Source organism: Leuresthes tenuis, unplaced genomic scaffold, assembly GCF_036924035.1.
Source record: "Leuresthes tenuis unplaced genomic scaffold, fLeuTen1.0.hap1 SCAF_15, whole genome shotgun sequence".
NCBI lineage: Eukaryota > Metazoa > Chordata > Actinopteri > Atheriniformes > Atherinopsidae > Leuresthes > Leuresthes tenuis.
The window spans coordinates 26019164-26148440 of record NW_027325369.1 but is presented as its reverse complement, the minus strand read 5'-3'; the positions used below and the strand labels follow the sequence as shown (position 1 = coordinate 26148440).

At 39.2% G+C, this 129277-nt stretch overlaps 4 protein-coding genes across 7 annotated transcripts; all 4 read left to right on the top strand.

Annotated features, from left to right (window-relative positions):
* Positions 1 to 7793: 7793 nt before the first annotated feature.
* On the top strand, positions 7794 to 28265 carry LOC140270412 (filamin-A-interacting protein 1-like). The gene is made up of 6 exons (XM_072365554.1): positions 7794 to 7863; positions 17221 to 17507; positions 17922 to 18095; positions 18374 to 18552; positions 24089 to 26894; positions 27649 to 28265. Exons 2-6 carry the CDS (start codon positions 17226 to 17228, stop codon positions 27853 to 27855), a joined length of 3648 nt encoding a protein of 1215 aa, XP_072221655.1. The 5' UTR covers positions 7794 to 7863; positions 17221 to 17225; the 3' UTR covers positions 27856 to 28265.
* An 843-nt stretch (positions 28266 to 29108) lies between these two features.
* On the top strand, positions 29109 to 34292 carry LOC140270122 (cell cycle control protein 50A-like). Its single transcript, XM_072365214.1, has 7 exons — positions 29109 to 29583; positions 30270 to 30389; positions 31785 to 31892; positions 31973 to 32060; positions 32251 to 32394; positions 32477 to 32686; positions 33193 to 34292. The coding sequence occupies exons 1-7, from the start codon at positions 29335 to 29337 to the stop codon at positions 33384 to 33386; spliced, it is 1113 nt and encodes a 370-aa protein (XP_072221315.1). The 5' UTR covers positions 29109 to 29334; the 3' UTR covers positions 33387 to 34292.
* A 265-nt stretch (positions 34293 to 34557) lies between these two features.
* On the top strand, positions 34558 to 37283 carry LOC140270413 (cytochrome c oxidase subunit 7A2, mitochondrial-like). The gene is made up of 4 exons (XM_072365555.1): positions 34558 to 34671; positions 35871 to 35960; positions 36730 to 36814; positions 37056 to 37283. The coding sequence occupies exons 1-4, from the start codon at positions 34654 to 34656 to the stop codon at positions 37112 to 37114; spliced, it is 252 nt and encodes an 83-aa protein (XP_072221656.1). The 5' UTR covers positions 34558 to 34653; the 3' UTR covers positions 37115 to 37283.
* A 2479-nt stretch (positions 37284 to 39762) lies between these two features.
* On the top strand, positions 39763 to 90751 carry col12a1a (collagen, type XII, alpha 1a). Of its 4 annotated transcripts, none has more exons than XM_072365550.1 (65): positions 39763 to 39861; positions 43349 to 43465; positions 43568 to 43711; positions 44022 to 44075; positions 45186 to 45449; positions 45556 to 45720; positions 45972 to 46145; positions 46265 to 46555; positions 46661 to 47263; positions 47741 to 48019; positions 48101 to 48376; positions 48472 to 48744; positions 53121 to 53390; positions 54779 to 55045; positions 55232 to 55424; positions 55524 to 55648; positions 58028 to 58177; positions 58288 to 58407; positions 58491 to 58655; positions 58748 to 58894; positions 59236 to 59375; positions 59912 to 60041; positions 61207 to 61352; positions 61785 to 61914; positions 62060 to 62196; positions 63147 to 63276; positions 63383 to 63522; positions 63755 to 63887; positions 64101 to 64124; positions 64899 to 65038; positions 67720 to 67849; positions 67966 to 68105; positions 68215 to 68344; positions 69951 to 70093; positions 71672 to 71801; positions 71882 to 72024; positions 72218 to 72347; positions 72824 to 72943; positions 73096 to 73242; positions 73351 to 73467; positions 73580 to 73732; positions 73855 to 73929; positions 74027 to 74166; positions 74276 to 74399; positions 74504 to 74647; positions 74869 to 75033; positions 75171 to 75209; positions 75342 to 75480; positions 76145 to 76287; positions 76709 to 76818; positions 80913 to 81071; positions 81347 to 81424; positions 82152 to 82238; positions 82660 to 82713; positions 83247 to 83342; positions 83697 to 83750; positions 84696 to 84749; positions 85002 to 85055; positions 85636 to 85707; positions 85806 to 85841; positions 85928 to 85994; positions 86089 to 86271; positions 86497 to 86574; positions 87674 to 87844; positions 89872 to 90751. In XM_072365550.1, the coding sequence occupies exons 1-65, from the start codon at positions 39792 to 39794 to the stop codon at positions 90018 to 90020; spliced, it is 9351 nt and encodes a 3116-aa protein (XP_072221651.1). In that variant the 5' UTR covers positions 39763 to 39791; the 3' UTR covers positions 90021 to 90751. The 4 variants fall into 4 exon arrangements, with proteins under 4 accessions (XP_072221651.1, XP_072221653.1, XP_072221652.1 ...); XM_072365552.1 differs by having other exon boundaries at positions 88996 to 89968; XM_072365551.1 differs by lacking the exon at positions 64101 to 64124.
* The last annotated feature ends 38526 nt before the right edge of the window (positions 90752 to 129277 follow it).

Below are 129277 nucleotides of genomic sequence, written 5' to 3'. Positions count from 1 at the left end.
GATGAAATAGCATGACTATTCCCCACTGAAATGTTTTACATTAAAATGTTTTTAAAAAACAAAAAAAAAACAAAACAAAACAAAAAAAGTCTGTCAGAGTCACTTCCACCATGTACCTCAATAACATGTGATCAGCAAAAACAGGAAATGAAACATACGTAATTAACATTTCTGAGATGGTAAGTCATCACTGCAACTGGGAGATCAGAGGAAAAACAACGTCTGAAATTTTTAAGAGTATATAATTTTTGGAGCAATTTAGACTGTAGAAACAGGCTCACTTCAATAAACACAGAAACCACAAGAGATGAAATGCCCGTATGTTCAGCAATAACGTCGGCCATGATGATAACTCACAGTTGAGTCAGTATTATTTTCCTGTATGTAGCTAGATGTGTTATTGATGCTGCAACAAGTTCAACAGGGTTAAAATTCCCCTAAAGTGAAACCAGATGTATGCCATTATGTACACGCTGTTTACTATGGTAACACTGAACACCACTTAACAGGGCATGTTCACTACTGCATTTTTTCAATCAAAGATGAGAGTAGTTTAGAGGGAGAGTGCAGTAGGAACATTATGGTGAATAAGATGCTTGCGTTTCACTATATTGTTTAGTATCCCATAAAAGATCCTGTGAATCTTTAAATACCACTGGAATTTGACACATCAGATATAGAGCCAATACAAAAGTGATCTCAATGCAGTTTAAAGATAACGTTCCATTCAATCTGATTATAATCCAATTCAATAGTTCAATTAGTCTAATACATATAAGGCCACGAGAAGTTGCACAGCTAAGAAAATCATTGGATCGCTTTAGATCTTCTCTTCAATGTAGTTTCACATCCTGAGACGGTGGAGAGGAAAACTCTCTTTTAACTGGAGGATACCTCCAGCTGAACCAGGCTCAGAAAGGGCGGCCATTTTCCTTGACTGGAGGTTGAGAGGAAAGGGGTCAACAAGCACCATAACACCAGCGCGGGGATACCTGCTGAGACAGAGAAAGAGAAAGTCCTCCAGCAATCTAGGCCCATTGCAGAATAACTAAAGGATGTTTCGGGATCACGTAATCCATCACCAGCTATAAACTTTATCAAAAAGGAAGGTTTTAAGCCTAATCTTAAAGGTAGAGACTGAGTCTGCTTCCCAAGCGTATTCTGGCTGCTGGTTCCACAGAGAGGGGCCTGATAACTGAAGGCTCTGCCAATTCAACTTTTAAAAATTCTAGGAACCACAAATAAACCCGCAGTCTGAGAGCAAAGTGCTCTGTTGGGAAAACAGTTGAACTATGAGATTTTTAAGATATGACTGAGCTTGGTCATTAAGAGCTTTATAGGTGAGGAGCATAGATTTGAATTATATTCTGAATTTCATCGGGAGCCAATGAAGAGAAGGTAAAGTTAGAGAAATATGATCTTTCCTGCTAGTTCTCATCAGATCTCTGGCTGCAGTATTTTGGATCGATAGATTTCAGAGAATATTTGGGACAGTCCGATGATAAGGAATTACGACAGTGGTCCAATCTTGGAGTAACAAATGCATGGAGCAGTGTCACTGAGAAGACGATGTTCCTGTCTTTGGTGATATTACAAAGGTGAAAGAAGGTAGTCCCATAAACCTGTTTTATATGTGAGTCAAAGTACAGATTCTGGTGAAAAAAACTCCAAGGTTCCTCACTGTAGTATTAGAAGCCAAAGAAATGCCATCTAGAGCATCTTCATAGTTAAACGTTAGGTCCAAAGACATCAGCTTCAGTTTTGTCTGAAGAAAATTCAGTCATCCAGGTCTTTATGTCTTTTAGACTTGTTGATTTGTTTAATCTGGCTCATTAATAGTAGTATTAGTATAGCTGAGTATCATCAGCGTAGGAATGGAAATTTCTACCGTCCTGTCCATTAATATTATGCAAATTTGTAAAAAGTAAAAAGTACTGGAACCCTGCAGAATTCCATGACTAACTCTGATGGACAAGGAAGATTCTTTGCTTACATGGAATCAAACTGGAATCTTTCAGATGAATATGACTCAAACCAGCCTGATGCTGTTCCTTCAATCCCGATAACATGTTCAAGCCTCTACAATAAAAGGTTTTGATTGATCGTTTGAAATGAAGCACCGAAATCCAAAGGGACGAGCACTGACTCGAGTTGGGCATTGAAAACAGCTGTAGCTAAGCTCTTGGGTCCAGGACTGAATAAAAGCCCTGATGGTAAGATAGCTGCTTCTCCACCCATCGGCTTATGATTTGAGGAATGTGTACATTTTAAAAGCTAGGAGGAGATGACTCATAGATGCTATCACGTGTTAATCAATGTTAAACACTATTACAGTACACTATTCAACATTTGCTCACAGATTCACAGATTTACACCACTACCGTCATGGTAAAATTCTGAATGTGTTTCATCTTGGGTGTCTTGCAATGAATAGGAGTTCAGCTGTTTCATGATCCTTTTATTGAATGCATGAATGATATACATTTATCATTTCTGGACAGGACACCATTACTGTGTTCAGAAGAGGAAAATCTAAGCTGTAATTAGACACACTTGTCTGTCAACCTGGAAAAAAAGAAGAAAAATTCTATTGTACATGGCCACATGAAAGAAGCTGCAGTACTTCAACACTGGAATTCCTGTGGGGATGGTAATCCAGTCACACGTGTTTGTGGTAGTCTGAGATTTGTTGGCCTTTGTCTTTTTTCAGGATTACTAAAAGACATTTTCTGTTCAACTGAATTGTTTGTCAGTCTGACACTGTAGTTCCTGCTGTGGAATATAGAATAAAAAAGTCATAAGTTTACAGGTTACATTGATAAATAAATTGGGTTTATCTTCAGAAAATATTCCAGAGCAATCCCTGAACCAAGTTTTAGCTGATGCATGTTTGCATTGCTGACTTGTTGACATGTTTCTTCAGAATGAGCCGTTGTTTTGGAAATTCACATAGTCAAGTTAACCAGTTCTGACAGCAGACACAACACAACAGAACATGCTGACCTCAAATTTGGATGTTGTTCCAAAGACTTCCAGTTCAGTGTAATTTATCCATAAAGCAAACGAGGAAGTGTTAAAAGACTTTGTTTGTACAGAGATTTTTTTCTCTGTGTTAACAATGTCCTCTTGCATGTATTTTGCAATGTCACAAGGACATTTATTCACCTGTTGTAAATTTAGCTCGGTACGTTGAATAAAGTTTGCTGTTGATGCATGAGTTTAAACATGGAAATAGGGCTACCAAACTTGCACGTCTTGGAAATCTTTCTAAAAGCGTTGCCTTTTTGATGCAACTGAATAATTTCTTCTTATATATTTGCATTGTTACACACTGCGATATGAGAAATGGTTTGAATGATTATTTTGTAGTTGTAAAAATATTCCTGGAACTCAGAGAATTATGTTATTATTTGAGTTTGCCTTGCAACTCATATCAATGTTACTTACTTTAACTGTAGATCATCAGACAGCCTTTAACAAGTACACCACAAAATCTTTTTAAAACTGAATAATTACAATTTATTTTTGGCTCTCATTCCTTTTTTCTAAAAACCGCTTCAATCACATCTTGGCAGCAGGCCAGGAACACCGCGTTCCCTGCTGTCTCTTCGTCTTATCTAATCTCACTCAGCTTGGAAGGCTCATTAGCATCTGTCAGCGCTCCCAAAACTGAAAACGATCCGAGAAAGCTGAGGTGATGTCTGAACAGGACAAGTGGAAATGAACTGAGGCTTACAGGGCTGTTTTGACAAGAGACAATGTTGGATGGGACCTCAGTCATTACATCAGTGTAGAGAAACTTGCGTGGAAAAAAGGGGGTCCTTTATCAAAGATCACATGTACGTCGAACACTATATTGTTTTTCTCCAAAGATTTCTTTGATAAAACCTGGAAGAAAAGATTTGTACTGAAGCCTACAACGAACTTGATGACAAAACAGACTGCTCACTGCAGTATTTTATCATCCATCTTGTATTAATCAGATCTGAGAGCTATTCATCCTGATTGCATCACACAAGTGTGGGAAGCTAATTCAGCCAGCCCACATCCTGATAATGATTCATAACAACTGCAGCACCATTGAGCTCAGACAGGACCACCGTCCTGCGGGCATTGCATACATAACGGGAAATCACAACAAACCTCTTCCCCTCTGAAACCCACCACATTACTTCATTTTGGGTGTGGGAATTATGGCATCCAATCAAAATACCCTTCTCATGACCTTCAGTTTGGATAGATCTCTTCTTTGATACTGCATGTAAGGAGATGACTTCATATGTGGGGAGAAAGGTGCCTGTCAAACAAGTGTGCTTTGTTTTTTGAGTTTTCATGTGCTCTTATTCATGTTGAAAGTCAAACATGGGAGCATCAGTATTTCGAAATATCCTTTGAGGTATTTCCAGTGCTGGTGAAGTCTACGTTTGCATCTTCAGGTTATCAAGAGGTGCCTCAGATGCATTAACAAAGAAATGACAGCTGAAGGAAATTTTTGTGTAAATGTGCAAATCAGCAACAAAATCACAGTTAAAAAATCAGCAACTAAGACCTAAGATAAGAATAAAGATAATGTGGCGGTTAGCACCATTACCTCACAACAAGAAGGTTCCTGGTTTGAATCCCACCTTAAGCCTTTCTATGTGGAGTTTGCATGCTCCGGTTTCCTCCAACTGTCCAAAAACATGCATTTTAGGTTGATTGCTGACTCTAAATTGGAGTGAGTGTGCATGGTTGTGTCTCTGTGTGACCCGGCGACGGACTGGTGACCCGTCCAGGGTGTACCCAATGAGAGCTGAGATAGGCTCCAGCCCCCCTGCGACCCTGAATTAGATTAAGTGGGAATAGAGAATGGATGGATAGATGGATTTGTGGAATTGGGAGTCATACTCAGTTCCTCGGCTTGGCGGGGATGTGTGTCACTTCACCAATTAATCCCATCATCCTGCAAATACAAACTTTGCTGCCTTTTAAATGTGAAGTAATAGTCCTTTTGTTACTATGTCACACGCTAAGAAAGTTTTCCTCTGTGCAGTTTTTTTGTGCCCATTAATACTAAGACACAGCAAAACTTGTCTCTGTTGCCATTTTTCATGATTGTCATGGTTGGGTGTGAGACTGGTTTGGGCTGAGGTTTTTACCATCTTTATGGATGTCTGTCTGTTCAATAGTCATCTCATTTCATCGAACAAAACATTACATCAACACCACACCCACATAATCCAGAGACAATAATGTGTGAACAACTTGGGTTAGACCTTCATTGCAACACAGAAGAACTGACAAATAGGGAGTGAATGTGTCTGCATCCATCTGACATAATTCTACAGGGAGTTTATATTTCTATCAGCTTTTGTGTCTTTTGTTTGCTTTAGTTTCCACTTAGTGATCAAAATGTCATTCTATTAACCAGGCATTTTCCTCTGGTCACCAGATAAAACTTCAGCTTTAAGTAAAGGAAAATGCAGACAGCTGTGCACTCCCTTGACTCCTCATGCGTCATATTATGTAATATGATACCTCAAAAATCACTCAACCACAATATTTATGAAAGTATTATGAAAGTAAGCGCAAAACGAAAGGCCCAGTAATTGTTATGAGTCACAAATTAGGCAATTATTATCCAGTTAAACAAATATAAGGAAACAAACAAAAATATTTAATCTGTAGGTCTTTTGCTTCAGCTCTGGTCTGCTATGATGCCAAAATGTTCTGCTGGGTATCATTTGGATAAAGAAGGACAGAAGTATTTCCCCTCTGCATGACCTCCTTTTACTGCATATCTCTATCATAAGTCATGCAAAGTGTTGACTTTAGTGCTTACATTAAGATGATTTACAAGCTTAAAGAATTCACGAAACAGCCAATAATCCTCTTTACATCCATTCATAAGTAATTAAAGAATCAAATCTGACATTAAAGTCATTAGGCCGCCATGTAGGAAGCATATCGCCGACTCTAAAGACCAGTTTTGCAAGACCATCTGTGAAATGAAAAAAGTTAGCATTATGCTGGAGTAAAATTTCTTACAAATGACATGGACTGGATCACAATCCTTGTCCCAGTAAACATGTATGTGAGTAGAATCAAGTTACTAACTGAAAAATGTCCGACACTGCAATGCTACAAACTGTGTGAAAAAACTTACAAGACATTCTGCTGCTTCTAACTGTCTCTGAGGGAGATCGTTGTACATGTATAGCTGAATTCACTGCAAATTTCATTCTGCTGACGAAAACTGACTGAGCTGCAGTTATAAAATCGTTATTTTATTAGAGCAGAGTGACATTCTGGAAATGCTTTAAGTGAAAATGAATTGAAAGTAATCTTAATGGCGTGATTTTCAGTCACAATTTCTGATGCGTTCAGCTGTCTGACAAAAGAAACAAAAAAATATGTAAATGAGAGCAGCTTTATCGGAAATATGGCTGCATATACTTATGCTTCACTGTCATTACCCCTCAAAAGAAAGAAACCGTTGAAAGAAACCTTTCACTGAAGAACTATTATTTAGAAGTCATGGTGTGTGTCATGAAAGAAATGCTTTCTGGAAGTTTCTGTCCATCTGCACAGATACGCTCATCTTAAAATATTCGCAACTGTTTAAAAAGTATTTTCCATCAGAGATTATCCGGTTTGTATTATTCTTATTTTGCTAAACAACAGTAACTTCCAATATAGTTGTACTGAATTTACTTACATCTTAAATGTCACCGTTTTAAAAACTGATGGATGAGACACCACCACCGATGCAGCTTTGATCTAACCTGAATGGTTTCAAGATGCTTTTCTTTAGAAGTCAATTCAACTTGGATTACCTGCATCTATAAAAGATCAGGATTTATGGTGGACCTGAAAAGTAGGTTAAGCCACAAATAAATAGGTAGGTGAACCAAGGTTCTGCATGTTTACTCAACAGTGCCCTGGCAGCAAAGTTAACTATCCCCATTGATGCAGTGCATAACTGCTGTACCTCAGATTTAGCCGCCCAAAATTAGATTGTTTTCTGAAAGCGGGACCAAAACTACAGTTTAACTGCCAAAGTCCTGTAGAGTTTGGCCACACTCAGCCCTCCCAAGTCAGCAATTGGTGGTTCCTTCGACCACTGTTAGGGCTCTGGTGGCTGCTGTCACTGGACTTTCCCAGGACGAAAGAATGGCATTGCATGGTTCAGCTGTCACCTAGGGTCAGCAGAGAGAGTTGGTTCTCTCGCCAGCCGGCCAAAACATCCAGCATTCAGCTAGCCTCAGCTGCTAGCAGCACCCATTCTGGCAAAAGAGGATGAGTTAAATTTAGAGCTATACCGTTGGCTTCTGGGAGTCTAATCACAAAGACAAGAGAGGGGACGTTGGAGCAGTAAAAAGATCTGGCCCTGTGACAAAAGGCATCACACAGCACCTCTGCCTCTGTCATCTCTGGGCAACGGCTACTCTCAACTGCTGAGAGTACTGGCTGGCTGTCTCCCTCTTTCATCCCACTCTCCTTTTCATTTTCACACACTCATCAACCAGCTTCTTGCGGGGATAGGGAGGAAAGAAAACGAGAGGTGCGTGTATGCCTTCTGTGTGAAGCGGAATTGGGCAGGCTGTGGGAGTGACAGAGGGAGGGAGGGTGAGAGGGAAGTTACAGTGCTCTGTTATTGCTCTCTGCCATTCCCTTCTTGACCTGAAGACCTGAAACAAGAGAGAGAAAGGGGAAGCAGAGCTTGGGATGGCTCTCAGCACTACTCTGTAGCTGAAACTACAAGCGGACTACACAAGCCTGAGGATATAAGTGGACACTTTTCCTCCTTTTTTTTGTTGCCTTTTTATAGGATTACTTGGTGTGGCTTTTAATTGCCTAAACCTGGGGATATCATAGTATTAGGTAAGTCAACTTCTTTTGTTTTTGCTGTTATTAAGTTAGAAACAGAGAAAGACAGCCATGTGCTTCTGACAGAAAAGAGCTTATCAGCTGTTTTGGTTTCAAACTGAGAAACACGAGGATGAAGTGCAGGTGTTACTACTTAGCTCACATCAGTATTATGAAGCCAGTAAAGAACACTGGTCAAATAAAAATCTACATTTCATCTGAGCTGTGGTTAGAACAGTTCCACACCATATGAATGGATTACTATTCCCAAAGCATCTAATCAATTCAGCTCACTTATTATGCATTCAAATAAAATGAATTTCTACATTTTGTATTAACTTGTCATAACTTTCTCCCAGAGAAGACAAGTGGGTACTCAGTGCTGTTAATATCAATACAGCTTTGGCATTTTGACATGCAAAACAGAGAAAATCATGTCACAAAGTCATGAATCAGAATTAATTTTTTCAGTGACTTACATGTGACTGCATGAATGAGACCATTTAGTGCAAAGAATTTTGTACTTTACATGTGGGAGGAGAAGCCCACAACTTCACCAGACAAAAAGGGGATAGTGATTCACTATATGTGATCTAGAAGCTTATTTATGAGGTCATTGCTGGGGATGATATGCACTTATACACACATGCGACCTTTGCTCATAACTTCCCCCACAATTGTCAACCTCATCACCTCTGCAGCACTGATTAGTTCCTACTACTGCGCTGCAAATACGCACACACATAACACCGCTTTAGCTTGAGCCTCGATGAGCTGCAGAAGGACATCTTTCATCTTGAATATTTTTGGAGTTGTAGTGACGCCAAAACAAATTCCATTACATACGCATGAAGTCATCAGCGTCTCAGAGGAGAAGCATGGCTCCCGAGAGTCGCCGTTTGTCAAAGCATACATCAGCTTGTCACAGTAAAGTGAAAAGAAAATGGGAAAGTGCAGGGGTGGCTCATGCTACTGTCAGATATCTTTTCCAACACTGCCCAGGGGCACCTCTCCACTCTCTCCAGCTTATATAGCCCCGATGCTCTCAGTGGTATCACCGCTGACTCAAGACAAAGAGAAGTGGTTTAGAGATATATCTCATTAACATTTTTGTGCTTGTTCCAACTTCAACTGAGCACATGTCATGGACAGTTTGAGAAGTTCAATCAGCCAAATGGCCATTTTAAAAGGATAGATCAGTGAATGTTTACCAGGCTGTTATCAGTCCCAGCTTGTACATGAATCAGTCTTACTATAAATCAATAATGTGGTCCCTGTTTTAAACTGAAATCGAGCCATCTAAGCTTGGGTGTTTGCCAAAGCAGCACTGAACTAAGGCACACCAAATGTGTCACTGGCTTACCTCATGCCATTACTGTAGCTCTATGTCACCTGAGTTGTTGATGACATAGTTTATCCATGAGGTAGGCTGAGAGAAAGCTGAGCTTTCTCTATTTTGGAACTCCAGAAAAACACTACAGTAAACCAAAAATGCACGATGAGGACTGATTATTGTGTTTGCTATTCTCTAGCACCTTTAAGTTCTTTTAGTTTCTCTCTACCTCTCTGTTCTCTCTGGTGCATGTTCATGTGGGGTCATTCATTTAAGGACATGTCAATGTACAACATGAACAGAAACACAACATGCTCGGAGGTGGAGCTCATCGCTGTCACAAGTGGGTGTCTCTCCTATAGGTCTGGAGGGCCTCACCAGCAGCTGTCACTGACACATGCAAAGCTCCAGTTGTATAAGAGCCTCTAGTCTTGAATTCCAAAAATGCAGTTTAGACACATTTGGATGTTTTGCAGAACAGTGGCATAACTCATAACTCATGTTGCCTCAGTTTAAAAATAAGTCCCTAAACTCCATAGCAACCCAAGATCTTCTCTAGATCACTTGATATGTGGTGCACAAAATGTCAGAGCATTCTTACTGTAAAAGGTCTACTGGTTAATTGGCCTTTGATATCTAATATCAGCACCAGTGACATCATTCATTAAGTTACATACAATATGCTGCAAGTGTTTCATGTTTATCAGAGTTTTACAGGCTGCTGTTTTTCATTAATACTGTAATATGTTCTCTCAGCACATTGCATCACTGCATCTCTCGTGCAGAAAAACTTTATGAGTAAAAGACATTTCACTTTTCAAAAATGGGAGGAAAGTATTTTGATATTCCAATCCTTCGTACCCATCCCATATGCATCTTTGTTGAGGGTAAGTGACACAATCATGACTGCATCCTTGAACTGTGTGAAGATGGCAGCCACTGAAAGAGGATGAGTGGTCTCTGTGTGGTCTCTGTGACTCATTGTTGGTTATCGCTGAGGACTAGATATTCACCCATCTCTTAGTGAGACATAGTTCTTTTCTGCCCACCATCCCACAACAATGCGCACATTTTTTTTCTCTGTGAAAAAGGTAAACAACAGACAATGGTACCAACACAAAACAATACTAATGCTCACTTATAAAACTTAAATTGGTTGTGGTTTGGAGATTTGGGGTGGTGTGGTCAACCAAGTGTTGTATTATCATTCCAAACAATCCAGGGTGCAAAATATTGTGTTTACTGAAAGAAGAAGAAGAAGAAAAAAGCCTCTTTAAAAGCTTAGTTTTGTGGTTTTTAGGGGGCAACAAAAGTCCAAGGCAAACACACAAGAGTTTATCCTTAAAAGATTGTTAAAGAGCACTTTTTGTGATAAATGGAGTAACATTTGTCACTATCCCCACTTTGGTTTCCAATAACTTGCGCTAGGTGCGAGACTGTTGATAGAGTTCTCTGAAGATTTCTACCACATTTCTCTCTGCTACACTTCAACTTTCTAAATGTTTGTCAACTGGGTTTTATTTGGGTTCATGTTGTGGTTCCAGCCCCCACCCGTCACCCTGAATTGGATTGAGAGGGTTTGGAAAAAATCTGGTACATTTGGTAGTGGTTAGGGAGTTTAGAGATTGATTTACCCCAAATGCTGCTGCCTGCTGCTTAGACTGGATTTATGACACAACCCAGTTTCTGCTCAAGATGTACAGTAACTACGTTGATCCATAGTGTAAAATTTATTAATCTTGCTACCAGCACTTTAAGTCTGCTTCCTGACAAAGGAAGGCTTAATAGGGGCATAAATCGAGTCAGTATCCTCTCTGATGATATCATTTTCTAGATATTTTTTGAAAATGTTTCGGTTAAGTTTAACAACCAGTATTACTCCTTTAGATTAAAAAAAATAAGTTAAAAATAAACCATTTTACAATGTGAAGGCAAGACACGGGAGAACACAGTAAAAACAGATGTGACAGTCAACTGGAAAAAATATTTTTGCCATTTTTAGGATAAAATTTCACAGAAACAAATCAGGCTATTAATGAGTCATGAACAACATCTGTATTGTACATGCTAAACACGATCTTGCACTATGAGTCACGCTTATACCACTTCCTGACCCAAAATTGCTCTGAAAAAAAAGTAATTTGGTAGGTATTCTTAATTGTGTTTTAGAGTGTTTAATTTCCTGGAAAGCAGTAAGTGATGATGACTTATCTTGTACTTCAGTTCAATTCAGTTTTTCAAATTCCAGCAAAGCTGACGCAGAGTGGTTGGTGATGTGTGTTCAGGCCAGTGAAGATGGCAAGTTTAATCAGTAAATTTATCTTTAATGGGGGCTGGCCTCCCTGAACCTTGATATTAGATAAAACATGTAAAATATGGATGAAGCAAATAGTTCTCTAACAGTCATTTATCGTGAACGTTGAGACCATTTTTTTGCATTACAAGACAAATGGCTGACTCTGCACTTGAGTTTGTTTCATCCATATGTTGCCTTGCTGTTTCTATTCATAGAACAGCCTGAACTCGATCTCCTACGTGATCTCCGTACTGTAAATATGATATCCAGCCTTTCCATTGGTCTAGAAAAACCTAGCACTTGATTAGTTGGTATTGGTTTATAGATAATCCGGCTAGATTAAATAAAATACTGTTGCCATGGTAAGTGCTGCTAAAAATTCAAGGTACAGTTTACCATGTTTATCCCTTTAGAGTTATTGATGAGTTCATGTTACCCATTATTTATATTACACTAATCATGACAAATGAAGGTGAGTCATAGTCCAGCAACTGCACCAATTTGTTTGCCTGGTCACAGCATTCGGGTTGTGCGAGTGAAGGCAAAATAACCTACATTAACAGCTTCCTCTTGCACAGAAGTGTTTGTAATGCATGCCATAAACTGGAGCATGGTTCAACTTGTAGAAGTTGGAGTAAATATTCAACTGCCCTTTGCACAACTATCGTGAATACATAATTTCTTATAAGTGACTGATTCAGGAACTACCTGCTCTGAGCTACTTATGAGGCAAAGGGTAAGTGTGTTTTTGTCTTCGTAGTAATAAATGCATACAGAATCCATTTCTTAGTTTACTGATTAGTGAAACTGTACCTGCTTAAGCTATAGTCTTCTCCAGTGAGAGGATCAGGTGGATGTGACATCAGAAAAATACTACAAGATGAAATCCACTACCAATGCTGACATTTTGCCCCAGTATGGCATGTCAGCGTTACTTTGAGTGTTATGTCGCTATGAGGTATTAATAGAAGCCGTAATTACAGTAGGACAAGCTGTAAATGCTGGAGTTTTGACCATAAAGTCTCTTTGACAGCTCAGTCTGATGTAAGCTGATAAAAGCTTCCAAAGAGTAGAATGTGTGCCTCTTTGAGAGCGTTACTGTCTGAACTCATATCACATTTTTTAGTAGAAAATAAGTTTTATGTCATATTGAACTTCACTGGATGTCTTGGCTATGACGCACTGACCATGAAGATCCAGGAACAGACTTCAGCTTTGTTCCCTTCCATGCTCACAATTCTTTCAATATCAGATGGATTGACTTGTAGCTTCCACTCTTATCCACGGCCACATTTTTTAAATTGAAATTCACATATCTTGGCGAACTGGTGTGTTTTCCTTATCAGGACAGAAGGGCTTCACGAGCATACCAAATTTCATCAGTGTTCTCTGGCAGTACGAGTTGCAAAGCGCTCACATGCAAACAGCATTCCCCACTTCTTGTTTGGTCGCATTGGGTTTGTGATATAAATATACATCAAAATTCACTAAAATAGATCAATAATTTCCCCTGAAACACATTCTTACATAAATTGCAGCTGCTGTTTTCCCCTTGCCTCTGACAAATAAATTTGGCTGCATGCCAGATTTTATTCTGCTCCCCTATTCCTCATTTTTTCTCTCTACATAAGCAGCACAGATGAACATGATGTCAACCCGAGTTACAGTTGGATAATTAAGAAAATACTTTAAAATAAGTGCCACTACAGCATGGTCTGTGATCCGATTAAAGCTACCTGTTTTAATCTTGTTGACACTAGTTTTGCTGTTTTTCATTATTACTCCATTTAACTGCATATTCAGTGTAATTATGAAAATTCAGTTATGTTCACAATTCTCATTTTCATACACATTATGTCTCATTGTTGTGGAGTTTGACAAAATCGACTAATCTGTTGCTTTCGCCTGATGACTGCTGGGATAGGCTCCAGCCCACCCGCTACCCGATTAACGGACTGTCGGTATAGAAAATGGATGGATGGATGGACTAATCTGTTGCCATTACATTGATTCCTGAATATTTAAAAGGATTCTTTAAGCCTTTAAGACTGACCAATAACAACAACCCTGAGGACTTAAGTATGATATAAAGCACAGAAATGCAGCTACATATTTGTTGGCCCATTAAATATTTCTCATTTCTACTGAAATAAATAAATGAATGAAGAAACAAACGAAAAAATCTATTATTTTCTATCCCTGTTCCTTTCTGTTTTGCTTTACAGTCTCTTAACATGACAAATATTTTCATATGTATGGCTGTACATTTGCAGGGCTGACATGAGATTTATTTTTACGACTGTTACTGTTAAATCCCACAACTGTAGAGGGAGCCGTAGAGAAAGAAAAAAAAAAAGAAATTTACCAAATTTATGTTACTTAAAGTAGAACCATTTCCAAATAAAACAGGGGGTAAAGCTGGCAGTTACATAGCATAATAATCCAGAAGTAAAAAGACTAGTGAGCACGATGTCATCTCCAGTTGATTGGCTCTCTAATTAAAAGTTAAGTTGAATTTAAGAAGAACATATTTAAAGCAAATGCAACAAAAGCACAAAAGATAAAAGACGACAGATAAAAGTCACATCAGTGCTGATCTCTGACAAAATTTTACAGCATCTTTTTTTAACTTTGGAATGGATGCACGTGCTTTGGCCTATAAATACATATATATGTGACAGCTGGACTTGGGACAAACCTTGGGCTAGATTTGGGGTTCCATTTTAAATCTAGGCTCAGCCTTTGACTGGAGACTTGCTGGGTTTTATACCCTTTCATACTAGAAAGGCTAAACTATCATTGTATGTCAGCCAGTCAGTTGTGCTGATGATTTAGATGCCATGAATGTGTGTTAGCATTGTGGTGGTCTGAGGTAGAACACAGACTGAAGACCAATTGTCTGCCAGCTCTCCTTTATATTCCATAAAGACAACTGGGACTGTTGCATGCCAGACTGGAATGCAGGGCACGCGGCTCAGGAATCCCTTTTTGTTTCAAGAGAATACATGACAATCAAAACCTCACTGATCACTCAAGGTGGATCAGACAGCGAAGACATCGTATTGATGACAAAGAACCGCTGACATAACTAAGTCTGACTTAGTTACTATCAATCTGTGTTACTTGGGAATGTGTAACTCTCATCAGCTTTAGATTAAAAATGTGCTGTAATCAATTTTCTGTGGCGGTTCAGATGGTTGTGTGAACTGGGTTCACATCTTGCCTCCATTTTCTTGGTTATACATTTGGCATTTCTACATTTCTTTTATTCTCTGTCTATGGAAGCCCCTTCATGATGCACTGTAATGCCCTTTAAGTCAAAGTATTCTGATAATATCTGTGAATTCTAAGTTGGTTTGTAAAAATCATGACATAGTATTATATAGTAATTCTGAGTCTGAGATAGCTTGGGGGAATAGACACATAGTTGGGTGACTTTTCTTTTTTAAACTCCATTTTATAAACCATTTTCATCACCTCCAGATTCATTAGGGCCCGAGCAGTTCACTGAAGGCGTTCCTTGTGTATTTTGCCTTACAAGCAGCCAGAAATGTTTTAATACAATTTTGGAGCTTTAAAGAGTCCATTCTCACTCAATAGTCATGCAACAGCACAGTTGCAACAGAGCAAAGTGAGTGCTAGAATATCTAATCTATCTAATATCAACCAAAAGCAATACCTGTGTGCTGATGCAATTTGTCAGAGGGAGATATTTCTGACCCTTAGCGCTTTTGTATGAGATTTTATTATACAATATCATCTTTTACTAATATTTATTAGTTAGTTATCTGCTTATTCTGCTGAATGAGAATGACCCTGCAATGTGAGATGGGCTGTTACAGTGGCTCCTCTGGATCTTAATGGCATCAGCCCAAAAGTTAAAAATAAACCATCAAGTCCTAAGTCAGCGTCAACAATTTTGTTGCTTGTGCTCAGGAACTCTGCCCAAGTCATTTATAGTATTCATTTGCACATGTTTTTGTGTTTCATCACTCTGACACTGTGGTGGCCCTTTTTATGCTCGCCACCTCTGGGTGTCATTCAAATTCCCTGGCAATGCTTGAATGGTCGTATGAACACCTTGTGTAAACTGGTGTACTACAATATTGGACTCAGTGATAGAGGGCCAACAGCTGAAACTGATAGTTACGGACAGGAATCAGGACACTGCAATTTATCTCCAGTGATGAACCAGATCTCATTGAAGCCAGAGTGCACTCGATGAACTCCAAAAAGCAAGATAAAGGGTGCGCATAATTTGTTGGTTTGTCTGATTTTTTTCTCTTCTTTTTGAACTAGTGGGAGCAGACACTGTTATCTTGTAACTTCCTCAGTCTTGTGCATGAGTATTTTTCCTGGAAACAGATACGATTCAAAGAGACTTCACGCATCATTAGACATCACCGTTTTCTTTACTTTCCTGACCACTATTACAGAGGAAGATAAACATTTTTCTTCATGTTAAACAAAAGCTTTGACAGACTCACTTTCAAACCTCTTGAGAATGTATATGCAGAGTCTGATCCTCTTAACTTCATTGTCCTATCATTATGTAGACTGATTCAGATGGATACTGATGTTCCACCAGCATAGTAGCAATGCATATAAACAGAATTAAATGCTACTGCATTCATCATTGTGCTCAGAGAGAAATTGTGACAGTCTGGCAAGCTTATGTAGGGTGTTTCAACACATGATTTGGAGGTCAGGGTGCTATGACATCATCTGAGACCTTCAGAGGGGATTTTGGGGGTTGAGGTTGTTTTTCTGTTTGTAATTTAGAAGAGACGTTGATGTCTCATATTTGAAACATTTTGTTTCTCAAGACTGCTCAAAAGAATTTGAGCATATACAAGCACTGCAAGATCTTCATGTAAAAGGCAAGCACACATTTATCCGTGATATTTACAATAGCTAGCATGTCTTTCATCATTTTTTATTGCAAACCAGCCACCAGCTCTGCAAACTTGAGAAAAACAAATAAAAGAGTGTGTGAACATATTTGTGTAAAGTGCAACTTTAGCATTGCATAATGGTGCAACACTGATCTTTAGAGAATTTCATTTGACATTAAGCACCAGCTAAGCCACCAAGCAAATCAATTTTTTTCCCAGCAATGTTCCGCCTCAAGGATACATGAAAACCAGTTTTCAAGAGAGAAGATAGGTTCAAGTTATTATACACATGGGAAATAAAGGGGGAACAAAAAGGAAATAAGTCATTACTTTAAGATAAATAAATAAATAGCTAAAACTGTTGCCTAAATGTAGATAGTAATCCAGCTCAGTAGTTAATGGTAGTTGGTTAATGGCTAAAATGTTCAAATTATTTGTAAAATATCTGATTTATTTTGAGAATTTTTAAGTTTTGAAGTCAGCAGAGAGCTTGAAACCTCAAAAGTGTCACAATGTGCTTCCAGACCATCAACACTGAGCATGGTATGCACTACTGTTATTAATGTGATGTAACATTTACAGTATGTCTGCATTTGACTAAGTGCGCACTTCATCGGATAAAAAGGGGTCGGAAAGGCTGTGAATTCTGAGTTACGACAGAAGAGGTAGTCAATGCCAGAGTCATAAAACTCACTGTAAATTGTGACCAAGCAACAATGCAATGTGGAAGATTACACTTGAATTATTGAGGTAAATTTGAGGTTATACTAAATAGCTTAAGTGGAAAAATAAACATGGTAATTACATATAAAAGGAAAAAAGAAAAAATCATATTTTTTAATTCCTAGGTAAGATGAGATCAAAAAACAGCGGGGTGGAAAGCCCAGTCGATGGAGTGCTTGGGGTCCCACAAAGTGACCATGACATCAGTCAAGATCAGGATGTGGATCTGGCTGTGAAGAGCCTGAAGGCCAAAGTTCAACAGAAGGAAGGTGTGGATGAGTTGGAGGAGATCTCTAACAAAGAGAAGCTGCTGTTGGATTCCACCGAGGCTGGAGAAGAAAGAGGGAACAATATAGATCTGTCCAAAGAGGACCTGCTGAAACTGCTGGGAATCATGGAAGGAGAGGTTCAGGTAGGCTGGATGCTGTTTTTCTTTGTTGTTGTTTTTTTAATTTTTTCTCATTTTGTATGCGGCCTGTGGTTATAGTGTATGAAGTCAGTGCAATGATGGTAAAGAGAACATGCCTCTTAAAGGCACTGTGGATAAAGCCAAAGCCATTTTCAATGGCTCGAGACCATTTTAACACAATAGCTCCATCTTGTGGATAAAATGGTAGTTCAACATGCCAGATGAAATACACAAATGTGCCTTATAAAGGATTTATTGTTTTTAAAACACGTGATTAAATAAGAAAAAAATAACAAATCCATAAAACGTACTAATGTTTGAGACCCTTTTTAATGCATCATTTCTCACATTTGCATGTCACTTTTCCTCAAGCCATATTCTGTAATATAATTTATGTATATGTATGTGTGACTCCAGGCCAGGGAAGATGTTATCTGCATGCTGAAGTCCCAACAGACTCCTCCAGAGGCTCTTGAATCACAGTATGGCTGCACGGTCCCTGGCTCAGCTCTCAAGGCACTACAAAGGGATGGCTTCATCACTGGAACCAAGACACATAACCATAGCGTCTACCAAAAGCCCATGGCTGAGGTCAGTAGGTAGCATTTAGTTATATGTGTTGTTGGGAATTAAGTTTGTAGAGATGATAAAGATTTCATTTTAAATTAAAAGTTTACTGGGCTTGGTGCCTTCTCAATCTTAACGGTTAAAGCCAAGAAAACGCAGAAGACAAACATTAATAACTGTAATGTTTTTTCAACGGTTTGCAGGAGGTTATTGCTACAAAATGGTTGTAGACACACACACCCCTGCAAATAGAATATAAATGATTCAGCGTGTCCATGGTCCTCCTGTGTGCTTTTCTTCAGCTGGAACGTCTGCAGGAGAAGCACAAGGAGACGTACCGGCGGATGCTGGGTCAGCTGCTGCTCGCTGAGAAGTGCCACCGTCGCACGGTCTATGAGCTGGACACAGAGAAACGTAAACACGCTGACTACATGAACAAGAGTGACGACTTCACCAACCTCCTGGAGCAGGAGAGAGAAAGGTGAGGAGACGAGGGGTGTGGCAGGTGGGATGTAAAATAGCTGCAACAAGGCCCATCCAACAGCACAGAAAAGTATATAGGTCTGACATCAGTAGCTAAATGACATACTTTGCATTTCTGTTTTAGTTTTCTCTTTATCATTACACATGAAAATCCTTCTTGGGCTTTATCAGAAATAGAGTTATTTCATTATAAACCAAGTAACTCTCCAAATATTCACCAAACTAACTGTATCAGTGCACTAAACATTATATATTTATTCAGAGAATTTGTGTGTACAATACATTTCAGAAAAGTAGGTATAAATGTAACATCATGACATACTGTTTTGTAATGGATTACAAAGTAGCATATGCCATGGGAAAGAAAAATATGTGCAACTGTCACATATACTTAAAGGTATATATTTAAGGTTATTACCAGTGCAAATAGTGTAACCTTTGTTTGTACTGAATTAGCTGGCGAGACAGACTGGCTGAACAAACAGGAGAAGTTGATGAAAAGGAAACCGGAAAAACAGGGAAAGTGAAAACATGAATTATATTCCCAGTGTTTTATAAACACTGACTTCTTAAAACCGGTGGGATTAATTATTAGAGACAAGAGTATTGAGGGATAAAGTGCAGTGAATGATTACATCAACCTCTGAGAATGCGTTATAGTTGGCCTCATCAAGCTGGGAGGTGTTGCTTACTGAACTGATAACCTTGCATACCATTGAATGAGTGAGGAAGGGCAAAGGCTTTCTGGCGAAGGAAAGATGGGGGTCAGGTTTAAGGAGGGGAGGGGGCACTGAATGGTGAAACAGGAGGAAAGACAAGCGAATGAATGGAGCATTTCAGGGGAACAAATCTCTCATGACATCACCTGTGAGATGAAGTCATCGCTGCGGTGGTGACCTGGCCTCTTGGTCAAGGCGAGAAAATTGATGAGCGGGGGGGTTGGTTCACATGTGAGTTGGGGCCTCACAATCAAGCTTGCTTGTGAGAGTGTCCATGTGCAATGAAAGCATAAGAGGAAGGAGGCCCAACTAATTAAGAGCATTCACAGATGAAAGGGTTTATTGATTTTTTTTCAATTTTTGTACCACGCAACTGTTCAAGCTCCCACAATTACTCTAAGAGATGGAGATTAGTTGTACAAAGGGAAGTTAATTAGTGGTTTGCTTTCATATGTACATTCATAGTTTGCCAAACTACAAATATAATACTTTTTTGTTGACAGAAAGCACAGCCACTGACCAAGTGGAGATACATTTTCTTTTCCTTTCTTTTGACTTTATGTTTATGTTGTTTATGTTTATGTATTTGGCAGATGCTTTTATCCAAAGCAACTTACAAATGAGGAAATAACATTACAGCTGTCATCAAAGCTAACAATTAGCGACATAGAAGGAAACCACTAGTCATGCTCTGTCAGAGGTGACTGTGTAGAGATAGAGTGCAGGCCAGGCATAGAGGGAAGTACAGAAAGAGAGAGTGCAGTAGCGGGGGTGGGAAAGTACAGGGTGGGTGCCAGGGTAGGAGATGCTCTCTGAAGAGCTGGGTCTTCAAGAGTTTCTTGAAGATAGACAGGAATGTCCCTGTTCTTGTAGCACTTGGTAAGTCATTCCACCATAGAGGGACGACACAAGAAAAGAGTCTGGATTGTCTTAAGCATAGTGTAGGCACTGCTGGACGACTGGAGTGACCGACATAAGCCTTTGCAAGAACATTCAAGTAGATGGGATTCGTTCCATTTAGTACTTTGTAGGTTAACATCAGTGTCTTGAATTTGATGCGACAGGTTAGCCAGTGGAAGCCACTTTGCTGCAGGTCACAAAAGACAGAGATGTAGCAAAATTACAATCATGTCTGCTGAGCTGCCATCACACATACAAGAAGCAGCTTGGACATGAGACTTGATTCAGACTTGAATCGTGACTTGAATTATGACCTGAATCATGAAGAAGAGACAGGTGCCTACGATAGAATTTTCTAGATGTGTTTTATAATTTCAGCCAGTTGGTTACAGAAATACCAACTATGAACACATTATGTCATACCGAGAATTCAGTTAGACTAAAATTCTGCTAACCTGACTCCAAAAGCTGTTTTCATTAATGAATTAATTCAGTACACCTGCAAATTGGGTTTAAAGATTAATGCAGCCTCAGGGCGTTGGTTGGTAGATCTGAAGTGCCTTTAACCCACATTGTTTCTGCTGGACAGCAGGGAAGATTGATAGTGAAAATTAATGTGAGAAAATGATGCTACATCTCATTTGATCTGTTACTTGAGTGAACAGTTTTTGAGTGAATTTATATTCTCAGAGTCTTATACAAAAGTGAAATAGAAAAAAAAACACATCAAAGTTGCAACCATGTGGATATATGGCAGCATCGAATGGATCCAGCCCTCACCAAGACTCATTAAGACTTTGAGTCGGCTGCATAGGTCTTGCCAACCCATGCCAATTAGCCAGGTTATTAGTGATCAGAATCAAATGTCTTGTGATCAAAATGATTGAAGCATCTGGTGCGATTCAAAAGAAAACTGGATACTTCACATCACCTCAAGTCTTGGTTTGCTCATATGAGAGAGCTGACCCACCTCCTGTGCCAGGTAGTTTCCATGAAGTTCCTTGGCTCATACACAAATCGAGCTCTGATACCTCAAAGAAAGAGGGCAGGAGGTGAGCTGCACTGCTAGATACCTTTTCAGCACAGATTCATCTCTTTGTGCTGTTAAAAGACACAACATGTGCACAGAAAATGACAATTTCGTGATAAATTTCAGGAATTTTTGTTAGGCTGTTGTTTTTTTATTTTAACAGGCAGAAGTGAAAAATGTTTGTTTCTCAGACCTCAGTCTGGCCAGCCTATGGGGATGAGTGTCTCCAGTGCACCGAGTTGTTCATTCTGGGCTTACAGGTGTGAGGATGTTTCTAAAAAGAGCCTAAGGCTTATGGAGTGAACATATGGAAAAACAGAATTAAAAAAAGCATGTGACAGGAGCGCTAACATCTACACAAAAACAGGCACACATAGTTTCTTTCTTCCATCACTGTTTTGACAATTTACTCTCTCAGAAGTATGTCATCATCCCATACTCATCGATCTGATCTCCTCCAGCCATCTGAGGGTGAAGAGAGAAAAGTGAAAGGTCTTGTGCCAAACATCTGGAATGCATAGGATGGGCACAGAGGCAGCTGTTGATGACTGGTAGCTATCAGCCATTAACACTCTCTCAGGCACCAAAGCAATTTATATGTCAGGGAGTGGCATCGTGGAATGTTTGGAGACTGACAGAAGAAACAGCCCCCACTCCTGAAGGGAGTCTCAAAGTCACGCAATCAAATTGAATATGCTGACCAGCCGCAGATCCCCAAATGTCAAATCATAAACTATCTTTCAACATCAGGGAAGATCTGTTTCAGCCAGTCTGAAGTCAACATGGCCTCTGATTTCCCTCTTTTAACACCATGTCAGTATTTGCAGTGGAGTGCATTACGGCTGTTGTGCTCTTGCGTAATGCTTAATGCTTTTTCTCTGTCGAGAGTTGTCGTAACTGTTCAGCACTGTGTTTTTTGGCAGTGTTTGTTACAGTGAATCTGCAATGCCTCTGAGCAAATACCCCAGGAAACATGGGATGAAATGTTGTTCCCATGGTGAAAAAAAAAGAAGTTCTCTCATGAATGTTGACTTATGGATCACACCTGTGAATCTGCTTTTCTTTTCACACGCACAGTCATCCAAGAAATTGAGACCATTCTTTGGAGAAACAAAATCCAAAAGTTGAGATGCATTTAGATAATTCTGATAAATTTGATTGCTATTTATTTGTTTTACATCTGCATTGGCAGTTAAACAGTTATTTTTGCTTGCTCAGTACTTGCATCATTGCACACAGCAACTATTTCTTCCATAGCAACAGTAAACGATGGTTCTCACATGGCACTAACAGTGTTAGACCACTGACATCATGCCTTTGACCTTTACATGACAGTAATTTTAGAGTGCCAGTTTTCTAAGTGTAAATGCCATTTGACTTTGTATGTATGGATATTATGAGCTACACTGCACAGATCTGGATGGTCCTTTATACAGTAGCCAGGTTTACTAATCCTCAATGGCAATAAAAGCTGCTTGTAATACAAATCTGTGGAGTTTCCAACTGCATTCGCTCACAGCTATGATTTACTTTCAATGCAACAATCTCGATGTAGAGCTTCTTGAACTTAGAGGTCATATCCTCCCAGATCTTCTCCACCTCAAGAGAGACATCCAATTCATCCATATCTGGTTTCCTCATCATATGTTCTTTGCAGTTAAGCCATTCAAGTTTCCCCTCAAGTGAAACTACAGCACACATCATCTTTCCTTTCATGTACCAGCATATCTTCCACTTTCCAGGAGCAACATCTTGTGCTCCTGAAGATATTATTTGAAACATAGACTGACATTATTTTTCTATTTAATCATTCTTTTCAATAGTTTTGTAAACTGTGAGTCAAGCTTGCAGTTGCCAAGTTTTGAGTTGCAAAACACTCCCTCTGTGGTGAGGGTTCCACCCCCTTCCCTCTGTCCAAAGCAGAGCAGCACGCACACTTCTAATACACATTAGTCGCCTTTATAGATGATATGACATCACTCAGTAGAGGTGCTCCAGCAGTGCTATACTGTATTTATCCAGCTCTCCTTGTCCTGACCACATGCTTGGAATGAGAGGGTGCAGGATCTGTTGGAAATGATGCTCTGGTACTTCTTCTGCACTCTCATTGTATTTTAAATGATTAACTATCTGTAAATCCTGCTTATAGAGCTTCTTTTGTCGGTAAGTTTTGAATAGAATAAGATTCTGAGGGGTTGTGACTACTTGTTTTTTCAACCAGACTAATTTTGAACTTTTAGAGGCTGTTAAAGACGCGCAGTCTTTCTTGTTGTGTCGCTGACTGTTCTAATTTGCTTTATTTTGCAATGCAAAAATGTTCATTTTGAATATTGTGCTGTAATTTCCCTGGGAGTGTACAAGGAGATACACTCGCATGCTATCTGTTTTGCATGCATTTTGTTGGAGCCAGGGTTGAGAGTGGGCATGAGCAGCATAGAAAGAAGCTGAGAGAAAAGGCTACCACTTGGTGAGGGGGTGTTAGTAAAACTATCACTAGCAGTTTGTGTTCTTATTTTCTATCCCATCAGCATGGGGCTAAATGTTTTTTTTTTCAGTTTGTGTAGTCTTTCTTTTATGGAAAAATACTGCTTTTGGATATTTGTTGTTTTATGTGTGGTTTTCTTGCATAATTAGACTTTAACAGTAGAAATTGTTAGAGAAAATCTACATTTTTAAAGAAAGAAAGTGTATGAGAGCTGTTCCTTTCATGAGAAAAACTTTGACATGCATCTAAAGCTTTATTTTATAAATAGTCTAAGTGGACTCTAAACTATCACTGATTATGATTGAAGAGTTATCCAGGATTAAACAGAAAATCTTTAAAGCTGAAAGTCAGAGAAACGTAGAAATAATATCCTACTTCTTTGTTCCCCTAAATATTTTAGATTGAAGAGGTTGCTTGAAAACGAGAAAGCCTACCAGGTGAGAAAGGAGAAGGAGCACTCCAAACGTCTGGCCAAAGTGCGAGAGGAGCTGGTGAAGCTGAAGTCTTTTGCTCTGATGTTGGTCAATGAGCGCCAGCAGAACCTGGAGCAAATGGACCAACAGAGCCAGCAAATCCAGGAGCTCAGCCAGCAGCTCCAGCAACGGGAGCAGACTCTGAAGGAAGCCAGGGAGCGTGCTGAGGAAGATGGCCACAGGGTGCAGAGCCTGGAGGCTGAGCTTAAAGACAAATCTAGTAAGCTCACCCAGCAGCATGAAGAGATGATCGCCAAACTAGCTTCTCAGGAGCTCCACAATCGTCAACTTAATGCCAAACTAATGGGTCTGACACACAAAGTAGAGGAACTAGAAGAAACCAACAGGGCATTGAGGAAATCTGAGGAGGAACTGCAGGAATTAAGAGAGCAGATCAGTAAAGGGGAGCGTGGCAACTCCAACCTGCTTGCTGAGTTGGAGAACTTGCGGAAACGGGTGCTTGAGATGGAAGGAAAGGATGAAGAGATTACCAAGACAGAGCATCAATGCAAGGAGTTGAGGAAGAGGCTCGAGGAGGAGGATAGTAAGAGTAAAGACCTCAAGCTGGAAGTAGAGAAACTCCAAAAAAGAATGATGGAGGTAGAAAAACTTGAGGAAGCATTCAGCATTAGCAAAGCTGAGTGTGCACAGTTATACATAGCTCTAGAAAGAGAGAAGTGTCTGGCTAAAGAGCTTTCAGACGAAGTTATAGCTCTCAAGATCCGTATGAAAGAGCTTGAGTCTTCTGAACTGAAGCTGGAAAAGTCTGAGCTGAGCCTCAAGGATGACCTGAGCAAGCTTAAATCATTGACAGTTGCTTTGATGGATGAGCGAAAGGCTCTGATGGAAAAAGTGAAGTCTGATGAAAAGAAAAAAGATGATTTGAGCAAGATGGTCAAACTTGAGCAAGGTAAGGTTATGGAGGTGACTGAGAAACTGATAGAAGAAAGCAAAAAGCTCCTGAAACTAAAATCAGAGATGGAAACCAAAGTAGAGACTCTAACCATTGAAAAAGGGGAGCTCAGTACTAAACTAGCTTATGAAATGGACAAAACCAATGATCTTAATTCTAGGGTAAGCCAAATGAAAAAGAGGCTTGATGGGTTTGAGCAAGCAGAAAAGCTATCTGTGAGGAATTCCATGATATGTGATCTGGGAAGAATATCTGATCCCATCAGGAGAGACGATAACAAAGTTAAGGAACTAACATTTGAAATAGAGCGATTGAAAAACCGCCTCAAACAACTTGAAGTAGTGGAGGGAGATTTGATCAAGACAGAAGATCAGTACGACATGTTGGAGAAAAAGTTCATGACTGAACAGGACAAAGCAAATGTTCTCTCCCAGCAGGTAGAGGAAATGAAGAATCAGATAGCCCACAACAAAGCCATTGAGAAGGGAGAAGAGGAAAGCCGGGAAGAAGACCTCCGACAACGATGCAAGAGAGAGGAGGCCAAAACCAGGGAACTACAAGCTGACGTGGTAGCCCTCAAGGAGAAGATCCATGAGCTGATGCACAAAGAAGACCAGCTTTCTCAGCTCCAAGTGGACTACTCTGTCCTACAGCAGAGATTCTTGGAAGAGGAGGAGAAGGCTAAGAACATGGGCACTGAAGTTTTCCATCTTACCAAAGAGCTAGAGCAAGCAAAGCGTCATAGTCGAGCCCTACGGCCCAGCTTAAATGGGAGGCGAATGGTGGACATAGCTGTGACATCCACTGCAGTACAGACAGAGGCATCATGCACTGGACCAGCAGAGGAAGAAACCCCAGCTGTGTTTATCAGGAAGTCTGTTCAAGAAGAGAATCACATAATGAATAACCTCAGACAGAAATGCCTGAAGAAGCCAGGGGAAAAAAGCAGCGCTGTTGAGCGTTGCCCTTCGTCTAGCAGTGACTTGGGTTTTAAGAAATCTTGGATTCCCTGGATGAGAAAGAAGGACAACACTCCTCATGAAACCAACCTGGACAAACCTCAGCATATCAATCTGGATAATTTGTCCTCTGAATTGACCATGCCTCAAAAGCAAGGGCAGCCTTTACATATCCGAGTAACACCAGATCACCAAAACAACATAGCTACTCTTGAAATCAGCAGCCCAACTGAGGATGTTTTCTCCAGATCAGCTCCCCTTAGCCCAAACCCATCTCAACCTAAATCCAGAATCACAATCATTCCCACCTGCTCTGCTCTGGCTCACCAGAGAAAGTCCCCTGCTCGACCTCAGGGCCCCGAAAGGGCAAAGTCTCCAGTCACCATCACAGCTATATCTAGAGCTAAGTCTCCAGAAAACAGCCGGCCCTCCTCCTCTGTCTCAGGAAGGCCACTTTCCCCAGTTTCTATTATGACAGTAAGCACAGCTACAGTGCCTGAAGCATCTGCCTCCCCAGAGCCCCAGGAGATGACCATGGGCCGGGCTGTGTTCAGGGTTACGCCTGAGAAGCAGATGGTCCCAGTGCCTGTACGAAAGGGCCACAACAATGCTAACATAATCACCACTACAGACGATAACAAGATCCATATTCACTTAGGGAACAGCATCACCCCAAAGATGGTTGTCAGGCCAGTGGCTACTGTAACAGAAAGCAAAGAAATGACCCTATCAACAGGGACAGTTTTACGCTCGCCCCGCCAAATTACCACCACTACCACCAGGAGCACACAGAGCAAAGTGATGAGCAGTATTACGATATCACCTGTTACATCTACCTCTTCAAAACCTACCCAAAGCATGGTAAGTTTATCTTTAAGGTCCAGCTCATTCAGCGTTATGATTTATTCATTTAGATTTCTATCTTTAAAATGTCTTTGTCCACTCTTATGGAATAGCAGCTGTGGCACTTATTTACTTTATTTTACCAAAAGTGTCCAATCATATCCTGAAGTTGCCTCAAGTCTTCATTTTTTAAGTTTTAGACAAACTGTTGTCAGGACCGCTCAATATGGCTGTTATTTCACAGTTATATTTGATGTTTCATGACTAAATCACAATCAGCGTCATCCAACATAGCTGGGAATGATTGTGTGTTGGGGTCTCGGTGGCCCCTTAATAATATGTTCTGAGTGAATGAGATGAATGGCGTGACAGAAACAACCCTATGGGCAGGCCTCAGAGAAGCAGAGTTAATGATGTGGCATTTTGCCACCCTACCAACAGTAATGCTGTAATTTATAGTTGTTACACAGTGTTTACATTCACAAATAGAACATGAGGGCTCAGTGCCCTCTGGCTGACACAAAACAGATTTGCACCAGCATCAGCACACTGAAACCTAATCTGGATGAAGCGAAAGACGGAATAAATATTTACAATTTTCATTCAGGCACTTCCTATAAAACATGTAATCAGTTACAGTGTTTAGAAATTTAGAATTCCCTTTTCCCTCATGGGGTTATGCCTGCTTTTTAAAATATTCTTCTCTCAGTGCTACTTCTCTGTTTTCATTCTCCTGCCTGAAAAACTGTATTCTTTCTTTTTTGTCATACAGGGTGGGCATGATGCTCAGACACCTCGCACAGGGCTGACTCGCATCCCGATGTCCAAGAGCCTGAAGACGGGAAAAGCTGCACTGGGATCCTTGGGGATCTCGTGTGGAATGAAGCTGGAGTCTCGAGCTGAAAGTCAGTCTATGAGGATAGAGGTTAAGAAATCCACTGTGAATAGTAATACTTTACAAAATGGAGGGAAAGTCTGATTGACACAACAGTTACCTATATGTACAGTACGTGGTGCTTCACAAAGAGCAAAACTAAATCTTTTGCTAATACACAAGAAAGTTAGAAAGTACAAGGCATCATTCTTTTGTAATTAAAGCCATTTGATTTTATTTTTATAAATTTTTTCTACTTGTTTGTCTTATGCATTTATGCTGTTTAGATGGAGGCATATCTTTGTTTTTTCAGAGTGTTTTGGATTTAATGTTCTATCTGTCTGCACTGCTATTAACTTCTTCTTGCTTTGAGTGGTTGTCTTACACATAAAGAGTTTGCCGACAAGTTTTGTAACGACACTTTAACGTGAGGACACATTTTTTTGTGTAAATTATTTTTTTTTGGCTGAACAGACTTTGTACTAAAAAGCATTTTGAATAAATGTGATATCAGAGGGCAGAGTGACTTATTCGTGTTTGGAAGATAGAAGAGAAGAAGCAATAAAATATGCTACAACGACAGAGACACGTGTGAGCAATCAGGCCAAACATACGGTAAGTAAATATGTAATATTTTTGCATCTAAGTAATGCTCTTACGATGCCAAGTCCACTGTGAATTATTTAGGCAAGGCACACACACACACACACACAATGGACAATGGACAATGCACATAGGGATGAAAGGGAATGTCAGTCTTAGTTTTTGACTTTGTCAGAACATGTTACCATTCTCTACATCTACTGCAGCTATAAAAGGCCTTTTGCATGTGGCCAAAATGTGTATCATTAAAGCCTGAATCATGAAAGTATATTAAATAGAGAATTAATTTTCCAAATTTATAGCAGACTTCCAAGAGGCAGATTAAAGTCTGGATTAAAGTCCAGATAAGAACATGTTGATGGAAGTACAAGTTTCATGTTATACATTCAGTGGAATTTAGATTTAATTGAAAGGAACTGAGTCATACTTCAATATCCCAAAGAGACATTAGATCGTTTCAGGATTTAATAATGACCAAAACTATGTAAATAATAATAAAATACAAAATGAGAAAAAAATAGTTGTAGTAGTTTATTTATTTAATTATATGAGGCTAATATCAACATTACTCGTTTAGAGGTGACTCAAAATTCTAAAAGGTGTGGTCTTGAATCCTTTGTTACTTTTAAACTATTTTAAAACAGGAAAACCAAAAAAGATGCCAACAGGTGTCACTGGATCCTTCCGCTGTCAATGACAGGAAGCAGTACAGGTTTCTCGGCGATGACGTCACTCCAACATATCATCATCCCATTGGTCCTTAAACTTCCGGCTTCTTCTTCTCCGTTGAGAATAACAAAACAGATGAAATCAATACCAGTATGAGTCGATATTTTGAATTAGACTGAGGGTAAATTTAACTTCTTACAAGGTTTTAGCGGCTTCCCTTGAAGTTTTGTCCCTTGCTTGCCGTCTTGGATTAACGAGTAACTGCCGGCTGTCAACTGAAGCGGATTATTTTACTCGAAGCGGATTGCAGCCATGATGGCGTCAAGCTACAACGCTAAGGAAGAAGACGGTCACCACTCGGGTTCTTCGACTCACGGCGGGCCAGGGGCTGCAAAAAGTAAAAAACCGGACAACACGGCCTTTAAACAGCAGAGACTACCAGCCTGGCAGCCCATTTTGACCGCAGGGACCGTACTGCCTGCATTTTTCGTCATTGGTCTAATCTTCATCCCCATCGGCATCGGCCTGTTTGTTACATCAAACAACATCAAAGAGTTTGAGGTACGGTCACAGCAATGTTTTTCCAACGTTACAGCCACCGCTGGCCAGCTTCATCCATACTTTTCCACGCTTTCGATCATTTAAGACACGGCTGCTGTTTAACGGGGCTGAACAACCGTAATAATGAAATGTAATGTAAACAAGTGAACCACCTTTTATAAAGGCTTTGCTCTAAAGAATTTATTAAGTTAATTTATTTAACATTATGCTCGTTCTGTTGGCTTTTGTTTGTCTGAAAGCTTTAATTAGTCTGTTCGCCCATTTGAAGGAAGAGAAGACACCATTTATATGATAAAAGTACAAGCAAAATATTAAAAAGTAATCCAAATATACCTCTCAATTCACATTAATAAGGCTGGGAAGATAACAGCTTTTAGTGTAAAACGTATTTTTTTGTAATAGGGTTGATGAAATAATAGAAAACTCAAAGGGAGGAAGGAAAGGTGTGTCCAATGAAAAATCATTCAGTACAGTTCAGAGCCCCACAAACTGACTTTCATGTTGAATCTTTGCACAGACAGGCTGACTATAATGTGTCCAAATGAGTATGTCTTAGCAGAGATTCTGGATAGCATTAATTCACACTGAATGAGCTGTTTTTTTTTTTTTGTTTTATTTTTACAAGCGTATGGGCATAGAATATGTACAGATATGTTTATTCCTCCTAATTGGTTCTTTATTTTCAGATTGATTACACTGGCATGAACACCGATAGTCCGTGCTACAACTGTGCCAAGAACTTCAGCTGGAACAGTACAACACCGTGCGTCTGCACCGTGAACTTCACGTTGGAGCAGCCGTTTGAGGTGAGCTCTGGTCCTGCACCAACTTACAGGAACACAGAGACAATGAATAATACATGACTTCAGCTTCAATGCAGAGAGTGCTACTTGTGCAATAAAAGGGGAAAAACAAACAAACTTGGCCTCCTGACACTGACCGTCCATTAGGAGCTATTTTGAGTCCAACACTCAAGGTTTGATTAGACACTGCTTTGTTGTTGATTATTGATGAGAGCTTTTAATGATTATCTACAAAAAGCTGTCCACTTCCTCTACTTTTCTTAGAGTTTTTGGATTGGATAAACTGGATTTAGGTTGTAATCAAGAACATGGTTTAGTTAAGACAAAATTGAAACGTGGGTAAAATAAAAATAAAATCTTTGTTTGACAAACATGAGCTCAGCAGATCAAGTTTTGCTGACTGTGCTGCAGATGAAGTGGACGTTTAGGCCTAGATAACAACCTTTAGTGGAGACTGTGCGATGAATAATATTATTATCACTTTCACTGTGCTGTTAGAATGATACCAAGGTTTTTCCAAGTTCACAATCTAAAAAAACAAAGCAAAAATATCATAGTGGATACGGTTCACACCAGGTCAGCTGAACAAAAATCGCTGATAAAAATAATAATTATTGTGTTTGGCATATGTATAGAAAGTCACTCATCCCTTAGAATAGTATCATGCCAGTTTCTATATGCTCTAAACTCTAATTAAAAGGGAGTTTTTAGCTTATTTCTTTTGCTACTCTTCTTTGCCAGTGATTTTAAACAGGTTTGACAGACTGACACTGAATACTGAACCCGTGGAGTGTCAGTTTGAGTCAAATTCATTTGGACTTATTGAACTTTACTATGACTTCAGTTCCATTGCCATGTGTGTCTGGAATAAATGACCAAGCAGTGAAGCTCTAAACACAGAGGAGATAAGAGAACAGGAGCAGAGTTACCAGATATGACACGAAAACCAGCTTCAGCATATTTACTTCTGTTTGTTAGGCTTGGGTGCGGAGAAAAGTGTTTATATGCTCATCCAAGTCTCGCAGTGGTTGTGGAAAAGTCCTCTTTTTCCCTTTGTCATGTTTTTGAAATTGCTGTTTACAATCTTATAAACTTGCATTTAAACACAGTGACGGACATCGAGGTCTTCACAGGCTATTCTCTGTATCTTTGTGGCATACTTACAGCCGCTTCCTTATTTATTGGAAAAAAAATGTTTACAAGCAGGAAGTCTTCTAGTTGCCACTTTTTGCTGAAGCATTGGTTCCTTACTAGCACATGTTGAACAGAGAAATGATTGACCCCAACCAGTCCTCTGGTAAGACTGTATATTGTGCCATCCATGTGCAAATGTATGTCCTTGTGCACTGTCCTTGAGTCAAAAACTCCACTGGTCAAAATGTGGTCTCTCCTCTGCAGAGCAATGTCTACATGTACTACGGCTTATCCAACTTCTATCAGAATCACAGACGCTATGTGAAGTCCAGAGATGACAGCCAGTTGAACGGTGATCTGTCGGCTTTGACGGTAGGATCTTTTCGTTGTTGTGGTGCAGAGAATCCACAAAATGCCTCTTCTATAAGCTTAGCACTCTTTGCTTTTTGCAGAACCCCAGTAAGGAATGTGAGCCATACCGCACCAGTGAAGGACAATCCATTGCACCATGTGGGGCCATAGCTAACAGCCTTTTCAACGGTGAGTCACAAGGAACTTTCTCTTTCTGGCTGCTCAGGGATCGGTGCCATTATTGTGATCAACTACAATCTCATCTGACCAGTGAAACTTTGTGTATAAGCTCTGCACTGCTGCAGCCTTCACATTAATATTCTAGAAATGAAGCTTGTTTACCGCATTTTCCTAAAGTCACAATCTTTCTCTATCTCAGACACTCTGGATTTGTATCATATTGAGTCCAATGGCACCAGAAATCAAGTTCCGCTTGCAAAGAAGGGCATTGCATGGTGGACAGATAAGCATGTGAAGTTCAGGAATCCTGGTGGAAACAGCAACCTTACTGCGGCTTTCCAGGGTGAGTTTTACGAACGTCTCTCAGGTTTGCAAACAGAAATTTGCGCTGACCAGCTTGGTTTTGTTTCTTGTCTCTTTCTCAGGCACAGCTAAGCCGGTAAACTGGAGGAAGCCAGTGTATGAGTTGGACCCATCAGATTCTGATAACAACGGCTTCATTAATGAAGACTTCATCGTGTGGATGCGCACGGCTGCTCTCCCCACCTTCAGGAAACTCTATCGCATCATCCACAAGAAACCGAACACCACTCCAACTCTACCCAGCGGCAGATATACCTTGGATATCACTTACAGTATCCTTTGATAGTCACCTATAAAATCAAGTTTACACAATTATACCACATAAGTCATGTTGTAGCCTAGTGTCAATTTAATTCAATCAAAGCTTCAAAAGGTAAGATTATTATCTAGAAACACACATAAATAACGACTTCTCTGGTTTACTGGGTTGAGTTAAAACCAGTACTGGTCGTTTTATGCTGGTTTGTGTTCCTAATTAGAGTAATTGGAGGGTAAGCTTGGTTTTATTCTGCACAATTATCCAGATATGTTCGTATACCAGAGTATAAGACTAGACCATAGCTAAAAAAAAAGCTTACAGTTCACATGTTGTACAGATATGTGCCTTTTTATAAAGACCAAGTAAAATTTGTTATAACAACTACATATTAATAATTTGAAAATATCCTTTTCTCTCCAATACACTTATGTGAGTACACTTAGAGGGTTAAACATTTTGATTTGGAGGCTCTAGAGGGAAACAAACTTCAGTCATTTTTCTTTAACTTGATGTAATCAGATTACCCCGTGCTCAGCTTTGATGGTCGCAAGCGAATGATCCTGAGCACTATCTCCTGGATGGGAGGGAAGAACCCCTTCCTGGGCATTGCCTACATCACTGTGGGCTCCATCTGCTTCTTCCTTGGTGTGGTCCTGCTCATCATCCACCATAAATATGACACCCGCAGTAACAGTGCAGATATTCCGAACTGAATGGCTCCTACTTTGGGCTTTTCGGTCTCTACATGCATGGTGGCCCCTTAAGGGTCCGTTCTGAACGGCTTGTTTATTTTAGCTTGGGTACACTGTGAATGTCTGTGGTGTGATTGATGCAATGCAGTTGAGTCTCAAGTGTCTCATCATAGCCATGTTTATGTGTTGGTCATCTTTCTGTGTGTCTCTGTGCATATAGCTTCAAGCTGGTTGCTGAGAATGTAACTTCCTGTCTTCAGATTTTTTTATCCTGTATTTATCGACACATTATCAAAGCACATGTGTTTTATTTTTTGGCAGTGCTTTGCGAATGGCTTAATTGAAGGATGTATATATTCTTAACTGCAAGTGTTTATCCATATTATGTACTGAAACAAGTCCTGCTGATGATTGTACCATAATATTTCATGGATATACCTTTGTGGTTTTTGAGAAGACCCTTGTAACAGAAAAGGATATTCTTCGCTTGTGTGCTGAATCATTCTCGTTAACATTGATGTTAAACAAGATCTATTTAATCCTTGGAGAGATATATAGAATATTCATGACAAGTACTCCAGCTGATGTCATTGGTCTGTACACTGAGCCTGTCCTCTTTATTTGCTACATAATACTTATTGTGGATGGAGCATTACAGTTCACCATATATCTAGTATTCCTTATCCCAAGACTTTTGGACTGTCTGGATAGTTACACCAAAGTGATACAAAGTAATTATTCGATGTTGACCAAATAATATGCACTTTAAAAGTGTCACATTTGTTCATTTACCACGTGTTTCACGGCATCTTCTTGAAATATTGTGTTCTTGAGTTATTAAAGATGAGACAATTGTTTTAAATTTAAATTAAAAAAAAATTGGGTTTTATATGGTTTTCAGGGTCCAATAAAGAACTTGGTCAATTATTGGAGTCACGTGTTGTTTTATTATAGTTTTAAATGCTGACAAATCCGCTTTAACAATCAGTGACGCTGTTATAACTGCTATCAAAACCATTGACCTTTTGTGCAGTATTTAACATAGACGCCATGAAGCCGCTTTGGAGGTGACACCAGTTGTTATTATGTATCATATACAGTATGATGCAATATTCATGCAACGGTATCACAGCTAAAATATCTATTTAAGTCACAGAACCGGTGGTACACGGGTAATAACAATCCCACGCGACCGGAAGTTACAGACTCACCAAAGGATTGTGGGAAGTCCGGCTGGCAGTGTCCGTCCTTGTGCAGCACCTTTACGTAAAGCTCAAAGTTTGCCAACATGTCCAGACAATTTATGGTAAGAAATACCAGTTTTCACTGTGCTTGTCTAAAACAGTTCTAGTTTGAATAATTTACGTGTTTTCTAGAAACTTTAACTTAAAAGTTTTGCTACGTTAGCCCCTAGTTCCGAGTAACGGTCTCAAGCTAAACTTTCAAACTTAACCTACCGGTAATTTGCTGTGAAAAAAACCTCAAGATTATTTCAAGTTAAGTACATGTATTATCCTCGTTATGTGATGTTGTTTTCACATGTTTGTAATTTAAGAACAGCTACTCTGTTTGAGCTGAACTGTTCTGCCTGCTTTAACCGCTTTATTGAACCGTTACTTAAAGGAGGTCAGGGTGGGAATTAGTGATGTCAGGCACCCACGAAACTGAACATGTTAAGGCACTGACCATTAAAAGGTTTGACAATTTTCTGTTTTTCTGCTCAACAAAAATCGCTTTATAAACAGGTTCATGTTCGCTTATCAGCGACGTTATAATGTCACAGAAAACCCCTCGTTTCTTTGCTCTCTTATGGTCGATATGTAAAAGAAAGCTGTGAAGTCTTTTTTTCTTTGTGTGTGTGTGTGTAAAATGATCTCCAGCTTATCTAAGATAATGTAGTCCAGATTTGTCCAATCTAAAATAAGTAGTAGTTAACGACCTACACTTTTTTCAGGATGGACAGTGTTAGGTTTAGATTTGGAGGCCTCATCTGATTGAGATGTGAAATAAAATAAGAAAAATAAAAGCAATGCAATCTCCTTTCTTCTCTTTTCTGATGTTCACTTTCTCGTATCGAAGACTGTTTTTGACTTCAAAATCCAGATGTAACCTGTCCAAGTATGAAGTAGTTTTTTTGTCTGGTCCTGGACCAGTCTGATCCTGTCTTGATGGGAATGAAGTGGTCAAACCTCCCTGTTTTGAATAAAATTGCTTAACACAATTAACATGAAGATTTAAATCTAACAAACCAACCATAAACTTGACTTCTGATTGATTCGTATCACTACAATATAAACATATATATGACCAGCAGATGTCACCATTTTTATTGTATCACAGGCTTTAACACACATTTACTTTGTTTTTTGTAGCACACGTGCTTTAAAGTGGTTCACTACTTAAAGTCAACTTGCTACTCGTTCATATTATTTCTATGCTATTGTGTATTATAGTGTGTTAATGACACATATATTATTTGATTTAATTCCTGCTTTTTATGACCAGGGTCTTTGGCAGCTTTCCAAGCGGACCATCACCACCAGTGCCCGCAGACAGCTTGATAACACTGTGAAAAAAAAGCAAAAACTGTTTCAGGTGAGGTGAATCTCTAGACTTGTCTGTGTTTCTGTGTAAACTTTAAAAGCAGGCTAGTCTCAGGTTAAACTTTCTTTTTGTATGAACTCAGGCTTTATTAGTTTTGAAGGGAAGCCTGTTTAATATCCATTTATTTATCATCAACAATGCTGCTGCAAAGAAATGTTGGTTTGAGAAGGTTCTCAGCATGACTTAAATCACAGGCTAAACCTCATGTCCCTGTTATACTTGTATGACTTGTGGTTTTAAAATGAAACTTTCACAGAATGAATTTTCAGTACTTTGGTGTGAAAATATTAAGGTTTCTGTTTTATTCACAGGTTCTGGGGACAGAATCTAATATTATCCTTTGTTTAGCATGACAGATAAGTATCAGTGAGGTTCCCCTTTTAATGTTTAACTGCCATAGGCTTATAGCTGGGGTTGGAGTTAAACTAATTATGCTTAAAGGTTCATAACAGAATTACCATTCCAGTGTGGCAGGCTTTACTGATATTGCATAGTGCAACAAATGTATGTAGCTCTATATTGAACATAGGCATATTATTGCTTTTAAATCCCAGAGCAAATACTGCTTTACTGAGCACTTTTTTGCAGGGTGCACTCTGCACCATGATTTATTTTCTGCGGTTAACCAGAGATGAGCTCCTTACCAAAAAAACTAAATCTTGTTGGGAAACTAGAGTTGATTGTTTAGAACATGAGACATATGATCACAATGTCATCTTTTTAAACAGTAAAATGCCTTCATTCTTCTCTCTTTGAACAGGAAGATAACGGTATACCCATTCATCTGAAGGGCGGGTCAAAGGACGCTCTGCTCTACAGAGCCACAATGGCTCTCACTGTGTTTGGTATGTCAGCATAGGTCTGAAATTTGATGAGTCAGGCTGTATTCAGACGTCTTCGACCGCCTTTTAGGGATATAACACACGTAATACCCATAGCTTCACTCCAGTGTTGTTACTGACACTGAGTCTTTGATTGTAAAACTACTGTAATTTCATGATACACCATCAAGATTGTTTAAAGTTTAGGTAGGAAGTTGTGCTGTCTCATAATCGCATCTCTGACATTTGTCTGATCTGTTTGCAGGCAGTGGATATGTTGTCTATGAGCTGTTTACCGCTGCAATGCCCAAGAGGCCACAATGAAACAGGACTGCCCTTCTGGGAACTATTGTCTGATGAAAGAAAACTGCATGTGATTCATTGAGTCTCTGTTGTGCAGATTTCAATATAATTTAATGTCTGAAATTTATGTTTTTTGATTGTACAAATCATGAGCTGCAAATAATAATAAAATAATTTAAATATTGTGAAATCGCGTCACCGCCGCCTAAAGCTTGATTCCTGCTGCAGATGTTGTAAATTTCACCACATCATAATGATGTGTAGGATTATGACCTCCTGCCTAATGTTTAGTCCTCCTCACACTGCCAAAAGAGAGCTGACCAATCAGGGAGCTGTCACATCTGATGGTGGGGTGGGTTGGGTTTGTGCAACCAGGATGATGGCAATTGTTCCCTTGAGCTGCTACTGTAGGGTGAAGCTGCTGCCACATGTGGTGGTTCTGACCTATTTGTGAAAATGCTAAGGTAGGTGGCAAGTTTCAACGTAACATCCAACAAGATGAGCAATGATACTCACTTTATCTGGTAGTAGTTTCAACATTATGACTGACTGATGCATATTTGATTGAACAAAACAAGAACTTTGTTATTTTTTTCACCAGAATTTTATGAGGTGGTTGCAGACCGGTTGTAAGTGGTATAAGAGGCCACTTTTATCCTTCTTTAGTTCTGTATTGTGAGCACTAGAGGGCACCATGAACCTGTAAATCCAATTGTGAGGTGAGTGGCAGGATGAGCTGCTGCTGAAATACTTAACCATTCCCAGCTAAGTGGGTTTTTTCTATTTAGTCTCTACATTTTAAACAAAGGCAAAATAAAAACTTGCGTATCTGATTGATACTGAATATGTTATCTTAAGAGCATAATTAGAAATCGCCATACTAAAATACCAAGACACTTGGTTGAAAAACAAGAAATTTGTATACAACCTATATGTATACACACACACACACACACAATATATATATATATATATATATATATATATATTAGTTAATACGCTGGATGAGGGTGCCTGCTGTGCGAATAAAACACTTCCCCTTAGTGTTATCTGGCCAACTGATGTGAAGTCACATTGGCTTGAGACTCATTAAATTGGCAGACCAAAGGAATGCAGGAAAAAATGTAATTTCCAAACTCGGGATCAGTCTTAGCGGGGGATATATATCAACCGAGAGGCAGAGCTTTCGCAAGAAGCCCATATGCTGGTAAAATGAGAGCTTGGAACTGCCCCCCTGTTAAGTAGCCGATGGTGGAAAGATTCTTCCCACTTGGAAAGAAGCTTTTCCTTCTTGGACATCTGTTGGCGGAGCCTCCAGTAGCCCGACACAGGAGAGAGGGGTCCAGCCGCAGCTTCTGACATTTCTCTGTTACTTTTCAGAGGAGGAGGCTTCAAGCAGGCTGCTCTGAACAAGGTCACTTTTTAGGGGGCTTTAATAGGTGAGTAGACATTATTTTATAGTAAGTAAATAGGTTATTGAGGTATTTAGGAAGGATAAATATTTATTTCACACAAAGTTTATTTTCAAACTTTTTTCTTATTTTTAATTAATTATTATTATTTTTTTTTTTACTGTGGAAGGTTTTGATCGGTATACTTTTGTATGCCTACGATGTGGGATGAACGAAATTAAAACAGGCTCAGGAACTTTTACTAAGTGGCGTTTGGGTTTTTCAACTGAACTGGATGCAAATTCAGCAAAGAAGAAAGATGATGCAGCGCTTAAGCAGAAGAGGAGTCAAAGCATATCTAATATGGTTTATGCTTAATCTGATAATGCGGGTCAGATGAGTCCCTTGTGTCCGACGGGCCAAGCGACTCATATCGGCCCCTGTGGCTGCAGTGCTGCCGCCTGTGCACCAGGCGGGGCGCATAGCATGTGGATGAGACGATAGAAGCCGAGTTCACGCTGCTGCAGCTTATTGTGTGGCAATTTATTTAGCAAAATATAAACCTACTCGCAGGAAAGCAGTTCCTTAAAGTTAAAAAAAGACATCTAGAAACGCATTGTCCCTTATACAATTGTAACAAAGGGATATAATGAGTCAAACAAGAGGGTTAGGGAACAAGTTTCATGATTCCAGAAAAGAAAAAGGAAAGATATGATAAAGAATAATGATATTAAGAATATGAACGTATTCACGGACGCATCACGGACTGAGTTTCTGGTTAGCCTGCCCAAATTCTACCACTGTAGGGCTGATGTAAGTGAGAACCACAGGTAAGACTCTGCTGCATGTAGTGATCTGCACATTGAATCACCAACATGATCAAAGCAACCACAAAAGCAATCCATTTTTCAGATACTATCTTAAAAAATCAAACCAGATGAAACGTGTTTTAAGTGTTTTTCAGTCCCTCATTACTGATTATCCACAGTGTGTCATTCAGTGATAATTATGTACCTCAGGGTATGGGTGGTAAAAGGGTGCAAGGTGTGGCTCTCTGTAAAAAGATCTTGCAGATCTTTTTTTGTTATCATGATGGAAAGTGAGGATGAAATCATCAGAGCTGTCAGTGATCATTTGGTAATTGCCCTTCCTCGGATCACTTTCTCTAATTATATCCAGCAAGACACAGTAGTAAATTAAATCTGTAGCTGTTAGTCTCACCTCACTGACAATGTGTTCTGGAGCTCAAGCACATCTCTCTTTGTCCTCAGACTGATTGATGCGCTGCTGACCCTTCAGGGTGAAACATGAAGATCAGGCTGTCACTAGCCACGGCTGCCTTCTTTGCAGCCCTGCTGTCCTCAATAGATGCTCAAGGTAAATAAAACCACCTGGCCTCACTCCTCTTACATAAACTGTCCTACTCTGTCTCTTTATCTACTCCCTTTCTCCTTTCATCCAACATCTCCACTGGTTATTTATGTTACAGGATATAGCTTTTGACTTTAATGTCAGAGTTAACACGCTGGAACACTGTTTGTTCTGATAAACTGAATAAAGTTGTTCTTATTTCATGTGTATGTTTAAAAACTATGTGAGTGATTCCTTGATGACTGTCATTGTCTTATCTCTCATTTGAAGTACATTTTGTTTGGTTGGCCTATTAAAGCTTATTAGTGGCTTTGATAAGAAATCCAAATCCTATTTCCTTATATTTACGTGGTAATTTAGATTGTTTAAACAAATACTGAGGGAGCAATTTTCTCAGTCAGATTTGGCAGATATATGCAGCAAAGACCACTGAAGCTTGTTTCACTTATAATTTCAGACTAAATGCACTAAACAGCTGGACGCTTGCCAAAAGTAAAACGAAAATAATTTCATGGCTGATGTTTCTGTACAAATGCTTAAGCATTGTACAGCTCTTGCTGTTGCAGTTTTATGATGGCAAGTCTCTGCAGATAGGAAAACTACAAAACCTGTGGTGATTAAGCTAGTGCACGACTTTTTTTACAAGATAAAGTTGAAGAAGTGCAGAATCCTGTAAATATATATACATTTGTGTGAGGTGTTTTTTATACTGTGATACAGTAGAAGCAGAGTTTGGTAATTTCATATACATCTACAGTAAAAGTTCAACTTAAACTTTGAAATAAGTAAATTAATGTCTAACAGTAGTGTAGCTGATTTAGCTAAACTTTCTTAAAGTGAAAGTACCCATTCAGAAGTACACAGTGTCGTGGTATGAATGAAGTTGTTTTCTGGTTTGAAAGTCTAATAAGTAGAAACATCCAAAGGTATTAAAAACTCAACTGTCATGTTTAAAATTCAAATACGACTTTTTAAACAGAAATTAAATTCTGTTGCTATAGAGATGTTGTCGACGATTAACAATCTGTAGAAGCAGAAGTAGTTTAGACAGAAAATGACTCATTGTAATCTATTATGCAAACATCTCAGTTCAAAATAATAGCAAATATGGAAAAATGGTGTGGAAACCTTCAGACTTTTTCCCCTTTGAGAGCGCGCTTGCCTGTTGAGAGGAGTCTACTCTCGCATATCTCCACTAACGGAATGGAAAGATGAAATACGAGAGTAGCAAATTAATCCTCAGACAGCACAAAGACAAAGAGCCTTTCTCGGAGTCTCTGTGGCCGTTTGCAAAAACGCTGAGTTGCAAGACATATGGAAAGTTAATATGCAGTAATGTTTAATGTCAGCACATGTTGTGGAATTACTTTGGCATCCGTCCTGCCTCTTTGGGGAGAGTCGGTGTTCTTTCCTCCTCCCCTTGGTCTCTCCTCCTGGCGGTAGATCAGGTCAGGATTGCTGGCTGACTGGAAGGATGGAGACAGAGGTAACAGCAGTAGGCAGACTGTGGCCCCTGTGAGCCAGAGGTGTCCTTTATTAGAAACTGATGGGGCAGACATCCATATTATAAGAGCAACCACAAGGTCCATATAACATATTAGAGATAGTTATATTGACAAAACCACCTTTGTTCCTCAAGTATATTATCAAACCAGAAACACATAAGGTCAAAGAGACTCCAACAAATTCAGCAATGCGCTCAAGCCATCTTGCCATGAACAAACATGGACGCGTCTGGTGCGTCTGAAGAGCCACCTAAAACAGTTTTCCTGAATTTTCCAATCCATCATCCAATGCTTTGCTACCCACGACCATTCCCCCTACTCATCCAAACCAACACATACCTCTATACCTCCACTTGGTGTTGGAGATGAGTACTCGTGAAGAAATGTGGGGGAACACGGCCCATCGGGGCTCCTTGAGTTGAAATGCCAGGTTGGTGATCCTCCAATCCAAGTTTTTAAGTATTCGGCAGGCTCCTGTTTGTCATCTGCCTGTGCATTCAATGTGTCCCAAGCTATGGCTTCCTCCTCATAGTGTATTTTACAATGATATTCTTGTCTCTCTCTTGTGTTAGCAGGCAGCATGCACCCATGCCTTGACATCTAATGCATGTTCACCCACCTTACATCATCTGCATCATAGTGTGATATCACTGTGGATAAATGAATCCTTGGATAAACACTACAAGGACATGCAAAATATGCTGATGTCCTGTGCTAACCTCATTAACATCTTGACTTTTAACATAAAATTAATTTCATGAGTGTTCATTTTCTATTATGTCTAAAAGGCGTTTTTTAAAGCTGCATGTGACATGTCAAGATTATAGCTCTTTTACTTAAGAGAAGCCTAATTTGGGAGATTTACTCACAAGTTATCAGCTAATACTGATAACAAGAGGAAACTACAATACTTTGATGCACGCATATTGTTTATTCTTAAGGTTCACATACTCATCTTAACATGCTCTATTTCCTTTGCTTCTTACCTACAAAATCTAAGACAGAATATCATTTTAAAATACGTTTGTCATCTCTGTCTGTGTGGTCCCAACTGTACATGGAACATTATTTATTGTCCAGTCAGTCAAAGTTGTTGAGTCAAACAACTTTCTCATGTACATGATGCATGACGCTGTGATCAAGTCAGCTGAATGTAATGGTGCGTGGTCTTGTATTTAATTCAATGTACACACTTTCTCTGTTATCGAACATTTGATTGTCTTAAGAAGTCTTGTTCGCTCATGCCTTCTCATGCATTATGCTGCCAGTGAAAAAGTACACAAGAGTCTCCGGCGACGAATTGTGTATTCTTTTTAAAAGGTTTGCAATGGATGTGTGCCACTCACTTGTGCAAAGTGTCTTAACCAAATGAACAACAAACCACTTTTTGTCTTTGAAATATGTTTATATACAATGTATATATAACATATGGTGTTCAGTTCTGTCAAGAGTTACCTCAGTAACTATATGGCAACTTTGATTCCATTGTATAATCAGTAACTTGAGAATGAAGTCACTGTTGTGTTTTTGCAATATTGAGCTCAATTCCACCATGAAGGAGTTTAGTTCGTGGTCGGGGCATGCCATGTAATGACTGCACTTAGCATGTGTTGGATGGTTCACTCAGTGTTTGCACTTTGGTAGAGTTTGCGTGGAGTTGTGCACCTGATGTGTATGCCAGTGCTTGAGTTGCTGGCCATCTCGGTTGGGCAACTCAAACAAGTGCCATTTTGTTCCAAAATGGCTTCTCACACTTTTTCAATGTTGTCACGTGTTCCTTACCCTTTACCCTCACAAATGGACGTCAGTGCTGTGTGTCTGCCACCAACAACGAACAAGTCCACTTCAGTCATGAAGTGTTTGTTGTTGGGATTAATATGAATGCTTGATGAAATATGCCTTACTTTAATGTGATCATAGATACAACCACATTCATACACATTTTTTTGTGTGTTGTAATTTAACAGAGTTTCATGTCTTATTTGCAGTGGAACCACCCTCAGACTTAAAATTCAAAATTCTAAATGAGAACACAGTGGAAATGTCATGGGTAAGACCCTCGTCAAGGATAGATGGCTTCAGAATACAAGTTGTATCAGACGCAGGTAAGTATGATTTTAGCAGTCAAGCTAGTAATACACATGCACACAGTTTAAACACACAGTGCTCTCCAACAACCATGTAACTCCTAGTTTTCTTCTTCCCAGATGAACCAGTCAGAGATTTTACGCTTGATGCATACACTACTACAACCTCAATCACTAATCTGACACCTGACTTGGACTATTCAGTGTCAATAAACTCCTTTTTTGGTTCAGAGGAGAGTATCCCCATATTTGGACAACTAACTAGTAAGTACATGTCCTTCTTTTGGATGGCAACAGGAAGCAGAGAAATATGAAAAAAGTTAATGGATACCATTTAGCCACAGAGGCTGTCTGAAAGTAGCAGGAAATCACATCTGTTTGCTTTCTAGTGTTGTTCACTGTTCCTAACTAACGAAGCACGGCACTTTGTGTTTGCACGCATGTGTTTTTGATCCTGCGGACCAGCTTTTATGATGTGTTGATTTTCTTGCCTTTTCCCTCTGTGAAAAAGTACACAGTGAATCAGTGGTGGCAGTGTGTGGTGCTAACTCATCAAGTGTTTCCTGTGTTTCAGTCCAGTCCAGTAACACCAGTGGACGAGTCAGGAGGCCACCATCAGATGCAATCAGTGAGTATGTTTACAGGAGTGTTAACCAAAAACTGAACTGAACCAGGCCCTCCAAACGGTTTTCCAAATTTTAAGTTTTATTTTTCCCCTTCATTAGTGTCATTGTAATGTTTTTTTGCCATGGGGTTGTTACCATGTAAACAGACAACCTTTTGACACTGACTGGGATGGCACGCAGTTGCTGATTTAACTGAAACCAGTGGGCACATTAAGAAAATTGGAAAGGAAGCCTTGAAGCTGGGAAACCATTGCTCTGTTATGTGTCATGGAGTGATGAGGTGCAGGAGGCTGTTGTTAACCAATGAAGTTATTCAGACACCACCTGTTAACATGATGGTGAGTTTGAAATCTGTAGTGAGTGACAGAAAGATGTGCTAATGTTTCCCCAAGCTACTGGTCAGAAACTGTGACACCACTTTCATATTATTTGAACTCTTAATGTTCAGCATGTAGTAAGTCTTTCACAACCACTCAAATTGACCAAAAATGTCTCATTGAGAATGTGGTTTTTGAGATATGGGGAATAGAATTTAGAGTCAATGAGACCAGGGGGAAGGAGGATTAAAGTCCATCCACATAAGCCCTGCCAATTTTTCAATAGAGTCATTTTCAATGTTCCAGAAAATTTCATTCATGATTTACAGCCCTGTGGATTTTAATGTAGAAAAATGAACATTGCTGGTGGAACCTGTGCTGAATGTTTAGTCTATTAAGCCACATTCTGCCTCCGTCTGTTGGAAAAACTATACCAGCCCACTGTTTGGAATCGGTTAAAGTTTCCTTTGATGTATGAATGCATCTCTTAGTCGTCCAACTAACTGTCAAAGATTTTGTTTTATTTAGACATTCATAAGAAATGGGCCAACATAACATATTGTTCCAAGACCAAGTTGCTGCCACACCTTTATTGGCACTTTTTTGGATTGAAAATTGATTTACAAAGAACACAAAGGATGTGGTTTTCTCTATTTTGAGTCTTTACACCCATCATTATCCACTAGTTTAACAGTTTTGTGAATGTTTCTAATATATCAGTCAATCTATGTTAGATAATTTCTAAATATTCCTGCTTTTAACTGACTGCCATATATCTCCACTGCGTTTCCCCAGAATGTTCTGTCAGTGCAATAGCAGATTTGGTTTTTCTGGTGGATGGTTCATGGAGTGTGGGCAGAGAAAACTTTCAACACATCCGGAGTTTCATCGCTGCACTAGCAGGGGCCTTTGATATTGGCGAGGACAAGACCCGCGTGGCTGTGGTTCAGTACAGTACAGATACACGCACAGAGTTCCCCCTCACTAGTCACCCCAGAAGAGGTGACCTGCTCCAAGCCATCAACACACTGCCATACAAAGGAGGGAATACTATGACTGGTAAGCTACTCTTCAGTAAGATACTGAAATGGAATGTCATTAATTTTTTGATGTCTGGATATACAGATGCAAATTATTTGAATATACATGCACTTCTTTTTTTAAGGCGATGCCATAGATTACCTTCTGAAAAACATCTTCACTGAGGCTGCTGGATCAAGAAAAGGTTTTCCAAAGGTAGCCATGATCATCACTGATGGAAAATCCCAGGACCCAGTGGAGGAGCATGCTAAAAGACTTAGGAACATTGGAGTGGAAATTTTTGTCCTAGGTATGTTTTATTACTCAGTGTTTTGTTCAGTTGTGCTTTCCCATGTGAATGTCTGCCTGTTCTTGGAAACCATTTGATTTTCCATTGATTGTTCATCTTAAGATTCATATTCGCCTAAAAAAAAAAGTCAAATGATGTTTTTTTTTCCTAACATAAGCAACACTCCAAAACCACCAACATTTCATCACATCTGCAAAGCAGACAGTAAGAACGCATGAGTTATTGGTGTCGTTGTACATTTTTCCGCTCAGGTATCAAAGGAGCAGATGAGGATGAGCTCAGGGAAATTGCCTCCACACCTCACAGCAAACATGTGTACAACGTGCCCAACTTTGACCTGATCCAAGAGGTACAGAAAAAGATCATCACAGAAGTATGCTCTGGTGTTGATGAGCAGCTCAGCTCTCTGGTCAGCGGGGAAGAAAGTAAGTCACAAGATGTTCATCCAGTGTGCATATGGAGGTGTAATTTTCAATCCCCAGCCATAATCTGAACATTCTCATTCTCCGACAAATCTTTTTCTTTTGTGTTGTCTTTTTTTCAGTGGTGGAGCCTGCCTCTAACCTGCAAGTAACAGAAATTGCATCTAAGTCAATGAGGGTGATGTGGGATGCATCCCTGGGTGAAATCACAGGTTACAAGCTCACCCTTATTCCTATGGTACCTGGAATGAAGCGACAAGAGCTGTACATTGGACCCACACAGACGTCAATCAATGTACGTGACCTTTCACCTGAGACTGAGTATGAGATCAGCTTGTTTGCTCTCAAAGGTCTGACTCCGAGTGAACCCATCTTGGATCTGGCAAAGACTCAGCCTGTGAAGGTGTCAACAGGTAAGGTGCCTTCTTATTTGATTCAGGATACGTATTGTCTCTGGGAGTCACTGTATAGACAAGGTTTAATTTTTGAGTAATCCATGATCTCCTATCTTTTTCAAGAGTGCTCTCTGGGAGTGGATGTGCAGGCTGATGTGGTCCTACTGGTTGATGGCTCATACAGTATTGGATTACAAAATTTTGCCAAAGTCCGTGCCTTCCTGGAGGTTCTAGTCAATTCCTTTGACATTGGTGCCAACAAAGTCCAGATCAGCTTGGTCCAGTACAGTCGTGATCCATACACTGAGTTTGCCCTCAACACCCACCATGACATTAATGCTGTCGTCAAAGCTGTGCGCAACTTCCCCTACCGTGGTGGTTCCACAAATACAGGAAAGGCCATGACCTATGTGAGGGAGAAGATCTTCATCCAAACTCGAGGAGCGAGAGAGAATGTCCCCCGCGTCATGGTCCTGATCACGGATGGAAAGTCTTCAGACTCGTTCAAGGATGCTGCCACCAACTTGAGGAATGTCGATGTGGAGATCTTTGCTGTCGGTGTGAAAGATGCAGTGAGGTCAGAGCTGGAGGCCATTGCTAATCCACCAGCAGATACTCATGTTTATGAGGTAGAGGACTTTGATGCCTTCCAGAGGATTTCCAAGGAGCTGACTCAGTCCATCTGTCTGAGGATTGAACAGGAGTTGCTGAAAATAAAAAAGAGAAGTAAGTAGGAGAAGAATTGAGAATTTCTTGTACATCCTCATTAAAGTTGCTTAATTTATTTTCACCTGTTATAATTTCCCTTGAATGATTATGTGTTTACACCTTCATGCTGATAGGTGTTATGCTTTATCAGATACTGTTACATCTGTGTGTCTCAGTCAGATTAAAGGAGTAGATGTAATGGCAAAGAGCAAATCATGATACAAAACCAATAGTGGTATTTCAACTCAGTCATACTTTTGTTCAAAAAGCCACTCTGGGTTTAAACCTGGTTGGTTTGCTTAACACTGTGTTGCAGTGCAAAACTCCACCCACTTTGCTTGTTTTGCTTTTAACAAAAAGAAAATCAGTGCTATTCATTTAACAAATTAACAGTAAAATAGAACATGTAAGGTGCAATTTAAAACGTTTTTCCTGATTTGACTCTGTACACTTCCCTTTACACACAATTCTCAAAAAGTAATCTTTCATTTTCAGATCTGCTTCCACCTAGAGACTTGCAGTTCTCCGAGATCACCTCCCGAAGCTTCCGGGTCACCTGGACAGCCCCTGCTACCAGTGTTTTGTCTTACTTGGTGCGTTTCCGCAAGGCTGAAGACATCACTGGAGACTATATTTCCCTGGCAGTGCCTGGAGATACCACCACAGCTGTTCTTCCCCACCTTTATCCCGTCACCGCCTATGAAGTCAACGTCTATGCTCAGTATGAAAAAGGAGACAGTTTCCCTGTGACTGGTGAAGAAACCACTCTTGAAGGTAAGAAATTCACTTAGATTTGACATGACTTAGTTGAATATAGAGAAAATTTTGAATTTATTATATTTCCAACCCTTTCAGAGCAAGGGACTGTACAAAATCTACGAGTCACAGAGGAGACAACAAACAGTTTTAGGGTTTCATGGCAAGCTGCTCCAGGTTCGGTGATCAGGTACCACCTGTCCTATCTTCCACTAAGTGGCACAGGAGAAATACTGGAGGCCCAAACCATTGGAGCAGAGACTACCATAGTTCTCCAGGAGCTCTTCCCTATTACCACCTACCGTGTGTCTGTGTCTGCTGAGTATGCAACTGGCATAGGAGGCGAGATGCGGGTAGACGGTACCACTAAGGAAGGTAAGTCAAGAAACTATTTGTCATTAGGAAATTTTGTGAAAATTCTGTTTGATGAATATTAATTAGTTTTCTTAACTATTCTGGTTTACTTTTAGTACGTGGCTCTCCTCGTAACCTTCGTGTCTTTGATGAGACCATATCTACAATGAAGCTGGCATGGAAGGCCGCTCCAGGAAATGTCCTTCAGTACCGCATTGCCTTTAAACCTGCGGAGGGTGGTGAGAGGAAGGAGATATCCGTCAAGGGAGAATTCACCCAGGCTGTACTGAAGAACCTCAAACCAGCCACTGAATATGAGCTGTTTGTTACTGCACGCTATTCCACCGGTTTGGGTGATCCTCTTCTGGGTACAGGAACCACTTTAGAAGGTAAGGAGGAATGTCACATAGCTAAAGTCCAGATTGAATTCTTTGAAGTATGGTTGGTTTATTTCTGTGGTCAATGCTTTCTCACACATTGTGTCAATGAGCAAAAAATGCATTATGAAGGGATTTAGACATGACCAGTTTGCTATATACAGCTTTCCAATGCCATGCTTGGATTAAAATGGCATTTTTCTCTCTGTTTGATGTCACAAGAATGTAGCATCTGGGATTTATCACTGGTTACTACATCAGAATTACAAAGATGTGCTTTAACTTTGAGGTTGGTGAAGAGAAGAGAGAATATGGCTCTTGATGAAATTCCTTTGGCACAGACAGTCAGTTTGGGTAGGTTTGCCGCCCATGAAGGCAGTGAGATGGAAATGGGTGTGGAATGTTGTAAATTTCGAAAACGTATAGAATGGCTTGGAACAGACTTTGAGAGCCATATGCCAGCATGGTTATACCTGCCTGTCTGGGACTTGTGATTTACTGCTTTTCAACGGTTTGAATGATAAATTGGGGATATTTTTGTTATCAGTCCCATATAATGTTTTGCTTCATCTGTAAATAATCGCCGATTATTGGCTCTCAGTTTGACTTGTCTTACATAACTCAGCAATCAGCAGCTGCAGGCCAGCTGTAGACTATATTGTAGAACTCACCACAAAGGTCTCGTCTTCTGTTGATTTCAGACAGAGCAGAAAGATTGTTATAGTCACATCACAAGGAGGGAAGTCAAAGAGAGAGAAGAGAAGGGGTGAGGTCTGGGTGGTCAACAACAAAGTCTCCTTGTCTGGCAGAGGAGAATGCCACAGATTTTTTTTTTTTTTGTCTATCCCAACTTTGTCTTTAAAGCCAGTAAACTGTGTATAAAGAATTGTTCCAGCAAGGTACAAGGACATAACTTGACAAAGGAAGCCTGGACTAAATGGCCTATATTAGCCTCTGAATTTGGATATACAATAAAATCTCTTGCTTGGAATAAAAATGGATAACATACTTGTAGTAAGGTAGAGTGCATTGTTTGGGCCCAAGTGTCCAAGAAGGAGCAGAAGAAAGAACAGACTTGGATGGTTTCAATTATATGATCTTTCTTTGGGTGCTTAAAGATCAGATACTGACTTTGCAGTTGGAATGGAATGGAATTGTGTTTCATTCGTCTTTTAGTGCCAAGATGAAAAGCCCAGTAACTGTCTTTAATCATGCCCAAGCTTTGCTTTATCTAAATTAGACCCCTCTCTGAAATTAGTTTAGGCCCATGCACGTATGAAAGAAATTCTGTTGAATGTGATATATAAAGTGGAGTTTATGTTCTTTAATGTTGCATTTTTACATTGCTGACAGTGAAGTCTTTGTGCTGCATGTCTGAACTTAATTGGAATATACAACTGATCACAAAGTACTGTAAAAGTTGAATGAAATGGCTTCAATTCATTTTGTGTCCTGTAGAAACATACATATTTTCCTACAAAAATTAATGTTAACATTTTTGTTAGAGAAAGAACATATTCTTTCAGAGAGGTTTATTCTCTCCCCCCCCCCCCCCCCCCCCCCCCCCTGTTCCCACAATGGCCTGGTTTTGATTACAGAATCAAATCTGTGCTGTCATCTTCCACACACCCCCACAGGAAAAAGCTCAATCTCTGTACAGCTGTCATGACGCGAACATGCCACAACAATGACCTCATTGTTCTGAGTGCCACTCTTTTTGAATGACCCACTCTGTGGAGTCCTTGTAGGCAAGAACTGGAAGAGAGTGCCTTGCACAAAAGCCTCCCTTGTGGCTAACAGGGATGCTAGCCAACACAGAAGCCTCAACTCAGCAGGAGCACAGAGAAGGTGTCACAGGGAATGCTTGGATGAACATCCTAAATGTGAATATTACACAAACATGGGGAATTATTTATCTAAGAAGAAGGAGTTTTATTCAGAATGTGGAAGAAGTTACATAGGAGTACCTTGAAGGTTGTCTGTCTCGTCTCTGAGAAAACTGTTCATCTTCCTCGAGGGTGGGGCAAAGAACAGGCAGAGGCAGCGACAGAGGGGGAGGATGAGAGGAAAGAATGATACTTCAAAATGTGAACTGCAATGCCTCAGGGTTTCCTGGTGAATCAAAAGCTTATCCCATAATTATTAGGACCTATGTTCAACTCAAGGTGCAACAAGACTACCCACTTTGCAAAGTACTTAACTACTTGCATGACACCTCAAATGTTCTCACAAGTGACACAGGTTCTGTTTACTATCGCTTTGATTTCCTCCTAAATTGATGGCTTTGGCAGCTTTTACTCAGCACCAGGTGGTGTTATTCAGTTAGTGTGATTTCCAGATTGATTTCCTCCATCTCTCTAAAGGTCATTTGAGGTAAATGGCCATGGAGAGACAACCTTTGTTGCCAGAGGCTGAAGACGTCATTTTGTAGCTCATGTATATGTATTTGGGAATGAAGGAAAATAGGGTAAGGGACATTTGAAGTCAGGTGCTTGGGCTGAGTGATGTGTTTTATGGAGCAATTTTGAAGGGTTTTACAGAGGAAGAAAGATTGCGTAAGTAAGAGCTTAGCTGAATCACTCAACTAAATAAATAAGCATAGTTAGTACTACATAAAGACAGGTACAAAAAACAGTCTGTTTGGATATCGTGACATTGCTGGTAGAATGGTAGAGCTTCATGTTTCTTTTCATTGCCTGTTGGCATGATTGTTTTCACTCATTTAGTTTAGATGTCTTGGCTGAATATCTATGCCATCTGAAGTCTATGCCATCACATGCCCAACAAAGAATGATCTTTGTCTATTATGTGGTTTATTCGATACATTGGTGAGGCTTTCATGTGTATATGAGCTCTTTAATCTTATTCTGAAGTGCAGAGCGTTGCATAGAAGTGGCCATTTGACAACTACAGCTGTAAACAATTAAACAAGATGTTAACATATTTTTTGTAAACAAGCAAAACTGAAAAATGACAAATAATGAATGAATATTTACTGCTTGGCTGTGAAGCTTTTGCACGTCTGTGGACCATGTGTTTCATATGTGCGTGCCTTGGCTTTTGGAGTGGCCCCCTTCTCTGTACCTTGTCTGCAAGTACTGATAAAAAGTGAGCCGCTGTCTGCAGAAGTCATTATCTTGAGTTCTTTTCACCCCTTGGTTCACGCTTGGCTGGAAAAGTCAGTCAAGTTCATCCGCTTTTTTCTGCCTGGCAAAGATAAATCTTTTGATGGGATAATGTAAGTATTTGTACGTGACCCACACTGTTTTCATGGTTCTCCAAAACTTGGAACTCTTCATTAGTTTGTGGCCTTGGCAATTACTCCTGATCGGTGGCCTCTGCTCTCAAGGTGTAGATCCCTCGGCTTGGCAACCACCCCTGCTGCTGTTATATTTGGTCAGATCAATTTCCAGGAGTGGGTGGATTCTACGAAAGACTCATAAGGTGACAGACAGCATACAGTTGCTATCTTGTGACTTAAAATTATTTCAAGATCATCATGTATGTCATCTGTAAAAGATTAGTGCTGCATAAGCTTTTTCATAAAAAAGAATCTCATTTGATGAGATCTGATGAATTAGGTTTGAGTGAGACCACCCTGCTGCAAGGTTCTGCTATGTTGGTGATTAAATTGTCAGTAGCTACTGGCATGTAGGGTTTCAGGAGCTTGAATGAGGATCAGGATATCAGAGGTTGTGTGGGAGGCCATGTGCGGCAGCCCAAAGTCAAGTAGTGGATCCACCTCTTTATGACAACTAGACCATAGAGTCCACCTCAACGTGGGTATCCCTCTCAGCCAAGCATGTGCTGGCCAGTGGTCACGAAACACCACCACAAAATTCCCTCCTCTGCATTTCCTTGTCTTTCTTCCTTAACAAAGGTCCCCTTGGAAAAGTGAGTCTAGGATAGAGGAGAAGAGCGCAGCATCTGTAGCTGTAAAAAACACACTTTTGTGGATCTGGTTTCCTCTGTTTCAATGGAAAATTAAAGTGCTGCTGAGGATATATGAGGATATGTGATTTGTGATTAGTTTTGCAGAATTTTTTTTTCCAAGAGTCAAACAGATCCTAAGGGATTAAACCAGAGGCAAATGAGTGACTGTTCGTGGTTTATTGCTGGGGTTGTTCATTTTGTGTCTGGCTCATTTTCTCAAATGTCAATACATCTATACTGGGAATCAGCACCAGCTGGACAGAACCAATGTTGGGCTACCAACTCCTCCACCTTACAGCAGCTGTTACGCATTGAACTGAATCACAGCAAGAAAGTCCTGGGAAAAGTGTTTAGGTTAACAAAGTAAAATTGTGCTCTCCTTGCGTTTTTGTTTATATATTTATTATGCGCTGGCCGACCTATAACTTTGTGTTATATTTTTATTTTACCCACAGAGCTTGGTTCACCCAGAGACTTGGTGACCAAAGATGTCACTGACACCAGTTTTGGGGTATCTTGGACTGCTGCTCCGGGTAATGTTCGCCAGTACCGGATCAGGTGGAAGTCTCAGTTCAGTGATGAGGCTGGGGAAAAGACAATACAAGGGGACACCACCACTACAGTTCTCGAGGGTCTCACCCCAGAGACACGTTATCAGGTGTCTGTCTTTGCTGGCTATGGCCATGGAGAAGGACAGCCATTGGTTGGAGAGGAAACCACAGATGGTAAGTTATTCTAAATCTGTTTTTCTTGGTATATCTATATATGGTCTCTTTTATTTTCCCTTTTTTTCAATTTCTTAACATCTCTTCATTGACTGGATTACCTTACCTTACCTTACCACTATGTGTGGTACCACAAATCGATACCATGTGAAACACTTAATAATTTATGATTTTAAAATCCAAGAGTGAAAAGTGCTTTTCATACTGTAAAGGCATCTGAAGACTTAAAGTATACTGTGTCATGTTAAGCAATACATTTAAGAGCTCAACACTAATCTGAAATTGTTCAGCTAAAAGTACCATTTTGGGTTTCATGTAGAAGTAGGACCCCTTACTGTTCAGTTATTACTGCAGAGTTCAAAGATAATGTCATAGCTGCTGGGATTTGACTGAGCCATAAAGAATATGGCAACTTCACACACACATCTTAAAGGCTGTGGATGTATGTTATATATAAGTGTGGAGGTGATGTAATGTCCCAGACACCTGCACAGAGTTTTCATGGGAGATACAGAACGGATAGACACCGGCCTCTCCCTTCTTAGACTACACTCCTGCACGGATGAGAAAAGCACATTGAATGGAAACATTGCACCAGTCGGGAGGAATTTGTCCACCAGTTAGTGAAATGGAATGTGCTCAAGGAAAATAATTTCCAACCATCATTAGTGTTTATTGATTCTGGCAAACTAGAAAGGTGGTATAGACACCAAATTTGATAATGCGGCAGATTTGTCGACGTAACTCTTAACCTCAGTAACTCCTTCCTTTACTTTGCACCACTATCTGTTGCTTTCATCTTTTGTGCTTAACATAAATCACAAGTCTCTTTGGGTTGAGCCACAAGTGGCAGACTTGGATGTGTTGCTATTTTCCATTAATAAAAGTCCTTACTCTGAATATTTTCCATCTCTCATTTTGAAACTTGTTTTTTCAGTTCACACTTGCTTTCCTTGCTCTGAGAATAAAAAACGTTCTATCGACACACGATGGAAAAAAAGGACCCATGGGGTTTGCTAAAGACATCTAAATCTCATTCCCAACACTACTGACTAAACACGATCAATCATGTAAATTTGTGCCTCTTTGATATACACGTCTGGAAATTTGAAGTTTGTTAGTAGGTTTTATTCACACACATGTGGAAACTGAGCAGATTTTAGAATGAAAGGCTGCAAAGTAGTCAAGCATGTTACTGTTTACGTTACTTACCAGCAGGAAAGCTATGCTGCATGTAATTTCAAAGATATATTGGAAACATGGGTGGTTTAGTGCAAATTTAGCACAGATTCAAAACTGAACAAAGCCCAAAGTCTGCATTTTCACTCAAAGCATTCGTTCATCATTTCTCCTCTCTGACATTTGTTCTTATTTTTCTTTCTTTTCAGTCTCAGCCGCTGGCAGAGTAATTGTCGTTTCGGATGAGACAGAGAAGAGCATGAAAGTGACATGGCAACCAGCACCTGGAAATGTACTCAACTATCGTGTTACTTACAAACCGCACTCAGGAGGACGCCAGCTTGCAACCAAAGTACGAGGTGGCACAACCGTCACTGTGCTAAGACAGCTTACTCCCCTCACCACCTATGACATCACCGTTCTGCCAATCTACCGTGTTGGAGAAGGCAAAGCAAGACAAGGAGAAGGAAGAACATGTACGTTGACCTATCAGTCACCACACTGCAAATGTTGCCGGATTAAGAAACATTTTGACCATGACATGCGCAACCACATCCTCATCACAACCATAAATAACTCATGCAAACTGAGTATACAATGTTGCAGTAAACTTAGCTGTTATTTTTCTCCTTTGTCAGTCTGAGCATTTCTTTCCTCTCCAGTGTCACCTTACAAAGGTCCAAGAAATCTCCAGACTTCAGAGCCCACCAAAACCAGTTTCAGGGTAACCTGGGACCATGCTCCTGGTGATGTTAAGGGCTATAAAGTCTCTTTCCACCCTGTTGAGGATGATATCGACCTGAGAGAACTTCTGGTCAGTCCCTATGACAACACTGTGGTGCTGGAGGAGCTCAGGTGTGTTTTGAAGCTGTTTTCTCATTTCATTCTCATCGTTGCCTGAATTCTGTTGAATATACCCTAGTATGTGATGCAAAAAACCTTTTTGCTCTACAGAGCTGATACCAAATACACAGTGAATGTGTCTGGTATGTTTGAGGGAGGAGAGAGTATGCCACTGGCTGGAGAGGAGAATACCACTTACTCTGATGAGCCCGATTCTCCACCTATGGAGGCACCAAGTAAAGTTTTGTACCATAAAATTTGTCTTTATATGATTTCAGGTGTACAACATCATTGTAAGACAGGAGAAGAAAACATTAGGTTCAAATACTAACAAGAGCACAAATACCAGGAATGATTTTAGTCGTTCTGTTGCGGTCTGTCGTCACCTTTAAGGCAGAGTCTTCAGTATGTTATGTCTCTCAGCAGCAACAGTAAAACATTGCAGGCTGTATCACATACTAAAATTTTGCTTTGGAAAATACACTCTAAACCCATGCCCTATAAAAGATGAAGAGGCTCTCTAAATGCCTTTCCTCAAAGCTAATTGTCTCACACAGTAACAGATGTAATGGCAGTTCCATATGTCTGCCCTTTTCTTGCTTTTTTCTTTGTGTCACTTTGGGCTTCCACTTTTATTTCCAGTCCAAGTCCAGCCTGCGTAGATACGAGCCATGCACATATAATCTGTTTGCAGTTAAAAATGTTTTACTACTCAGTGAGTCAGAGCGTGGCAGGCATTAAGTGCAAGAGGAGGAAAAATGTTGTGTATGCTGGAAGGAACTATGAAGGTCAGTTTGACTGCTCGACTCTTAAATGGAGACACATTCAGATTCAGAGACACCTCAAAGCTCTGCAAGATAAAATGAAGAGGTGAGAGAAAATCAAACTTTCCATAGTTTTTTAAGCTTCCCCCTGTTTTCCCTAGTATTTGACTTAAAATATAGATAGGCACACATCTTTGCAGTTGGACACGATCACCAGTCACTAAATGGCTGCAGTGTATTAAAACAGGGACAATCACACTTTGCAAAGTAATTTTGTATTTACAGTTGAATTATAAATGTGTGACAACATTATGAGGAGGAGGCCTGCAGATGTAGTATGGACATTTTTGTTCATGTCTCCCCTCTTCTGGTCACAGTTGTGTCATCTCTTCCAGTGCCTGCTACTTGCATGTAAGTGATGTCATATGACATTTTCAAAAGGAGAGATCATGTCACCTCTAATCAGGCTTGACCATTTATTTGAGTAATCACAGTCTCAGACTTAAAGGAACTGCTAATATTGATTTATTTCTATTTGCCCGAGCAGAATATTCAGCTGATGTTCAGCTAGATTCAATATTTTTACTCAGGAAAAGTTGCTTTGGTGTAAGATTTCTTCTCGTTTTTGGACTGGCAGTCGTTATTTCTTTTAAAAATGTCCACTGCAAACACTGTTGCCTGCAAGGCGCAGTGTGTTGACAAGAGTCTTTTTAGTCTTTTGTAGAGCAGCATGCGGCAGCTTCAGCTGGCCTTAGTGTCCCGAAGGCCATCCGTGAAAGTTTGGCTGAACATTTTGTTAACATAGATTTGACAAGTACAAATTCAAACCACTGTTTGAGTTTGCATTCATGTAAACCAACTGTGAAATTTAACAACACACTTCCCCTCTCAGCCCACTTGCACAGTCTACACAGCAAGACTTTTCCTTTTGTAAGATTACAATATTAAAAGCATCCAACACATAATGTCGTCAGATGCTTTTAATAAATAAAGCACATTTAGTTCATTGAACGTATCGGCCTGTGGTTATATATTGCAGTCATTTCATTGATACATTCTTATTTATTCCTCACCCTAATCAAATATTGGTAATGAATAAATCTTACTTATGTTTTTTTTATGAATCTTTAAAATAACCATCTGTTGGAGAAAATGTATGTCAGCAGATATATTTTTGTTCCACTGTAGGTTTTTTTTGTGTAAGAAAAGCCAATCTGTAAATCAAATGTAACCTGTTTTCAGTTTCAGCAAGTGGCAGTTAGTGTAACATCTGCCTATCACCTCTGCACATCTGCAGCCCTCTTTTAGGTACAGAGGATCGGATGCCTCCCTTGTCATCATACAGGTGTTTGGAGGACAGGATATAAATATTACCTTGATGCTCTGAATGGCGCAGTAATCTCTCCAGCGGAGGCCTTTGATATGTCATGGGCCATTAAGTGCATATTTTCTTTAACCTCCTTTGGGATGTACTTGTGGATCCAGGATGAACAATTGAGAGGAATTACTGTCTCAGAATGCTGCAGAAAAGAAGATCATAAAAACATCTTGGAAATCAAAGTTTACATACAAATAATTCCCCGGAAAAAGATTTTTAAAAAGTTGCAGTCAGCATGCTATGTTGTGGAGATGTTATGATTGTTAAGTTTACTGAAAATCATTTCAATCTTTTGTTCAAACAGTGAACATCATAAACTGTTTTCCCTTCTTTCTTTACCTCTTCCATTTCCGTGAATACCTCTTTCATAATTATAGTTCACCTCAGACATTTTTTGTGCATTATTGCTGTATTACATCTGCCTTTAAATGTACATATCTGCTCCATCATAACATAAACTTCTGTGCTGTCAGATGTGATGTGTAAGACCACTGCACAAGCTGACATTGTGCTGCTGGTGGATGGCTCCTGGAGTATTGGACGTCTTAACTTCAAGACAATTCGGGCCTTCATCGGCCGCATGGTGGGGGTCTTTGACATTGGTCCTGATCGGGTCCAAATCGGTGCGTCTGACCAGAACAAGCAATGAAAAGCAAAGAAAGTTGTTCTGTTATTACTAATACAACAAAAAAGTCTTTGAGTTGGTCTAACAAAGACTTTGCGGTATATCCAGGGCTTGCCCAGTACAGTGGAGACCCAAAGACTGAATGGTATTTGAATGAACATCCAACCCGAGATTCACTCCTGAATGCTGTTGCTAACCTGCCCTATAAAGGAGGAAATACCATGACAGGTACTTTACATATGTCTGATTCTTCGTCATTCAGATGGTTTTGCAGTCGGAGGGATTAATGCACTGGAATTTATTCATTATAGGTCTGGCTTTGAACTACATCCTTCAGAACAATTTCAAAGAGAATGTTGGGATGAGACCCAACTCTCGTAAGATTGGTGTCTTGATCACTGATGGCAGATCACAGGACGATGTCATTGTCAACTCTCAGAACTTGCGTGATCAGGGCATTGAGCTCTACGCCATAGGTAAGCAAACATAATTTCAGTAAATTTTCATATATTTATTGTATGAATTAAATGTATACCACCGCTAATGGCCATAAACTGAATTGTTTTAGGTGTGAAAAACGCTGATGAGAATGAGTTGCGGTCCATTGCCTCTGATCCAGACGATATTCACATGTACAATGTGGCTGATTTCTCATTTCTATTGGACATTGTGGACAGTCTTACTGACAACCTCTGTAACAGTGTCAAGGGACCAGGTATGTATGACGTTACATCAGAGAATATATATACCTGGAGCTGATTAAACTTAACAACACACAGCACAACTAAGAGCTTCTTAGGAAGGATGCAACTTTGTAAAGTCTCAATACATACTATGCTATTTCCATGGTTCTGTTAGGACTATAGCTACAGAGGCATGCTATATTTTTCATCTGTTGCCAAACAATTTTTCCTACTAGACTTTCCAACTAGTTATATCAGTCCACATTTGTTACAGCATATGGCTAATTTTAAACGAGTGATTGTTAGTCAAAACAGTAAAGGTAAGATCTTGATAATGCAGAAAGTTTCATGTTTTTATGGTTAATCTAAATAGGAGGTGCTCCAGATTCGCCTACTGATCTGGTGACATCAGAGGTGACCCACCAGTCTTTCAGAGTTACCTGGATTGCTCCAGAAACCCCAGTGGAAAAGTACCGTGTGCAATACATGACTGTGTCAGGACGCCCACAGGAGGTATGCTAGCCAAAAGCTGCCACCACACACAAAAAAAATAAAAATCTCATTTGCCACTAATTCTAACAGACCCTGTCTCGGATACTACTGGGACACTCAGTCTTCTATATCCAGCCTCCTGATTTTGTTGGCCTCTGTTTTGGTGTCAAATTACATTACAATCTAATCCAGGGGAAGAGGGAAAAAAAGCACTACTATTACATTGTAGGAAGTGTTTGTTTTAGTCAAGTTCTCAAGGTTTTGATGAATGGTGAAGATTGCAGATTAGCTTTTATCACTGTTTATGTTTTGGGAAACTGGTTCATGGGGGGAGGTTTTTAACTTTATGGAGGAAAATTGTCAGATGACTTTCTGGTTTCAGCTGGATTCACATTTCTTGCTCCTTCACACTACTTTTGTAAATGTACATTTCTTTAAAAGTTTGTGTCTCATAAATGTGAGATTTGAACCAAATACATTGCAGAAAAAAAATCTAAACCCTTCCAGACTACATCAACAGCTTAGAACATCTGACTATGCACTCTATTCCACTGTAGGTGCTTGTGGATGGTACTGGGAACACCGTGGTTCTCCGTGGCCTCACCCCTCTGACAAAGTACCTGGTCAACGTCTACTCTTTGATGGGAGAGGACAGCAGCGAGCCCCTGAAAGGAACCGAGACCACACGTATGTCTTCTGTTTTTTTGGCTCAACCACCTTGAGCCACGTACCAACTGAAAAACATAGCCAAATTCATTTGGAAAGAGTTCTACAACAGAAAAGTGAAACTGAACAACCTCACTTGCATGAAATTTTACCAACTTTAATCCTGGCAAAACTTAATGCTTCATTTCAGAGTTTTCCTAAGTCTTTTATCAAGTGAGGTTGTTCAGTTTCAATTTTCTGTTAATTCACCGCATTCAATAAACTGTCAAGCTGAATGTCTACCAAAACTGTTGCTACAGAAAAGAAGCACAACCGATTCTTCATGCATTTAAGTCATTGTAGTATTAGATGCCTCTTCAATCTGGATGTGCAAGGCTTGGAAACCCTCAATTTACTGAAAGTATACATTTTTTCGTTTGTTTATTTTTAATAGAATTACAGCCAGAACGACTGCAGGAGGCTCCAGGGTAGAAGTGAAATAAAAAAATTATGTAAAATATGAGTATGTTGAAAATTGCATCCGTAAAAAACAGGAGCTTGATTAGAAATTCCAAATTAGTAGATTAATTAAAGATTGATGTGGTTGACAAAGAGTAAGAATTTTACTTTGAATATGCCTTTGAATATACCCCAAGTTTAATCAGAGTTTCTCTTTGAGCTGGCCACTGTCACTCAATTCCTATGGGTCAATTGCACAGATTTAACGCACTCAGTGACTGTGATTCCTGTGTGGTCTCCATCAATAAAATGTTCAAAGTAACATATATCATTGTCTGTTTATAAAACCATATGTGGCTCCGAAAAGATTGCAGTGGTAAATCTTAATTAAACACAAACTCAGAAGGAATTCAAATGAATAGATTTGCCTTTTTCTCTGCTTCTTTTTAGATGGTAGTTGCTGCTTTACTGGTGCTCTCTGGAATAGCAGAGATTTAATAGTGTTACATAAAAGTACATATAAAACAGCACTGTTTGTGCACCGTGAATGGCATGCAAAAATTAAACGTGCAGGAATGTATAGTATCTCTCATAGATGTTTATGCAGTTATCATCTGGGTTAGGTAATATCAATGGGTTAGAAGTGTGTAGGCACAGATAGATACATTCTTTAATAGAGTAGTAGTGAAAATCTGAGTTTCAGTGTGAGATTTATTGCTGCCTTTAACATCACTTCCTGGATTTCTAGTGCCTGTAAGTAGCGTGCGGAGTATGACGATTTATGATGCACAGACGACTTCCCTGCGAGTGAGATGGGAGAAAGTGCAGGGAGCCACCGGGTACCTGCTGCTTTACAACGCCATCAATGCCACCCAGCCTACCAGTGAACAGGAGGTAATACACATAAAGAAAACAACGAGCAAAAGATTGTAGCAAACATACCCCACAAATCACTAAACTCTAAAGACGGCTAAGTAGTTGAAACTGTTAGCATTTTTTGATTGAATACAGATGTCACATATTAAAATAACATTATACAAAGCCACCAGTATTTGTGTCACCATTCAGCCAACAACGAAAAAGGGAAATTACAAAGGAACATTGTTAGTCACAAAGGGGTGGATGAACTATGAGCTCACTCTGTCAAGGGAACATCATTATTTGCTCATGAAGTGTCGAACCCAGTGGGTTAAAACTAGATTCAGCGGCTTTAAGCTAATTTTTTTTAACTACTAACTGTTTTCCTGCACATGTCTGTGTATCTGAGGTGTGTCCGTCATCCGCTTCCCCTCTGACCTTGTTGTTGTTTGTTTGGTCTCCCTCCAGATTAGAGTGGGGGCAGATACAACTGATACCCAGCTGTTAAAGTTATTCCCCAACACAGCCTACGCAGTTTCCCTCTCTGCCCTTTATGAAGAATTGGCGAGTGAACCACTGATCAAGGACGGAGTCACCTGTATGTTGTGATTAATAAAATTTCAGTCATACAGCACAAATTTAAAGATGCTGATATAGGTTACTGGTGAAAGCTAATCAGCTGTTCTGCTGTAAACTCACCAGATGTATGTTGAAAGTAATTCTAACCATTATCCCTTTCTCAGTGCCCAGGCCTCCAGCGGGTGAACTGAGGGTTCGTGATGTCACCCACAGCACCATGGTGCTTTTCTGGGATGCTGCTACCGGTCCTGTTCGCAAGTACCTCATCACATACAAGCCTGAGGATGGAGATGCTAAAGAAGTGAGTTTGGTTCCAGACACGTTGAACTTTTCTTCCCAGTCATTACTAACAACAGACACGTATGGAAACCTGATTGTTGAGTAGTAGTAGGGTGTATAACACGTGGGTGAAAATGTTCTTGCAGTTCCCACATCTCCTGTTTGTCTCCAATGTGGTCCAAATAAAGGCATACAAGCAAAATGTTAGCTGTCTATGTTTTACCACTCCTATTCTCCTTTTGCATTACTTGTCTGTTAGAGCCATTTGGTTTAATAGTGACAAATTTATATATACACTTTTGACTGATGCTTTATTATATTGGCTTAGACCACATAATGAAGACTGCAGCTGGTTGTGTGGAAATGAGGGAACATTCTGGGGTCCAGTGAGAAGATTATGAAACTATCAGAACATGATTTTGAAGGGCTTAAGGTTGGTTATCATGGACAAGTACTTTATGGTTGCATACCCCCTTTTGGGAGTTCCTGGGCCAGAGCAACAAAATCTGTGGTTTGCGTTTTGCTACATCCTTAGTCGTAAATCAGGTGGAGGTGATCCTCAAAGCTCCCAGGGTGGAAACACACATGTGAAAGTGACTCACAGGCAGAGGAAGTATGTGATCGAAGCCAGTGACAGCATGCCATTCACAATACAAACTGCAGGACACATTACCTCCAAGTGAGGTCTTTAGCATTCTTTTTAAGGTCCAGTGAGACAAATAAAGTGCCAGTTTAGACAAACACATAGCAGCTGTTAATGGTTATTTGTTCAGTGCACATAACTGCTGTTGCTAGTGTTCCTGGAATATCACACTGAGTGGAGAATTAACAGTTTAGAACACGTTCCAAAAGATTTTTTAATTTACTTTGAATTTACCATCCTGATCCTATAAATAATTGAATTATTTGTTTTGCATAATATTTAAAAAGCGTATTTTCTTATTTATTCATTTACATTTTTAATTTATACAGCTGGAAGTGGGAGGAAGTGTCACCACCAAACAACTGGACAACCTGATCTCACAGACTGAGTATACTTTAGGTGTTACTCCAATCTACGATGAAGGACCTGGGCAGCCAATGTTGGGAAGCGCAATCACGGGTACATTAAAAATCATTACCGCAATGACAGAGTGAAAGGAGCACTGGTCCCATTTTCCCTGCTTTTGAGTGAGATAGAAATTTACTTCCTTTCCTCTATTCTGTAGATGTGGTTCCAGCGCCAAAGAACCTACGATTTTCAGAAGTTACCCAGACCAGCTTCAGGGCCACCTGGGATCACGGGGCCCCTGATGTGGCTCTGTACCGCATTGGCTGGACAAAGAAGGGAGAGGTCAACTACCAATATGTAAGAGAAAGCCAGCTGTCAAAGATGTTTACATTTTATAAATTGTGCAGGTATTTTGTCAAGTGCTTCTGTTTTGCTTTGGAAAAGACCTCCAGAGGAGGCAGCAAGAACATCTAAAAAACAGACTTTAGCACAAATCTACTCTTCATATTTCCAGTATTGAGCTTGCATTGCTTTCCTTTGATTTGTATTGGCTACAGTTTTTCTGTATTTGTTATGTTTTCCTCACCAGGACATCCTGAGCAACGATGAGACAAGCCGAGTCCTGGAGGACTTGGAGCCAGACACACCCTATGATGTGTCTGTCACTGCAATCTACCCAGATGAATCAGAGAGTGAAGATCTACTGGGCACCGAGAGGACATGTAAGATGCGCATCTTAGCAGCTGTGTGACCACATCTGAACAAGAAGTCTTAACACTGTCGTGTTAAAATTACTTTACAGAATCTCTTTGTTGGATCTTGATCAAAGGCTTAAGCAGTTTTTACAGTTACAATTTTTGCCACCTATGAATGAGCTGACTGAAATTTTAAGTTCAGGGTATGCCCATTATACCTTTCTATTTCTGCCTCTATAGTGTCCAAGCCAGATGGTAGACCAAGTAAGTATGTTTGCGGTAAAGCCAAAAGAAAAAGCATGTCTTATTATTTCATTAAGTCATCACCACAGTTGTTCTCTGGACAACTGTTATTTCATCACGAGAAAGGCTCTTAACCCATTGACTGCTCCAATGGTGCTGCTTCTGACACAGCCCAGTTTTATTATGTTTGTTTGTCCTTGTCTGTGTTGTCCGTGCTGTTCACCCAAAGGCTTCTTCCTGAGTATGTTCGTACTCAGATGAATTAAATGGCTGAAGATGGATTTCCACCATGCATGCTTGGCAAAACAGAGATTGAAATCCCTGTTTTTGAAGCCAATCCCATCAATCATCATCTCTTCATCTCTTCATCCATCCATCCATCAATTCATTGCATTTACCCATGCATTTATGAGTCCATTCATCCTCCTTCTCATCATTATCATCATCATCCTCAATCCAGTGCCATTTAAAAGAATCCATCTCTGCTTCAGAAAAGACAAAATCCCTGAGGATTTTCTTTTCCTCTTTAAAGCTGCAGTCCTTGTCAGTTACAACTTATTGATAGATCATCTTTGTTTGTACATAAAAGAAAGGTTATCAGCTAGAAGTTATATTTCTATAGAAATTACTACTAAAGACAAAAAACAGACATGGTAACATACTTTCACCAAAATAATCAAGGACTGTGTCTTTAAAAGATATTCTGAGGACATCTTAATGTTAAACGCTCTTACCACATGCAGATCTTGATTTGGTTGTAACTGTGATTTTTGTGTTTGTTTGTGCACTTTGCAGCACCTAATGCACCTCCCACCAACTTAGTTGTGTTCAATGAAACCACCACCACTTTGAACGCCAGGTGGACTCCACCTCCGGGCCGTGTCCAGAACTACAAGATCACTTATGTCCCCTCAGCTGGAGGCAAGAGTCAGACTGTAAGTCACACCAAATCCAATAACAGGATATTCTCAAAAATATATTTTAAATGGTTGTGTTGAAGAATTGGAGCAGAACTAAAGTGCAACTTAGCAAACTTGTGATCCTTGTTAGCTTCTAAGTTAGATTTTATTATCTATTAAAGGAAAACTGTCCGTTGCTGATACATTTTTAAATATAATTTTTGTTTCCAGACTTTTAAAATCAGTTCCACACTTCCTTTTTCTTTTTGCTTCTTCACTGGACTTTAGTGGTGCATCCACAAGTCACTCGCCACTCATGGCTTTAACTCACTCAGTAAATTAATTTCTACCTCCTGAGCAGCTTTGCCTCATCTGGGAAACTACTGTAATTCTTTTGCTTTTTCATGATATTCTGACACTGCCGAAGGTCTCCTGCTGGTCATGCATTTTTGGCTGCTGTACTCGGTGTGCAAAAGCTTTTTTGGATGACAAATAATTTTTTGGTTTCAGTTTTCTGTCTCATATTTCTCATTGCTTTTCAAAGCAAGACTTAAAAGAGAAACAGAAGAATGCTAGCTGTGCTGGCACACATGCTCACACACATGTTTACAGATTGAGAGCCACACAAATGAGCTGTGACGCAAGCCAAATCTAGGTTAAATGTTTCAACCAACTTCAGTTCAAATATTTCTCATCATTTCTTAGCTTTTATGGGATGTAAGAAGTTGTGCAAGAGAGTAAATTTAAAAAGTTCACACGAAACATCTTGAGGGCTGACACTCCAAGGGCTCCATAGGGAGAACTTTTATCTGCAATGTGGTGTGACGATCATCGGCAAGCTGTGTGTGTGTGTACATGAAAAATGTAATGCACTTGTTCAGCTAGGTCAGTGTATGTGTAATGAGAGAGTACTGTGCCATGTGTGTCATATATTATGCAGCAGATCATGTTTAAAGTGTAGAGCAAAGATGCTGTGCTCCAAAACCTGGCTTTTAATTTGTTGTTTTCTCACTGTTAATAAGACCCAGATGCTATCGAACATATTGGAGAAACCAAGAAAAGATTTCTAAATTTAAATTTCTTATAATTCACTTTGTAAAACTTTTTGTACAAAAACATTGCCTCAGCTGGTGATGATTCCCTCTTTATCAGTTTATGAGATTTAGATTGTCTGAGAGATATCACACTTAAAGTTTGATGGAAATTTGTAAGATAAAAACTCCATATTTAGCCAAATTGTCTTGATTTGCTGTCAGTATTTCAAAAAGTATAGCTATCTCAGGGAATTTTTAATTATTTTGTCTGGGACAAGTGTGTTTATCAGAAATGCCTTACCCACATTGTGCACTTGTGTTCAAGAAAAGTACCACTTCTGTTTTTTTTATTTGCTGGTAAAAGAGTCACACTAGAGATAAGAGATATACACTAACAGACATTAACACATACAAATCCACATGCTAACTGACGATCTTAGAATTAAAGCAAGACAAGTTTATTTGTAGAGCACAATTCATACACAAGGCAATTCAAAGTGCTTTACAGCTACATAAAATCACAAGAAAGCATATAGAATAAAATAATCATCAATTAATTAGATTAAAAGCGAAGAGTGCAGATAAAATACTTTCAGCTGTCATATGCACAGCTAAATAGAACTGTTTTCAGTCTGGATTTAAACATTGTCAGAGTTGAGGCATCTCTCACATCTTCTGGAAGACTGTTCCAGATTTTAGGAGCATAAACCTGAAATGCAGCCTCACCTTGTTTAGTCCTGACTCTGGGCACCAGTAGGAGACCCCTCCCTGAGGTTCTCAGAGTTCCAGTTGGTTCATGTGGCTCTAACATGTCAGAGATGTTCTTTGGTGCTAGACCATGAAGAGACACGAGCAGAGCTGATTTAAAGTCTGTTCTCTGAGCGACAGGAAGCCACTGCAGAGACCTGACCACTGCACTAATATGGTCATATTTCCTGGTTCTAGTCAGGACTCGAGCAGCAGCATTCTGGATGTACTGCAGCTGTCTTACAGGCCGTTTAGAGCCCAGTGAGCAGGCCGTTACAGTAGTCTAACCTGCTGGAGACAAACACATGGATCAGTCTTTCCAAGTCTGGTTTAGACACTAATCCTTTGATTCTGGCAATGTTTTTTAGATGGTAAAAAGCTGCTGATGTTATTAATTTAATGTGGCTTAAAGTTCAGGTCTGAGTCCAATATTACCCCAAGATTTCTAATTTGATTATTAGGTTTTAGAGAGAGAGTCTCAAGGTGACTGATAACACTTTCTCTTTGTTTCTGTGGGCCACAGTGATTTCAGTTTTGTCTGAGTTTAGCTGGAGAAAATTGTTTTGAATTAACTCTTTATAGCTTACGGTAAACCAAAAGTAGTACAGTAAATTCATCAACAGTCATGATAAGACATCCGCCTGTTTCAGACATTAGCACAGAGATTTGCCTTGGCCTGTGCATGATGCAGCGGTCATGTCCAAAAACACTCAAAACATTCCTCCTTTGAAATGTTGACAGCTCCATAGTTCTCAAGGAAAATGTTTTTTTCCCTGAAGAAATATTTTATCTTCTGATAAAAATATCACCCTAAACTAGTTGAGCTTTTGTTTGAGAAGCTTAATTCATCACATCTCCATTCCATGACATCGCTTATAGTTTAGGCTTTTGAGGGCATCAATAACTGATTTAAATCACATTTTCTCCCCTAATTAGATTCAGATTGGAGGAAAGAAGACAACTGTCTTGCTTCCCAAGCTGACCCCTGACACTGAATATTCCATCAGCGTGGTGGCATTATATTCAGGAGGAGTTAGCAGGGATCTTAATGGTCTTGGAACTACCAGTAAGTAGTCTATGACTACAAAATGATTCTCAAAAAGAATGTAGTATTGTATGAGCCTGTGGCTGTGGCAGTATATGTGCTGCTGTAACTGTATTATACATTTATGCCTACCCCAGAGCCTTTGGGTGGTGTTAGGAACTTGCAGGTAACCGACCCCACCACCAGCACCTTGAATGTCCAGTGGGAGCCTGCTGAGGGTAACGTGCGCCAGTATAAGATCTTCTATGTCCCTGCAGCTGGAGGAGATGAAGAGATGGTAAGCTGGAAATAAGCACTGAAGCTTCTTTCTATAAAGCATCTAAATAAGTGAAAAGATTTAATCCTTTTATAACCCAACATGTTGTATGTAATGTACTTCTGTCTAGGTGCAGGTGTCAGGAAGCACCTACAGCACTGTGCTGAAGAAACTGCAGTCTGATACAGTCTACACTGTAACTGTGGTTCCTATTTATCCTGCTGGAGAGGGACAGCGCATGTCTGAGAATGGCAAAACATGTAAGGACTGCATGCTTGTAATCAGTACAAGTCAGTATGAGTTACAAGTTACAACTTATACCAGGGTGTTTTTAACTTAAAGAAGAAATAGTGACATTCCTTGAAGACAGCTTTCAGGGTTTAGAAAAGTCAGGGGACTATGAATGACAGCATTACCACAGAAGGATTGTGTTCCAAGTTGGGAACCCATTCATGTTATTCCAGAATGAACTCACTGGCCTTAGTTGCTGGCTTGCTCTTACTTAGTGCTGGAACCTTCAGTAAGGCAGTCAGTTATAACTAATTTGTTCATGATATCATCCAAATCCTTCCAAACCTTTAAGTCAAATCGACCTGGTGAAAAGCAAATTTGTTGCCTGGAAAGTAGATACATTCACATTATGTTTAAAATGTAACATAATAAGACAACACAATGGAACATGGATTTTCAAGTTTCTCCACCTATTAAACCACCAAACTCTGCTAGGAATGAGTCAGCATTTTGTGGGGTGATTGCGTAGGAAGGAATTCCTCTGGGCTGGCAGCATCATAATGGTGTCTCCTCTCTCTTTACTGTAATATTGTCCATTTATAGGTTGGAATGAAGGGTAGTGGTTGGGATAATGGAAGGACTGGAGAATGGGGGAAGGGATATATTGAGTATTTGGCTCTGCTATTGGGAAAAAGTAACAGGGGTGCTTTGAAATGAATGGTGAGCATTATTTCTTTTATGGCTCTCAGCTCAATTGGCCAGGGTCATGCTCCATGCATGCTACTGTTACCCCAATTTTCCCTCCTGTAGCAGTGGTCCTTTACGGTTAGTAGTTTTTTTCCCATACATGTTAACCAAATTCTTATACAGTGTGTAGAGTTTATCGCTCATACACTTAAAACGATTTTTTATTGCTTGTCTTGGAACTTTTCTGCCTGTTGTGCTCATTCAAATGGCACTTATTTAACTTGTCCTCATTTAATCTATTAATGAGGAACCTGCACTCATTGTTTGAGCTAACATTGCCACTAAGTGAGTCCTCATTGTGTCTGGCAATTCATAGCAGCTTTCTCTGTAGCGTTCTTACGTCTGTGAAACTTTAAAAGTACGGAAGCTTGTTCTCTGTGCTCCCCCCCCCCCATGTTTTTCCCCTGCATTTATGGGGTTATAAGAGGGAGCGGCACAAAGCCTCCAAACATCTGCTTTGGTTTTTTTTTTTGGAAGGCAAGTCTCACACAAGGCTGCAGATGCGCCTTGTATATCCTTTTCATTAACCTTTAGGGCACTGACAGGAAGCATCCCATTGACAGCAGTATTGTTAAATAATGTCTTAAACATGTCCCTCTTGATTGCTTTGGTGAATTGTTCCCGTTCTATTGAAATGCTCTCATATGGTCCTCGTATGGCTATCCACAAAACTAGTGTAGAACTTGTTTTTAAAGCTTTGGTAGTGAGGAAGAATTATAGTACCACTGGTTCACAAAGGTAGCATTTACATTTTCAAGTAACTCCCATGAAACTACATAAGCTAAGGCATAAAACAGACTTTATGCCTTACTCACACTAACCCTTGATTTCACCCCTGTGTGTGCTTCAAAACCACCTTCTTACCATCCAACTTTTATGGCTCTGCAGTGGAGCGCAGCCCGGTCAGAAACATCAAGGTCTACAATCCCACAACCAACACTTTGAATGTTCGCTGGGAGGCAGCAACGGGCCCAGTCGAACAGTACCGGGTGGTCTACGCTCCTCTGACTGGTACCAGGCCTTCTGAGTCCGTAAGTTTCCATCTGCTGTAGTGGAAAAAGTAGAACACAGCTCATATGAAGAAAACACATCAGGAGTAGTGTACAACAACTTACTACAGTGCAAGCATTGCACAACAGAAGTATGCTTCCTATTTATGAAGCATTTGAGTCATATATTATATATGCTTCCACTGACGGTCTTATTGGTGTACTTAGAGTTGGAGGTGTGACTAGATATGACCTTAGCCACAGTTTTTTTAAAACCAACATTTACAGTACACCATGTGTCATGGTATGCTATTAAACACAACTAGTCTGCTCACCAAATGGAGTAACGCAAGTGCTTTTGCTTACATGCATGTTTGTAATTACCTCCAACAGTATTCTTTTATGCATCTTAACTACTAAACTGTTAAACCAAGACATGCTCATTAAAGCAGAAATTCTTTAATTGCAAATCCTGCTTGCCACATAACATGTGCCATATGCCATCAGAGTACCCACATCCTCACGTGTAAAGGATCCATAAAAAGCTCAACATCACACCGTAAGCATCAGCATCTGCCAGAAAGATTGCACCATTAAGAACAGATTCTTCCCATGTCTTTTAAAAATATCACGGTCTTTTAAAAGTGACGCATATTTTAGTGGATTGATGGATAGGTGGACTTAGCCTTTTTCCCTATCCGTTAGCACATTTATGGCGGGTTAAAGACTTTTCCTTGGCCAGAGCCAATGATTTGCATCAGTGGCAATACGGCCTTTTTCATCCAATACCATCAAATTTAACACCAGCTGCTGATTTGTAGCATGAATTATTAGCCTTACTGGTGTCCGCTGTGATATTATTTTTTTATACTGACGCTCCCAAACACCTCTGAAAGGTTTTAGCCTGGAGAGACGGGAGCAGACTGCAAGTGGTACAATCAGAGGAAAAATAGATTAAACAACAGGAAAACATTGTTGTATCTGCAAGCGACATGAAAACATGGCAAGCAGATTCAGACATCCAGCTGTAGCTCCGTGACACACATATGGTGTTCCTTCAGACACACAGCCTTCTTCAAAACATATTTTTCCCTATTCATCAAAAGCCTCAGAAGATATGTTTACCCTTCCACCTCGGGGACTCCCTCAGAGAGGTTATCACCAGGTCAGAACCCTCGAGGAGCTCTGACCTTACTCTGTCCAGCTAATTAAGACAAAGACAAAGACAGATTGAGGAGAAGGTAGCCTCTGTATAATCAGCTGTCACACTGTCAGACTGTGTTAATCATCCATGTAGACTGTCAAGCCCCCCTTTCTAACCACCACGACTCTGAGCATCAAAGGAATATTTTGCTTCTCCTTTCCCCTTGGTGCTGAGAGTGATGGGCTGTTGAGTAAAATGGAGGGGGTAGTGCTACGTAGGGTTCAATACAAGCAGCTGTCAGGAGAGAAGTGAAAGATCTTCATTTGTGTACAGGTTGTGTAAGGATGTGGATCATGTGTGATCCACTATGCAACTTCTTTATTTTGTTTCAGAAAATTGAAAGTGTTACTTGGATACTCTTAATTCTGTATTGGTTACATTTGTAACACCAATATTTCTCTGCTGTCTCTGCACAGATTTTGGTACCAGGCACCACTACCACAGCTCTGCTAACGCAGCTGCTCCCAAACACTGATTACAGTGTTGGAGTTGTTGCACTCTACAGCGATGGCGAAGGAGCCACTGTCACTGATAATGGAAAGACGTGTAAGCATCTGGGCCAGGGTGTTTAAAGAAAACAGCCTAAGGAGCTGAGCTGAGTTATAGAAATGTTTTGTCTTTCATAGTGCCCCGTAGTGGTCCGAGGAATATGCGTGTATATGACCCCACCACCACCACTCTCTCTGTTAGCTGGGAACATGCAGAAGGTCTTGTCATGCAATACCGCATCACCTATGCCCCGACCACAGGAGACCCTATCGAAGAATATGTGAGCATATTTATAACTCTATATATTCAGTTTGAATAAATTGTATTCTCTCCCTTTGCTGTAGCCCTGAATAATGTAGCGTCTCTCAGTAATTAGAGATGTTAGTAAATGTGCAATTTAAACATCCAAATATGCTTTTTATTTGTTTCTTGTATAGATTATCATTCATAATGTGAAACATCATGTTTTATAGACTACAGTTCCAGGGAACATAAACAATGTGATCCTACCAAACCTGGACCCAGACACTCCTTATAACATTAAGGTTACTGCCATCTATGCCGATGGAAGCGGAGGAGAGCTGGAGGGAGATGGACGCACAGGTAGAAACTGATCAGTCCATGAAACCACATAAACGTGTCATTTTCTTTAACTGATGCTCCAATCAAACCCTGACAGGTATTAAGGGTACTATTATCTGCTGCACATACATGCAATTACCCGAGTGCAGAAATCTGAACTGACTGGTTAATTGCTTCAGTTCATGAATCATTGTGCATTGGAGCAAAAGCAAAATTCTTTGCTTTTCAAGACTGCCAACAGGGCATAATTATGAGCTGCTTGTACGCCAGTGAGGAAGATTTAGTACTTGCAGCATTGGCCAATGTCTTGCCTAATTTTGCTTCTTAAACAAAAGACACATTATTAAATATAATAATATCCAGAGGCCAGAAGCTACTTGAGGTGGTTAATAATTGTTTTGTAACGACAATACAGTAAATACATTGCTGATAGATTACCACACTGAATACATTGAAATTGAAAGCTTCTGCTGTGTTGACTGTGCCGTTTTCTGCAGTGGGAATGCTCGGTCCCAGAAACCTTCGCGTTTCTGATGAGTGGTACACCCGCTTCAGGGTGTCCTGGGACCCAGCCCCCTCCAGGGTCAGCGGATACAAGCTTATCTACCAACCTGAGGGTATGAACAAGCTTTCATGTGGCTGAATAGTGCTATTTTTAGGGGAAAATACCATGTTTGCAGTAGATTCTATTCAATTTGAACCTTTTAAGCTGTTCACTAAACTCTGCATCACTTACATGCTGTTTTTTAATTTTGCTATCCCTTTTCAGGCTCTGATGACTCTTTGGAAGTGTTTGTTGGTGACGTGACCTCCCACCAGTTGAATAACCTGAAACCCGGAACCACCTATGATTTGAAGGTGCTGGCACAGTACAACACAGGCTTCAGTGAACCTCTGATTGGTCAAGGCACCACATGTAAGTTGATTATTCTGTTATCTGTTGTGTGGCAGGCATTGACCATTGGTTATTAATTAGACATAAGAGAAATATGTATTAAAAGAGTTCTGATTTGCTCCCCTTTAGTGTATCTAAATGTGACTGACTTGACGTCCTACAATGTTGGCTATGATTCTTTCTGCATCCGTTGGGCACCTCACAGAGCAGCTACCTCCTACAGGCTCAAAGTCAATCCTTTTGACAGTAAGAGCTCTACTCAGTTACAGATTATAGTAGCTATGCCATTAGAATATGTCTTATACCATAAATCCATTAACTTTCTATGCTGTTCTCTGGTTTCTTTCCTCTTCTGTAGCCTCTAAGAGTGGAGCTCAGGAAATCACTGTCAGAGGCTCAGAGAGTAATTATTGTTTTGATGGCTTGACCCCTGACACTCTTTACAATGCCACTGTGTACACCCAAACCCCCAACCTTGAGGGACCTGGAGTCAGCATCAAGGAGAGAACATGTAAGAAAATGTACTTTATGTCAGTTCAGAGCTAAAATTTGAGAATACATAACAGAAATTACCATAAAGAGCTATGATGCGGTTTTAAAGTTTTTGCATTTTATTTCACTTTTGTTTTGCAGTGGTCAAACCCACGGAGGTGCCGACTGAACCTCCCACCCTTCCTCCTCCAGCAGTTGTCCCCCCTCCTCTGGATGGTGAGGAGAGCTTTAAAGTTTACATGTCTTGGTTAGGTTCATTATTTTCATAATACAGGTGAGATCAGTCATTAACTTTGCTTTACCTGCACCACAGTGTGCAAAGGTGCCAAGGCCGACCTGGTCTTCCTCATTGATGGCTCCTGGAGTATTGGAGATGAGAGCTTCAACAAAGTCATCCAGTTTGTTACAAGCATGACTGCAGCGTTTGATATCATCAGCCCTAGTGGCATGCAGGTCAGCATCTTTTTTTGGGCTTCATCCATCTATATACAGTATTTGTTAGTCTATGTGTTTCTCTATCAGCTATCGCCATCATCTTACTATATTCACTTTCTTTGGACAGGTTTCATTTGTGCAGTACAGTGATGAGGCCAAGACTGAGTTCAAATTGAACACATACCATGACAAAGGAATTGTGTTGTCAGCTTTGCAAACAGTCCGCTACAGAGGAGGCAACACCAAGACAGGTACACCACCAAAAAGAAATAAAACATCTTTGCAAACTAAAAGTTCTGAAGAAGGTGGATTGTTCAGATTTGCGGTTCTCTGTCTTCTCTCATCCTTCATCCAGGCATTGCTCTGAAGCATGTCTACGAGAAGGTGTTCACGTCAGACAGCGGCATGAGGAGGAGCATCCCGAAGGTGCTGGTTGTTGTCACAGATGGCCGCTCGCAGGATGATGTCAAGAAGAGCGCAGAAAAACTACATCATTCTGGTATGTGTGGAACTATATTCATCACTGTCATGTGTGTTCAACTTACCATTGTGTGTACAGCACATGTGTGGAATGTAATACTGAAACCCAAACTTGCTTCGCTGATGTGAAGTTTGAACTGAAGAAACTCTTCCAGTAGTGATTAAATCTTCTGTGGTTTTTGCTTGTCTAACAATGGCCTTTGTTTATGTTGTGTATACGTGTGTGTGTTTTGCCTACAGGCTATAGTGTATTTGTGGTTGGAGTGGCTGATGTGGAGAAAAGAGAATTGGCACTTATTGGCAGCAAACCCAGTGATAGACATGTGTTTGTGGTGGACGACTACGATGCTTTTGACAAAATCCAAGATAACCTGATCACCTTCATCTGTGAAACAGCCACTTCGAGTAAGGCAAAGATTCATTTACTTTTGACATTTCAATTTCTATAGTGGTTATTGGCACACCTGCAGAGGAAGCTCTTCTAATTACTGCGTACTTTAAATCCTACTGTTTATTCAACTCCTTGTAACCTCATCTTTCAGCTTGCCCTCTGATCTTCATCAATGGATTCACCACACCTGGTAAGCAAACACTTTCAACATACACATACACTAATCCCAAGATAGCTTGTTGGCATTGGTAAAGTGACATTTTACCTCTCTATAGAAAGTCTTTGTCTTTTCCTACTTACTCCTCTTGTTCATTCCTTTCAGGCTTCAGGATGCTGGAGGCTTTCAACATAACAGACCGGACGTTTGCTGGCATGAATGGTGTGTCCATGGAGCCTGGTTCCTTCAACAGCTACATCGCCTACAGGCTGCACAAAGATTCCTTCATAAACCAGCCAACAAAGTAAGAGCTGAAGCCAAACACTAATTGTCTTAAAAAAATGGAAGTGAACATATTCTCATACTATTGGCCTTATCTCTTGTGTCCTATAATACTATTCAGCCCACAATCATTATTTATAATGATGGTCAATAGCCTCTGTAGTAAGTGGGAATTCCCTTGTACCTTTTAGTCCAACACCCTTTTTTGTTGGAGCTGGTTGAATATGAGCAGGAATAAATATTGCGATAACAGAATTCTGTGTAACAGGCCCTGCTTCCTTTTATACTAGGAGTATAAGAATCACGTCTTTGTCAAGGGCTTTGTATCTTATTTAAGGCACACTTAAGTGCAGAACTTGCCTGAACTTACAGAACTGCTTGAGGTTTTAAACAGTTTAGGGATATATATATTTAAATATGTATACAGCCATCGATTTCATACACACAAATGGAAATGCTTCGAACTACAACAAAGGAGAAAAGACAGGAAATACTTTCAGTATGTGGACTGTTAATTCAAGCCCATGTGGGAATCATTTTCATGCTCTGCAGCCTGTGCGACATATTCAGTATATCACTGGAGCTAGGTTTAATTTAATTTTGTTACTGTAATGTAATATCCTGACTGATAGTGGGATGAGAGCACAGTTTTAACTCACCGCAATGTATGATTTTAATGCTAACAGAGAGATCCATCCAGATGGTCTTCCCCCATCTTACACCATCATCCTACTCTTCCGCCTCCTGCCCGATACACCCTCTGAACCTTTTGATATCTGGCAGATTTCTGACAAAAATGACAACCCTGAGGTCGGGGTCACTATCAATCGTGAGTCTCCATCATAAGCTGAAGTTGTTGTACCTGACGTAACATTTATATGGCTATTCACTCTATCTTAAGCCACTTTCCTTCTCTTTTATACAGCTAAAGTTAACTGATCCATGTGAAATATATATACAATACTTTGAGGTGAAGTAGAAAAATATGACTGACTTATTTGATTTTGAACTTGGCGTGACTTTTTCATTCAGTCACATAGAACCTTACTCTTTCAATCTGTAACAGGATTTACTTCCACACATGGTTAAAACACACAAAGAGTTCCAGAAATATTTGTAATTTCTGCTTGCCTCCCCTTCATCATTAATCTCTTCATAAGCATATGGTCTCTATAGTCCTGTCTGTACTTTGCGTGCCACTGCATCGTAACAATCTGTCAAGGATTCATCAAAACCTCTTCTCTCTTCAGCTTCCAGCAAAACACTCACGTTCTACAACAAGGACACCCGAGGAGAGATCCAGAAAGCCGTGTTTAACGAGGAGCAGGTTAAGCGGGTTTTCCACGGGAGCTTCCACAAGGTAAACACACCAAGAGCAATAATGTCTGTGTGCAGCACATCATTATATTTATAAAGGTCGACCCTTTGTCATCTATTGAGGGATTTTACATATTGTTTTCATTCTTTACACTTCCCGTGTGGGTCTTCTGCCTCATTTAATTTGGCTGCATAACATTCTCATGTGAAACTCCAACAGCTTGTGCCATGTAGCTGTATCATATTACCTGTTGAAGAGCCCTTGCTTTCAATCTTAGTGTCAGTCTGCTCTCAAAGTGGCTTTTTGCTGTTTTTTATGATTTGACATTTAAGCCTTTTTTTATTCAGACTGGGCCCCTCATTTGATAAATGAGCTGTGGAGACTATAAATAAGTTTAAAGGGCGGTGGGAGGGAGAATCTGATGCCTCAAAGACCCAGCATAATGTGCAAACTGTTTGGTGCATCACGGGGGTCTGAACACATCGAGACTAAAGACTATACTGGTCGTTGTTTAGTGAATCCCTAACAAATCTGTTCTGAACTCTATTAGTTTTTCTTTGTGTTGGTTTCAAAAAGAGGATCATATAATGTAAGAGTAGTTCCTAAAGTTTTGTGTGCACAGTGAGGGGTTCTTAAATAATTAAGTATTTTACTAACAGAAAGTTGGGACAATCATACATAAAGAGATTTCAAGATTATAGCAGATGCAAGGACATCTTTGTAGTTGTGAGGCAAGAACAGTGCAACATCACATATAAAAGATTTAAAGGTTGTGTCCATTTGTTTGCAGCTGTTTTGATAAAACATTTTCTTCATTTTGAAACTGATCTATGCCATCATCTGTTCTGTCTTTCATGCGATAGATTAAGCAAGGACTCTTTCTGTGGGCCCTCAATATTATAAGAAATTCACGAACATTACCACTCATTAAACTGTCTGTTTAAACCTTGTATCTAACTTAAAACATTCAGCCCCAGAACAATAAACAGCACTGTTTTGCAAACTCTTTGTTCATCTTCAACAGTTAAGCCCCTGTATAAGGCCCACATGCCAAGCTTATGGTCTCCATTGGGGCCACCACAAGAGGCAAAAAGAGACTCCACGTTGGGCGCAAAGCAACAGCAAATGTAAAACATCCTGAGCTATTTTCCTGCACAGTGCGTTATATAAAGTAGAACAATAGTGTATAGTTTATTTTCATTACCACCCAGAATGTCTTGAGTTAAATTCATGACACTTTTGAGTTTGTAAGGATAGTAGGTCCCCTATTTTTGGTGCTCAGACTCCTTTCTCCCCTAACTATAAAGTAATCAAAATGATTGACCCCATTTGAGTGAATAAGCGTCTTATCCAACATCAAAGTTCGCCCACTTCCTGACATTACACAGTACAAAGCGATGTATTGGCCCAGATATCAGAGCACACTGTAAATGGCTTTCCAGATTTATAATTTAGCATCTACATGACTAATTGTAGGGTACTTTCATGAGTAAATGAGACTTTGGAAAATGTTGGGTCAGTACTTGAAACAAGTTACATCATTCTCTGCTGGTCTAGTTGGAAAGTAGCCTAATCTTTCTGTGTGAGTGCACGTGTGTTTGTGTGTTTTTGTGTTTTTGTTCTCTCAGTCTGTGGCCATAATGGAGACTGTAGTCTGAACTTGCAATGGGTGGCTAGTGTGTGGTGCCCTAGTTGTTATTCCATGAGCTGGCGAGTCCGCAGTGGTCTACCTAGCTGCTTATTTGTTGGTCTGCTGAGTAAGTGCCTCTGCTGACTGTGGTAATGGTGTAAGTTTACATGTTGTCAGTGGTTTTCCAACACTTTGTCCATAGCTATTAAACCTCAATGTTTGTGTGTTTTTGTGTCTGCGCTAAAATCTCAGTGACAATAACCCTAAACCTAAGACAGTAGTTATTACTGCAGATCAGGTACCTCAAATTATGGCTTTTCCAGGTAGTTGATCCTTAAGGAACTTTCAACTCAAACATCGCTTTCACTTTATGTGATGGTACATCACTGTCAATGACATTGGGGAGAGGGGGGGACACACACTTTTCTTTTCCTTGGTTAGTTTATAAAGAATAACCCAGCCTGGAGAGGTTATGGTTCCCTGCTAGTTATGACATATGGGAAAGCTCTCAGAGGTAACAGATGCTGGGCATTCAGTAGCCCACTGGGGAATCCCCTGTCACATAGGAATGGTGGGTGTTCTTGTAAAAACAAAGTTAAAAGGACATTTCCTTAAGTTATAGTGACTCATTTCATAGTGTTTTATAGTGTTCTGAGGTACTCTGGTAGATGTTTCAGTGGATAAGTTGTTGTGTCCAATGAAAAGCCCTATGTAGTTTTCATTTGCAGGTGGAGGTCCTGAACCCAAACTTTCCTTTTAGGGATTTAGTTGGGATGGTTGTTCCAACTTAAATGATATACATGCACTAATAGAAACAGAAGAAGAGTTAATTGGAGATAAGTAAGGAGCCCAATTCCTTGATGATGCTGACTTTAAATTCTCTGTTGATGTGATGGTCACTTTGCCCAGTTGTTCACTAACTCCATTCCTACTCTTCCTTTGGAACAACAATACATGTTCTTTCTGTTGCGTAGCCAAACAGAATTACAGAACCAAAGTCCACACTAAGAATACAGAAAGTTGTATATTATTTTTTTCCATCAGCCAGATCAGATACATAGTTTCCCTTTTGGAGAGACAAAGTGAAACGAATCTTTTCAAGATTAGTTACAGTCTTTTTGCATTTACACCAATGTAACTTTAAATCTATTCTAAGTATTTATGTCCTTATAATCCTAACAAGAACAAACTAACTTATGTTGCTTTTTGATTCAGAAAACTCAATTCTAACAATTGGCACATTCATAGAATTAGGACTATAATTTATTCAAGGTTTTGGATTGTAAGAGGGAACAGTCAGAACAGAGCCAATAACAATGAAAGCTAATCTGAGAGGAATCAGGGAAACATATCACATATATTGAAGTAGAGCTGGTGTAATTCTTTTAGAGTGTTGACACAATAAAGCACATCGAAACCTACTGTGTTAACAATTAATGAATGAAAGTTGTCGATCTGTCAACACTTTGCCGCAGCAGTACCAGCAACATTTCACATAACCGCAAATATCAGCTAAGGAGATAGTGGTCGCTAGAAAGTTAGTTTTCCCGAAGACTTATTTTCCTTTTCCGATGACTGAAGTGTTTTCATTGGGTTTACTTGTTGGTCAGTGAGGTAATATATACATGCTCATTATTTGCCAGCCCAGTTTACCATCCAAAGTTGTTTTAGTAAGCCCTCAAGAGCATCATCGTACTTTACATCTATGCCAGTACCCGGGGATAAATGGCATCCATTTCTCTTTGTGGTCCACCAGTTAGTTTGTTCTGTTGCCAAGGAAGTCGACCGTAATTTTGTGATTGGTTGCCAAGAACTATGGCCTAGGCTGTGGTTGGTATAGCTTTGTAGAAAGAAATGGTAGCTTGCTTTTCCTGACATAAAGAAAGCTTGTTTGACTATTGAGCAGAGGAAAATTTTCAACTGCAAAGTATGGAAAGTGTAGGACTTTAGATGGCAAACCACAAAATATATTGTTTCAAGATGTGGAGCTTGGTTCTCTGCACAGGAAACTTAACAATCTGGCACTTTGTCATTCTTTGTTGTTATATAATCGCTGATTACCTTGAAATAGCTAACTGTTACATATTTTCTTTATTTTATGTTCCACTGATTTGTATAGGCATCAACGAGCAGTCTCTTGCAAAATCAGTAACAATTTAGGGATAATATGAAAGTCTATAGTTACTTCTGCAGATACTTAGCAGTTCTGAACTCTTGCAACAATGTGAAACACTGTTTTTATAAGCTTCAGGCAACAAAAGGCTCCACTAGGTTGTTACTAGCCTCATGGTAGCACTTTCTTAAAGAATTTAGTTTTTCTGTCAACGTGCGAGCATGTCTCCTCAAAATACAAATGATCTCCAAATGCATCTTTTTTAAATCCCTAAATGTTCTTGGTACAGTTTGCCAAGTAATTGTGCTACAGCAAATTTGGCAGGCTTGGAGTTTTGAGAGGACAAGATTTTTTTGTTAATAGCAGACCCCCTCCATCATCTCTCTCCTGCAGCTTCACATTAGCGTCTCTCCAGAGAACGTCAAGCTCCACCTGGACTGCCAAGAGGTTGCAGAAAAGCCCATCAAAGAGGCCAACAACATCACACTGGAAGGCTACGAAGTGCTTGGCAAGATGGTCAAGACAGGAGGTGGAAAGAGGCAATCTGCTACAGTAAGCATAAAATAAGTTAAACTTGATTAAATGGCCAAAGCTTGGAAAAATATGTTTGGAAGAGCATCTTCCAAAGTTTCAAAGAATGAATATCTGAAAGCCCTTGTGCATAGATGCACAATGTGGTCTTAATTGCTCCCAGTGATGACTAATGGAAGGATGAAAGTCTGCAACCTTTTTACTTTTCCAAGGTCATTCTGTCTGTCTTTAACATTGTACATTTTCATTCTGAATGGGAGCCATTTGTAACACTCCTCTTTTTTTCTCATCTTTAGTTCCAGCTCCAGATGTTCGATATCGTCTGCAGCTTGAGCTGGATCAGCCGAGACAAATGCTGCGACCTGCCCGCCACAGTAAGAACAACTGTCATTACTGACTAGGTTCATAAGAATATCAAAAGAGGTACACTACAGGGATGCTTTGCTGTGATACATACTGCAATACCATATTTTTTATAATATTCTTTGTGAAACTGGGCCCTTAATTTAGTTCTTAGCTTTCAAGGTTAGTTGTTTGGAATAAACTGTATTTGCATTACAGCTTACAGAAGATGCTGATATGTGGTCACTAAGCGAAAAGCTTCAGCTGAACTGAAAGAAACCTTGTTTGCTGTGTAATCATGCTAATTGGACTATCGAATGTATGACCTCCCAAATGCATGAAAACAAGTCCTCTTTTGGATAATGAAGCAGAGAGAGTAAATCACATTCATTTTTCTACTGTACAATGAATACTGGATGTCTGCACATTTAGCCAATTTCCAGTAATTCATCTGTAATTTTCTTCAGATATTAGTATTTCACATCAATCATTGCTGTGTTATATATCAGTGAGCATTTGTTCTTAAAGCCCCAGTTCCAGTCACATTTCAGAGAATAAACTGTTCCATCATGACCTTTGCTCCTAAATTGTCTGTTCTCTTTAAAACTCTTGCAAAGTAAAAGTCCTAGTTTGCCAGGATGAAGTCATAAATCACTGCACATTGTCAAAACATGTTCTTAGTCGGTGTGAATTGGACTATGATAATGCTCAAGTGTGCATACACATTTATTTCTCTGTATCCCCTTTTTTTCTTCTCAGAGAGATGAAATCAAGTGTCCATCCCTTCCCCACTCCTGCACCTGCACACAAGACAGCATTGGCCCCCAGGGGCCTCCTGGACCTTCGGTAAACACCCACTATCCTTGCTTCTTGTCTGTCTACTTTACCAGATAAAACTGTTCTCTCAGAGGTCTTAGATGTTTATGATGATGTTAAAGCCACATTGTCTGCTAGAGTTACAGAGGCCACACAGCTTCATGTTTGCTGCACGGTTTGAACTTAAAGAGGCAGAGGATGTCCCTTGCATAAGTTTTCTCCTGAGAGAGAAATTGAAGATGAGACCAATGGCAGGAAAATAAATGTGGGATGAGGGAGAAGTGTCAAAAGTTAAATGCCTGTTGGATATCAAGAAGAGAAGTCGGAATATTTGTGCTTAGGAACCTCACTAGTTCCCAGCGAGGATTTCATATGGTTGAGGTTTTAGGGCTTTTGGAATCTGTTCCTGTTGTTGTGCTCACTCTGTATTTCTGGCTCCACACTTTTCCAGGGTAGCCCAGGTTCTAAAGGACCTCGTGGAGACAGGGGAGATACTGGCGCCACTGTGAGTTAAACATGACATTACTTCAAGCATGCTATGAATTATTATGTATGTTGTGTAAAGGCTTTGCTTTAATACATCCATACAATAAGTTAAATATTAGGTATATAATCTGTTCAGTGTGTGCTAACATTATCAATAATAATTAACTGGCAGCTTCTTAGAGTTTTGATATGACAGCTGTTATTGCTGCTCTGCTTGCAAAGTGCACACATCTGAATTCAGTTAACGACTGTATATTTTTCCGCAACTTGATTTTAAGGAGGCCCATGTCAAATACCTGAAAGGTCCATCTCCCAAAACTGTTAACATTCATTATCTATCTGCAGAGTTAAAGGTCTGATTAAGTTAGTCTGTTGCATTCTTTCTAAAGAATGTGACTTTGTAACACCTTGTTGATGGTATAGGTTTACATATTCTTGTATATATATCATATATTGCTTGTTTTTTTACATTTAGCCTTTTTTGAGTTTACGTGTAATGAAATGTGCTACATAAATACAATTTCCATTGCCATTGTTTTTGTAACACTGTAGGGTAGTATGGGTCCACGTGGTGAGCCAGGAGTCGCAGGCCCAATGGGACCACCAGGTCCACAAGGCCCTAATGGACTGTCACTGCCTGGAGAACCTGTAAGTTATTCTGCACTTCAGAGAAATGCTGTCAGTGGTAAATGGGTCTTAATGAATGTGACAGTCACTGTCACTATCTTGCCTTATGATAGGTTCTTATATGTTTTGACATGAGTTTGTGTGAAAGTTGTACAATAACTCATCTCTGCTGTCCATCCATCAGTGAGAAGGATTTATTACTAGTGTCATAACACCCCTCCCCTCTCCCCTCAACTTGCAGCCAGCCAGAATACTTTATTATTTTTTATATTTCCTGTCTAAATTAGTCATCAATCAGAATTATTGACTTAAAGGGTAAAACAAAAGACTGAAGCCAACTACAAAACCTTTTTTTTTTCTTTCCTCCACCCTCAGGGTCGCCAAGGACCAAAGGGAGATTCTGGAGATCAAGGCCTGGTTGGCTTGCAAGTAAGTACTCCTTTCTCGATTGTGGTTTATGAGCAGGAAACAGGAGACTATCCACAGAGAGCAGCGTTACTACTGGAGCCTGGATTCAGTCCACACGGCCAGATTGAAACCACACTCAGAGTGGGAGGTTTACCATGCCATCCTCAGGGAGACCCACACTCCCAAATCAGCCCGTTGATTGACAAACGGTAGAAGGCCAGTAATGCAGTTAAATTATTATGAACCATACACTCATGTTACTGAAGAGGAAACAGGGAATGGAACATGTTCTTCTCCAGCCTTGTAATTGAGGATGATTGTGATTTTAAAAAGACTTACAGTCTCCTTGAAGTTTTAGCATCTTTGGCTTCCAGTAGAAATTATTCCCGAGAACCTTTGTGGATGAAAAAGTCTGCGAAAACCGCATTTACTCTTACCAAAGATCTGAAGAACCTCAAAGTGCTTTTAGGCTCTTCACATTATAGATATTAATGTCAAAAGCAGATCTGAAGTTAAGCTAAACTCATTTTACACTGTGTGGGAAATGTATGGTGGAAAGGTCATTTCTAATGGGCTGGTATCTAGCTGTGGTCATTCATCCAACTCCCATTATCGAGCTAGAGAAAACGTCACCACTGGTTCTTCTGATCTCTGGATAAGCAAATATGGCAGAAAGTCTCATTCTGCGATATTCAGAACATCTTGGCAGCATTATGTTAGACATTTTAAGTAACACAGCTTATTATAACACCAATTATATTCTATTATCGAGAACATCGTATGTCAAGACACAAGAGACTTTTTCCAGTTTTACAAGGAAAATGATGTATTATCCTTGGCTAAATAAATGGAAAACTGCAGGATTTTTTTCTGTGTATTTGAAGTCAACAGAGGCATCAGGGAGCTACATAAATGTCCAGTTCTCAATCATTAGCATTTGATTAAGTGTCTGTGCTTTTTTCCCAGGGTCCTCCTGGGCCACGTGGCCCTCTGGGCCCTGTTGGACCAAATGGAGTACGGGTAAGATCTCCCTCCAGGCTTGCATAGCCTACATACCATTTTATAAACTAGATCTAGCTTTTAAATAAGCACACGCTTATGTTTTTATGCTGCATTCTCACTTGTGTCAGCTTCAATAATGGAGCTGCTTCTCAGTTTCGAAATACACACTTAAGGCTGAAACCAATATTAAGTAATGATGCTGATGTATTGCACAAATAGAGTCCCCAAGGAGTTGTAACCCATGTGTGACTGCATGTTGTTTCTTCTTAGGGGCCACCAGGAAAAGAGGGACCATCTGGACCCAGAGGCCCACCAGGGCCTATGGTGAGTGTCTATGAGAGCTGAGAGCCAAAAGAATATTGCTCAGTGTGCTTTATTTCCTGAAATATCTTCAACAATTACTCTTCTGGCTCCACAGTTTCATTCTGCTGGAACAGCACATAGAAAACAGACTGTAGTCTTCAGGCTCCCCCACTGTTGAAAGGATGGTGCATGCATCTTATTTTCTTTTCCTGTGGTTTGTGGAGGTCTGAATTTACTTATGCGGCCATCATGTCAACAGGCAACATGCCAGCATTGAATGCACATGGTCTATACCATCCTGAGTGCTCTCTGAGCCATTAGCAGTGCCTGGTGGCTAGTATGTGTTTGTGTGCGTGTGTGTGTGTGTCTGTGCACGCATCCTGTCTGTACTGCTGCTGTGCGTGTGATTGTTTCCATCTCCTCTTTAGCGTTCTTGGCAGCTTGTGCCCCCCCTCACCACTGCAGATGTCAAAGCATAGATTCCAACTTAAGGCTTGTTATGAAACCATTAACTGGGAGCAGGAGTTAAACATTACAATTACATTTACTGAGCAGTAATTAAATAAACACCACTTTTCCCGGGATGTTTTTCTTTTTCCAGGGAAGCCCAGGAAATCCAGGTGTGCCCGGAGTAACTGGAAAACCAGGGAAACCAGGAGACACAGGAAACCCAGTATGTATTGGAAAACAAGGCTCAAATATAAAACCCTGATGCTGTTTAGGGAAGAAGAAGGTCAAAGCTTGTACTAACATTTTTCTTCTTGTCAAAAGGGACCTGTTGGCCTTAAAGGAGAAAAAGGAGAGAGGGTATGTATTATGTTTATTATGAAATGTTTACACATATCGATAAAAAAGAAAATCTACCCCCTCATGTCACTGCCTTTGATTTTCAGGGAGACTTTGCATCCCAGAACATGATGCGCTCCATTGCCAGACAAGTTTGTGAACAGCTTGTGAACAGTGAGCAAAACATCCTTTAACCCTCTGGAAAATGTTATTGTCCTTAAAACTTACAGCTTTCTCAAATCCATCTTATTTTGTTCTGCGTTTGCAGGCCAGATGAGCAGAATTGACGTGCTGCTCAACCAGATTCCGTCTGGATACCGCAGCAACTCTCCAGGGCCACCCGGTCCTCCTGGTCCCCCTGGCAATGAGGGAACCCGTGGAGAGCCTGGACAACCTGGAAGAACTGGTTTCCCAGGAAACCCAGGATTACCTGGAAATCAAGGAGAAAGAGGTGTTTTTTTTCTCTTCATATCCTGAATGTTAGTGTTAGAAATGTAATTATCCAATGATCAGCAATAACACAATTAAAATTGTGGTGATATTCTGACTATAGTGCAGGTTCAGGTCATAATTCCAAGTAAGCAGGGAAAACTTTTCATACAGTATCTTTAAATATTGATTTATTTCTAGGTACAGGAAGTTATTGCTAAGAAAAATTTTTTCTTTGGTTATGCAGGTTTGCCAGGAGAGAAGGGAGAGAGAGGATCTCAAGGAAATGGTATCAGAGGACAAAGAGGCCCATCTGGACCACCAGGTAACACAGTTAATCTTTTTCTACTTTTTCCGAAATGAGAAAGTCACAATGAGCTAAAGAACTGCATTAATGTTGCCTTAAACGTAGTCCTCCAGCAACTCGAGACTCCCTGCTTGTCTGCCACTGTTCAGTCCTATCCACACACTAAAAAAGAGCTCACCTTTTTGTGGAACTTTCTAGAACACAGAGTACTCCCATGAGTCCAATTAAGAATGACACATTCCAGCCAGAGGCTTTAATTTACCTGCAGTATTTGGGTCTTAGGCACCTTCATTTAGGCAGCTGCACTACATAAATTCTTTGGAGTGACCCCTAACATATTCCAAGTTCTTTCCTCTCTATGGGTTTATGTCATGTGTATATCATGCTTCTTCTCCTAACACATTTGAAATATGTCCTGGTTAATGGAAGGTTTTTATGGTGATTATTAAGAGGAGGATTTCTGTTTATACAGTAAAGACAGCCCTATGTGTGTCTCGACTAAATGCCATGATGCTGTTCAAGCCCAGTTGCTAAAAATGTTATTAGGGCCATTTTTGTATGGTTTACCTCAGTTGTAAAATATATCAAACATATTTTTTTCTAAATAACGTTTCAGAAGATTTCCTTTTCTTTGGGAACTGATGACAAAGCAGCATGAACCTTCTATTGAAGTCTGCTTTATAACATCAGACACTGACAACTCTGTTTCTGAATGAAGTGAGAAACAACCAAAGACCAGTGGGAGGAAGTCCACACTGATGACTCACTTCACAATGTGTGTGTGGGAGAATCAAATTGTTGTACAATGAGCTTTCTTTGGTGGCTTCATTGACAACACATGGGCTCACTTAAGGGAGTGAAAAAAAATGGGGAAAATTCCATCCTGAGTTTGTGCTGTCTAGACAGACGGGGCCGGGGGTAACGCCGCACAGCCCCAGACTGCACCTCGTTTTTTTTTTGTCAACTGTTTAATTTAGCCATTGAAAAATTTAAGTTACAGCACTGCTGCTTTGTTTTACCCCCACCGTTTCCACAGAAGGTTTACAGGCGATGTCAGGGGGTTCTGTGCTGAACTCCTGAGACTTTCCTCTCAAACTGGCCTCCCTCTCATTTGCAGGGCCACCAGGAGAGTCAAGAACAGGTCCCCCTGGTACCACTGGCTCCTCTGGGCCTCGTGGCCCTCCAGGTCGTCAAGGTATTCCAGGTGTGAGAGGACCTCCAGGACCTCCTGGATACTGCGACTCCTCTCAGTGTGTTGGCATTCCTTACAATGGACAAGGATACGCAGGTACACTCAATTCTATCTAGGTCCTGCATGCTTTTATATTAAAGAAGAGGCTTAGTGTACGCCCACTAATTTCATTTGCAACTCATAGCGCTACTTCATTGATAATGTATGGAGATATGAATGTAGGTGTTCCAACAGATTTTTTTAACAGAAATAGTTAAAAATAGTTAGTTTGTTTCACAAATGTCTAATGGTATTATGCCTATAACAAGCTGACAAACTGTTTAAAACACCTGGATAAGGCTTTTCTTCCAGGATCTTAATATGAATGCTGACTTATTTGAATATAATTTAGGAACTTCAGACTGACAACTTAATCAGCTTTTGCACCGTTTTGCCTTCAATATAATGTCTGTCTGGATGTCTCATTTTTATTGCCGCACGGGTATTTGTCAGTGTGGCAAGCTTACCCAGCATCACACAGAACTTGGCTGAATGCATTCCCAAGCTATTTTTGCAACACAAACCATAGTAAATAACATGCAGTGGTGTTGCATGAGTCCACATAAACAGTAATAGCAGGCTGTTTACTGCCAAAATTAATGATTCTTTTAAACAAATTGTGTACAGTAACAAACAGACAGTGGTGGATAATACTTGTGGACATACTTTTCTAGCCAGCAATATTTGCTTGATCCACTTTAGCTTGCTAATTAAACTAACCTTATCCCCATCAAGTGGCTGTTTTTCAAATGTATGTGTTTTCTATGTAGCGCCACAATCCCAGATTGTATTAAATCCTCCTTGGCCTTAGCTTCCATGATAGTGATTCCATCTTACTTAAGGCTGGGTTAACAGCCCATTTGATCCAATCTTTACACTCAATGCAAATGTATTTGCTTTTTGGAGAGACTAAAACAAGGCAGTCCCAAGTGTGCCATTTCAGGAAGTGAATAAAGCCAAAGCTTGGCAGGCCTCTTGTGCTAAGTTACTGCAGCTAAGACAGGCTTTCACCACAGCTGTTCGGGGGAGGGGTTTAGGCTTTGTGAACTACTAGATTTTAATACCTCCATACATTTGATGTAGAATTTTGAACCTGGCATGTGAAGCATTCTAGCTACATGTGTATGATGACTTAACATTTTATCAAATAAGATGCTAATAACTTTGTTCCACAGAGAAAACTCACACCTTCTTTGAACTATTTTCAGGTTTGGCATAGTAAACTTTCTAAGTCATCTGTGCCGCTTACACTCTGAAGTCCTGTTTCTGAGATGTTTGCCCAATTGCTTTGGGGCTTGTAAGGATAATCACCATGGACATAATTACAGAACATTAAAACAAACATTGCGAAAGCCAAAAAAACAGAGCGGAGCGGACTGGCACTAACATCATCTCACAGCTACAAGCTACAGTGATGGCAACCTGCTGGCCTGTTTGCATCTTGAACTACAAACCGTTGGGATATAAAAAGATAAAAAATAAACAGAGACTGAGCATTTCTTCAAAGGAAGTAGCATGTACAAATACCAGCCAACACAGCTACTAACAAAGAGGATATCATGATTTTAGTTATGAGGTGATATTTGTAAATAAAACTAATTTTTTGCCTTGTAAATGATGTATGAACCAAGACATTTTACTAAAAATCATGTTAACATCTTTATTGAGCTTGTGCCTCATAACCCACTGCTTACTTACCACCAGCATAACCTGTTTATGATGCCTAAGTGACTTACATACAGCTCTGGTCCACACTAAAGCATGTTTCATTTGTTCTTTTAATGCCATTCATTTTGTGTACATTGGCCAAATCAGGGCTAAAAGTGGCTCTCCTTCCATTTGTGTGTCTTGTGTAGTATTAGCTGGTCATTTTACTACAGCTTATAATCAAATAACTGTATGGGTTTTATTGTTAATGTCATAACAGCATTTGGAACAGTTTTTTGTTGTAGATCTTTTGGTACTGTAGAAGGCAGTAATTTGACACAGGGCATTTCTTTAAGTCCACGTTGTACTATATATAAATTGTGCATGGATAAGTTGTAGATGCAACCTGTTTTTTTGATTGGCCAAATATTTTCTAGCCCCCCGCTACCAGCCTGAACCTGAGGTAGTGTCTATACCTGTGGAGCCAGCTGGAGAGTTTGAAACAATACAATCACCTGGTTACACAAGAGACCAGCGAGGAAAGAGATCACTACCACAAGACAATACAGGAAGACTAGCATCATAGCTGCAAAGCGGAGCTCTCAGAAAGAGTACTATTGAAATAAATTTCAAAATAATTTCAGAGTGGATGAAGTGATACTCAAAACTAATACTTATATGGGTTTGATACCCCTGGCTATATTGAACATATATTTTTTTGACATGAAAAAGTTTAGCAAGATGAATAGAAACCGTTATGTTACAAACCTGTGTGCTTGCTAAGTGTTTCCCTTCAGTGTCTGCTTGTAATATAACTGCAAGTGTGTATCAGGCTCCAGTGAGTAAAGCACTAATCATGCAAAAACCAACAGAAGGTTTGTGTAAACTAGTACAATGTGTCCTTTTAAGCACTAACAAAGTACCCAGGTTAAATTGGTTAAATTTTAAATTGTAAAGCAATTTTTTCTCTTTGTTGGTTAAAAGCAAACAATTTTATCCCCAAAGACTTCTTTATTGTGATGTTTTGTGCTGCCTGTAAACCAAATGATAATCGTACCTATTGTAACACACCAAATTTATTTTTTCTCTTGTTTTGTTGCCAAAAGTGGAATTGCATGATTGTGCTGTATATTTACTGAAGTCAGAATATAGTTGTTGTTTTCTATCAATGCAGTTTGGATTTGGTTGCAAGACTATGGACATAGGATTGCTTTTGTCATGTTTTAACTGCACATTTTGTGAATTCCCCACAGCCTTATTTTCTTATTTATTTCTGAAACGGAAGAGGCATTTTTCAATAAAACTACTGAAAATGTAGCACGTCTTGAATTTCAAATCACTTCTGTCTCTGACTGATCAACTAAACTGCTATCTGTATAGTACCTTGTGTATCAAGCCAAAGTTCTGGTAGCAAAACCATCAAAATGTTAGATCTGCAGCAAACATCAATTCTAAATTCCTACAGACAAGCTTATTTCATCATGACCAACATAGCCTATGCTTCTCATCATTAGGTATTGAAAGATATGCTTTGAAGTTAAAACATTTATCTATGTTGACAGCTAAAGGCATTTTGAACTGCCTAGAAAGTTAGTTAATGTTGGGGCATAAAGAAGAGAAAAGGGAGGAGTTTGAAAGCAACTTCTCCAACATGTGAACTGCTGCACTCTGCAAGTGGTTGCATGTAAAGGTTTACATGCAACCACTTGGCTTTCATCCTATCAGGTTATAATGCTTATGTTCAGAGGAATGCTTATTATCCCAGAGAAACAACGCAAATGTATTCTGGCCAGCACCATTGTTGCAGAAAGATTTCCACCCATTGAGCATGTCTAATGGTGAAATAAGAGCCATATGAGGTCATGAACAACGGTTTATTGTGATAAAGGCAAAGCTTATTTGAGAAGTTTTGTGAAAATGCCAGAGATAATGGCTAGTGGTGAGCTATCAAGGTCAAAATCACTCCAACAAGAAGGCTTGGAGAAACTTCTCCCAGACAACCTCTTTTATCTTTTAACCTTTTTTCTTTATATGCAGGTGCAAATTACGAAGCACTCTGTAAAACAACTCAAGAGTTTTACTTATATGTCACTGGAGTATGATAAAAGTAGAGTTGTGCATAAGCATCTGCTGTGTGTAAATCATAAAGTAAGCGGGGCTATTATGGAAAAGCCCTTCACATGCACAACAGTGCTTACATGGGAAGTTAATTGTAATATGTAGAGGGAGATAACAAAACTCTGTGCTCTTAGTGCACACTTTATAGTTTTTCTGTTTTATCGTTTTTTTTTTCCGTAATAGCTTTCCGTCTTTGCACAGCACTCTTTAGTGAGACATATTGGCCTTGTTGAAGCATGTTCACCTGTTTTAAGGCATACGCTGTTCATGACTCAACAACAGGCATTGATTTTTGCCATAATGTCACGCCATGAAATTACCCAAGACTTTGCTGAGGTCCATAAGTGCCCCCTTTTCTCCCCCCTACAACCATTTTCAACCATTTTCTCCTCCAATGTGTAGAAAACTATACAAAATAATGCTGGACATCATCCTTACTGTATCCCTGTCTGGTTTCTATCCACTAATTTCTTTGAGTTTGTTTACAATCTGGCATGCTTCTGTGTTCACTTTGTGGTAAAAGTTTTTAGGGAGCTGCTTCAGGGTCTGAAATTGTTAAAAATTAAGGTAATTCTGGTTTATCTTCTATAGTTACATAACAAAACAGCAGACGTAGTCTTTTCAGCAACAGTCAGTGAACTATTTTTGATCTTTTGAAGCACTTACTTACAAATTTTAAAAAAAGATTATTGAAAACTAGCATCTATGTAAATATACATGTCTCTTTTGAGCTGAGAGTTTGATAAGAAGACAAATACCACTCTCACATTGGTCTGTAATGTTTGAAATAAAAGCTCCAAAAATCCTGTTATCTCAGAGTCAGTGTTTGACCAAAACCACCAAAGAGGTCATTATTATTTTCAAGAACCTAAAAATAGAATAAAATGATAACCACCTGCTGTGTTTAGTTTCTTAGTTGTTTTAAATCCTTGCTCATACTTAAGGAAATACATCAATGATATTTATTAAATGTATATCATATAGTGGTTAAAATTTGACCCCACACAACAGAGTAATTCACGTGTGTTAACAGAATTTTGAAATGATGACCATGGGAACTTAGGCTCTTGAGAATAAGGAACCTTGGTAACATAGCACTCTTAGACCACATCCAGGAGAAAAGAGATCCTGGAAACTTGGGATCACATGAACACAGGACCATGGGAATTTAGGACACTCGGAACATGGAACTCTTAATATAGGACTTTGGGAACATATGTCTCTGAGAAAATTGGACACTTAGAACTTAGGACCTTATATAGGCCTCTTGAACTTAAGACATAGGAACATAGGATTCTTGGAGCTTAGGTTCAAAAGTACACAGTGTCCATAGAACACAGGACCCTGGAGACATTGTACTCTTGGAAGTTTGGATCCTGGGACATAGCACCCTGGGAATACAAGACTCTTGGAGCTTAGAAACCTAAGAACCTTGAGAATATTGGACTGTAGGAACATTTGAGTCTTGGAACTAAGGATCCGGGAAACATGAGAGTCTTCGAAGTCTGACAACTTAGGACTTTGGGAATATAGATCTTGAGAATACAGGACTTCTCAAGCATAGATCAGTGTGACTATGGGACTTTTTGGACTTAGGACCTTCAAAACATAGCACCACAGGAGTGTATGGCTCTTTGAAATTAGAACTTCTGGGAACTTAAGATCTAAGGAATATAGGACCCTGCGAACAGGATCCTAGTAACATTGGAGTCTTGGAACTTATAACCCTTGGAACTTAGGATCATAGGAACATAGTACCTTGAGAGGGTATTACTCTTGGATCCCTAGGACTTTTGGACTTTGGGACTATAAGACCATGAGAACACAGGACTATTGGACATAAGAGCCTTGTAACTAAGGACCCAGGTGACATTAGTGCCCGGGGCGCTATAATCCTGAGAATATAGAACTCCAGGATAAAGGACAGATCGTTAGCTTAGTTTTTCATAATGACTGAAAAACAAAAAAAATTGTTTGACATGTCCTTTTAATTTGTCGTTGGTTTGCCACACGTGAGTTTAATCAACCTTTTCATGTAGCTCTCAGTAAGAGGAGAGTGATGCTAAACTCCTACCATCTGTTCATTAAATGTTGAATAGTATGATGAGACCTATATAAGACAACGTTTTTCCTAATTTTCAAAAAAGCTTTGATGTATCATCATAGAAAGGTAGTGGCTCTCGCCTGTGCACTATGTCAGAGTGGTAGAGCAGACTCCCATCAGCTGTGAGTTACCAGTTGGCATGAAAAAAACCAGACTGAGGTTCAAAGGAAGCGAAACTTACCACAACAATTTCTGATTTACTTTAGAACCACTGATGAAAACCTTAAAGAATGTTGAGAAAATTTGGACAACCTATACTTCACGCTATTAATGGTGCATGTACTACGCAGAAAATGAGGTGAATGAGTCTGGAACTCAAGCATAACAATAAGTGACTGAATTTTAAAATAGACTTTTAGGAGCACTATGTAAGCAGGAACATAAGAATTTGTGGGATGATAGCTAAATAATGTAGATCACATGCTGTGGAGGCATGTGGAAAGTTTAAATGTTTAATGAACACACACTGGAACAGTCCAATGCAAAAATTCCCTACAGTAGGTACAGAAGTCGTTCACGAAGCAATGACTAAGTACACAGAAAACTGAAGACATGGTAGTTTAGTGCTACATAGCTGCCGTGGTAATAGCTTTAATCAGGAATGGTACAAAAGTACATTCATGAGACAAAAGGATTTTTTAATTAAAATGATAAATTCAAAAAATGCCCCGGAACTAAGAAACTAATGGCTCAATCATTTTGCCCCTGACAAAACAGTAGCTGGGGCACTATTGTATGTTTCAGATGTCTCTGAGTTTGTTGTCATTTAAGTTAGTCAGATGGTTTTGTTTATGTAATTGTTCAGTGCTCAAACTAATGACTATTTAATTCAAGAAATTGATCAGAAATTACATTATACTCTAGATCAGTTTATATAACAATGAAAAACTGGACGAAAACAGCTGTGTGAAAACAACAAGAAAGTGCCTTATAATGTAGAACCACTGGCATCATTTGCTTCTAAATTAAATAGACTGTTCCAACAACATTCACTACTCCCATGTAAGACAAACTATAATTTTTTCTTCCAAGCTATTATAATGTGATTAGCCACTCCTTTTTATTGGTGTGCTGGTGGTCCTTATTGTTTCTTTCACAGAAACGCATGGGATGTTGTCTGTAGAAACTATGTAGGAATATACACATATTTTCAAAAGAGAAAACAAACTGACAGACATATCTATCCAAGTCAAGAGTGAACTTCACACGACAGCTGAACCAAGCAAAAACATATGGATCCACTGAATAGGAGCCACTAATGCTTATTGTTGCCACTGAATATGGCATTCACTATAAGACATTGAATGGTACAAGTTTGTGTGATTTTGCCACAAATGAAGAGCTTGGAGCATGACAAGATTATCTCCTAAATCATGATTTTGCAAATGCAACTGGTTCTCAAGGTAAGTGCCTGCCTCCACTTCTTACAACAGTCTATACTGTAAGCAGATCTCTACCTTGTTCTAAGACACAAGACTTGGGTGGTCACTGTTACTTGAACTTATTCTGGGTCAGCTGATTGAAGGGATACATTATGTACATGCTGAGGTAAGAAAACTGAAATAGCACCATGTAAAAGGCTGACTAATATGAATTTTTGAAGGCCAGTAAAAATAACGAGTTCACTTTTTTTCACATTTTTCTTTGTCCCTAAATGTTTCTCACTGATTTTTATTTTAGGGTCAGTGAATAAGGAAACAGCATTTAGGCTGTATTACTCTCCAACTTTCTAATAAAGCTTAACTGAATGATTTATTGCTATGGATATTTTCATGGAATCCCCCCCCAAAAAAACCCACTAGAGTCAGATTACACTACTATCACCTTGTATAAGTTCAAATTTCTTGCTTGGCTTTAACATTGTTCAAAAAGGAACAAACATATAAGATCTACAAAGCCACATATTAGGACAGAGTGGCTTTGATTCTTGGCTTGCCAACTAAAACCCGAGGAAGGAATGAAGTAGTCTTTTTGAACTTGAAGGGGAGCTGACTCCTCAAAGGGCAAATATTCAGTCAGTCCACAGGCAGCAGGTTTCCACTGACTTAGATGCCAAAAGCAACAGTGGAGCAGTACTCCCTTTTAAGCCAACAGTTCTCCAGCTGAACTTGTAAAAAAGAAGCACTGGTCGTGAATTATGTTTCTTAAAAAAATATGTCCTCGTTTGCTCCATTACCTGTCACCAAAATGTCCCTATAAGGAACCATGCAGTGTATTTTATTGCTAAAAATCACATTCAGTTTATTCCAACAGATCCTTTTAAAACTACCTCTAGTATATCAAATTGCCAATATTTCTCTAACAGTTATTACATAACTTTCTTCACTTGCACAGCTCAGAATTATTCTGCTTGTTACAGGGTAGATTTCCATGAATATAGACTTTTATTGGGCCCTGACCTATATCGCCACCAAGATGCTCTCTGTTTAGTGGCATTTAGCCATTGGTGGAGAGCAACTTAACTCAAGTAATGCACAACTTCTGGCTATTTGTGTTTACTTCAGTATTCTCACTTTACTCCACTACATTTATTCATAGTTAAAATTCATAGTTAAACTTTAGATACAGTGCCTTCTGCTGCAAAAACTGACATATATTTTACTAAATGTAAATTTATGTAAATCTATTGTGCAGTATTGTTCTTTTCAGTGAAAGAAAAGATATTTAGCTACTTCCACACCTTGGTCCAAAGCATCTCAGTAGATAAAAGCTGCAAAGAACAAATATACAACATGTCTGTAGACTCTTGTTAGCCCATAAGACCGCATGCTGTCATTGTCTATTTTGAAAGCAGGCGAGTCTTTAAAAGTAATCCAACCTGTTCACAGCTCTGCCCTCAATTGCAGGAAGGATCCCATGCAGAGCACAGCTGTGGAGATCACTGGTTGAAGGCCAGCAAATGTTTTGATCCTTCTGCCTATCCCACAAAAAGTTGTAGCGATGTTTGCAAAATGTCTGATCTTTTTTTGCAGGGTGAGCTGTTGTGGTGTACTTAAAGAGAGATACGGGTGGTCTCACATGAGGGCTAATGAGGTGACACAAAGGACCTTTGTGAACATGAGATAGTTGTGGACAGGAAGTGTGAGATGAAAGTCAACACCTTTATATATGTTCAGTTCATCCAGGATCATAGGTGTGGATGAGCCTGTCTGTAATGTTTTGCTGCAATTACCTTTAACATGAATGAGTGAACATCCACCCATCCATCCATTTTCTAAACCCACTTAATCTGCCAGTCGGGTCGCAGGGGGGCTGGAGTCTATCCCAGCAGTCATCGGGCGAGAGGCGGGGTACACCCTGGACAGGTCTCCAGTCCATCACAGGGCCACACAGAGACAAACGAGACAAACAACCACACACACTCACACTCACTCCTCAGGACAATTTTTAGAGACACCAATGAACCTAACCTGCATGTTTTTGGATGGTGGGAGGAAGCCGGAGTACCCGGAGAGAACCCACGCATACTGAGTAAACATATTTACAAAAATGGTTTAGGCCAGTTTAAATTCTCCCAGGCAGCTGTGAAGGACTTTATTGCAATATGATGTCACAAGTTTTGATAAAATCCATCTGCTTTTATTTTTAGTTTCTTATTTCTGCCTTATTTTCCAGTGCATTCTGCCCAAGAAGCTGTAACAAGCCACATTTTGCAGATATCAAGCATCTTGAGTTGGCTCACTACTAGGTTTAGTGCGTGTCAACAAAGACATCAGACACTGAGCACAGCTGCATGTCAAAGGGATCGAGCATGAGTCAAAGACAAAGTAAAGTAAATGTATTGAGAGGATTTCATACTTTGCATCTTGTATAAAAGTTACTTGTAAATACAAAAAAAGCTTGGTGTAGAAGGAGTCAGTTTGTCATCACTATGAGAACATCAAATGCTTTTTATGAAGAGATATGCACAAACAGTCCTTTGGTGTTGGTGCTATGATGCAAGTCTTGTATGACAAGAGTAAATTCTTAGGTGACATGAATTAGTGTATTATGAACCAGGGAAGGAGGAGTCTTTTGACTTTAACCCTAAAAATCCTGATTCAACTTGTGTAAGACCATTGTCTTTTCATTAAGCTTTTATCACCTTCACCAAGGGTTTAAGTTGGCTGATATTATTTGTCTGTTTGATAAGGATTACACTGGATTACTCAAAAAGTTACATTTATTACAAGAATTATTCTATAGAGGAGATCAAATCTGTGGATATGAGTAATTTCAGAAGAAGAAAAAAAAACATTTGTTGGGAATGAATGCTTCTATAAAAAAGTATTTAGTGGAAAAAAGACATGACAGATTAATGCTAACTGCCTCCAGCAAGGTTGGTGTGATTGTGGACAGAGTGATATGATTCAAATGGTTGGTTCCAACTTCTTTTGCATTGCCTCTTAATGTAAAGCTAAGTGCAGCATCTTAATTTCTTATCACTAGTACTTTGGTGTTCTGTTATTTATTCCCATTGAATTTTTCTCATATGACACATTTTATACAAGACCTAGAAAAAAAAGTGAAGGCATCTGATGTTTTTGTTATTTCGAAGGACTAGTTTATACACTTTCAAGTAGCTGAGATCGAAACTCAAATTTTTGACATATGAAGTAACAGCCAGCTGCTGTTAGGTTTAGCTCTAGGACTGGAAATAAAAAGAAACGGCTGGCTTGACTTTTTCCAAAAGTCACAAGCTCCTCTGCCCATTGCCAATTCTAAAGTGGTAGTTTCACCAACTGAGTATTAGCTTGTCCACAGAAAATATATGACTTTAGATGATGATCTCGCTCAGTTTATCTTTTGTCGGCACTTTCTACTATTCTATTCACTCCCCTTGATATTTTATGTGCTATTTCACTCAATTTTGCACAGTAAGAAGTTACTGAAGAGGGAAAATTAAGTTCTCATCAGAGCTGACACTTCTAAGTAAACTTGTTGTCTTAGTTTGGTTGCTAATGGGACAGTGACTTTGTGAATCATTTTGTACAGCATTGGAAATCATCAGCATGTTGAGGAAAATGAGTTCAAAGTGCAAATTCATGAGTCAAATCAAACCCACCAGCTGAATGGCACTTAAGCTTTGCTGTGCTTTGTTGAGTGGCTCAGCTGATCGTGGTGGTGTAGAGTATAGTCCAGTAAAATTACCAAGAGTACAGTACATTTCCTAAAATGGTTAACTATTTGTTGAAGCCTTTCCCTGAAGTAGTCCTTAATTTAGCATGTTTTTACAATTGTGAGAACCACAAATATTTTTGTAGGGCTATAAAGTATTTGTCTCATGGGTAAAATGGAGAAGACAAAATAATCCTTTATTTCCCTGATTTGACTTTTAGCTCTTTCATAATCTGGTTACCCCTTAGATTTATCTTAAAACTGAGACCACTCATCAAATTAATTCATTAAAATGTTTCACTATTGCAAAGGAAAACCCCTAAAACATTTGTCACTGACAAATGAAAAAGGTTGATTTCAAAAGAATTAGTGTGTTGTGTGAGAACACATTACTTCATTTAGACATTTGTGTAGGCGATGGTGTAGGATGGCTGGATGTGTGACTGTGGACACTCAATGCCTTCCCAAGGGGGAGTGAGGAAAAAATGCTTACCAGGGTCAATGCAGTGCTGTGTCACCCTTTCCTTCTGGAGCAAGTTTGAGAAAATCCTCCTCAGTTTCTCCTCCAGGCAACAGCAGCTGTTGAAGTTGTGAACCCCCAACAGAGGAAGGGTCTCCATGACTCAGCTCACAGAGACATCTGTGAAACTAAATGAGAGGAGGAAAGGGCCTGTTGTTCTGGGAAGAGATTAAAAAAAAGTGTGGGAGGAAATATCCATGAGAGCAGGTTATGATGTCATTCATTCTTTTTTTTTTTTGATGAGAGGAAATCAACATAAATCTAAGAATAAATAATATTTTAATTGTGAGATAATTGTAAAAAGATGCTTGAAAATGAGAGGACCTGTTCCAGTGTTCACCATTAAGTGGTATTATATAATTATGGTGTAATTACAGAAACAGGATTGAATTCAGGGTTCCCTTGTTTTAATTTGACCACAAACAATCATGGGTTACCATCACAAACTCTTTTACTAAAAAGGGATGGAAAACAACACTGTGCACATTGTACTTGGACTGCATTTTTTCCACATTTTATTTTTCTTCATCAACCACAAAGTCATACACAGAGGAACAGATCAAAGTCAAGATGTGGTTCTGAATCTTTGTCTGACATTTACCACATTGACTGGTGAAGCCAGGGCCGACTGATTCACCTGATTCACCCTTAAATCTTACTACACTATGACCTAAAATCTCAACACTGTTTTCAGTGACATGCTATTTTTTTGAATGACTTATTTTCTTTATTCCAATGAACCGTCTATTTTTTTATTGATTTGATTATGCTTCAGTATTTTGTACGTTTTTATTGTCAACTTTGGGTACATGACTCTTACTAGATTTGAAGAAGTTTCCAACATTTGACTGTCTTCAAAAGCAGTGACCTTGAGTTTACAATTTCTCTTTTTCTATGGTAAAAACTGTTAGTGATCTGTTTGGTAGAAACAAGACTGACCAACTTTTAGAGGGCAAAATGATTTACTCAGCGGCACAGGTTCAGAAGCTCAGACATCTGGAAAGATTTTGGAAGGGACAACTGCTCCTTCTTGTTGAGATAATTTACTTGCGGTGGAGTGGTTTTGGTGGAAGGGACGCTTTCCTGAGTCACCATCCCAAGTGACTCAGGAAAGTATCAAGAATGCCAGAAAAAGCTAGGGGACATGACTAGGGAGGAGTACCCTGGGGCTTGTAAGATACTGAAGAAGCATCATGAAAATGATGGATGAAAGTTTGGTACAAGACTGAAGGTCAGGAAGTCAACAAAATAATAATGTCTCCTTTGAGTTTATAAAAACCTGGTAGACAACTGAGAAAACTATGTTTTGTCATGAGTCAATTAGTTGATGGGAAACTAAAACTGGATTCTGGTGCTGGGAGTAGAATAAGGGAGTCTCTAAATTATGAGAATTTGTCAGTCATACCTCATTTAATGTCTTCACATCTGGTTACACCATTTCAGCAGCTAACCAACCTGTGGTTGGGGAACAATTTTAGTTGTTGTTAAACAAAGATATCGTCTAAATTTAGTTGTCACTCGTTTCTTCTCAGTATGTCCAGGTTTGACATCATTGCAGGGTAAAACTGGTTTTCATTCTATCCAAAAAATTCCTATCCTCATACTGAAAGCACTGAAAGGCTTTGTCATTTCTATAAGCCCTAATTACATCCATACTGCTGCAGTCTGCAAACAGTAAGCAGACAGAGGAAAGAAACTACAGGTGCGACTGCTGTACCATGTGTCCCTCATCGGTCATTTGGAGGCATTTTACAGCTTTACACTGAAGTCATTGTCAAATGTCTTGCTGGAACATGTAAGTTTAAGGTTACAGAAGATAAAGTACATCGTATCTCGGTCCATTGACTTGGTGTTTCCATGACGACCTGTAAAACTGTCACCATGATGAAATGTGGCTACACCAGCTCTGGAAGGAGTAGATCTGTGTATCATTTTCACAGATAAAACACCAAAAATTATAACAAGATCCATTAAGCTTTTCGTCTGTTTTTCTTTTGAATTCTCCTGCTGAATGACTAATGCCTTTTTCAGACTTTAAACAAGAGAGAGGGGGGCACCTTGCTGAAGGTGTTATGAGGTCTGATGGTCTTTCTCCATGTAGGAAGGACATTCCAAGTGGATGATAGTGGTTTTATAATCCTGTACATATCAGTGATTGATTTCCCAGACAATCACCATTCACTGCTCTGCTGTTATTGAGAAACCGTATGACAACTGAAGGAGTTTTCCCTCTATCACCCCCTCTGCTCCACGCACAAAGCATATGTCCTCAACAAATAATGTGTAACAGCAGTTGGCCTTGTTTTTTCTTAAAGATGGATGTTGCTTAGTTTTAATGTGGAACAGATATACTAAATGTGTGTTTGAAGTGAATCAGTATAAATAAGTTCAAACTGAAATCTGTCATATATGCACCATTGCTGTTTGAGGGAGGCGTTCAGGGAATAGTCAGCAAACCATGGCCTACTTATAAGTTCATTCATTCAGTTTTGTTTAGCAACAAACAAGTGTGATTCATTATACTCTTTCCCTAGCAGTGTGGGAATATAAGATAAACAGCAAAACCAGACACACAGCATAATATTGTTTTGATTTATTTCAACCACAACAATTACAGCCAGATCACATTAAAACAAGAATAATCATCAATCTTTAATGGTCTATTAAGTCTTTGTGTGATTAACAAAGGTCTGTTCCTCTCATGGATTTTTAATTTGGACAATCCAGTACAGGAGGAGCACAGATGCTGATGCAGAACTGCAAATTAAGATTATGAAATCGTTTACAGGAATGTTAAACTAAAGATTAATCAGAACCAGTTTGAGAAATATTCTCTGTTGTAGTCTAATATAAAACTGACAAACATGCTATGAGAACCAAAGCTTTCAGTGCAGCCTGACTTCTAAATTTGGTGTCTTATTTCATTTTAGAAAATCACTTTTTTGTGTATGATTCTGGAAAACAAGCTGCAAAATAATCTTCTGGAAATTCATTCTGTGGTTTAAACTGATGGAGGATGCGAGCTCTGTGTAATTTTTCTTTTACAAGTTTAATAATTTTTGGCTAAATTAATCAAATTTTCAGTAAATGTTTTTGGTACTCAGCTGAATAAAATTGTCCAATCATTGTTTGAGCTTATGGTGGTTTTAGAATGAATCACGATGGGGAGGTTTTGATGTCTGATGAGGTTTGTAATTTGGGCCTCATCCTTAGCCCAAGATGTCAACAGAATGGTGATTAAGAGACTGTTTCTGCACTTATGCACTTTTGGTTTTGCCCTCAAATGGCACTCAACAAAATATTGTACTCTAAATGGAAAGACTTGGGATTTCTGCCACATGGTAGGTTGGAGTGTAGAGGCACATTACCGTTACCAGTGATCTGACAGTTTTACACTGCTTTCAAAATTAGATGAAAGCCTGAAAATTGACAAAACTATCAAATATCTCACTGAATCTGACAACTGACAATACCATCAAAAGTTTGGACACACCTGCTTTTTTAAATTAGTGGGTAGAACTTTAAGGTATTTTACATTCTTTTATCTGCATTTAAATACTGACAAAGCTCTCTTACAGCATCAGTTTATTGCGATCTGACTTTTCACAGGAAGTTTCCAAATTGTATCACATACTACACCACAGGCTATGATATGGGACACAGGGTTTCTTTTACTTTAAGATGATGGCTTTTCATCTTAAAAAGACCCACCCCCTCTGATTGTTCTGTCAAAATTCATATATCATAGCTTTGGACCAATTAAAAGCTTTTTTTGGATTTTTTTATATTTTAGAACTGTAAGGTCAAAACTTTCCTTTGCTCAACTGCATGCTGGAGACACAAGAACAATGGAGGCAATTTTCTCATCTACCAGGCTTTTTATACTAAGCTCATTCGTTTATTGCTGTCTTCTGGGCTGTCTTTATTGCCACTCAATCTGATAGGCTTGTTACACAGCTTGCCAGCTGAAAATGATCTTGACTCATTTACTTCTCCTGGTGACTTACTTTTTAAGGTGTGCATTATGCAAAATCTGGCAAAGAGACTAAAAAGTTATGTGTCCTTTCAATCTTTCTAATACCCAGTGGAAAAAAAAAACAACTTCTCCTTATTTACCGATCTTCTTCCACAGAGATTATGTTGTTTTTGTAATAGCTTGTAGCTACTCATAAAGTCCCCATTCTGATGTTTTGTTCTTGATTGCCAAACTACCCCCCCCCCCCCCCAAAAAAGAGAGAATTACCAGAAAGCATGAAACTGCATGTTTGCTTTGTTGTCAAGACCAGTTTGTCAACTCTATCCCATTTTGAATATTTTCTGAAATGCTGCAAAAACCTAAATCCATACTTTGTTTGTTAAATTGAACATTTATTGAAACATACTCTTTCTTAACTCTATTGCATCATGGGAAATAACTTCGATCTACAGTGCATAACACAGTCTGCCACTGCATCCCAAAATGTAACCTGAAACTGTATTACTTGAGAAGAAAGCCAATTATCATCTCTATGCGGAAACCCTGCCGACTTCTCAGGGAATATGCTCATCTAAGATCGATAGAAAGACACATGTTCTGTGGTCATATGAGTCCATGCTTCAAGAAAACAGACATGGAGAAAACAGACATAGGGTTCTACTTGCCAAAGAAGGTAAAGATCTTTCAGGCTGTTCAGCTGCAAAAGCCAACTTCTATGGTGGTGGTGGTGGTGGTGGGGGCAGCAGCAGTGTTTATGTTCAAATGTGTGAAGATGTCAATGATGAAGAGGTATATTTAAAAGAATTCTGGGGATATATATGTTACTATCAAGGTAATTTATTTTCCCAAACCTCATTGAGGACGACTTCCAACAGCGTGGCTTTATAGACACAAAGTGTATGCGCTTGACTGGCCTACTTGCAGTCTACATCTGTCTCCTACCAAAAAAGGAATGGAGGAGAATCAGACATCAACAACCACGTCTGTTGAGCAGCTGAAATACTGTATCCAGCAAAAATGGACACAGTTTCCTCTAAAAACTGCAACAATTACTATCAGTTCCCAAACAATTTTAAACAATCAATTAAAAGGTAGGGTAATGTAACAAAGTGGGAATCGTGTCTCTCTCCTGAATCTTTTTTGGTGCTGCATAAATCAAATTCAATACGTTTATATTTACTAAATGCGTTGATGTAACAGCAAAGGCAATATAAAGTCAATTCCTTTGTGCTTTTATCTGTTAAGTCAAGGTTAAAGAAGGTTAATAAAAAATGTACAGATTTAAGTTGCTGCATATCATATCCTGTGCAAATAGCACCAGCTTTTTCATGAACAAGGTTAGCAGTTTTAGTTAGTTAGCTATTGGACATAAGGATGCTGCCAGTGTAAAAGCAGCAGTCACATAAAACGAGGGTGTGTACTGGAATGTTTCTGCTTTAGTAAACATCACTCAGGCTTAGGCTTTGGTTTGTTTGGTGAATGATTTTAAAAGACCTTTTAGTCCTTAAGTTTGAGCTCTGGTACTGGTCACATCATAGACAAGCAGCACATTGCCAAATAAATGACAGTGCCTCCCATTCCTCATTCCTATACTGTATCTTCTGTGATCCTTAGCTCTCCTGTCTATGAGAACATTCTGCTCCCCCATGTGTTATTCATTATCGCTAGTTGTAGTATTTCTGTGATGGAACTGAACATCCATCAAAGTACTTTCAGAAAAATAATCCACACTCTGACTTAGGGCCTTCCTCAAGAACAATAAATTTGGATGCATATGTAGCCAGTGTACACTTTTTTGAAAGTTTTTTTTTAATGATTTGTTCCCTGTGATTGGCACCTCACTAGAATCTTTGGTGGGCTATACCTTTCTATAATATATGTGTGAGTGAACATCCAGCCAGGTTCTAGCAGATGTCTTTGATTTTGGTTATTTTTACTGTGCAGAAAAAGAGAACAGCTTAAATCAGAAAAAGTGTAGTGCAAGTATAGTTCTAATCCCCCGTCTGGCTTCACTTAGATCCCTGCAAAGTTAGATAACAAGCTCTTTTAAGACACAGATTTACTTAAAATCAAATCCTGAGAATGACTCTGAGTTAACTCGCCACCCGTATTAGTTTACATTAAAACAGAGTGTTCAGTATAGGGGATTTAATGCTCTACCTGTTAAGAAAATAATGATAAAATGCTTTCCCAAACCAATTAATTTATTTCCCAAAGAAATGCTCTAACCATGATGGAGAGAATGATCTGCTCCTGAAAGCTACGACATCCGCATGTGATCTAATTTAACTTCGATGTAATGTAAACATTGACAGACAGCTCAAAAGGATTTCCCAGAAATGCACAGGCTCAAAGTGGCTTGTGACTTTTCCAGCCTAACCTAAAGGTAATCTCTGTCCCAGCAGGACTATCAAGGCCATTTCAAGGTTTTTGTCTATAAACAGACCAACCTCACCAGAAAATACCTGACCAGACCATGTACATTAATCCTAACCCTAACAATGCAGTAGAAGGGAGGGAGGTAGAAAACCTCGCAATGTAAAGGCAAATGTATTAGCACCCTCAAACATCCCTTCCTTTCTGCATATATGTGTTTTATGGCCTATTAAATATTTTTGAGACATAGAAAGGGGACGTCGTCGTATATAAACATACATGCAGATGAAGAACATCAAGAGATTGATTGATCAGAAATTAGGCAGCAACTGTGTAAGAAACAGAGAAAGAAAAATGTAGTAATTGTACACTTTTGAGCCTGTAATGAGAGGCACCTGCTTGATCTATATCTGTCCAACCTCTGTTAATTAAATAAAGTGCTAACCAGCTAGGTCTGATATTCTCTTAATGATATAAAGATATCTTGATAATGATATGGATGGTACAGTATATCAGTCTGAGTGTTTTTTTTTGTACAACAACGTCAAGATTTCTGGCGGTTATGAATTTGTGACATTGTAGAAAATGTTTCTGAAAAAGATTTTCAAGTGACACTGACATCCCCAAAACAATACATATGACTCACAGTGGATTAGTCTGAGTCTAAACATTTCCACAATGTGCACTGCAAGCTGAAAATGAACTAAAATCAGGTCTTTGAACACACCACACCATGGAAATAAACTAAACCTCTGTGAGAACATTTTTCTTTGTAAAGCTGCTTTCTTTGGATTCTCACATGCGTGTCAAGATCGTTGGTTTATCTGCAAGTCAGGGCTGAAGTTCACAACAGTGTCCTCTTGTCAGTGAGTCATCGCAGACTTTCAGCAGAGATCCTCTGGCTGCATGCCACACCATTTGGGCCAAAAAGGCCACATTTATGATGACAGCCCCTGAGATAATGTTTATTGGAGGAGCGGTGCTGCCTCCAAGCGACTGGGAAAGTCTAGTCCGCCATTGGGTGTGTGGGTATAAGCAAGAGAGGCTAGTCAAACACAGGGTCTTGTCTTTCATCGATCCTTTCATTCGGTTTGCTGATCATAGATCCCGTCCCCAAAACCTCACAAAAACCTTCAAGCTTCTTCTGTTATTTCAAAGGAGCTCATATCATGATGGTCTGCACAAGATGAAATACCAGAAACAAAACGCATACATGTTGAATGCAACTTTAAAAAAATTAAAAGAGGTCACATGTCCTGTTGGAAGTACCGACTATGTCCACGAGGAACAAACCAATGAAGAAAAACACATGAAAAAAGATTCCTACGATAAGTTTAACACTAAATACGGTAGTAATCTCTGAGAATGTCGAAATGCTCCCAGAAAAAGGCAGTGAAGAAAACCAGAGCAGGTACATACTGTAGGTGTTAGGGCTTGTGGTTTCTGTCAATTTTTTGGACTTTGGTTAAGTTTTCTCAAGTTTTGGTTTTTCTGTGGTTTGTCACTATTTAGTTTTCTCATCTGTTATTTAGTCATTCGCTGTTTTTAGGATTTTGCTGTTTATGCTTTTATAGTCTAGATTTGTCTTTTTGTTAATAGATTCCTCCTTGGTTGTTCTGTTACTGTTCTTAGTTGGATTTTGTCTTTCTTGGGTTTACTGTGATCAGTCAGTTCTGTTTCTTGCTCCACCTTCCCTCTCTCTTTTCCTTCGTTCCTTCCTGCTTGTTCATGAGCTCATCTGTCTCACCTGTGTTCATTTATCCTCAGCTGCAGTCATTCACCAATCACTCTCCCTCCAGTATTTAGTCTCCTTATAGTTTCACAGGAGTTGTTGGATCCTCATCATTACAACTTCTTGTTCAGTCGCTGCTTTCTTGTGTCATTTGAGTTTCTGGTGTTTGTTGTCTCCTGTTTTAGTTTGTGTGTACGTCTGGCCACACCTTTTGTTACTGTTTTGGTTTAAAATAAATCAGGTTAAGTTCACTATCAACTTCAGCCATCATCTGCTGGTCTGCATTTGGGTCCGTCATCAACACTCTTCACTCAAAATTGTAACACATAGGTTTCATAGATTAGAAAAAGATGGAAGTCTTGCTTTGAGAGTTCTCTATGAAGTTCAATATGTTACAGCTCCAGGATATGCACACACACTGCACAATTCAAGCATACCTGTTTACAATGCAGTTTTGCAGTTTTCCAGACAGCCTTTGAGTGCAGGGCAGAGATGCTGAAAGACTTGTTCACAGAAAGCGTTTTGACGTTTCACAGCTGAGAAAGCACAGGTGTACACAACTATCCGCTATCACACCACCAGACTTCTCTGCGCTTTTTATTTCATCAGTCCATTTGAATAACTTCCCACAATCCACCATAACTTCTTTGAGTTTCTTTTTTTTATGAATAGCATGAAGAGACTAAATCTAAATTTGTTCATGGTGGTATGATGATAATTAAATTTAATCAAGTTGTTTTCTAGAGGTGGTACTTTACAGGGTGCTGTTATTGGTTATATTCAAGGGTTTGAGCAAACAACTTTTATGACCACATGTTGGATGATCAGACATTTTTGCAAACTGAATCAGTGTTTTGGAAAGAATAAGGTAAAACTGAAACCACCCAGTGCAAATAGTGATGCAGGTTCTAACAGCAGGCAACATTAGAACATCAGATATAAAATCAGGAATTCTGAAATGTCAAGTTCTTTTGTGAAGGCTTAATAATATTTTTGAGAATACACCAAATTAATGATGATGTAAAACACTACACCTGAAAGACAGGGCAGCCCTTTCTCTTCTCATTTTATGACATCCAATGTCAACTGTGATGTCTGCTTTCTGTTAAACAAGGTGGCTGTGAAAAGTCTACTTTGGCTCCCAGCAGACATTTTACACCTATAAGTTGTTATTGATTTATTCACTCAAGGCCTGAAAGCCTGCCATGTCGGCTGAGAAGCATGTACAGAAAATGGGATCCTTGTCTGTGCAGTCAGACACTGTCTGCTTTAATTAGAAATGTTCAAAGTGAAGCTGATTTTTTTTTTTCCACTGTTTGCTCTTCAACCACTCATGATTTCCATCCTTTATGATTTTATTCCAACATTTTCAGTGTGCAATTTCTTTTTGCTCCTAACCTAAAAAGAAGATAAAATGGCATCTGTCAGTTGATTTTGATGCTGGATTCATCTTCAGAGTTCTCTCATTGGCGTTTACTGTAAGAACACACTGATAAACTCTATTGGGTTTCTATTGGATTTTGTTGAAAAAGGAATACATTTTTTGCTGAGTGACTGCATGCACTCTGTTAAGACACAGCTATGTATATCACTTTTTAATTGCATTAGTCCTTTCATTTCCCTCTTAAAAAAATCTCCTAAGTGGCTGTTTATAGATGTGTGGTCATTACATGTCGGTCATATTATGCATCAGAAAGAAACCATAAAATTACTGGAAACTGTTAAGAGAAAGTCTTGTGTTATTTTCCACAATCATTCCAGTAAATCTTTTTTTTAGAGACCAGAAATGGCAGAGGAGTGAATGTTTCTCTGGCATCAATCTTACAACATGATGTAAACCGGACTGAGATAGTTGTATCATTTTGGTTTTGGTTCAGCGACTGAGCTGTGGAAAAATTTATCTTATTTAATTTGGTTTTTACTCCCTTTGATGTCGCACTCATGTTAAAACGCCACACATAGCAGGGAACTTTTTGAGAACTCCAGTCTTGGTTTCGTTGTCTTGTAGGCACATTGTTTGGTCTTCTAGAAAGGATATCAGAGGTGAACGTATTTGGATAAATCGCCATTGGCTGATCTGATGTTCAAAATGTATCTTAAAGTTGTAGGGCAACACTGCTAGTTGAAGAAAACAGACAGCATTTTGAAACAAAGCAAAAACAGATGCCAACATCTTTTGTCTTTAAGGCTATTGTAATTCATGTTGTAAAATGCCTGCATTCATGTTCTGTATTTTCGACAGAAGAAGATTAATACTGTACTCAAATGTCTGGGAACATGGCAGAAACGCAAAAGAAGAGTAGCTGTGAACTTTCCAAGCGCAGAATCTCCTGCTTCATAGCTTTAAACATTTTGGTTTTTTCTTTGATTGAAATTTAAAAGCTCACCCTATCATTACACCATATACTTTGGGGGTACAATACCCACACTCAAAGAGTCACTGCCAGGAAGCAGAATCATGCTTTTCTTGTCTCAAACCATAATTCCCTCGTTATTCTCTTCTCCAAATGAGCCAAAGCAGCATTGAACAGACGGTGGAAGATCATATTAAGTCAGTGCAATTCAGTGGCTGCCCAAGAGACAACCAGAATTTTTTCCTAATAACTTTGAACCTCTTTTTGAGGGATGACGCAGGAGAGGGGAACGAGGTTGCACTCTGAGAATAACTGGAGTTCATCAATGTTTTCAGTAGAAGAAGAGGAAGCAAGATAGTGATCATTGTTCTTCCAGCAAAATCCAAGCTTCAAGTCTGCATGTTTGCTTTGCTTCCTTCATTAAAACAAACAGCACCTGAATAAATTACTCATATGTAATTAGAGACTTGCAAAACTCTCAATCTGTCAGTATGAAGACTGAGGTTACTGAGTTTATGGCAGGCAGGCAGGCAGAGTTTATGACGGATACTTGGGTATTATGTAAATCTAAATATCTCTATGGCTGATATCACCAATATTTCATATCAGTAATAAACCAAACCAACATGTGAAATGTGCTTAGGTTAAGAAGTCCAGCATTTTTAAGCTTTTGATAGCAGCTGCAGATGATTTTGGTTCAAAAGCTCTCAGAAACTCTTTCATGACCAAACAGCAGACAGACTGACACTTTGCTGGTGAACATATTGAACATTAAATGCAAATCTCAAGCTGCAAAGACTAAATATCTTATGGGAACATGAGCAGATATAAATGCTAATGATGCTTTCTGTCTGCTGGATCTCTACAGCTATTTTCTTTTGTGTTTAGATGTGGTTTATTTGGAATTAATACTGTATATCACTGCTGTGTTTTCAGCTTTCTGCAGTGGCTGTCATTAACATGTGGAGATGATTGTTTAAATCATGCAGCTGCTGAGTTCTCATAAGATGTCAAAAGAGAATCTATCTTGCCATGCTTTCTTTATGTTTTTTTTTAAGTAAAATGACAATCAATAATGTTGGCCCGTATTCACTGGCTGGTTTTGTATGGTTCTACTTGGTTCCTCTGTCTGACTGAAGTTCACTTTTGACAGACACATGATTCCTCCAGTCACCTTTTGAGAAACATTAATAAGGGCCTGCCCTTCCAATTGGTGTCTGTGTTGAACTTCCTGGGTCATTCTGTGAAACATTACTACCACATTGCTTTTAATGACAAGAGAGAGTGCTATGGCCGCAGCCTAATGAACATGTGTGCCATCACTATGTGTATCTAAACATTTAGTGAATTGCCAAGAAAGGTTATGATAAACTACACTGGTCCAAGACATGACTGTGACTAGATGGGTTCCTTACTACAAACATTACTCTATGCATGCACATCCAGAGGGCAAAACTGTGGTTAGGAGTTAGAAAGTTCTTTCAGAAATGTACATTTTTGTAAATTCTTGTTGACTTACTGATTAAATATTTGTAAAAAAAGCATTTCATAGCTCAGAGTTTTAATATAGACTTGTAAGCTGGCAAATACTGTCACTTGCCATTGTTTATAACACAGAGTAATTAGACAGAAACCTGTCCATGATTTTGTCATCTTTTCAGAAACGTGTGTACAAAATGGATCACATAGAATTAGTCTCTTCATGCTATTCTTTTTGCATCAACATTAAGTCGAAAAATCTCTCGCAAACTCCATTATAGGCCATTACATGAGTAGTTAAAAAGTGAGAATCTTCACCAGTGACAGAGAAATCCCTGTTGTTCTGACTACAGCACTGAAAATAAGAAGCATGACCAATTTTCTCTCCCTGAGCACTGTCTGCCCATTAACCACAACCACAAAAGTGCCACTCAGCAATATGTGAGCCTCAGGGCAGTTGTAACTTAGACTCAGGGTTTAATGGTTATGGTGGCCACTGAGGTTACTCGACTGAATATAAAGCACCACCAGCTGTGTTGGTGGTCTGAGCCCAGTTCTTCTTCAACCCTTTGACTATCTCGGCTTGCTATAGAATTTCAGGTAATCACCATTAGGTCATCATTACTAAAATGGGTAATTCTCCTCCAAACAAAAGACATTGAATAAACAGCAAATGCAATTCAAACGGAGCAGATTGGTTATCATCTGATCTGACGATTTTATCTGCAACTCATTACATTTATAATGTGTAATAAGGATAACGACTCTGCAGTCAGCCATGAACATTCGTGTCTGAGAAATCTCATCATATCATACACAGCCTTTATGTTATAAACCTGTAAAATGTAATATATTCTGCTATTGTCGCTAATATAGATGATTGCAGTACATTATATTTGTGGTCTGCATGTTTTCATGACCTAAATGACCAAAACTTTCATCCACTCTGTGGTTCCAGGCCCATATCCAAGCATCAGAGGGCTGATTATCAAATCTGTCCGCACATGACCTCATGTATACATTCATTGTGTGGGTAGCAGTCTGCTGGCTTTCAGTCAGCTTCAGTGTCGGGGAATGCTTCTCATTATCCTCTGGTTAAATCTCACATCCTGACTCACTCTGTAATTTAACATTAAGAAGGAGCTTGTAACACTGAAAATAGCACACATCAGTCTATTTGTAATTGTGTCAAGGGCCAACACAGTCTGCTTCTGTGCCGTGACTTGTGGCTTCAGAAATGTTTAGTCATGATTTCTTAGTTTTAAACGGTATGGTGTTTGAAGGCTATTCTATCTTGCAGTAGTGTTTCCCTCTAGTTCCCAGAACTAACTAATTACTTCAATGTAGTTCAAAAGTACACCAACTATTGCTGCTTTTAATCCTAAACAAGCAGAACCTCGCCTGATCACAGACTGCCCCCTGGCTGGGGCTTTTCGGTGTGGAGCTTGCATATTCTCCTTACGCATATGTTGGTTCTCTCTGGGTATTCTTCTTCCCGCCATCAAAAAACATGCATGTTAGGCTGATTAGTGATTCTACATTGATCCTAGAAGTGAGTGTGTGTGCATGGTGTGCTGTCTCATTTTTCTCTGCGCTGGTCCTGTTACGGACTGGCCTACACTCGCCTAATGACAGCTAGGATAGGCTCTTTTCTTCCCCATTTAGTCAAAACTGTAAATCACGGGTAAATAACAGCAACACAACAATACAGTGATACTGATATTATTGAAGCTCTAATAAATCTTAATTGCAGATATACCAAGTTTGCTGCTGCAGAAATGAATTCCAACAAATGTTATAACTAATTTTGCCATTGTAGTATTTAGTGGGCTCTTCAGTGAGACTGTAATCCTTAAAAATTGTTGCAATGTCATAACAAATACATCCAGACTTGGATCAGGGGGCTGAAACGAGGAAGGAGTTAAATCTACTGTAGGACTTTTAAACATGGCTGATTTTGAGACTGTTAAAGGTCGAAATGTTGTAAAATTACAGAAATTAGTCAACAAAGTTATGTTGAATAAGAAATGTTGTTTTATGAGGTGCTGACATTTACTTGATCAAAAACTGCAACAGTAAAACAGTCTGACAAACCTTGTGAATTTACAGAAACTGGCACTGAAATACCCCAGAGCAGCAGAAAAAAAATGAACAGGATGTCTCCTCTGTATTCAATCTCTCAGACGAAAAGACAAATAAATACAGTAGTTACTTCCAGTAGATGACTAATGAGAGCTGCCTTGGTTGGTATTGCTGCTAACAGATTTAATTTAATGCAGATAAGTTTTCCTTGGTGACCTCACCAAGAATACGAGTATTGTGAGCTGTTTCACTGTTACTAACCTTTTATAGAAAACATGAATGATATATATGATGTTGAAAAAAATGTGACATATTGATCATTTTTGGGCATGCTCAGTGAGCTCCATCATGGTCAGCTTTCCATGATATGGTGAACAACCATAAAATCTCACATTCCATTGATTCATTGACTCCAAACAAAGCTTTTGTTTCCTGGAGCTTGACTTTATAGATGGAAACTGGTAAATGAGAGCATGTGCTGTGTTGCCTGGTGTCAACTTCAGCTTCTGTCATTCCATCATAATGTTGTTATATGAACATTTTTGTTGATGCATTTAAATGAAAATACCATGACACTTTAACAGCTTTCAAAGACTTAAGCCTATATATTATTAAACGAATGAATTGAAATGTCTCCTTTCATTCATATGTCCGAAAGGTTTCCATGCTCAGACTTTTCTGAGAGTTCTGTTAGCTGCAGTAAAACTAAAGGTGCCTTTGTTCGCCTTGCACTGTTGTCCTTTTAAATGAACCACAAAACCACACTTTCCATGGTGCCGGTCTCCCAGACAGCCAGTTCTGCCACCAGCGGGCCCCACTACCTGTGGAGGAAGGATCTGAAGGCTGTCTGGGAACTGACTCATAATGTCCACAGCTGACATGCCTTCCACACACATTTGTAGATGCAGCAGTAAATCACTTTGCACATGCTGTACAGTCCTGCTGCAGCTTGTCTTGCAGCTTGTCTGAGGGTTTGTCTTTTAAATGAATGATCAGCAGAGATGATTAACAGCAATTCCCTGAAATTTATAACAACATTTGCACTGCTGTGTTTAAGGGAACAATAACCACATTTGTCCATAGTACGCAGATTCTAGAAAAAAATGCAATTATAAATCAGTTAAATATTAATGGAACTATATGTTAATAGTTTGCAAAGTAATCTCATCACTGACTGGGATGAATTTTAGGATGGACAGCATGTGTTTTGGCAACACCTCCAAATGGTGGGGGCAGTAGGCCAGGAAAACAGCCAAGACTGCATAGCTCACAAGATGAATTACAGCAATGATGCGGTCTCCTTTGTCTCTGGAGAAAACATTTGGAAAAGGATGCAGGAGGAGACTAATGATGTAGTGGAGAGAGATACAGAAGCAGAGACTAACACTGTTCCAGCAGAGGCGAGGCGATAACTTCTGTCTTCTTTCTCTATTCCTTGATGATAGAGCCATACATAAAGTGTTGCACCACACCAAACTATTTTAAAGCAATGCTTAATGTACAGGTAGCTGCATGTGTGGCTATGAGGACCCATCACAAAACTGTAAGAGAACAGATAGAGGGTATTTCTGTCTGCTACTCCAAGAGGGAAGTCTTTGAGATAATGCTATTAGTTTGAGGAGGCGGTCTAAAAATCCCATTTTTATTGCACAACAGAAATTTGAGCAATTTTGAAGTGGACATACCATTCATTCAATTTACATCAGCACTTATTAAGTTGAACAACATTTTATGCATTATATTAACTGAAGAAACATTTTACAAGAAGAATAATATGTTCTGATTATTGTTTCACAGTTTTTCACAGCTTTTTATCTTTTATGTGAGGAATAATCAGTAAATCATAATAAAACTTGGCAGATTAAGGGATTATTAAAATACAGACTAGTTGCAGCTCTACATCTAAGACAAGGAGAGATCAATGGTGTTCTCAAATGATTGGTTCAGTAAGTATAATTTCACAAATTAGAAAGTTTAATTGACACACAGTATCCTAGCTGCCTCTATAATACAGTTTTGGAAAATCCACCAATTCTGGGCGACCTGTTGCTTACTTTTGTTGACAATTAGTCGAGGTTCATCAAGACAGCACTGATTCTTATATAGATTTTCATGTTTTTTTACCCCCTTTATTAGAAGATTTCATGATCAAAAGTGGTCACGGTGTTCAGGCTGACGTATTCATATATGATTACTGGAAAATAGTATATATCTGAAAAGAGCTAAACACACTCCTGTATCCTGATGTACAAAATATTGTTCTTGATTAAAAGAATTACCATGGAAAAAAAAAATCTCCACTGCATCCTAAGCAGAGGATACAGAGGATAACTACACAATAAACAATCCTGCCAAGTATTATAAAGTAAGATTCTGATAAGTTAAGCCTCTGTATGGGTTTGATTGATACTAAAGCCTGCTTAATTGTGAAGTTATGCCAAAGCGACTGTATCTCTGTAAACAACCCATATTCAGAATGCAAAGGTTTATGTTCCCATAATGTTTGGTAAAGCCTGGGGCCTAGAAGTCCATGCAGGGGAAAGAAAAAATGTATGACACATTCTCGCACCAGTGGAAAAAGTTCTCTTAAGTGTTGCCACATGTTCAAGTAGACATCAAGCAACCATCATGTAACAGGAGAAACGCAGACAGGCACAGATCGTTTCTTCCTTGTGGTTTGCAGTAAGACTGAAATGAAATTACCATACAGTTCCATGATCATCAAGATTGATATTTTGTGTTACAACCATCAAGGGAGGCAGAGAAGGAGACGTCTGGGATGGTCTCAAACTTCAGTTAACATTCTGACATTATTATCCACAATGTTATGTAGCTGTCTTACACATTAAAAATGTCTCAGATGTATTTTCTAATAATGCTGGCTCCTCTCTTTCAACTGCTAACCAATTCTGCACACTTAAAGTGTTACTTTACTGCAGTCAGAGCATGATAGAGAGAGACAATGGCTCTCATTTTTCTTCACTTGACCTTATTCAGTGTAGGGAAACAAAGTATGTAAGACCTAACAACACATTTTCAATACTAGAATGTTTCCATTGAAATTCAATCCCAATTCCAAAAAAGTTAGGATGTTGTGTAAAATGTAAATAAAGACAGAATGCAATGATAAGCATGTCGGGACAGTGTTAAGCTTGGGGCAATGTTCTGCGTAAAATCTGTGGGTCCTGATATGTATGTGAAAGCTGCTTTGACTCATCCCATCAATCTACAGTTGTTTCTGGTATTCCTGATAGTAGTAGCCGCTTTCAGCAGGACAATGTGCATTGCCAAAATGTGGATCTTGTTCAGGAATGGCCTGAGGAACAAAATGGAGTTCAGGGTTTTGACTTAAAATTTTCCAGATATAATCTGACTGAGCATCAGAAACAAGTCCGAAACATGGGGGCCCCACCTCACAACGAGAAGGACTGAAGGATCTGCAGCTAATGTCTCGGTGCCTGATACCACACGACACAGTCAGAGGTCTTGTGGAGTCCATGCCTTGGAGCTGTTTTGATGGCATGAGAAGGAGCTACACAATAATAGGCATGTGGTTTGTATGGCTTGTATTACAGAGTGTAATGTCTTACTTGATCGGCTGGTTATCATTTGTCTTAATGCTGTGAGAAAATGAAATGGTCTGGTATGCTGCTCTGTATAAAGTTGAGTCTAAGTCTAAGTCTGTAAAAATGATAGATCAGCAGAAGAACAAGTCAGGGGGGCTGTAATTTGAAATCAGAATGTACTTGAACAGAAATAGTCATTTGCAAATGTTCATAAATATAAGCTCATTTTAAAAGACACACCATCATGCACCACAGTTGCTTCCAGACCGGTCGAATAATTGGAAACACATGCTGCAAGCAGCTCTTAGGAATTAATATTATTGACTTTAAAACCAAACAAAATTAATAGAAACTGACTCGTAAACAGTATTGTTGTCACTACTGTTTAAAACGTGCATTGGTTTATGAAAACTGGCAGGGCTAAATTGTGCAAGGACAGACAGTCTGTATAAAGTAAAATCAAACAGAAACTCAAGGTGTCACAGCAGATTTTAGAGAGTTCTGACCTCCAAGCCTTTAGCGTTAATAATCATGTCCTGATGTCATGGTGGTAGCATTGTCACTGACCTGTTTCTCTCTCTAATCCCCGCTGGTCAGGTTTGACCTTTGAGTGTTTTTACAGCATAAATGGACACAGACTTTCCACAAAGATCTGTCAGTGGGGGATGAGTAAAAGTCTGCCTGGACCACGTCCATCTGAGGAAGACTCCAGATATCGGTTCCTGCCAGAAGGCTGATTTGGAACAGATGTGCTTGAGAGGAGGAAGCAAGCATGAGAGACAGATAATAAAGCAGCTACTGCATTTAATCCTGCTTTATGACATAAAAAATAAACATTTCTAAAAATATTACCACAATAATGCAGAGCTAATGGGATACTTTGGGTTGCATTTGTTGACAAATTAATCTGATGTCACTCTGCTTTTTCTTTTTGTCTGCATAATTTGCCATTTCTCTCTCTAATACACCAGAAACTTGAAAAATCTTCAACAGTGCTCCTCATACTTATTTTGTCCTCAGTTAAAACATGCTGAAATTTGCAAAAGTTCTCATAATTGAAACCATAACTCTCTTCCTCGTCTGTGGCAGGCGTATAAAGTTAGCTTCATTTCAACGATTACATCACCCTGCAGACACCATGTTAACAACAGCTGCAGCTATTAGTGATAGTCATCACAGCTGTTTGAATTGCAGATGAATTATAGAGCCGCAGACGCAACTGTGATTTCTTTTTCTTTTTAATCCCATTGTTTACCCTTAAATCGGCGATAATCCTATCATTACCGAAAAGATGTGCCTTGGTTGCAGCTGACAGTCTGAATTACAGCATGGCCCCTCCTTGAGCTTGAACATGATGGTCACTACCACACTGCATGCAGATTGATAACAACCTCTAAATGGAGTTAATGGGATAATGACATTAAATATCAGAAAACCCTTGCAAATGTGATACAAATTAAAATAGAATTATATGCATAAAATATCTAAATTGGAGACATATTTCCACAGCACAATCTCATGACGGATTGTAGGATGAATACGTTGATTCTAGGAAAAATACATGGAACTCTAACAACAAACGTTTCCTTTCTTAGTTCTCTACTGCGATAAAGTTCCATTTACAGAAATTTTTGGGAGCGATTCTTTGGAGTTGGTCCAGTTTCAAACTTCAACTCTTAACAGTGAAGTGGCTACAATCTTACTCTAGGAGTAATTAAGATGCACAACTCAACATCTTGTAGTTGTCAAAACTGTGCTCTAATTGTGTGAATTATATTTCAACTGTACAGCACTTTGAATATTACAGCATAAGTACTATCAGCCTTACACAAATTTATTAGGGCTTAGAGAAATAATCTATTCAGTCTCGTTATTCATTTATCCATTTGTGAAAAAAAGCATAACATTTCCCATTTCAGAGCACATCTGTTCTACTGGGCCAACAGTTTTAAAACAAACTGAGCTATTTATTTAGTAGATTTGGAAAATATCTTCTTCAAATGTAAATATCTTTGAGAAAGCAACACACAGACGAGTGCTAATGTCGCCTCTGTGTTAGAATCTGAGCTCATAGTGTTTGAAGGGTGTCAGTTAACAGAGGGAACGTTATAATCAAACTTTATTAGGTGATTGGGCCTGGTTCTTTTGTGCCAGTTGTGAGGTAATCTACAATGAATAATGCTGACAATTAAAAGACTGGAAAGGAGATACAGGCACAACAAAAGGCACATTCAACAGAAACCATATTAACTGCAAATGAACTGCAGATATCTGGAGTGAGTTCATTCAGGTAGTTAAGATTGATCTGCTCTTTGACTACAAAAAAAATGCTATGTGTGGAAAATTAAAATGCCTGGCTTCTAAGTTCTGGTAAAGTGGATGAAAGAATACTTGCGGAAACGTGAAAGAGTAGCACAATGAACATAAGAGAAATGACAGGGCCTGGACTGTTATGTTGGATAAACATTATAGATTATTTCAGACAGTACTTACATTCAGTTGTGTTAATCTTAAAAGAGGTCAGCACCTTTGTAATGCTATGATGTCAAAGCCAGAAAGCTTTGATGACAAAACATGCAACCTGCTTCTTTATTTCCCTTCTTTGCTCGTAGCACCTGCAGAATAGGCCCAATTAGAGAAGGGCTAAAAATCAGGGCTACAGTGCAGGACATTCTCTGTACACTACACAATGAACCAAAGTTTTTTTCAGTCAGCATTGAGTATCTCTTAATTTCCCTTGTCAGTGCATCATGTAAGCACTGTATATTCAGTACTGTTCTTTCTCCAGCTAGTTGTAGTTGCCTGTATGAGACATGTTGGTTAGGACAGACCTAGAGAAAAAGCATAATTCATGGCAAAAATGAAAAGCCTACCCTTTTTTTCCCATGTAAGACACAACTGGCATGACACTATGAATTAATTAATTATTTGTTTGGTTTTCTGAGCTGAAACTTGAAAGACACTTTCTGGGAACATGGGACACATACATTAACTTGTAAAGAAAAATAGCAGGAACGTAGGATCTTTAAAAAAAAAAGCTGTATTGAAGCTAGAAAACAGGCAGGCAGAAAAAAAAGTATCTGGGAGGCTGAGGCAGAAACTCAAAGAAGGCAAAAAGATTCTAAAACAGATTTAAACTAAAAGACATGCTGGATAACAGGTAAAAAATGTCAGGTATGCCTCATCACTTGGGCCCGTCAGTTCAAGAGACTGATGTAATTGTCCACATCAGAGGGTGTTTGAGGCTGTCTGTGAATGGCCACCTAACTGTAAAGTTATTGAGACAATGGGGAACTGATTGATAGTGGGCTTGCAGGAAATATCTCTTCTTTACAAGTGACCACAAGTCACAAAGAACTAAGGTGAAGGACCTAATTAAATAGGAATACACTGACTGAACAAAAATTGATAGCCACACAATAAAAGAAAAATAGGCACAAGATATGAAAAAAATCGTATATATTAGAAAGTAAAATTATTATGGCAACAAGGAGAGGAATTTTTCAACAACATTACAGCTCTCTGAGCAATGATTTGTTCTTCTTTGTAATGTATATAATTTTCTTGTTGATTAAATGTGGATTTCTGTGATCCCTAGCATTTTTATTTGTTATGAAGTATACAGTATTGCTGTCTCCTGAAGGAGGGAGAGAATGGTCTGAATGTGATCAAATATGTGAGGAGATCATGGTTTGTAAAAGTTTCATGTACATGTTGCTTTGTAAGTAAAAGCATAAATCTGTCTGGTCCAACTGATAATTCAGGACCAATACCCAATCAGGCACGCTGAGTGTTGCCAGACTTTGTGTCGTCTGAGTGGGCAGCAGGCAGTGGACCAGAATCTCCAATTATTCCTGCATCTGGCCATGCCATTCCATTTCACACACCAAATGGATATTAATGATGATAATAGAGGGGAGTGAAATGACTTTCTTTCACTGAGATTACATGCTCAACTTAGATTCAGGACACTGGATCAGATGGAAAGGTTTTTATACTGTGTGATTCAACATGAATAATTTCCAGAGCTCTACAACAACATCTGGGAATTTGATGTTGATCTAACTGTTGTTAGTACATGTGTTTTCCTTCTTTGCTTATTTTCTTTAATTTTCTGAGGATTTTAAAGCTGTTTTGGGTAAAAAAAACACATGCATGGTTATTAGACTGTCAGTGGTTTGTTCAAAACATGACCCTCAGGCATGTTATTTTGTACTTTTTAGTCATCCAGGTCATGATAATCATTTACTTGAATATGGACAGCTGGACTTCTTCTTGGATCCTGAAGACATTTCATCTCTCATCCAAAAAGTTTCTTCAGTTCTAACCTAGATGGTGGGGAGTATCAGCTTATAAGCAGAGAGGCTCGTTAAAGTGACATGTGTCACTCAAGAATGGAGTCCAACCCAGACCCAAAACCAGCAGCATCAACTTATTCACCTATAACATTGCCAAACACCTTGTCTCCATCTTAGCGCCCCTGGTAGGAAACACTCTGTATTACATACAGAACTCCACAGAGTTTGTGAAGAAGATCCAACATCTGAAACTGTCTCCAAGTGAAACCATTGTGTCCTTTGATGTGACCTCACTTTTTACCTGCGTACCGATTTCAGCAGCAGTGGAAACGAAGGTGCAGGAAGATGACTCACTGAACGACAGAACCAACTTCAGTCCTGATCAGATGTGTCCTGTTATAATCTGCCTCTGCCTCTCCACCACCTATTTCCAATTCAATGACTGTTTCTACAGAAAGAAGCCTGACTGTGCCACGGGACCTCCAGTCCCCCCCATGGAGGGTAGAATGAAAATCAAGATGACCAGAATGTATGCTGTGACATAAAGTCGTGTGTGTTGCTGGTTAATGATCCGGTAAAAAAAATTAAAACGATTCCCTGGCTAGAATGGCATAGGTAGAAAATTGCAGCAGCACTACAGTGGGTTCCTTTCTCATGAAGAAGATGGTGAATAAAGAGAACAAGATGTATGTCTTCTTTCCACATATGAGTATACTGGCAGCCCATTCACTCCTTTTGGAAATCTCCACAGTCTTCAATAGGTGTGTGAAACTCCACCTTTTTTTCCCTCTCAGGAATTGTGTGTGTTGGGAATTGAAGGTTTTGGGGTGGATTTGGGAAAGGCCACTCCTTGTGCTAGGAAGTCGTATAAAAACATTGTGCACAGACTGAGAATCTACTAGCTTGATAGTCAAACTGATTGTTGTATTTCAACACATTTTTCAAATAAAAACTTGAAATAAAAAAGTTGTGTTTAGTCAAAATTGAGTTTTAACAATATCTTTCACAAAAGGGATTCCACACCGAGCAGACGAGCCTACAAACTTGCAAAAACAAATGCATTCCCAACTTTGAATAAATAATTATGGGTCTAACACACACACACAATTATTTATATGTATATATCTATATATAGAAATATATGTTATTCCATGGTTTCTGGCAGTGTAAACCAAACTGAGTACATATGTGTGATTGAGCCTCTCCACATCTTGAGCCAGCCATGTGCTGAAACATTTTCCTCTGTTCTCCCGTCTGGTGGTTTATGGGAAAGCTTGTATTTCCAGGAGATTTGTTTGAGGCTTTGAGAGAACACTGGAAACACCTCCGCTGGATTTTAAATCAAGATGGAGCCTGATCAGAGGGTGGTGGGTGAATTCTCTGAATCGGCAGAAATTCCCACCAACCAGCAGCAAAAATGACGGGGGAAGAAGGAGTGGAATGCCAGATACTATCAAAGCTTTATAGATTGATCCATTAACATTTTTGGGGTTTGTGGATTTTTTTTTCCTGGCCTTTTTAACATGTTTTGTTCTTACAATTAAATATATTCCGTCCGACTTGTCATCACAGGTCAGCTTTTCTGCTACTCATCATTCTGATAGAACAAACAGGTTTCCTGTGCCATTAGTGTCTATGCTGAACTTTGTTGTTCATGGTCAACCCACATTTATCAGCCATCTATTTCAACCCTGATGCCTCTGCAAACAGATAGAGAGAATAATATTATCTAAAAGATTTCCTGCGATGACAGTCCCTATTTGTGTATTTTGACTGAATGGTAGGAAAGAGTACCTCTGGGTCTTCAAAGATAAACAAGAGCATTTAATGAACTTTCCAGGTGATTGTTTTGTCCATATTATGACAGACTAGGCTTGAAAGCAAAGAAATGTCAATGCTTTGCTGGCTTGCAATCTCATCTTTTGTCTAATCTCACCTGTCTATCTGATGAAGCTGGGGTTTTGGTTCAACTTGTGTCAGCTAGTTTTTTTTTTTTTCAGGTTTGCACCAGATATAAACTTTAGTTGGAGAAATTAAGGGGAAATACAAATGTTAGAGTTTTTAGTTGTTATCTCATGATATACCATGTGCTATAATTGCACTCTCGTGCTATACCATAAATTCTGTCTGCCATATATGAATCATATGTTGTATTAGTTCTAATAATATGATATGAAATGTGTGTGCGTATAGACAAAGGGAGATGCCTCAGGAGTGTTCCAGAGGTCAACAGAGTTTAACTGAGTTACTACAACGCACAATGCCTGATTCAAACCAATTTACAAATGTATCTCTTTGTATGATTTTCTACAAGGTCTCACACTCTGAATTTGCAGATGTGTCTCCTTATCTAAACATTCGACAGAGTCACATGCTCTAAACTTTCTATGCAACCTTTTGTTTTGTAAAGCTCTTCCCCTTTTCTTAACTTTGAATAAAACCAAGCCACCGCAAGGAGGGAGTCGGAGATTGCTGGAGGTTGCTGAGACACATACACCTGTGGCTGAAGCGGTGACGGCTCTCCCCTTTTGTAAAAGCTGAACTTGATATTGATCTCTTGTGTGGTTCTTTCTGTTTAAGGTGGGACTTCATTAATAAGAATGAAAACCCTATGAACAAATGTCTACTATCATGACTTATATCTTCAGTCTGTGCTTTAATTCACATGTGTGATCAGTTTTTTCTTTCGCTGTTTTGGCACTTTCCATTTTTTCCATTTGCTTTCTTCAACAAAGAAGCTCAATATATCTTCCTTTTGGACACAGAGTTAGGGAACATCTTCTGTGTTTTTTAACTTTATACTTCCAAGCACAAAGATACACTTTTGGTGTCCTACTCTGTTTAAAACACAACAACATAGCTTTTAAATGGAGTGGCTGAATGATATTGTTTTAAAACGCAACATTCATTTCCTCAAGATCCATGCTGAGGTTGACACATTGGATGTAACATTTATAATGAGGCAGCTCAAGATATGTAGACGTGCTTTGGGACATTTGGGATTTCCAAAATGCTTTGAGCGTGAGTATCTTTTAGAGTTTTTGCAGATGTGTGAGATATACAATCCTTTGCAGGCTTTGGGCATAATGTCACTTACACCCTATCAAAACACTCTGCACACCTTAACGCCGTTCAGCCAGCAGTCAAACCTGATCACACTGAACTCCCTTGACCGTTTTCACACATTTTTATCCAGGCTGAGATCATTCAGTTCCTGAAGCTTTGCAGACACTGAAGAAGTTGTGGGTAAAAAGCGTCCCTGTAGATTTTTGTCTCACTGCTGCCAGACTTCTGCTAAGCTGAGGTTGGAGGCAGTCTTCATTTGGAAGAAAAATGTTTGCAGAGAAACTGCAAATCTCCCTTCTTCTGCCATGCATAAGACGGATGTGATGCATACAAATTCAGGAAAACTTTGTCAAAAACTATGCTGTCAGAACATTTTCCATGTTTAAAAGAACTTACTGGTTGCAAGAACAAATAAAAGGGAGGAATAATGTTTTCAGCAGATTTTCATGTGGATGGTTAGGAGTTGCAGATGTTCTCTGTCCTTCCTTTTTTGTTTTCCCCTTTGGCTCTCTGTCCCTATTTCTGTGTGTTTATGACACATGTGTATGCATGCGTCTGTGGATGGGGAGCAAAAGAAAGCATTATGGGAAACAAAGTAGTTATTTGTCAGCCTCCCTGAAAATTATTACTCTCAGTATCAACAAGTAACCCTTGACAGAACCTTTCTCCTTTGTCGGACATACTCTTGGTGATTCAGATGGTAAGAAGTTGTGTTTTTATGATCAAAGCGGGAACAACCAGTGATCAGTACACCGGCTGTGGCTCATTATCACGAAGGCAGCTGGGTCATCTGGTATCTGCTGCTCAGTGGGTCTGTTTGTTGTAAGTTAACATTTTACAGGAATGGAAGATATTTCTATTTCATACCAAAAAAATGCCTGACCTTTTTTCAGAATCCATAAACTTCAAAAGAATTTTTTCTTTGGTGTAAATTGGCCCCAAAAAATTTTGTTTTTTCCTTTGTAATTCAAATAAATTACACAAAATTTAATCTGAGCATTTAGGATGATTAAGGATGATTCGCAACATTCAAGGTAACAATTATTTGGAGCATTTCCTGAAGCTTTTCAAGGACATGTAATTGCTATCAGATGACTCCCTTTACAGTAACTTCAGAGCTGGAATGACCCACTTACGGATCTTGGGGGAAAGACGAGAGCCCCTGCTAAGACTCTGAATTAATTTATCTGCAACCCAGTTAGCAGAAAATCCAAGACAAAAGCCATTTTTTTACACTGTAATACTACACGGTTCAGCTGTCGATTAGCATGGGGTTTCCAGTCACCTCTAAAGCTAATCTGAAGCAATCATTTGAAAAGTCACAAAAAAGAAATATGAATTGGACACGCTTCTGTTGACTGGTTTGAAGTAAATAAACTTTGCTGCATACTTTTAAAGAGTGCCAATACAGACTATGTTGCCAGTGGTTGTAAGACAACAGAAATGCTGTGTTGACATGCATGAGAGAAGGATGGACAGAATAACTGGGATACTATGGCAGCAGTCAGTCAAGGAAGTTTTTTATTTGGTGGTCCCCGGAATCATGCAGTGGGTTCGTATTTTTAAACTTTGCCAGGAAAGATGTGATTCTTGGAAGTTGTTTTCATTTCCTGTAATGCTCATTAAGTCTTCTTTGAAACAGACAAAAACTCCTCTCAATTGAGTATATACATTTCACTGCACATTCGTGGAATATTTTCCCATTTTTCAATTTTTAGCATTTTCTTATTCTCATCTAAATTCGAATCAAAAACAGCAATAGGAACCCAGCCAATAAGGTTTCTTTAATTAAACAAAACATGAAACATACTGAAGGCATTAAAATATAGTCCAATAGAAAAAAAAATTGTAATCTTGAATGGAACAACTTAACTATTGATTGGACTGGCATGTAATTAAATCTAGACTTCCATGTTTTCAGTGGGATTTACTATTATCAGTTTAGTCAACATTTTGGTCCTCACAAGTACCATCAACATTTAAGCAACAGATAAAACACCAGAAGCCTCAACCTTGTTTTCAGTGCAAATGACAAAAGCATAGAGAAAAAAGGTAAACATGATCTAGCTATTGTACACACTGTTTTTCCTCTAAGTTAGTTATGTAGTTTATATACTCTCCTGAGGTGGTTTTTGCATGTCAGGGCAGATGGATATGATCTTTGTTCATTTTGCACCTCTGACAAAGTGAACATCTCACAGATTGATCACATGATTAATTTGGTGATTCTGCTTCTAAAAAAATCCCGTAGCCAAATCACGTAATCAATAGCCAACAACTAAAAGTTTTGTTTGGGGTTGGTGACAACTTTTCTGAAAACAAGTTTATTCCCTCAAATTCAATTAATGTAAATCAGCTAGATGTGTATTTTCTATAAATAAACATTCTAAAAGTTTGCTTGTGATTTGCTTTGGAACTGTATGCCTTTCTGAACATGTTGCTAATATGGTGTCAGAAAGCTGACAGTACGGCTGACTTTTTCTCTTGTTTAAGGTGCACATACACAGATGTCTAGGATGTAAGGAGAGCGCTAAATGGAGAGTGTGGAGAAAATTTAAACCATTTCTCACTTGATCATTATGGGATATGTGAGATCACTGGCAGATAAAATGAGTGAGCTTGGAGCCCTGATGTGGACAAAGCAGAAGCTGAAATACAGTTAGCATTTGAAAATACAGTACTGGAACAAATTACACATGTACACTAAAACATGTGGAATCCGTTATATTGTGTGTAAATTTTCTTGTTGCTGTTATTGACTGAAAGACACAGGAGTTGAGCAATTACTCCAATTGTTTCTTGTAAAATGTATTCATTTTCAGTGAAAACAGATAAAATCTTAAAAACCATATAGATAACCATATAAAAAGACCATAGCTAATATTTAGAACTGATCAAGTTCAATTATCTTTATGAAACATGCTGGCCTAAACAGCTACTCTAATAATGTAAGACTGACAATTTAAGTGTAAACTAATTATACATTTTTCAAATGTATATCGGTCTGATTATAGTTAAAGACTTGTTGTAGTCTGATTACAGACTACATGGTAGCAGCTACCATGCAGAAAAAATCTGTAATTAAAATCATGGTGGTATTTTTTGGCAGCAAGTCTGACATACAGTAAAAACACTTGTAAAAATACCTGTAATAACCCAGTTGAAAAGAAGAGTAGTTTCCTCTCTGCAGATGTAACCAGTATAAAATCCATCCTCTAATTTTTTTCAAGTTCAGACAACTTTTATAGGATGCTGTGTTCTTTTACAGCCTCTATAGGAAATCAAGAGTAGTGCATCCTCTCTGAGTGGAAGTAACAGGTAGAAACATGAAGCAAAGGTGCTTTCAAAGAGGGGATTCCCTCCATCTTAAAGCTGACATGTGTAACTGTTTCACAACCCATGGGAGTACTGGCAGAGATACTAAGAAAGTTCACATGCAGTCAAATCCAAGATGGAAGAATGTAAAGCTGGATGATTTCACTGCCCATTTCTTTGCAGACTGTTGGTTTTCATGTTGTGGATTTATTTGATGGAGTGAGAGGAGACATTTGGAGTGCTGACAGTAAAGCTCAGCAGATGAGCTCTGATGTTTGAAGTGGACTGCACCACTGTAACATCTAGGTGCACTCACTCTGCAGATGACCATGAAGCTAAACAGAACTTCAAATTAAAGTCTAAATGTAATTATGGGTCTCCTCGCTTTTAATTTTCAGATGCTTATTATGCGGTGGGCTTTCTTCCTAAACTTTCCATTTGTTTGTCCCCCAGCTGTGCTTGATGCATTTATTTTTGGTATCAGTTGCAAAAATGGGCCCCTTGGCTTTCTCTGATTGCTGGGTGCCAATCAACTTGTGAGTTTTAACAGCTTATCCACATGAGGATGTGGCGCTGCCACAACAAAGGCTGCTCCGCCTCTGCAGCTGAGACACAGGAGCGAGCGAGTTTGGAATCTGCCTAAGAAATAATTGATATGAAGTCTGCTGATTACAGTGTTCACAGCCCGTGTACATAACATGGCCCACACATCTGTATGTTATCATTACCCAAATTTTCCACTTAAAATGATTTTAAACAATATGCCAGTGTCAACAAATGAAAAAATATTCATATAAGGCCCTTTTCAGACATGAGAGACTTATCTGTGGCTCCATCAGTCTGTGAAACTGATGGTATTCATTCTTTTAGACACTGGTCACTGTTTTGTTACTTATCCTAATGCTTCATTCAGAAAATGAAAGTAACAAAGAGTCAGATGGTATCTACAATATTTGCCATTCACACAGGATGGGACTGTATATATATATATATGTGTACAACATAATAATCTTCTTCAAAATAGAGAATCTTGTATGTGTCTACGTACTTAATAAAGCTGATTCTGATCTTATGGATCTGGTGTTACCAAAATAATCTAAGCACATCTTAAACATTCTAGTTGCAAGGACTTCTGGCCTTAAGTGTTATAATTGATCATTGTCACCCATATTTATGACAGTTTTGACAGTTATTACAATTTATGTGTCTGTATAGTTGTAACTATTGCTGGTCTGAGCTGCTACCTGTCTTGGCCTGGACACTCTTAAAAAAGCGATGTTAAATCTCATTAGTTTTTATCTCATGGTTAAATACTGGTGTAATGACAACCCTACCACATGTGAATCCATATCTTTGGCTTATACAACATGCTTTTAGGTTCGTAATTGACTTGCATTCGCTTAAATGGGAAATCCATGTATTCAGTTTCCAAATCGATGCCCTCAAATTTGTAAATTGTGAGCAAGGATTTTTAAACAACTTTTTTCCTCGGAGATCAAAGAAGTTTGTTGTTCCGTGCACGATTTTAGAGCCTCTGAGAAAATATTACACTTAGGCTACAGATGGGGATTCTATGACCTGTAAGTGGTCTGCTGCTGATATGAGGGTATTAACAACAATGAAAACTAAACTATTGAGTGTATCATCTTCAACTAAAAGCTCCTTTTATTTGCACAATATTTCATTTAAGTTTTCCTTTTAGGTTTTTAAGTTCTGTTTTGGCAGATCATCACCACTCCGAATGACAAAGCACATGCAAG

Coding starts and splice junctions, on each gene's coding strand:
- LOC140270412 (XM_072365554.1), top strand. CDS start 17,226: ATGAGATCAAAAAACAGCGGGGTGGAAAGCCCAGTCGATGGAGTGCTT. Junction 18,553..24,088: donor CTGGAGCAGGAGAGAGAAAG/GTGAGGAGACGA, acceptor TAAATATTTTAG/ATTGAAGAGGTTGCTTGAAA. Junction 26,895..27,648: donor CAAAACCTACCCAAAGCATG/GTAAGTTTATCT, acceptor TTTGTCATACAG/GGTGGGCATGATGCTCAGAC.
- LOC140270122 (XM_072365214.1), top strand. CDS start 29,335: ATGATGGCGTCAAGCTACAACGCTAAGGAAGAAGACGGTCACCACTCG. Junction 32,061..32,250: donor AGCTAACAGCCTTTTCAACG/GTGAGTCACAAG, acceptor TCTCTATCTCAG/ACACTCTGGATTTGTATCAT. Junction 32,687..33,192: donor TACCTTGGATATCACTTACA/GTATCCTTTGAT, acceptor TGATGTAATCAG/ATTACCCCGTGCTCAGCTTT.
- LOC140270413 (XM_072365555.1), top strand. Junction 35,961..36,729: donor AAAAGCAAAAACTGTTTCAG/GTGAGGTGAATC, acceptor CTCTTTGAACAG/GAAGATAACGGTATACCCAT. Junction 36,815..37,055: donor AATGGCTCTCACTGTGTTTG/GTATGTCAGCAT, acceptor ATCTGTTTGCAG/GCAGTGGATATGTTGTCTAT.
- col12a1a (XM_072365550.1), top strand. CDS start 39,792: ATGAAGATCAGGCTGTCACTAGCCACGGCTGCCTTCTTTGCAGCCCTG. Junction 68,345..69,950: donor GTCTGAGAATGGCAAAACAT/GTAAGGACTGCA, acceptor ATGGCTCTGCAG/TGGAGCGCAGCCCGGTCAGA. Junction 75,481..76,144: donor TTCATAAACCAGCCAACAAA/GTAAGAGCTGAA, acceptor TAATGCTAACAG/AGAGATCCATCCAGATGGTC.